Genomic DNA, 141,593 nt, shown 5'->3' on the forward strand with positions numbered 1-141,593 from the left:
GCAGCGTCCGGCAAGGGGGCCCCGCTGGGCCGTGCGCGCCGTCGGGGCGCTTGGAACCCCCCGGCTCAGCCCCCGGGGGAAGCCAGCGGCCCGGCGCCAGGCGCGGGGGGGCGGGGCGGCGAGGGTCCCCTAGGGATGCCCCGGGGGGCAGGGCACGGCCACGGCCACACCCGGGACCGGAGAGCGGGGGCGCGGGGGAGGTCACCGGGCTCGGCCCAGGCGCGTTTCTCGGCCCCCCTCCCCCACCAGCGGGGGGAGGGGCGGGGATCTCGCCCTCGGCGGATTCTGCCCCGAGCAGCGCCAGCGCCCGACCCGGGCCACTTGGCAGCCCCGGCCGGCCCCGCCCCCGCCCCCGGGGGCCCTTTGTGAGCGCCCCCGCGGGCCCGCTCGGGCCGAGCAGCCCTGCTGCAGCAAAGGCCAGGCCCGGCTCGGCCCAGCGCCGCCTCCCGCCCCGAGCCCGGCCCGGCCCGGCTGCAGCCCTTCCCCGGGACTTGAGCGGGCGGGCGGGCGAGTTTCGGTTTGCGCTGTAGTTTGACTCCCGCCCCCTCGGCTGCGCCCGAGTGACAGCGGCTCGGACCTCCTCGGCCGGGCTCCGCGGCGCAGCCGGCGAATCAGAGAGTGTCGGAATCTATTGCCTTTGTCTGACAAGCCATCCGTCTCCCGGCGAGGGGAGGGCGAGAGGCCGGCCGGCGTGGGGGGGTGGGCTGGGGGGTGGGGGAGCCGGAGGGGGCTTTGCCGCTTTTAGAGAGACACACGCGTGGAGAGGCGGCTTCAGTCGCCAGGCAAGGCTGCTCGCAAGCGCATCCCGCCTTGGCCGGAGCGGGGCCCCCGCCTGGGGAGCAGCGGCGGGCGAGGGGGCGCAGGGAGGGGGCTCCGGGGCGCGCCGATCCCGGGGATTTCTACTCCGCTCCGAGCTGCCGCCAACTCGCCTCGCCCGCGGCCCCTGCGCCTCCGCCGGCCTCCGCCTCACCTGGCCTCAGACGCGCCCTGGCTCGGGCCCCGCGCCGCCCGGGATGATCTGACCCGAGCGCTCCAGCCATGACAGCCGCCTGCCCCGCGGCCGCTGCCTCCCGCTGCCCGCTGGGAAGCTGCTAAGCCTGAGCGCCGGCCGCCGCCCGGAAAGTTCGCCGCTCCCCGGGCAGGGCCCAGCGCCCCGCCGCCCGGGCTCCTCCGTGTTCTGCTTTCTCCCCTAAGTCTTGAAGTTGCGTTTTCGAGGCGACACGGCGGCTTCAGCCGATTTCTTCCCCTTCCTCTGCCTCCCCATGGATATACACTGCAAGGCAGACCCCTTCTCAGCAATGCACCGTGAGTACCGGAGCCCGGCTCCGTCCGTCTGCGGCATGCCTCCTTCCGCGGCCCCCGCTCCAGCCCAGGGGGGCTCCCCACCCCGCCGGGCTTCGCCACAGCTGCCCCCGCCTCCTGCGGGCCCGGGGAGCCGCACGCTTCCTGCAGGGAACCGGGGCGTGCGCGGGGGAAAAGGCGACAAACGACAACGGCAAAATCGGGGCTCGCCCCGAACCCACTTTGCAAAGTGGGGTCCCGGCGCATTCGGGCGCCTCGCCGGCCCCGTCCGATCGGCGGCTTCCCCCGCGTCCGTTCGGTTTGCGTTTGTGTTTTAGCAATTGCGAGGCATCGATCTGCGCCGAGCCGCGACCCCGGCGGTGGGTTTTTCCTTTCCGGCCGAAATGGCATTTGCACCGGCCCGGGAGGGGGCTGCTTTGAGGGCGAATTAGGGAGGAAAGAGGACAATTCTCGGGCGGGGAAATGGGGCATTTTCGGGGGCTATTAAGAAGCCGCAACCCCCTTTTTTCTCTCGCTTTTCAATGGAGTTATTTACCCGATCCCCGCGGTGCGTTTTAAACGCATCACTGGCGCGCACGAAAGCGGGGTCCTGACCTGCTTTCCGTTTGCAACCCCGTGGCAATCCGCGGGGGGAAAAACACGCCAACCAAAGAAGCCCCGACGAGGGTTGTCAGTGAAGCCGCGGGTCGCGGGGAGCCACCCCGGGGCTCAGAGGAAGGCAGGACAGCTCCGAGGGAAACGAATCGTTAAACACGCTTTGCGACTTCGGCCGGCGGAACTTTGCACGCCGCTGCTCCCGGAGCCACCCCAAAGCCGCCGCCGCCGTTCGCAGGGGGCCCCCCGCAGCTATTTTTTCGGCTTTTAAACGTGGTTTGCACGAAGGCAAAAGCGCAGCCTCCGAAGGCCCCGCGGAGGGCCGGCGGCAGCTTTGTTTCTCTGGCGGAGATGCTGCTTCCCGAGCGATTCTGCTCGGAGACAAAACAAACCAAAACCGACCAAACACATCCCCGGCAAAGAGCGAAAGATTTCGGGTGCCCCCGCGCCTTTCCTCGCAATCCCTCGCCGAGCGGTGCCTCGGCGCAGCCCAGCTTTCACCGCGCCGCGGGGGATTTAAAGCAAACCAAAGTCCGTTGCATTTGGGAGCCTTTTCTTCTCTCTCCTGTCTGGAGGGGGAACAAATAAATAAAGCCGCCCGCCCTTGGGGCATTTCCCCGAGAGATCTCACGCGCGCTAGCGGGCAATTCTGAGCACCCCGCGCCGGTTTCCTCCCGGGCTCGCCCGCAGGTACCGCCGCAGGACGGGCTCTGCTCCCGGGGCCGGCAAGCGAGAGGGGGAAAAAGCTCGGAAAGGGCCCTAGCGCCACGAAAACCAGCCCGGAAAAAACCCAACCCCGCCGCGTGCCAGAATGTGAATTATTCATTTTTTAATCGTTTTTGCATCTGCCGCCGTTTGCTCCCTCCGCCGGGCGAGTTACCAAAGGCGCCTTGAATTATTTACCAGCCCGGGGCGCACCAAACGCGGCCTCGTAACTTGAGAGCCAACATCCCGGGAGGGAGGAATTCAAACAGGCGCAAGACGAGCCGGCGAGCGCCCGGGCTCGGGGCCCCAGGTCCATTCCCACCACCCCGGCCCGAGCGGCTTTCCGCGGCGGGCTGGAGAAGCCGAACCGGCCCGCGGCTGCCCCGGTGGCCGGGCTCGGCTGCCGGCGGCGCGGATGGAGGGGCCGGCTGGGGGCCCGGGAGGGTTGGAGAACTCGGCTTGTGCAGGACTCGGGTCGGTGCCAGGCGGGGAGGCGGCGGCAGGTTAGCCGGGGAGAGGGAAGCGGCCCCGCCGCGCAGCGCTGGCCGGGCTCGGGCGCGGGCACCGCGGCGGGCGGACGGACGGTGTCTGCGCCGAGTCAATGCCGGGCGCCGCTCGGCTGCTGCCGGGAGCCGGGGGAAGAGCTCTTCCCTTCCGAGCAGGTGCAAAGCGGCCCCGGCGGCCCGAGACGGGCTCGCCCGGGGAGCGGAGCCCCGCTCCGGGCGCGTCGGGCCGGTTCTCCCGGTGGAAGACGGAAAAGCGCCGAGAGTCCGCCCGCCGCCTCCCGCTTCTCTTCACCCCCGGGCGCACACGGGTTCCCCGGCTGGCGTTTGCCCGGGCCCGGGGCGCCGCCGGCCTGGGATGGAGCGGGGGGAAGCGGCAGCGGCACACGCGGGGATGTCCACCGGGGGCTCTGGAAGCGAAACTCGGGGAATCTCCCCCGAGCTCCCCGGGCCCGGCCCAGAGCCCCGAACGCTCCCGCAGGCAGCCCTGAGACTCGGGAGGGAAGGGACCCCAGCTCCGCCAGCAGCGCCGGGCGCGCGTGTGTGTGTGGGGGGGGTCCCTACGAAATTCACCCTCCGGGTTAGAGTTATTCGGGGGGCGTCTGTGTGTGCGTCCCCCGTCTGTCTGTCCGTCCCCCGTCTGTCTCCCTGTCCGTGTGTCTGTCCGTCTCCCTGTCTGTCTCCCTGTCTGTGTGTCTGTCCGTCTCCCTGTCCCCCGTCTGTTTCCCTGTCTGTCAGTCCGTCCCCCGCCCGTCTCCCTGTCTGTGTGTCTGTCTCCCTGTCCCCCGTCTGTCTGTCTGTGTGTCTGTCTCCCTGTCCCCCGTCTGTCTGTTCCTCTGTCTATGCGTCTGTCTCTGTCCGTCTGTCTCCCTGTCTCTGTCTGTCTGTCTCCCCGGCCGGCCGTCTCCTTGTCTGTGGGTCTGTCTCGGTGTCTCCCTGTCCCCCTGTCCGTGTGTCTGTCCCCCGGTCTCCCTTCCCCTTGTCCCCCGTCCTTGCCCCCCCCACCCCCCCGGCGGGTGGCTGGAGCTGGGGGTCGCGGGTGACTCCGACTCTCCCCGACTAACGCTCTGTTCCGGGGCGTGGGCTGTTGTGTTTTGTCTTCCCTCTCCCCAGCAGGGCATGGGGGAGTGAACCAGCTCGGGGGGGTGTTTGTGAACGGCAGGCCCCTGCCGGACGTGGTGAGACAAAGGATCGTGGAGTTGGCTCACCAGGGAGTGCGGCCCTGTGACATCTCCCGGCAGCTGCGGGTCAGCCACGGCTGTGTCAGCAAGATCCTGGGCAGGTAAGGGCCGGGCAGCAGCCTGGGCGCCCGCCCCGTCCCCAGCCTGGGCCCCTCGCCGGCCCCGCAGCGCCAGCGGCAGAGCCGGCAGCCCCTGGGCCGGGGAGCCGGGGCAGCAGGGAAACCCCCGGGCCCCGCCCCGCCCCGCCCCAGCGCCCTGCGGGGAGCTCGGCCGGGCCCTGCCCGAGCCCGCCAAGGCCCTAAACCCCGGGGCTCCGGCAAGCCCCGCCGGGAGGGGGCTGCGCCTGCCGGGGCCGCTCACCCGCTCCCTGCCCCCCTCCCCCGCGTTGGCCGTGCGCGGCGCTGCACACGGAGCGCCCGGCCCGGCCCCTGACCGCTGTGCTCGGCGCAGGTACTACGAGACCGGCAGCATCAAGCCGGGCGTGATCGGCGGCTCCAAGCCCAAGGTGGCGACCCCCAAAGTGGTGGATAAAATCGCCGAGTACAAGCGGCAGAACCCGACCATGTTCGCCTGGGAGATCCGCGACCGGCTGCTGGCCGAGGGCATCTGCGACAACGACACGGTTCCCAGCGTCTCCTCCATCAACAGGTGAGAGCCGGCGCGGGCTGAGCCCTGGGAAACCAGCCCCGCTCGCCGGGGCCGCCGCCCTCGGAGGGGTTTCGGGGCAGCCAGCCGGGGGGAAGGGCCGGCCCGGGCTAGGCTGCGGGCAGCCCTGGCGAAGGGACCAGGTGTGTGACACCACTCGCGTGTGAACTCACAGGCAGGGCCAGGCACAGCAGAGGGAGCGGCCGGTGCAGGGCAAAGCTCCCCCCATGCACAAACACACACCCGGAGGGGAACCCTGAACACCCATGTGTACGCACACACCCCTCGCACGCACACACCCGCTCGTTTACACGTGCATGTGGCAGGTGTAACCGGGGGGTTGAAAATCCGGTTAGGTGCCCACCCAAGGGAAGGGAAAATAAACCCTGGGGAAGCCCAGGGAGGGTATTTTCTGCCTTGTGCTGCCCAGGGGAGATTAGCAAAATCAGCCCAATAACCCAAAGGGCTTCGATTTCCCAGCCTGGCCTCCTCTCCAAATCGTTTTACATATTTTGCCGATGATATGGTTTTATCCCAGATTATCCTGAAGCCAGCAGGCAGGGCTATAGCAGATTCCCTCCGACACACATGCTCTGTAATATACTGCCAGGCTAACCCAGGAAATTATCCCAGTGTGTGCCATCTGTATTAAAATGGTTATTAAGTTATGAACAGGGTAACATCGTACTGATGGGGTAATTATACACTCTCCTAAAATCCTCCAGGTCCCTGTTACTCTCTCAGGCAGGTAGTGAAATAATAACAGTTTGACATTCAGACACCTTACAAGGCAGCTGGGGAAGGGCAGCCAGAGCCCCGAAAGGAATTAAGCTGGGGAAAGCTTGCAGGTTCTTTGAAGGAACAGCACATTCTTTCAGAGAGGGGCAAAGATGCAATCTGTATGGCTGCAACATGCGCCCAAATCACCTCCTAATAACCCCCAGAGACTTGTAACCTCTTTAGGAAGGGTAGCAGCCTGCAGCAGGCCACCCAGTCTTGCATTCATGCACAGGATCAGAGCCTCATGCTTTCCAGCTTTAATCAAGCCTTTGCTGAGGACGTAGTGTGCTGCCTTGATAGTACGGTGCCTCAGTTTCCCCACTTCTAAGATGGCTATTTCAGAGGGGTTGGGGCACGGCCCTCAGCGAAGATTCATAAAACTCGCTGGAGGTGTAAATTGCTTTACAAATGCTCCGTATTATTATATCAGCTAGGCCCAACGGCAATGCCCCAATTCGCACCGCTGTGGCAGTTCAGTGCGAGATTGCCAAGGAAACTTTTCAGTTTCGGGTGATGAAGACGCCTTTCCAAATGCAGGCCCAGCGCCTTTCCCATGCGCCCTTTAACTTTGTGTGAGGCGCCAGAATCCCAGCCTCCCGGGGAAATGATCCCTTTAATGGCTGTGGCCAGAGAGAGAAAAAGCACCGTTTTCGGATGTGTGCTGGGGAGGAAGAGAGCGGCGTTTCATGACAGAGCCACAGAAGCACAGGAAAGAGAGAAAATACGAGGGCTCCATGCGGCTGCCCGGGACAATACCAGTTGTACTGTTCACTTTAGTGGGAGCAGTGCTGGGGCAGAGGTAGAGGGAGAGACCGGGTTGCATTCAGAATTAAAATTAAAAATTGCTTCCATGGTGGAAGCAAACATTTTGAAATAGCCGCATCACACGGGCGTGAAACAAATTGCCCAGTTATGTGAACAAACTGCATTTATCAGGCACCCGGGTCTGCCTCAACTGTCTCCCTTCATTCACTCTAACTTTCCAGCTCCTCGAGCCGCTTCAGACCAAAACAATCTGCCACAAAAACGTTTCATTTCCTTGCACCAGGGTACTCACCCCCGAAACTATTGGCTAAAGTCCACAGTGGGCAGCGTTCGGCCAAGCACTGAGGACAGGTTTCAAGTCCAGCATTTTGGGGCTCTAGAAATGAGATCTTTCAGAAACAGCAGAATCCCTGTTTTCTAGTAGGAAATGAGAACTAGCTTTTGTCCCTAGAAAGACGAAATACATTAGACTTTAAAGCCTAATGTCTTGGATTGTACAAAAAAGTTAATCTCGGACATTTTAAGAGGGTCTGATAATGTATTAGTGGAATTTTGGTTTTGCTCTTTCTGAATTCGGTACAGCTGGACTCAGCCTCACAAAGGCATTTAGGTTGCTAGGTGCAAGGATACAAAACAGTCAATATGAAATTTTTACAATCTCCCTAAAACCTGTTTTAAAGCGATTTTCTGTTAAATTTATGGCAGCAACAGAAGGCTATTGGACTGTTACAGTTTGATCAGCGTTCATTTGGGACAACCTTTATAATTCGCTCTCGGCTGGGCCACTTCCAAATGTATGTCGGTGTAACCTGTATGCAGCAATGCTGTGTTTTCGTTATACATATCTAGTTCAGCAAAAAACAAAAAAGGGTGGTTGTCTAACAAGGGTGATTTCTAGTACGCTTTGCATATATTATGTAAGTGTGGCTTTAAGATGTAGGATAAATATTGTATATACCATTGAGAAGGAATTGGGTGTCGTAATGTTCTAATTCAATTATCATTTCAAGCAATGACTGTTGATCTGAAGTGATGAGAAAGAGTTCCCATTATCACATGGAAGCAGGCTGGCTATTTTTGGCCATGTAACCATGGCCTATTTAAGCTGGGTTTGCATGCGCGTTGGTGTTAGCAGTTCTGGGGCTTCGCTGGTATGAACTGGGGTGTCCGCTCTCACTTCCCGCTGGGAAGTGGAAAGCTGGCATCAGCGGGGGTGTTAGCTTTGGTTTGCTGCTTTTGGAGGACGGCGAAGAACCCGGGTTATGCCTGGAATGATAACCTGCTGAGACCTGTGCGATCAGGGAACCGCGTCGTGAGTTCGGTAGTGAGGGGCGCACCCCCATTCTGTTCTCAGCACTGTTTTTTCGCCTCCCCCTAACACTCAGGTCGTACACAGTCTCCTGAGGGTGGAACCGAACGAGGCAGCCCTCGCGCACCAGTGCTGGGCTGGCTTTCAATGCTAGCAGATTTCTGGACAGTTAGAGATAGGCATGAGCCCTACCTGAGGAATGCAGGAGTCACAGGACTGTGGAATAATTAGGGTCAGTTTGCATGGTTGTCGGTTTCTCTGGGGATGGTGCGTGCCTCTGGTTTGTGTAGCTGAGTGTGCTGTTTGCCGGACCTGATAACTCTCGGCTGAGCTGCCACATGCCAGGCAGCAGGATAAAGCTTTTTCAGTCCCCTCCCCAGAAGTATGCGTTATGCGGGCACTTCTAGAGTTAGGTGATCAGTTTTAGACGATGTTTTCTGTTACGTTGTGTAATGATTGGCCGACGATTCCTAGTTATTGTAGCTCTCAGCGCTGCCTCCTTTCATAATGTTCTTTTATAAATACAACTGGAAAGAGACAGACATTGATTTGTGTTATATCATCTCTGGAACTCTGTTTGCTTGTGAAATCTTGGGCATGTAGCTCTAAGCCATCCATGGCCACAGGAAGTCTTGCCTAGCAGCCAGAGCAGAGAGTTTCATGTGGGCAGATTTTGGTTTTCTTGCCCTTGCTCCCATGGCCTTGACGTGATCGTGGGGATTTCACTTAATTTCTTTGCATGTTAGTTTCACCCTCTGGAAAATGGAGATCAGCTACTTGGCTACCTTTGTCAGCCAGCGCTGTGCCTAAAAGATCCTCGATAGCTCAAAATAAAATGATTACGGATGCAATCCTGGAGCACTGCTCATGTACATCAGTCAAGGATGGATCCGTCTATCTCACCACCCACCCCCAGAGACACCCATCATCTTATTTATCTAATCTCCCTACCTAATGGCCACACGCTCCCATCTCTCCCTTTCCGATAGAACACACTGTTTGTAACGCAATCTATGAGGAGTTTTCCCAAGAGTCCCCGGCCCCATCTTTGTCATTTGCGTCTGAGTCCTGGAGTCTCTGCCAATGTTCCCACTCATTTTTTCCATCCATGTGCAGAATAATTTTTATGTGCGCTGAGGCCTGTGGAAGTGCGTGAGCACCATCGGTAGAAACTAAAAGCCCAGCGGTGGCCGCTCTGCTAATCAGCTGAGCAGCATCCGCGTCTCTCCTGAGAGGCCGCACCCGCGCAGAGCTTCCAGGGAGCACTGGCTTCCACCGGCTTCCTCGCCCCTCTAAGGAGATGTGAAATCTGGGGCAGATGGATAATGGTTCTTCTGAGGACTCTGGGTAGCTCAGTAATGAGACTGAGGTCAAGAGAGACCGAAAGTAACAACTACTGGGTGGTCTATAGATTAAACAAGTTGGTGCCTCCCGGTCCGGATCCTGCTCAGCAAGTGTCCGCAGCACAAAAACATAGCGCCACAGTTGGTGCTCATCGGCCGCTTTAATGGTTGTCTCATCAGAGCAGCCAGAGGTTAACCCAGCCAGGGAGAGTGAACTAGCCTCTGATTGTGGGCAGGGTGCTGTAATCTAGGGACAGAGGGCAGGTCTGAGAAGTGCTTGTTCTGATGCTCTGTCTGCTGCCTGGATAAATAGGGGCCGTCGTTCTCAGGTTGCAAAATACGGCACCTCTTCTACCTCGCGAAGGAAACCCTTTCCAGATCCCAGCCAGGGGCCGGTGCCCTAAACAGGTTCCATTCAATTTCCAGTCCCAGGGAGAGCTCTCAAGTCAGAGCAGCTCCTGTTGCCAGTTGCATCCATAGGGTCACAGAGGTTTTCATTACAAGGCAGATCCCCCTTTTATGCCCCGATTCTCTGGGTCGCTCAGGAACCAGCGCTAGCTCCTTCCTGTTACTGCAAATAAGGGACAGGCCCATAGCACTGAGGTCACAGGAGATATTGTTTCAGTTACAGGAATACACTTCTGCTTATGGCGCTTTACCTGTCATATTCTTCGCGCCTGGCCATTGCCAGGTAGTACCGAGATGCAAGGACTGAGTTCATCAGCTTGTCTCTGATTTTTCTACCTGATCTAATGAATGGGGCTGGAAAGGAGAGAGGTCACCTCCTGGCATCCATCTTTCCTGCTCTGTACATTCAGAGATCGCGTGGGCCTTCTGCTTTTTGAAAATCCTATCCCTCTTCATGTGGGACGGATGTCCCAGAACGTGCAAGTCTATTGCAAGTTAAGTGCAGGCAAATGTGTGCACGTAGCGAGTGGTTGCTGTGCTACACCCAAGAGGTAGCTGCATTTCAGTACTGGATGAATGACTCCTGTGCAGTCGAATTTCATTTATTAGAACCTCGTTATCTGAAAAGCTCGTTTGACTTTGGAGGGCAACGAGTAAAAAATAAGTAGCTTGGCCAAGAGATGAGTAAATAGATGGACAAGATAATGATCGGCAGATACATGAAGGGTTCAGCCCCTCTGAGGGAGAAAAGGAATTATTCAGGGTTGTATACAAGGAGCAAAGGGAGTAAATTAAGAAGGAGACATTTAAACCGTGTAAACGATGGGATTTCCTAGTAGTAAAGTCTGTTAGGCTGTGGACTTGTCTCGCACGGGAGTTCTTCACTGCTCAGGGATACTTAAAACTGAGGGCATGGGAAAATGTAGGCGACACGCGGGCCGTGGCTAGGGAGATGGACTGGGTGAGCTAATAGTCCATCGGTCTGCTCGGTGGTAGGGTGGTATGACTGATACCAGAGGTAGGTGTGTAGCAAATGCCTGGAGAAGCCCCTGCTTCTCCATAGCCCCATCTGAGCAAATGGCTTTGGTGTTCTGTAAAAAAAAAAAAAATCTAAGATTTGACTTTGAAAACAATGAGACTAGGCCGGATCTTGGCCCGGATTAAACTGGCCTTGGCTCGGAGGGAGGGATATCTGTGCTCCAGAGGCCGGAGGGTCTGGCAGGTAGCGTACAGTCAGCACAGCACAAGGGCAGCCTGTGTAGGGTGAGGGGCGACTTAAGTGTACGTGCCTGGCCGTGCCCCCAGTGGGGCCAATGGGCGTTGGTGTCGGAAGGAGCTGACTTTGGCCAAAGCTGAATGCTGGAGCAGACCCCACCCAGAGCTGGGGGCCCTGTGGGATGCACAACAATGACTCTGGCCAGTCAGAAACCTTCCCTTTGACTTCGTCCATCTGTTGATCTTGACGTTGGAAAGGCCGGTTAGAAAGGGGGGTTCGCCCAGTCCCGACTCATTTCTACCAGTCACTGGGCAGCTTTGCCAAGCCCCAGCGCTCAGAAATCACAAGTCAGGGCCCAAAGGTCATGTGAGGGGCATAAAAATCCTGTGTTTAAAAGTAACAACCTTTGGGGGACCAGGGAGGTTCTTTCTCTTCTGGTTTTTGAGGCCGGGGGCAGGTCACGCTGAGGTCTCTCGTCCCAGCTTCTCCCTGGGCAGGCCGGGCCTTAAAACGCTGCTGTCGTACCACTTTAGCGCTTTGAAGAAGGCTCTGGCCTGCTGCCAATGGGGGAGCGTCTCCTACTGCAGGAGTTAACCCACCTCTGCAGGAGGCAGTAACTATGTCGGCAAGAGAAGCCCTTCTCCCTTCATGGCACTGTGTACACCGGGTACCCCAGTAGCAGGGTAGAACCGTGTCGCCAAGCCAGGGGTGGATTCTCCCTGAGTTCTGTGGTCACGCCAATGTGCATTTATAGCGCAGAGCTGGCTCGCACAGCCGCAAGCGCTAGAAACATCCTACTTTTAAAACTGAGAGCTGCGCCTCTCCGCTAGTCGGGTGATCCCCGGAGCTGGGGTTTGGGAAGGACAGCAAATACCATGGTGCTTCTGGTAACACGCTATGGGACAAGCAACCTCCCATTTTCACAGTGCCAATAACTGGGAGCAGCCACTTGATGGCAACCTGCAGCTCAGGTCACGGTACTGCGGAAAGCACCTGGGAACATTCACGTCCAGGGCATTGAGGCTATGGCTACGCTGCAGAGTTATTGCAAAATACGCTATTTAGAAACAGCCATTTTGAAATCTCTTATCTTGAAATATCGCAGCTACGCACAAAAGGCGTGTCAAAATAGCATGTCCGGACACACAGTGCCAATTTCAAAATAGTGCCGTGGGACGTCAGTAGGACGTAGCGCTAGTCTGTGTCTTAATAGTGCCTATTTCGAAATATCTGTTGCGAAAGAGGTGTTATTCCTCCTGCAGTGTGGGTTACTGATTTCAAAATAAAGCGCCCACTTTTTCCAGTTCCTTTCAAAATGGCGTGCTTGTGGCGTAGAGGGTAGCAAACTTATTTCAAAATAATAGCTGTTATCTCAAAACAACTCTGCAGTGTAGACGTAGTCTTAGGGTTGCAGTTATTTGTGGGCACCCCAATGTGGGTACCAAGTTAGAGGCTGACTTACTGTGGCTTTTTCTCGTTTTTGTTGTGCCCATAGGCTCGGCACTGCACAAACCCAGCCTTTGTCTGGGTTTGAGCTCAGGCGCTTTTGGAAACTCAGCAAGCTCCCTCCATCTCCCTCTCCCCAGCAGCCCACAGAAAAGCTAGTGCTTTTAGCCTTAAGCAAATATTCATGCCGGGCTCCCATCAGCCCTGCAGAATTAGCAGAGCCCTGTGTGGATGCAAAATACGTATCTGCATCTGCATTTGAGGATGTGACTGCCTGTGGATATAAAACAGGCATCGGCAGGTTTGCAGGGTCCGGCTACAAAAATTGTACAGGATCTGTAGCGGCAAAATGACCCGCAGAGATCTGTGGATGTGGGTACCTGCAGCTATAATGCTGATATCTGCAGATTTGCACGACTCTAAGAGTAAGGGAGCTGCTCATGGCTGGGGCTCTGCTACCGAAGCTTCCACCTATAGCAAGGCGCAAGATCTCGTGAGCCTTGTCCGCTCCTGTTCCCCTCGGACACCTCTCAGGAAAAGACGGAAGGGGACCATTGGCTAGCGCTACAAAATAAATAAATAAACGGGGTTCTAACTGTGCCAAGAACTCAATAAAACAATCACATCAGATACGAGGCGGTATAAATCTCACATCTGCACAGGTAGCCCACTCAACCGCTTCTATTACGGCTCAGCCAGGCTCCATTTATTACTGGCCGGGGCCCGGATGAAGGATGCAGTGGGGGGGGAGGGTGGTCTCTTCGTGCGCGCCTCTTGCCGGAGCTGCTGCCGGCAGCCTGCAGCGAGGTGGGTTTCAACGGGCAACCAGGACGGCTCCATCTGTCTGCATGAAAACCAATCAATAACCCTGTAACTAGACCCCTTGTCGCTGGGAAATGGACAACGCAATAGTTCAATACCGGGGCCACGGTGGGAATTAGCTGCTGTTGGGGGGGAGGGGAGGAAAAAGAAAGAGCCCGTATGTGGGTAGAGTGTGAGTGTAGCCGTGTAGGTAGGTGCGAGGAAGTGTGAGTGAGCACGTAAAAGGTGGGGGCTGTGGGTCTGCTGAGTGAGTGTCATGGTGGGCCCAGGGGGCGTGTACAGGGACCACACGGGGGTGTGTTTGTGTTGATTGGATTATATCTCGGCGTCCTTGTGCAGGGACCATAATACCCTGGCGAGGTGTGGCTAGGGACGTATGAGGAGTGGGAGTGCAGGTAGGTTGAGAGAATTGTGTACGTGGGCTGGAGAGTTGTGGGGCGTGTAAATGTATTCCGTGCGGCTGTGCATGGGTGTGCACGTGTCTGCGGGGGAGCGTGTATGGCTGGTGCTGTAGGTAGCGTACGTGTGTGCAGAGCCTGCAGGCAGACCCCTGGCTCTTACACAGAACACGCCTTTCAGAAAGGGCCCAAAGCACAAAGCGAAACTGGGCAAAGCCAGGGCCGGGAGGGTCTCCTCTCATGCAGTCCCCTGTCCGCAGGGCAGAAATTCAACATTCCCTGCTGCTCTCATCCTGTAATCTCACTGGCACCATCTCCCCAGGGGCCCTGAGCAAGCCCCCAACACACACACGCACACACACACACACACACACACACACACACTCCGCGGGGGTTTGCGTCCCTCAATTGTGCTCCCTCTGGAGTCAGGCACAGTTGTTACCTTGCGCTCTCTGTTCCCGGGCCTGCGTGAGCTGCTCTGCGGCATTTCCCAGGGTGAGGCCAGACTCCAGGGCCCAGAGTTAAACTTCCCCCTCTTGTGGGGCAGCAAATGCCACCAAGATCAGCTCTGGAGAGCCAAACAGCCTCTGACTTTGGCCGAGCGGGAAGGGAAGCTATCCAGATTTTGTTGATGAGCCACAACCCTAATGAATCCATCGAAGGAAAAGTGACTAAAGTATCCAGAAAGGGGAATAAGGGACCAAATAAACAAGTTAGGCTGAGGCACAAGATATCATCTGATTTACTCTGCCCCACGTTTGCTTTATGCAACATCTCGACTCCGTGATTGAACAGCGCTTTGTGTAGTTGAGTCTGCAATAACAACAAAACCCGGCCCACCCCACCAGCCCCCTGTTTAATTAGAAAGGTTTCCAGCTAGACCTGGTCGGAAACATTTATTGAAACAGTTTTTAGTCAGAAAATGCCATTTTTATGCAGCTGATATTTTTTTCTCAAAATCGTATTGATTTGGGAGACATTTCACCGAGGAAAAAATTGGAAAATAATCATTTTAAGGTTTTCAGAATGAAAAGTCCCATTTTTTTTTTTAATTTTGAAACCACTTTTCTATTTGAAATGTACATAATTTTATATTGTGGGGAAAAAAAAGTATGACCTCAAAATACAACACGTTGATTGACCCAAACCATTTTTTCCCCCAGAATTTTGTTTTGGAAAATAATCTACAATGTTGGCTTTTTTCCCAATGTGAGATGAAAAAACCTTTCAAAATCTCAACATTTGTTGGCAAACAGAAACCCCCTTTTCTTACTGGCTCCATGACCATCCCAGTCCTTTGTCTGCTACGGAGCACTGTCGTTATCCCGACAAACAATTAGCAGATCTACTGTTTCCTTTGGTTGAGGCTGAGGTATAAGGCAGGGGGACCTCGCCCGCACAGGGTCTGATTATCTGATGGGAGGGTGGAAATGAATTTTCCCCCAGGTGGGACTGACAGGTATCAGATGGGGGTTCACCTGGAGTGTGGGTCACTTAACAGGATTATCTGGCGATATCTCACTTAATCTTTTCCCTGCCATAGTGGGGCCCTCGAACACTGGTGTACCACTGTCCCTCCTGTTCTCTGGCTGCGTGGTCTAACGTTAGTTGTTGGTGTCAGCTTGAGGGCGGAGGAGTAGTCAGTGAGATATGGGAAGTTGGGCTAGATTCTAGGTCATTCATAGCATCATAGAACACGAGAACTGGAGGAAACCTTGAGAGGTCATCACGTCGGAGCCCCCGCCCTCATGGCAGGCCCAGGCATCTTCTCAACCATCCCCGATTGGGGTCTGTCTAACCTGCTCTTAAATATCTCCAGTAACGGAGATTCCACAGTCTGCTTAGACAATTGATGCCAGTGTTTAGCCGCTCTGACAGTTCGGAAGTTTTTTCCGATGTCCCACCTAAACCTCCCTTGCTGCAGCTTAAGCCCATTGCTCCTTGTCCTACCCTCAGTGGCCAAGGAGAATGATTTTTCTCCCTCCTCCCTGTAACCCTCTTTTAGGTACTTGTGAACCTCTGTCATGTTCCCTCTCAGTCTTCTCTAAACTAAACAAGCCCCATTCTTTCAGTCTTCCCTCAGAGCTGCTATTCGCTAGACTAGGGTTTCCCAAACTTTACTTGTTGGGACCTGGTTTTTCCAGTACTTCTTTTTGTGGCCCAAAAATATAAACACATAAAAATGAAAAATGGATAAATTGGCACTTTTTGTTATTTATTCACAATAATAATAGCACCTAGCCATAATTTGTGCACCCTCGCTTTATGTGGCTTCACAATGTGTGAAACTCGCAATAACGCTGAGTTCCGCACAATGGGAAGCTGCTGGGCTGTTCGCTGTCCTAGCTTCCCGCAGCTGCAGGCAGCCGGGCAGGCTAAGAGCCCCTTCCTCTGCCCTCCCAGAGTGGCGTTAGGCACTGTTCTGGGCAGGTAGGGGGAAGGCTTTTAGCTCACCTAGTTGCCTGCCACCGTGGGCAGCCAGGCGGGCTAAAACCCCCTTCCCAGAGCAGTGTGGCAAAATCTCCCACTGGCTCAACCCCCCCCAGCTCCTCCACCCCCATGGCCCCAGCTCACCCCCCCATGCGCCCCTGCTCAACCCCTCCCCACCTGACTAAGCCCCCCACCCATGGCCCCAGCTCGCCCCCGCCCCGCCCCCGTGTGCAGAGCTCTGGCTCCCTGCCACAGGCACTGCCAGCCTGGAGCTCGAGGGAAGCGGCGTCTGGGATGCTACCCCTGCCGCCCCCCAGAGACATGGGGAAGCAGCTGCTGCGGGCGTTCCCTCCCCAGAGGCCCAGGGAAGCATTGGCCATGGGCACCCCCTGCTCCCCTCCCAGGGCCTCAACCCACCCCCCTAAGTCCCCCCAACTTCTACGAAATTCAAGTTACATGAGGGTTGCGTGGAGCACAACCCTGACATCCCCTGAGGCGTTACTGTATTTTCTAAGGACCAGTATTTTTCCTCCAGGGACCGGTACAGGGCCGCAGACCCCACTTCGGGAAACGCTGCTCGAGACCTTTGACCATTGTGGGCCCTCCTGGTCTGATACACTCACCCAATGATTCTGTCCATCCCCAAGCTCTTGTGTTAAATTGCCAGACCTGTGAAAGGAGCCCTCAGCTTATAAAGACCCAATGCTCTGCTAACGGTTCTCCTAAGGATCCCCTCTGGCCAGTGCGCCTTTAGCAAACACTGCAGCCCCATCCAGCCATGGGATCTTCTTTACAGCTAATATTTCCAAAGCCTGGTGCCCCACGACGCTGGGCTCTCCAGGGCCCATTTGGTGGCCTGACCGTGGCTGGAGAACAGCAGCTCTTGTTTTGTAGGACTCCAGTGGTTGACCTCTAGGTAGAAGGCAGGTGATACCAAGGGCTGTGGATCATGTTTGTGCGCAGAGGAGGGAGTTTCGTGGAGGAGGCGAGAGTGTGTTTGCGTGTGTAGCTCTGACACGGACCAGGCCTGGGGCCGGCTGGAATAGGAACAGCGGCATGGAGGCTCACCCCCCCACCCTGCAGATCGGACAGCAAAGCCGAAGTCTGAAAGGGCCACGGCTTGTGGGATGCTGTCCTGTCCTCAGCGGCTGAGGGGACGCTGGGGCCTGGGGGTTGTGAAAGCAAAGGTGGCAGGAGGGTTGGAACAGAGCGAAGGACTTGGCCTGATGATCGTCACTGAAAAGAAACCCGCTGTGTGTGTGCGTGTAACTGCTGCTGCCGTGGCCGCCCTCGGCGTCCCCTTAGGGCCACGTGAGGTATGGGGAGGGCGTGGGCGGCATTGGCCCAGTTCTCTGTGCGGCTTTGAGACTCTCAGGCCCTGGGTGAATATCTCTGGGACGCGAGAACGCAGGAGGCTGGAGCGCAGGGACCGGCCCTGCGGCGTTTGCAATTCCTGGGTGTGCATGTCAGTGAGTTCCGGGGTGGTGTGTGGAGGAATCCAAGGGCCCAAGCCCTGCGGCGAATTGACCTGGGTTCTGTGCCAGGAAATAACACGCTCATACACATGCAGAACGGCGCCTTCCCCTTTAAGGCAGAGGGAGGTGGGCACCGGGTGGGTCCCAGGCAGCTGGTGGGGCACAGTGACCCTGCAGCTAGCAGACAGCGGGCAGCATACGCAGGGAAATGGCTCCTGAGCTGGACAGGCCGGGGGCAAAGAAGCCCTGTAGGAGCAGGAGTGAAGGGAAGAAGCAGTGGGCAGTCAGGCTAATCATTTGCAGCAGCTCAACAGACCAAAGAGAAAGCACCCACTGCAGCTGCGGCGAGCGCCTCTGCGTGCTGAGCTGCCGAGCTGCCCGGTCTGTGCGTGACAACGCCACCAGCTGGGGGGGCACGAGAGAGAGGGCACACCCTGGGGCCTGGCACGCTGCCTAGGAGGCTCGGCCTGGAGTGGGTCTGTCGGCGAGGCAGCTCCTCAACGCCGCGTGGCGGGAGAGGCGGCGTGTGGGTGGGGCTGTGAGGCGACGCGTCCGTCTGGGAGTGCTGAGGTTGTGACTCGGACATGCATTTGGGGTCTGCACAAGGAGCGGGGAGGGTCACACCGGGCAGAATGGACTGTGTGCCTGGGGGCATTTGCTGGGGTCGTGTCCCTGTGGTGATGCCCGCGTGGCCGTGAAGCCCCGCTAAAGGGCGTTTTGCGGGGATGTGTGTTCCCCCCGCCGAGTGCACACGGGCTATCTCCGCAGTGTGGACGCACACGGGAGCTGGCGTGTGTGGCGCCACGAATGTGTGTTTGGAGACAGTGCTGCAGGCGTGTCTGGAGGAGTCAGTCGCGGTGTGGGTTGTAATGCGGAAATCGTCACACCTGCGTCTCTGGGGGAGGTGCACGTGTGCGAGGTGGGTAGCAGAGAAGAGGCTGTGTGTGGATGTGGCAGGGAGCACGGGGGGGAGTCTGTATGCTAGGGGCATGGTATGGGGCGGGTGTGTGTGTGAGAGAGAGAGAGAGAGACAGGGGTGTGCCGAGCGTGCACGGGTGAGCGTGTACATATGCCGTAGTGAACACGGGAGAGCATGTGCATGCGTGTGCTGAAATTGTGTGGACAGGGTGAGCGTGTGCCGGCTGCGATGACGTGGGTGGATCAGTGTGCAGAACACAGCAGGTGTGTGGCAGTGGGAGGGAGTGTGCGTGACACGGGTGGGTGTGCTAGGCTGTGGTGTTCGAAGGGTGGGGGGCCACACGGAAGGCAGGTGCTGTGGGTTGATGTGCGCGGGGGGAGCGTCTTGGTGTTGGCAGGGAGAGGAGGGATACAGTGTAAGAGGGTCCAGACTCAGGCCCCCTCTCTGCTCATTACCCAGGTGATCTTGTTTAGGTTAAGAGTCTCAACAGCCTATAACTGACACAGCTGATGAGATGAGGAAAGGCTGTCCTGCCTCATGGGACAAGAGAGGTTTCCTGTTCCCTCTCTCCCTGCCAGCTCCCTAACTTCACTGGGCAGCGGCTGCTCACAGGGCGGTTGTGATCACAGCTTGTCTGCAGGTCAGCGAGAGGTGTGTGTGTGTGTGTGTGTGTGACTGCAAAGCCCCTTACAGAAGTAGGGCCCAAGGAGAGGACACAGGAGGGACGGGCCAGGAATGTGTGAGGGAGGAGACAGGCCATGGGGTGGATGTGGTATCACTGGCTGCAGCAGGAGGCAGTGCTGTCGCAAGTGAGGCAGGGAACCCGGTCCTTAGGCCCCGTGAAACCCCTCCCTCCTTCCTCCCTGTGTCTGACTGTGCCTGGGCAAGGAGAAGTCATCACCAGTCCGTCTGTCTCTCTGCACCTGGATTCTAGCTGGCCCACCACTAGGGTAGCAAGGAGCAAAGCCCAAGTGCTTTCCAGACATGAATGAGTTTCGCCTCACAGAGCCCCTCTGAATTCCCTAGCGCTGGGCTGAGGGGGCAGTGCGTGGAGGCCAGTCTCGATGGGATTTGGTTCAGGTTGGCGCTTCAGGCAGGAGGCCGTACAGCTTTGGGAATGGATTGGATGGGGTGAGATCTCCCAAGATGTTCTCATCCAAATGGCAGAAATCTCTGGAGAGAATACCTGGGAATACCTGACCGGCATTAGAACGTGAACCAGAACATAGCCCCCCTGTCAGATCCCAAACCGCCAAGTCAGACTCAGGTCCAGAGAGCTGGAACGCTGAGGGCTTGAGGTAGGAGGACCCTTGTTTTGGTTCATTTCTCCCCAAGGGAACAGGTCAGAAAGCAGCTCAGTCGCACCGCTAACGTGCAGCAAAACTGCAACGACAACCCACATCCCTTGACAACCCGCTTGGCACTTTAACCACTAGACCATGCTCCCTCCAAGCCACCTTGAACTTGTCTTGGTGACTAAGGGCTCCTGAGCCTCCGTCGGCCGCAGTTTACCAAGCTGTCAGGGTGTGCTCACTGGACCGCCTCACCCGAGACAGCCTTCCTCACACGCACTAAAAAAGTTGAAAAGAAATTCATTTCATGGCCGGTGGTTGCTTAAAAAAGGTGATTCCAGCATATGTGTGTGATAAATGTTAACCGTGCATTAATCGCATTAAAGAAGGCCCTATAAACTTTTCATTTCTAATTAAATTCCGGCCAGTGATTCTGGTGAAGCCTGCGCACACTGAGCCTTTGTTTATGTGGAAAATTAAAATGCAAATACAATGGAATTTATTTCCATTACCTGAGCGCGGGTCGGCGTGCCTCTGTTTAACAGCCTCCAATTATTTTCAGACAGGGCTCTTCCCCCTGCCCACCCATGCCCACGCCGCTCCTCCTGCCTGGGGCGTGGGCGGTCTGTGTGTTTAGCGGGGTGGCCTGAGGATAGAGTGGTGCAAGCAAGGTCAGCTAGTGCGGGACAGCCGGGGCAGGAGGGGAAGAGAGAGTGGGGGAGGCTGGAGAGGCGAGAGGGAGGTAGCAGGGACAGTCACAAGGACTTTGCTAATGCGAGGAGGAGTTGCCCTGGGAAAAACCTCACAGGGAAATGTCATCCAAACATAGTGGCCTGATGAGTCCCAGCCCTGCAGATGGCTCCATGGGTTATTAGACCAGAGCGCAGGCCGTCTCCTGATGCGCTACCGCGCTGAAGGAACCAACCTGAGGGCTCCCTCCAGCAAGGTTCCAGTCCTCCAGTGCCCCTGTGATGACTGCGACTAGGCCAAGCCCCGAGGGCACCAAAATGAATGGGAGAACTCAGCCCCAAAGGGCGCGAGAGTACGCAGCAAAAAGACAGACAATGCTCAATCACCGTCGAAATAAACAATAGAGATCTCAGAGGGGTAGATCTGGCAGTGATTTCCACGGGGCTTGAATTTCAGCCCCGTCTGAGGCCAAGTTGCCATGGGACAATGCAGTGCAGTGCAGCTGCAAAAGGGAGAACGTATCAGGCACATGCAGAGATCTACGCTCACACACACCATGCCTTTTAAAAGAGGGTAGTGCCTGCACCTAGACACAGAGATGACCCCATGCGTTTTTGCATACGGCTATAGCTCCCTGCACAAACGCATCCCTCCAGCTGTATACGGGCTCCCCCCCCCGGCACACAGTGACTCATGCCACACGACACACGCAGACATGCACGGACACACACGCATTCATGCATGTATGCACAGATACACGGGCACACGCACAAACACGCCAGGCCTACAGACATCTGCAGCAAATAGCCAGCCAGGCACGCAGGCCCACTGACACACAGGATCCTGCAGATGCATGCGAATTAAGTGACTTGACAAAATTCTTCGGCGCAAGCAGCTGTGAGCCAGGGCCTTCCTTGCACACAGGCCTATTTGTACACAGCCTGTGCAAGCACTTGGGTGCTGAGGAGACGTTTATGCTGCGTGCGAGTACGTTAAAGAATCGTCGAGAGTAAACTAGCCAAGCCCAGCCGAGACATGGAAACAGGAGAAGGACACATTCACTCACAACACTGGAACGAGGCCATTACTCAGTCAAACAACAACACAAGCCCTGTCATCATTATTCAATACACAGGAGCGCCGAGTTGTGCACTAACTCAATCACAGAGACACACAATTACAAAATCATCCTGATCAAATCAATGAAACAGACATGCAGTCCTACAAAGCACGCACCGGGGATTAAAATGCACAGTAACGGCCGCCCAGCCGGCTCACGCAGAGCGCAGCCGTTCAAATGCGCAGCGCCAGCCCCGGGAGGTGCGGGGGGGGGGCTGCCTTTTCAGAAGGAATCCCAAAGTGCGCTCACAAAAGCCAACATAAGCCCAAAGGCTGGGGGTGAAAATTACAATACAATCACAGATCCAGAGCCCGAGGCAGAACAGCAGCGGGTACAGGCAGCACAAACATATCACAGCCGCACCGCTACCGGACCCAAAAACCTCCCCTCACAACACAGTAACACAAACGCATGCCACTGTCTCCTCCGTAGACCGCAGTGCAACGTAATGCCCCCCCCCCCGCAACACACGCGATCCCCATCACCCTAGCCCACGGTCCAACGCAACAGCACACCTTGTCTAGCCCATGACAGGACCCCGACACTGACACTGCTGCTGGAGTGCTCCAGCCAATGCAACCCCAAAGCAACCGCATAGCGCAGAGCCATCCCATCCATCCTGGCAAGTCCACAGTCTTAGTAAGACCAATCCCCGAGTGGCTTCTCAGCCACTGGGCACGTCGGCTGTCACCAGCTTTTGTGCCTAATCAGGTTTTTGTTGTGATTGGAGATGACACCCAGGACAAGGGAGGAGGGGATGCTGGTGGGCATGTGCGTGTGTGTTGGAATTCCCCTTCCACTGCCCAGCACTTCTGTGCCTGGCCATTAAAAAGCACAGCTCCTCCTGCCGGGTGTTCAGTGGGGATCGATTCAGTCTGCAAGCAATTTTAATATTTCTTCGGGGACTTTCCAGCAGCAGCACAAGTCATTAATTCACCCTCCCAAATTGCTTATTCAATAGCGGGAACATAGCTTCTGAATAAAGTCCCAGAATTTATGTGACTCGCCCGAGTCAGGAGGTCAAACAACTGTTATGGAGCGAAGTTGGAAATCCAGATAAAATATTGACACTTTTTGGGGTGTGGGGGAGGCAAAGGGGTTTAAAACAGGGCTCTGGCGCAATGCCTCCAGGATAGAGAATGGAAGGCGATTGACGACAAGCTGGAGTTTGTAAAATCAATGGGATTTATTGCCTATCCACTTGGCATTTAATAACTCTTTCATTGCCCTCTCCCCTTGCCCTGCCCATTCACACAGGGAGATAAACACCTGCACAAAGCTATGCATGCTTTTGGTCATGGGAACACACAGGTCAGTGAGTGCTTTTCCACACAGAGACAATGATGATTATAAAATGTAATTACACGAACACGTAGAGGGCCCAATCAGCAGCGGCACTCCACTATGCGACATCCCGCATGCCAGCCATGAGACATTATTCAAAAGAGATGAAAGGTGGGAGTGGAACCAGAGGTGAAGTGAGTTGCTTAAGGTCATACCACAGATCACTGGCAGAGCTCTGCCTCCTGATTCTGCATTCCACGCCCTGTCCACTAGGCCGTGCTACCTCTCAGAGGTGTGACGGCTACGCAAAAACACAGCGATTAATGCAACCAAAGATCCTCCTCTCAAGAGAGACGCAGCACACACCAGCCAAAATAAGCACATCCAGATGCATAACACAAGTGGGCGCATATACAGATATGTATACCCACACAGTGAGAGATGTACTTAAATATGTAAATTTGCACATACCCTGAGATTATCACTACTCATAAATCTCAGAGGCAGACTCCATCCAGCAGTAAAGCATAGATACAGATCCACACACAAACACAAATGGATGCAGATACAAGTGAGTATTACAGAGACAAATTAAATACACGTATGCACAAATAGGCCCAGCTGTGCCTGCAAATATGTGAAAGGGTTCAGATAAATGTTTCGTTTAGCGCTCTATCTGTTCATCTAGGTGCATATCTGAATAGAGATCTATTGTACCTGCACATTCGCACACAAAGCTGCAGCATTTCTGCTAGATTCAGGGGAGCTGTGACACTTAACACTCCTCAGGAGGTGGCCGTAATACTGACTATGCAAAATACACTGGTGTAAATTCATTCTTACAGACAGAAACATAAGTACATAAGAACATAATAGGCATGTACAACGGCTCATAGCCATGTAAATAGCGCATGATAGTCCAGATGATACAAAGGTGTTGGTTTTTTGTTTTTGTTTTTAAAGCCAGATTTCAGGATGGGTAAATTACTCAGAATAAAACTTTCTGAAATTTTCTAGATTTTTATTTTTATTAACATTTTTCATTACAGTTTTGAATTTTTGATGAATTCCCCCTCCCCCCAAAAAATTCCCACTAACAGTTAAAGAAAATTTTTCCCAATTTGGTGGGTTTTGACTAGATGCCGAAGGGGGTTTTATTTAAAAAATCCTGATGAAAAAAATTCAAATGTTTGCTGGAAAAAGATATAAAAAAGTGAAAAAGTTCACCCTGCCCCCAAGTTTATCCTTGTGTTTCCTGACCTGCTCTGCAACTGCTCTTTCAGAAGGGCCAATAAAATCTTCCTGTCATCCCCACACCATCAAATAGTCTCACTAAACCACATATTTTGTAGAAAAAAAGAGAGAGATGTAGAAATTGCTAGGAATGGTTTTATAAATGGCTTTGGACTTCTTTTATGTCTCTTTCCCTACAAATTATCTAATTATGTATTTCTTATCTAATTATCTAATTCTTGACCTTCCCCCCCAACCCCTCCACTCTCTGATTTGCTCACCTTGATCATCTTTTTCTGATTTGTCCTCCTTGCTTACTGCTTTTGGTTCTCTGTGCCTTAAATATTGAGTCTGTTCTGGTCTGGCTCTGGTCTGAAGAAGTGGATCTGTCCCATGAAAGCTCATCACCTAATAGATTATTTTGCTAGTCTTTAAAGTGCTACTGGACTGCTTTTTTGTTTTGATAATGTATAGACTAGCCCGGCTCCCTCTCTGTCTCTTTCCCTACAAAGCTGTCTTCTCAGGGCTTGTGTACGTGCGCGTAAACAGACTAACAAACTAACTAAATCGGTTCTCGTTCCCACTGGCAATTATTTCAGTTCTGCTCTGTGAGCAGACGTCTTTGGAAATAACTCACCTAAGCCTGGTCCTCTCCAATGTCAGGATTTTATGCAGTGATTTCTTGTGACTTGTTGGGGCTCCCATATAAGTGCTGTATGCTGCACACAATGGAGCATTTTCAACTCTTTAATAGGGAAAAGTTCCCAAGACAGATTTTTGTCACTGGGCCACTGCCGTTACAATTTACACATGTGAAGATTTAGACCCACTGAGAAACTGACCCCTTATTTCTAGCCCTGGTGGCTTATGACGTATCAGACCCAATACCTGTTACAAGTCTAGCATTGTATACTGCCTGTTGTGTGTTTCACACCATTATCGTGTGGGGGGGGGGAGGGGGGGAGAAAGTTCACATTTTGGAGGAAGAACAGGAGGAAAGGAAAACAAACAAATTTATCAATACTTATACACCCAGAGATGAATCACATGCAGAGAGGGAGCTTACAAAACCAACACATGACGTAGCAAGCAAAAATACCTAAACATTTATACTGTATCCACTGCCATCTGTTTATAACCTGCAGGGCTGTAAACTCTAGGTGTTCAAAAGTCGCATGATAGGCTTAGAAATCTTGAGATTTTGAATAATTAAAATTATTTTGGCATTTGCTATCTTTGCTGTCTGGTTTGAGCCAGCAGGGTACACTTAGGTCATGTTTCCAAGTTCTTCTTTACAACCACGAGGGCTGGAAATTTATTATTATTATTATTATTATTATTATTATTATTAAATGGAAACAGGCTCACATATTCAGTTGCCTCCAGAGGTTGGGGCTTTACATAACAGAGCTGGCAGCACAAGACTCAGGATACAATGGTGAGAGTTGGCAGAACTTACCTGCTTCTTCTCAGTTCTTGGCTCTTTCGATATCACCTGCGTACCTGTGGTTAATCTACATGAAACGTCCAGGAGGAATTCAGCCTTGTAAATGTGAGCCTTTTACCTGGAAATGGGTTGAAAGCAAAAACATTCCATTAATGTTCCAAGGCTCCTTTTCAAGACATTTGATCTTGGAACGCCTCAGGACAACTGCACGTAAACTCACCTGCTGCCACAGATGCTGTCTGACACTTCCAGGCTGTCAGACTCCCCCAAAAGACTCTTCATTCCTCAAACACAGATCAGGAACCAGCAAAGCCTGTTTTCGTTTTAAGAATTTCCAGAGTTCCCTTGACGGTGGGGATGCCAACTCCCTACCCTCGTGATGGGATGCAGACTGCTTCCTGCAGCTTGCCTGGCGTTCTGTACGTCGCGAATACATACGCTTATTACATCTTTTTAATAAAAGTTTTTAGCCCTCATGCTTGCCGAGAAAACCCCTCCAACGTGAACGGCGTAAAATCAAAGTACTGCCTGCCACAGTCTGAAGCCAACCTGAAACAGTCATTCTGAGCAGCGTGAGCACCTCTGCCTGCCAGCGATCCCAATGGCATTTCACCCCGGTGCCCTAACCACAACATTTCTAAAAAATATGCAGACTTTAACTATTTCACCGACGAGCCTTTCAGTGGGTGGAGTGGGGACTGCAGTGAGGGGCTGGGAACTGGGTGCTGCTGAAGAGAAGGAAGTGCAGATCAAAGGCCAAGGGAAATGGAGGAAGAAGGGGGCAAATGAGAGAAAAGCAACGTGAGGAATATAGGACAGGAATAGCCATGGGCTGAAAGGCAAGCCTGCTTTCTCGCTGAGCAGCATGACGAGGTGCCAGTCAAGCTGATAGTAAGTAGTGAGAGTAACGAAAACAAAAATCTTCTCCCCTTAGCCCTTGTGTAAACTACCGATGGATGCTAGCAGGAGTTCTGCCATGGGTTGATCGACTGGGGTGGTCCTAAATTTATACCCCAGCTCGCAATCAATGCTGACCGAGTGACTTTGGCCCCCTACTTTCTTGTGTGGCTTTCCAAGTGGTAACCCCCCATTGCTTGGATTCTCTGACTGGTCTGTGCCCCAAGCATGGAATGCTTTGTAATATCTCTGTGCGAATCAGGCTTATCCCCAGCAGGTGATTCGGAGGGTTTGGTGTAGAGTGGGTCCCTTTTCCAGCTCCTGCCACAGAGTCTTGGCTGAAATTGGTTCAGGCTTTTCAGCAAATGGACAAGCCCTGTAGGTTAGAATAATCATTGAAAACCGTACTGACCCAACGCAAAACAACTCTGCAGGCCCAGCTGTGCAGGGGCTTGGCCAGAAAAGGACAGATCCTCACTGGCGTAAATCAGCATAGCTCCATGGACTTCAGGACTCTTGCACGGAGAAGGGACTTCCTCCTGTTTCCTTTCAGGGCCAGATTTGGACCCCTTACTGTTGGAGTAGCAGTAGCCAGCTCACTGGCTTCCCTGTGGCTATCACCAAGCAAGGTGCTGTGCAAAGGCACTGAGTGTTTGAATCTGGCCCTTGCTTTGTAAGAGCAGTCTGTTCCCATATACTTTCTTCCAGACCTACCTCTCCTTTTGACGCGCCACTGAGAGTGACTGTCCAGAGGACGGCCGCCAGCTTGTTTTAAGGAACTAATCTGGTGCAGAGCAACTGCTCCACCGGGCTTTGGTAGCAGCTGTGCTTCCCCAGCATGCGGCCACGCTGCGGTCTGAGCTCTCTTCTGTATTGTCCATGAGCAGTGAGATGTCCGGTGCATGGTCGCTGGCCATTCGCACCTCGGGGGCGTGTGTGGAGAATGAGGCCAAAGGCCCTGCAACTTTAACCTCCCAGGAAGTGCTTTAAGTGGCCAGTAATGTGCACCCAGGGGGCTTGAAATGGACTGTGAATATACACGTACGGTACATCTAAATGAAATCCAATGTGTGTGCTCCGTGGAAGTAGCCCTCTGGTCTGAAAGGCCATGTCTGTGCGGCCTAGTCATCTTGAAATAGCAGCAGTTACTTCACAATAACTTCGGCGGCGTCTAAGCGATGCACGCGCGACTTCGAAACACATTTGAAATAACAGGCCCCTTATTTCGATTCCAGTACACCTCATCCCCCGAGGAGTACTGCCTGTTCTGAGACTGGCCGTAACGGGCTCCAGTGGCACTATTTAGACAGAGCGCTGTGGACCCGGAAATGCTATTTCGAAATGCATTTTGTGTCTGGCTGTGTTATTTGGAAATACCTTATCTTGAAATAGGGCTGTCGTGTAGACATAGCCACAGACAGTGCCTGGCAGAACGTCTGATGAAATGGGTGGGCCTTATTGGACTCAGCAGCTGCGAAGGGACCTTTTTCGGGCTGATGGGCACTGCATGCTTCTGCGGCCCTCAGGGGACGCTTCGTCTTCTCCGACAGCAGGAGCAGGGTCCATCTCATCCAGCACCCTGTCTCTGACAGGGGCCAGGGTCAGAAAATCTGTCCATCAGCAAAGTTCGCTCCTCACCCCTCTCATCTAGCAGTTGCCTTATTAGCAGAAGTGCGAGGCTCTATCTGTTCTACCACCCGACCCTGTCTAACGCAACTGCGTGTCTGCGTTGTCTGTGCAACAGTTCAAAGCAGTTCTGAGATCTTCAGCGAAGGAAAAGGCCTTCCTGTCTCCTTCCACCGAGCAGTGTCTCTGAGTGGTGGGCATGGCTATGTGTTGTACACACATACCACCCGGCTACCGGAGGAGCATGTGGCTGGTTCATCCATTTTAAAACATCTAAAGGCAGGGTGAGTAAGAGCTATGGTGATATAACATGGCCACAGGGCAGAGCATACAGATTTTACAATAGAAATAGCTGAGTAAATTCCTCCTTTAGGTTTCCATTCCGTCAGGGTGCAGAGCGCTGGTTTAAACCAAATAATACTAATAAACTGGCCTTGAGCACCTTGTTAATGAGCTGCTGAGCACCCTGACTTCCCTGCAGGTAAATGAGCATGACAGGTGTTCAGTCCCTGCCCAGCCTTTGGCACTGACTCGGAAAGTGTCAACCTCAGTTTTGTAATGAAAGCAAAGGAGGCTCAAGCTGCAGAAACGCTGAAGTTGTGGACACCACCGTTGTCTCCTGCGGCTGCTGCTGTGTCAGTTTCTGATGACAGGTGTGTTTACCACGGAAGCACTCCCTGTTTCCTTTCTGTCCACCGCCCCACGCTGCAGCACCACACAAATCCCAGGGCCTATTAGGCTGGGAAGTGAGACCCAGTAATGATGTCACAAAAGGGGGTGGGACCTTTCTTACCCTTGATTCTCATGGAGAGGTGACATTTTCCAATCTCTTGTTTATCAGGCGAAAACTGCCCTGCATGCTAACCAGGCAGCATTTCAGAGAGAAAAACTCCCACACCGTTAAGCTTCACACTTTTTACTCTGCTTGTGTTGTAGCTTTGATCAGATAAGTGTGCTGAGCCGATTTCTTTTTAACAACAGGAAAGGTGAGTTTTTGTAACGCTCTGAACTCAACATTAGCTGAAGGGACTTTCACTCTTCAACTTAAACTTTCCAGAAATAACCACCTCTGAGCAGAGGTCATGCATGAAAAATTTCAGTCCGTATGATGAATGTTTCAGGAAGATATGAGTATTTGAAAACGGGAAATTGGTTTCAGTTGAAACTGGTTTGGAACATTAGCCATAAAGGGTGATACCAGGAACCATCCGTAAATAATTCATACAGGTTCCTGAAAGAGACGTTATTTCACGACGTCCTGTAATGATATCCCATACTGTTACTTAACATAATACTGCACATTTAACTCAGTTGGCAAAGTGAATGCCAGGTTCTGTATTGGAGATTCAGCATCTATAAGGTGTCACAGGACTTCTTGTTGTTTTAGAGGTTTATATAGTAAATCTTAGGCATATTCTGCTGAACTTGAAGGAGCCTGGTTTGCAAATATCAGTGTCAAAGTTGCACTTTGCACACTCACTGATTGTGGACCAGTCTCACATTTGATGACAGAAATGTGAATTTACGGTAATTACCAGTTCACCCTTGCTCTAGTAGCCAGTTTGACCCGAGTTAACCACAAATGTTACTATATCAAGACATTGACTCTTAGGAGGTGAAACCAGAGGTGGATATAGTCCAATGAGACACTGTCTGCAAAATGTAACTTTGAAAGTATTCACGTGTATTGCAAAGAAGTGTACTGTGTTGCCTGGGTGACAGACAGTGGTTGAGTCATTGAGAATTGTGGCTTCTCCCAATTTGGGAAAGACTCAGGAAGGAGTTTAGAAAGAGGGTCAAAAGCATGACTATTTCCAGAGCCCTGGCTAGAGATTGTCAGTGAGTCAGCAATAGCCGCAATCGGTAAACTGGGCTTCTGTTCTCTCATAGCAGTCATCCAGAAGGCCTATGTTTCTGGTCCACGTAGGAGCTGCCTGTGGGAGAAGTTCTGAAGTTGAGAAAGACGATGGTGTTGGTGGGTTGTGTTGTTATGTTGTGTTTGTTGCAGCAGTGGTCAGAAGTGGATCAACTCTGTTCATCTTTCATCTGCTGTAACCCTCTTGATTTAAGAGAGGAGCTGTGGGTAGTCCTGGTTCACAGTGAGCTCGTTTTTATCTCGCAGTGACAGAGATAGTTATTAGTAGGGCTGGGCAAAATGTTCCACACAAGCCTTTATTTCAGCTAAAAATAATGGTTTGACCACACCAAAACTCCTTGTGAATTTGTGTCCTATTAAAGAAAAGTGGGAGGAAATGGAAACACTTTGATGACATTTTCTAACTGGAACATTGCACCGGTTAAGTTCAAACAGATTTTTTCAAATTTGTTTCAATTTTGTCAAAGGAACAATCAGAGATGTTTTAAAAAATGCTCCAAATCAGAACAAAACATTGTGTTTGGTCCAGATTTTTTTTCCCACTTTTCAGATTCACTGAAAATTATGGAGAAGATCATTCAGCCCAAAATATTTTCCCCTAATTTTTCAGAATTTCCAGAGAACTGAAAAAAAATCAGTCATTTGCACAGTTCTGGATGCTAATACAATGATTCGGTTCCATCCACAAATAAATGGCAAGCTACTGGAATGGGTCCCTTCTATATTGCATGTTCGAGTTACAGTCAAACTCACTGAGTTCCATTCTTTTTTGTCCAACAATGTCATTCATGATTGCCACATGAGGATTCCTTTAGGGGGCCAGGCTGTTTGACAGAAGAAACATGTTCCATTCGGATAGTCCACTGGGTTCATCCCTCGTATGCCAATAATTATTTAATGTGCTGTGTTGTTGTGGTCTTATTGGTCTCAGGATTTTAGAGAGAAGGAGAGTGAGGTTATATCTTCTGCTGGACCAATATCTGTTAGTAAAGCTGGCAGGCTTTGGTGCTGGCACAGTACTCTTCTCCAGGTCCTTCAGCTCTGTGTCGGCTTAAGAGTTTAAAAGATATTACCTCCTCCACCCTGGTGCTCTAAGAGTTACTTTGGTCAGGTTTATTGTCAAGTTGCAGAAACACAACCTCAGTGCTTGTATCCTGTTCCTTGGGAGCCTGTGGCACAAAAGCAGATTCGTTCGCGAAAATGAGGAGTGTTTTCTACAGAGCCCTTTGTCTTTGGGTCACTGGCAAAGCCTTGGTCCTGGTGGGTAGTGACCAAAAGTTACCAGCTGCTGTTGAGTCTAAATACAGTTCTTAATGGGCACATCTCGGTATCCACTGTTCCAACATGAGATCGTGTTGGAGAGCCCAAGGTCTGGCTAGGTGTTCCCCTCTCACTCCTGTGGGTTGGTGGGACTGGGTGGGGGAATCTTACGAGGCTGTTCTTCCTGTTCTGTGGATATGAAGGCCTCCTGGCCCCTGAACTGTTAATTCAGAGCCATTCAATGTGCAGAATTCACCAAGGCCTCCTAGGGAGTGACACAAATACCACATGCCGAGCCAAGCTATGAAGGATGGTATGGTAGGGAGGGCACTGGTGTAGCTTTCAGGGACCTGGGCTCAATTCCCAGCTCTGCCCTTGGCTCACTATGCAATTTGCTCCAAGGGAAATTTTGCGTCACTGGGCTTGTGCAGAATTCATGTCCCCTGCAGATTGTTTTGCCTTCCTACAGAAAAACGACTTCTGAAAGGGAAGCAAAAGGAAGTTGCAAGCGTAGTTATGTGCCCCCTCCCTGGCAGTTTGGTTTGGGTGCCCGGAGCAGCCAGCAGAGGTGTAAATCACTAGGGCTGTGTAGTAACGTGTATGTGTGTGTGCATGCACCTGAGAGAGAGAAAGAGAGAGACCGTCCTCCTAGTCACTCTTGCAGCATGCTTGGCATGAAGGGGCAGGGCTTTGGCGGGGTTTCTGAGGAGCTAGGTATGGGGCAGGATCTTTGCTCTCAGCTGGAGCAAAATGTAGCAGCCTGCCTGCTTAGTGCATTGTTCCTGTCTGTGTTTGTGAATTTGCCCCAAGAGTATAAGATAGGTGTAAAACTTTTAAGGACACTCTCTATTGCCAAAGTGGTGTAAAGGACAGCGTGGCCTTATGAATACTCACGGTGCTTTAGTGATTAGAACCGATCTAATTTTTTGGACTGACATAATTCCCTATCGAAATGTGCTCCACAGACTGTTTGCTACAAACCTTTCTGGAGATGATCAGTAGCCAATATAAACTGTGAGTTTGATTCCCCAGCCTTTACTTGCTTGACAGGAGCACTGAGCATACGGCTGCATATATTTATTGACTAATAACTAGAAATGAGTTAAAATTAGCTGCATTACTGTTAAGCAAAAGGGTTTGGGGAGTTCCTGCCATACTCCTTAGTCCCATTCTCCATCCACTATACCGTAGTTTACATAAATTGCCAAAAGAATTGAAACCGGGCTGGCGGGCTTGCACTGTTTTGGCAAGTGGCAGATGCAGAATTTTAAAAGATTTTGCTCGGAATTTTTAATTTTTTTGCAGCAGAATTTTAAACTTTCTGTGGCAGATTGCACCAGAGTTAGGGATTGTGGGTACAGTCGATCCATGTTACAGCTCCCTCTCTGAGAACAGGGCTGTAGCTTCCTTGCATTCCAGGGGTGCTGTGAGGTTAAATGTGCTCATGGGGTGAGGTGCCCAGGTAATGTGGTGGAAAGGGAGGGAGTTAAGTTGTCCCTGTGGTACAGCTGCTCTCCTCCAGGGATCATACTTTCCCTAGTATGTTACAGGCCACCTCCATGTTGCCCACTTGTTCCCTCCACCCAGCTTTCATCAGGGCTCTCAGGAGCAAGGTGAAAATCTTGGGAATCAAACGGAATAGAAAACAAACTGTGCAGTACCAAGAGTTCCTCGTGAGTTGAGGAGCCGTGTGCACAGGGGGGCTGCCTTTGCATCCGAGGGGCTGTGTCTTGTAACAGCAGGCCGGGATAGCTCCGCTTTAAATTTAGCTTGTTTATATTTCTCACTTCCCAAGTCCTGCGAGCATCCCGGTGACCTCATCAGGGTGAATGGAAGCATCTCTGGTCACGTCGGGGAGGAGTCCAAAGGACTCATCTTCGCCGGTTCATTTCAGTAGCGAATAGCTCAGCACAGCGTGATGTCACTGGAACTGTCTGACGTCATCTGAAAGCATGAATGGGGACATCTGATGTCATCTCCCTGCTAACAGGACTTTGTACCGTATGTCACCAAATGCTGGAAGGGAATTCTGCTAACGTGTTCGTTTTGGTATCGTACAACACAACGTAACACAGTCTGACATGTCGGTTAACTCAGAGCCGCCTTGGGCAGGCTTTGGATGGATGGATAGATGAATAGATACATTCATACTAAGCATACATACATTATATCGCTCTATTGATTTTTAAAAAGTTCCAGGTCTGCCTGGCTGTAATGAGATTTTTTGAACTTTGTGTTGCGATCAATGAGAGGAATATTATTGGCCTGCAGAATTGATATCCCCGCACTGTGTGGCTTGTTCTGCTCCCAGCCTGCCCCTGCCCCTAGGTGTATGGTTCCATCAGACACTTAACCTCTTTTACAGTGTCATCCGGCTAAAGGGAATCTAATCGTGACATGGGACTTGTGCTCAGCTCTCTGGCACTATTGCTTTCCTGTCACAAATAATTTATGGCTTTCTATTTCCAGCCCTGTGCCCGCACCCCAGCCCCACTTGCTGTGCTCTCTGGGCTGGGGGGGATCAATACGCCCACACGCACACAGTGGCACTTCAGGGTGCTTCAAGCGATTGGCGGGTGGAGGGGGATGGACAAGAAGGAAGAAATTAAAATACCTGCCCTGTCCTGGACTCCTTAGGCAAGCTGCTCAGCTGGTGTAAATCAGCACAGCTCCAGAATCCGGCACCACATGTACAAACCCCTCCAAGGCCTCCTGGCCAGATCCCCAGATTGGTGTGAATCAGCACAGCTCCACCGACAGCAGTGGAACTAGGCCAGCTGGGTCTCTTCAGATACAAACCTTTACATTACCTGCCTCCCGCCCAGGCCTTGCCCTCTGCAAGACCTGCTTCTTCCTCACACTCCAGGCTCCATTGCCGGCGGTGCCTGAACGTCCCAGGGGCTCAGGCCTGCAATGCCGTTCCCTGGCAGCCTTTCTACACCAGCCTGGGCTGGCCCCTGCCTCCCCCAGCCCCGCTGGGCAGCAGAACAAGCCATTTCTCTTTGAAGTCCGGCCAGCTGGCGCTGGGGTAGGAGCTTTGCAGTGTTTGTGCCTCCCCCCCACCCCCCCGATAACCAGAGCAGGGGAGGATGTCAGGCAGCTTCACTTACTTGCTTTCATATTTTGGAGAGACTTTAGGGAGGGGCTTAAAGTGAATTTAACGCAGGATTGACGGTCCTGGAAACCAATCTCTGAACAGCGTGGGCAGTGCTTACCCCACCTCAGCCCTGCCCTGCAAGGAGGTTTGAGGGGGTTCAGCCTTGGTCACCTCTCCAGCTGTTGGCAGCTAGCGGGCTAACAACGAGGGTGACCCTTGGGTTGCAAACACTTGCCCCTCAGCACATGGTGGAGGAACCCAGCAGCCCTTTTTCCTGGTGTCCCTCAGGAGGTAATGAATTTCTTTCATCGCTGCCTCAGCTGGATTTGACTCAGCGACTTAGCAGCAGACGGCGCCGCCGGACCAGGACAGGGCCATACGCTGAGCTTAAACTTTCTTGTAGGCGGTCGCCGCTGCTCTGTCGCGTTCCCCAGCACACCGCCTCTCTGCTTCCGCGTTGGGTTCCTTCCCTGCCTGATCAACGCGTGCTCAGCGAGAGAGCTGTCTCTGCCTGTGATCGATATCCCACGGCCCTGCGCCCTGCTCGCTCACCTCCCTTGGCAATCCGTAGGCAGCTAATAGGGACTGCGCTTGATTCGGAAAAACCAACGGCGCTTTGCATTGCCGGTGTCTTGCCTTCCTGGGGCAGAGCTTCTTGATCAAGTAGCATGAAGTTGACACCCAGCTGAGTCACAGTTACACATGTTGTTGGGCTCAGTGCAGGGGATAGTGGGCGAAATCCTATGATCTTTGACCTACGAGAGGTCGGAGTACAGGCTGAACCTCTCCGGTCCAGCAGCATCTGTGGTCTGGCAAGATTTTAGTTAGCCGGACGACCGCTTACCAGGGGTGTGGCCAAGTTTCCTGTGATCCTATAAACTTTTTTTTCCAGCCTCCAGTCCTGGCTCTCCATGTCCTGTGCTGTTATTTAGTTGTAATTTCCCCTCCATGTCTCCTAAGAGCTCAGTCAGCAGTGGAAGTGCTGGTAATGCTGCTAGACAATATTGACCTCCCGCGGTCCCCCCAAGGGTGCCGGACAAGACAGGGTTGACCTGTAGATGAATTAATGGTTCCTTTTGCCCTTAAGCTCTTGGAATCTGTGTCCTAGGACCCTCGCACTCTTCACACCTCCTGCCCTCCAAGCCACAGTACAGGTCAGATCTGCACCGCTCACAGTGATTCTGCTCGTTGCTAAGGCCGCTGGGGTCTGCCCACTGAGTGGGTTCATCCAGCCTCCTGCAGCATCACCAGGAATAACAGGCCTGAACCGCCAGTGCATCCAGGCACAGGTAGCGACTGACACATGAGTTAGGTTGTTCTGAGCTGCCTCAGCTCTGCAGGCAAAACTCAGAGGGGCTCTCAATGGTGTGGGCTGCGAAACCCCCATGTCCATGTTGCAGTCATGCTGTGCCACTAAAACTCACTGTGTGGGGTTATTCCCTGCTCCATGCGACTGACTGGCAGCTCAGGCTCCAGGTCTGGCTGGGGGTTGGTGAGGGCAGGGATGGCCCGGAGCAGCTGAGTTCTGACCCTGTTTCACCTTTTCACAGGATTATCAGAACCAAAGTTCAGCAGCCTTTCCATCCGACGCCAGACGGGACGGGCACCGGCGTGACGGCATCGGGGCACACCATCGGTAAGGAGGTGGAGCAGGGGCGGGTGGGATGAGGATGATGGGTGGAAGTGAAGAGTGATGGGCACTGGGCCAGAGGAGAGCGATAACATCACCCAGTAGTGAGCAGAGCTAAAGGCCGAGGGCTGAATTCTCCAGTCCAGCGGGGCCTGTGGGTTTGGGCAGTAGCCAAGTGCTGCTCAGCGTGTAGATGGGGTTTGGCATCTCATACTGAGTCCCTCCACATCCTTCCACCTCCTCTTCTCTGCACCTCTCTCTCCAGAGGTGTCCAGCACCGACATCCAAGCTCATTTCTCCCTCGCCGTCCCTTTTCCTGGTGCCTTCGCATCCTTCCTCTTTCACTTCTCTGCGTCCGTCCGTCCATCTCTCCCCTCCCGGCGATGAGCCCATTGCTCGGAGACAAGGATACCCATGTCACAGGGACAGACGTTCAGCTACTGACCACAGCCTGGACGTGTTTCACTGAGACATTAGCCAGAGATGGCGTGTGCGGGAGTCTGAGCCTATGGTATTACCTGCTAGGATTTGCTGGTCTCTAGTGTTATGGATTCTGTGCCAAGGGCGCGTTAAGCCATTTTCTACCATTGGCTCATGAGCAGATTCTGCTCTGACTGGTAGCGCATGAGGTTGCTATACTGTGCTGGACAAACAGCTGTGTGCGGGGATGTCGTGAACCATGATGGTTTCTCGAGGGAAGCCGTTCTGGGTGTTTTGTTCCTGGAAATCAAGCCCTGTATGGGGATTTCCTGGGAAGAGCTGGTCGGCAATGGATGGGGCCGGTGGGTTCTGTGCGTATTGGAAGAAGTTAGAAAAGTGCCGCGTCCTGCAATGTGGTGGAATGCATGGGGCTGTGTGGAGTGGTGTTAGTGGTACTGGCGCTGGAAGTATGGCACCGCACTGGAATGTACTGGACCGTCTGTATGTACCGTACTGGAAGGCTCCCATGGCACGGAAGTGTTGATCACGTCAGCCCAGTGTTCCCGGGGGTGGGCAGAGGTGTGCCGGGGAGGTTGAGAAGGAGGCACTGATGTGAGTCTGAGCAGTGCTGCTAATTGCTCGGACGCACACAGGCCGTGCTGGGAGGTGAGAGCAGGCCTCCTGGAATGCATTGTACTCCCCTGCACGCCTGCACCCGCTCTTCCGAGCACGGCTTGTGAGCTGGGCCTGAGCTCCCCTGGAAACCGAGGCAGGGTGATGGCCATGCCTGGGCTGCAGTGGGCAGCTTCTCGCCTGCGCTGGGTGACTGGCTGCACTGGGTGGCGTTAATGTGCACAGTGGGCTCTTGCTCTGCGCTGGGAGATGGCAGCCGGCCTTGGCTTGTGCTGAGCTGCGCGGAGGCGCTGTGAACGTGTGCTGGGCTGTACCCTGTATGGGGAGAGGGTCTGGGGTGTGAAGTGACAGGTGCCTCTCACACGGCGCACCCTGGGAGAGAGCACTCTATGCCAGGCTTGGACGGCAGCTGCCTGGCTGAGCCTGGACCGCCTGGGCCTGCGTGGCGTGTGCAGACCTGCAGGGCGTGGGACGCCGCTGGACGGCACCGTGGTGGGAGTTGTCGCTCTAGCCTGTGGTCTGCCGGAAGCTTGTCCGTGCTGGTGGGATGCACAGGGGGGTGCTCTGCGGCACTGCAGCAGGGTGAGCTTGTGGGTGATACGTAGCAAGACAGGCCGGTAGGGGCTGTCAGCCTGTGGCTCCTTTGCTGAGCTGATGGCGGGAGGGGCTCATGGGCGAGCGAGCGCTTGGGTAGCTGTTGGCTGGGGGCTCCCTGAGTGCTGTGCTGCTGTCCTCACGGCGCTTCTCCCTTTTGCTTTTTGTCCAGTGCCCAGTACCGCATCCCCTCCCGTCTCCAGTGCCTCCAATGATCCGGTGGGTTCTTACTCCATTAACGGGATCCTGGGCATTCCTCGGTCCAACGGTGAGAAGAGGAAACGTGATGAAGGTAGGGGGAGGGGAGAGGCTCATCCTCCCCTCTTGTATTCTCTGTCCCCGTGTTCAGGCTCCGATTTCAGCCCAGGCCTTGCAGCTGCTCCGGGGCGAGATCAGCTTTAGCAGTGGCGGCCGATTCACCGCACGGCCCTGCTGGCTGGGAATGGGCTTCTGCCGAGGCCTCGCATGACAGGCTACATTCTCCAGACATCTGCTCAGCGGGCCGGCTGGCCGCTGCCGTTCCTGGAGCAGCTCCCAAGCCCGTTCTCTGCTGGGAAGGGCGGGGACCCAGTTCCCCAGGTGCCAGCCGGTGCCCGGGTTTTGAACTGCGGGAAGCTGGGTCATTGTGACTCGCTTGCTTCCTGCCCTGACGCCCTCTCGGCTCACACCTGCAGCAGGGCAGGAGGAAATGTGACTCCCTGACTCGCCGGGCAAGCAGCCCCGGCTCTGCAGCACGCCGGGGCAGTGAGGGCCCTGTGTTCAGCCAGCCTCCTTCACAGCCGCAGTACGTGCTAAGCACTGGGGCCTGGCAGTCATACCCAACTCCACCCCACCCGCACGAGCTAGGGAGGGAGATTGTGCCCCTGTCCTGCACTGGGCTGAATTAGTGGCCCTGTGGATCTTGGCATGAGCAACAAGGGGGAGAGCTTCCCCCCACCTCCCCGGCGTGTATCCAGTGGGGCAGCTATGGGGTGGGAGTCTCAGTGCTCAGGGGTGGGGGCCTCGCCTACTTTTGCCTTTCATCAGCGCTTGTATTTGGATGCACTTGGTATGGGGGGGGCGGGGGGCTGAGCTGTTTGACCCGTTCAAGCATGTCTGAATCCAGTGGGTCTCAACCTGCCCTCCCCGGACTGCTGTACCCTGGTCAGGAGTCTGGCTTCATCCCCAGGCCGCGGGCTTGGGCTTCGGCGTGCATCTTAGCTTGGGAGGGGAGCTGCTTGCCACCCCCCAGTGCCAGCCCTGCACACGAGCCGCCTCCCCCAATCCCCTGGGGTGCTGTCGCCCCCGGGGGGACACGCTGACCTAGTCGATAGAGCAGTATGAGTAGGTCACTGTCTGGATGAGATCGCAGTTTGTACCAGCTTCGCCAGGGCCTTTGCTGTCAGCTCTTGTAAAACTAAACAAGTCCCTAGATGAGGTGGATGCCCCTGGAAGAGCTCTGGGAACCCTGGGCGGGGGGTGTATGCTGGGAGGAGAGCCACTGCTTTAATTGGTTGCTTCCCCTCTCGTCCGTGGTGCGGATGGTGACTCCTAGCAGTAGGGGACTGGCTTCCCTGCAGGGCACAGCTCAGATGGGGTAAATGGATGGCAGAGAGGCGGGGAGGCATAGGGCACAGGCTGCATCTTCGCAGAACAGCTGCAGGCGGGGTTCAGCCAGATACCTGCACAGCTTCGTTCTTGTAGGGTTCCCGCACTCCCCATTTCACTTGGAGTTTGAGGTCCAGCAAAACTTAGCCTTGGCCACCTCATCCTGCCCGGAGCCCGGGGCAAACCCAAGACACAGGTCTAGAGTCTGCTAAAGCAAATGGGAAAACTGCCCCTGACTCCACTGGGGGCCGGACCAGGACCCAGGTGCAGACCCAGTCCCCAGCCGCATGGCAGAGGCCCTGTGACAATCTCTTTGTAGGAAGGCAGTGGTTGAGACTTTGAGAGTGCTGGAAGCCAGGCGTTGGGTGGTGACCCATCGCTACTGGAAACAATGCAAGTCCTCCGGCAGTTTTCATGGTTACAGCTAATCCATAAATTGAGGGACCAGGCTCCTTTGTAGCCTTGCAGACCTCTCGGCACAGCACGCCTGCATGCGGTGGGCAGGAAAGCCCGGCTGTGGGAAGTTTCACCTGCGGCGGAGTTTTGCCGGGAGCTGACTCTTGGTGTGATCCCTTAGTACCTTGGTACAATGCCAAGCAGGTCATCTGTCCCCAGAGCTTTGCTGTCTCCAAACACGCCAGGGGCTTTGCCCGCGACAGGCAGCCCCACCCCCTACATGGCAGTCCCAGAATCGGAGCTGCTTGGGGCGGGACAACAAAAGCATCCGAAGCCCAGATGGTCACAGTGCAGCTGTTCCTCCGATCCCCACCTCCCCCCGAATGTGATTCCTGAAGGAAAGGAGCATCTCTGCAGTCCCTGCTTCCAGCCAGGAGCCGGGTGCATTGTCAGCCGTTCCCTGCGTGGGGCTGAGCACCATCGGCTTTCAGAGCTCTCAGCGGCTGCTGCCGCCGGTGGTACGTGTTCAGGGCCCTTGCGGACCTCGCCCTGACATGTCTCAATCCTGCCCTTCCACTCCCACCAGCAGCACCAGCTGACGGCCTCTTTGCTTCATATCTGCCCTGGCAGGTGCCACTGCAGCCAGCATCCCACTTGTCCCCCAGCAGGGCTCCCCTGGCCAGGCAGCGGGCTGCAGAGGGATGGGAGGGAGGGGAAGCCAAGCACGGGTGAGGCACGAGTGTTTTGTACTGGGCGGAGTGATCGTGCTGGGGTTGCTGGACAGTGTCTGTACCCCAGGGCTCTACCCCTGTCTACTCCCAGCGGGGGCTTGCTTCTTGTCCTTGCCTCAGCGTTTGCCCTTGCAGGCAGCTGGGCAGACCCAGCCATGCTGCAGGGCTGCAGTGGCCCTGCTAGGCCCCCGCACCTGGGTAAGCGGGATTGCTCTCCTGGGAAGTCTCACTCAGAGTGGAGGGGACAAGCCAGGCTGCCCTGGGTCTGAGAACGTTATCAGCGCCCGGGGGGAAAAGGGAGCAGAGAGGATCCTCTGTCCTCACCCCTCCTGCTCCTCCTCACGGCAGCTGGCACAGAGACACTTACACAGTGGCACAGAGGGTTAAGAAGAGGGGAGAATCTCACGGGTCAGGATGATGCAGCCAAACGCTCACGTCAGGCCGGGGTAGCCTGCTGCTCGAAGTGAGCTTGGTGCAGGACGTTGGCAGCCAGGTGTCGTGAGAATGGCCGTAGGGGGTCAGAGCAAAGGGCCATCTAACCTAGTTGCCTGTCTTCTGATGGTGGCTGGTGCCAGATGCCTCCGAGGGAGTAAACAGAGCAGGGAATCACCAACTGCGCCCTCCCCTGTCACTCAATCCAAACCCTTGCAAACAGAGGTGGGGACACCATCCCTGTCCATCCCCATCCTGGCTAACAGCCCTGGCTCCACCCCTCCTCCATGAATTTATCTAGCTCTTCTTTGACCCACGTCTTGGCCTTCACAATATCCTCTGGCGAGGAGTTCCACAGGTTGTCTCTGTGTGAAGAAATACTTCCTTTCGTTGGGTAACCTCAGAGAAGTAGCCGGGTTAGTCTGTACGTTTGCAAAACAAAGCAAGCAGTCCTGCAGCACCTTAAAGACTAACAATATTATTTACCAGCTAATGAGCTAAATTACCTAATAAAGAATATTGTTAGCCTTTAAGGTGCTACAGGACTGCCTGCTTTGTTTGTCTTTTGTTTGTTTGAAACTTGCTGCCTCGGTTTCATTGGATGATCCCAGGTTCTTGTTTTACAACAAGGAGTAAATAACACCTCCGTATTTCCTCTCTCCCTACCGCTCGTGATTTTATGGGCCTCTGTCGGATCTCCCCTAGGTCGTCTCTGTTCCAAGCTGAAAAGTCCAGGGTTTCCAAACTTCCCCTCGTACGGGTGCTGCTTCATCACACTTATCGCTTTTATTGCCCTTTTCTGAACCGTTTCTGGTGTACCTGTTTTGAGGCTGAGGCGACTGCGTCTGCAGGCAGTATTCCAGCTGGGGCGCACATCCGAGGGGAGGAGTCGCAGGAGGGTGACGGGGGGCTAGGGGAGGGGATCGCCTCGGGCTGTGGGGAGAGTGAGCAGGGAAAAGATTTTATATGCCCATAATCAGAGCCAGGAAGGGGCCAGTCCCTGAAGGCCTGACTCTGCCAATGATCTGTGGGGGGCTGGCAGGGTCTGTCCCCCCACTAGTCATTCCAGCCCCTTTTGTGTGTTCGCCAGTGGCTCCTCCACCCTGCTGGGGGGTGGGAGAGGGGGGTCTGCACTGCAGTAATACATCCACACACTGAGTCTGGCAGCACAGACGGCTCTGCCTCGGTCTGACAGGCTGTAAAATCGCAGTGTGGGGTCAGGTGAGAGCCCTGGCTCTGAAACTCACCCTCCTCACCGGGTCCCAGAACCTACGCAGTGAGCTGCCTTGAGCTGGCCATGGCCAGGCTGGCAGGTAGTTGTACCCACGGTTACCCCCAGCTGCCCCCACAGAGCCGAGCTCCGAGAGTGGAAAGGGCCCCAGACAGCCATGTCCTCGTATCACAGCCGCAGTAAAATCCCGGCTCCCTGTGCTCCTAACCCTGGCTGAGGCCCTCTCCCTGCCTCCCACGGTAACACCACGGCTGCGGGAGGCAGTAGGAGCAAGACAAGGTGGTAAGAGCAAGTGGCTGTTCCCTTCCTCCTCTCATTCCTTCCAGCAGGGGCCGAAGGGCACGCGAGCGAATGGGGTGACCCTGCTCAGACCCTCAGATGCAAACAAAGGAGCCAGTGTGGCTCAGACTCACAGTCCTAGATAGCTACATGCGCCTGTCGGGGCAGGGCTGGGTGGGTGCCTATCGGGGGGATGGATGGATGGAAGGACAACGGTCCACCACTCCCAGCGCCCCCCTGCACCCTGACCTCTTCAAGCTCCAGGGGGACCCCTTTTGCTCCATACGATCGGCCAGGCCAGTGTGATGGTCAGGAGACCGTCACGATGAAAGGCAGCGCCATCGCACTAGAGCAGGGCTGGGGCGGACTTCCTTTGCAGCCCCAGATTCTCATTCTGAGCCCTGCTCCAGGGCCGGTGACCTCGCTGCTGGAGAAGGGCGGTGTTTGTAGAGACTGGCCCGCGACAATAACTGCAGCATGTGCCAGTGTTACTGGCAATTGGGTCTGCCATGCAGCGATATCCTCCACGAGCCCCGTCGGCATTAGCGGGGCTCAGACCGGTGGCGCGTTATTGGCAGGAGCAGCCATAATGTGTCTGGTATTATTAGGCTCAGCAGCAATAAAACCCACAGGGCCGTTAGCCCTATCAGCGCTAACCTCAGCAGTGGTTTTGTGGGAGAGGAGGTGGACAGGTTGTTATTGTAAGCGGCTATAATACTCGGCCTGCTGGCAGTACGCGCTCTCCAGCGGAGCAGGACAGGATGGACGCGGCTCAGTGTCTTCCTTCGCTTTGGTAGGCCGAGGTTTGGGGGATGGGAATGAGGTACGGCTCAGCGTGGGACGCAGGGCTGTGTCGTCACAGGGGGTGCAACTGTGCTGTGCCGGGTGGGGCTGCTGTGTCACCGCAGGTGGTGTGATTGTGCTGCTCCAGGTGGCTGCATCCTTGCATATGGGTGTGTGTTTGTATTCAGGGTGCGTCCTGTCCTTGTTGGTGGTGCGATTGCGTTGTTCAAGTTGCGTCCTGTCCTTGTTGGTGGTGCGATTGCGTTGTTCAAGTTGCGTCTTGTCCTTGTTGGTGGTGTGATTGCGTTGTTCAAGTTGCGTCTTGTCCTTGTTGGTGGTGTGATTGCGTTGTTCAAGTTGCGTCCTGTCATTGGAGGTGGTGCGATTGTGTTGTTCAGGGTGTGTCATGTCATTGTTGATGGTGCAACTGTGGTGTTCAAGGCGCAGCCTGTCACTGCAGGTGGTGTGATTGTGTTGTTCAAGGTGTGTCGTCACACTGCAGGTGATGGGAGAGTGACGTTCAAGGCGCAGCCTGTCACTGCAGGTGGTGCGATTGTGTTGTTCAAGGTGCGTCCTGTTGTTGGTGGTGCGATTGTGTTGTTCAAGTTGCGTCTTGTCCTTGTTGGTGGTGTGATTGTGTTGTTCAAGGCGCAGCCTGTCATTGGAGGTGGTGCGATTGTGTTGTTCAGGGTGTGTCCTGTCATTGTTGATGGTGCGATTGTGGTGTTCAAGGCGCAGCCTGTCACTGCAGGTGGTGTGATTGTGTTGTTCAAGGTGTGTCGTCATTGTTGGTGGTGTGATTGCTTTGTTCAGGGTGTGTCTTGTCCTTGTTGGTGGTGCGTTTGTGTTGTTCAGGGTGTGTCCTGTCATTGCAGGTGGTGCGACTGTGTTGTTCAAGGTGTGTCCTGTCATTGTTGGTAACGTGATTGTGTTGTTCAAGGTGCAGCCTGTCGTTGCAGGTGGTGCGATTGTGTTGTTCAAGGCGCAGCCTGTCACTGCACGTGGTGCGATTGTGTTGTTCAAGGTGTGTCCTGTCATTGGTGATGTGATTGTGTTGTTCAAAGTGCATCCTGTCATTGTTGGTGTTGCGATTGTGTTGTTCAAGGTGCGTCCTGTCGTTGGTGGTGGTGCGATTGTGGTGTTCAAGGCGCAGCCCGTCACTGCAGGTGGTGCGATTGTGTTGTTGGAGGTGTGAGCAGCCTGGGTCACCCATGGCTTTCCCACTCCCCGGGGAAGAATCCCAGGCACAGCGGAGTGCCCTGGGTTTGGAAAGGGGCTGTTCTGCGGGGCATGCTTGGAGGTTTTCTTTCCTCTACCTGTCCACCTGGCTCTGTGTCGATGAGGGCGAAGGTCTTTCCAAGACACAGGCCTTGCTCTGAGAGCGGAAAGCCAGGAGCTGGGGCTGGCGGGTAGCTCTGGCGGCGGTTCAAAGAACTTCACCCTTCTTGCAGAACTGCGCTGGGTTAAAGGGCTATGTGGAAGTGCTGACCGCCCTTTCCATCCAGGACTCTGGGCTCTGACATGCCCTGTGCCCGAGCCATTAAGATGGGGATGGAGGCTTTTGCGCTTGACTCCATTCCAGGCAAATGGAGTAGAGAACAGGTGTGATGTGCGTGCGGCAGCCTGCATTTGTGTTGTGCTTGAGCAGGCTTGCTGCAGCTGGTTGTGTCAAGGCAGCTGTGCTACAACGCTGTTGTTCAGGGCAGAACAGTTATCTCGCTAGCAGGGGCATAGACGTCTCTTTGCTGGCAGCACGGCTGTGGTGTTCGTGATGGGGCCAGTTGTACTGTTCCTGCTGGTGTGGTAGCTCGCAAGGCTGCAGCTGAAGCAGTCGTGTTGCTCGAGAAGGCACGACTGAATCATTCCTGAGGGAGCCCTTGTGTAGGTGCAGGCAGTGAGGCTGCTCCATTGTAAGCATCACTGTTGTGTCGCTCCTGTTGAGGTGGTTGTGTCACTGCAACAGATGGGGTTGTTGATTGCAGGTGGCAGGGCTTGTGCTGTATGGCTGTGATCCTGGGGGCAGTGCGGGTGTGTTATTGCTACACTGGGATGATGCTATTTCAGGCACCATGGTCACGTTGTTCCGTGTTTTATTGTAGGGTGAGCAGTTGTTATGGGTCACACAGTTGTGTTGCTTCCATGCTTGTGTCGTTATAAGGAGCATATTTATGTTGTTGTCTGTAGCATGATATATTATTGGCAGTGTGACTGTGTCAGCAAAAAAAGGGGAGTATTTGTGTTGTTACAGAGATTCAGCTTTGTGCTTTCAACTGCTGTGCTCTTGAGTAGCCAAGGTGCCTGGGTCCCACCATGGAATTGTATCACTGCCTCTGCCCTGTGTTTGTGTGAGTGCCGTTGGGCGAACGCAGTTGCACGTGGTTGTGTTTTGAGTGTGTATGGGTCACTGGAGGTGAAGCCAGGCGCCGTGCCTGTAGCGTGGTTGTCTTGTTTCATGCCGTGTTCCAGGGTCACTGCAGAGGGAGGCGTGTGCGTTATTTTCTATGACTGCTTTGCGGCAGGCAAATGGTGGTGTTAGTGGCACCGCAGATGGGTGTAGTGTGTTGCCCCATGTGCAAGCCGTCGGCAGCGGGTGTCGGATGTGTTCCTTCCGAGGGAGCTGGCTGTGCGCGAGGAGTGGAGGTGTTGTTTCATGTTGTGATTTTACCCCCCTTTGCCCTCTGACGCTGTTGTTTCAGGCGGCATGGCTGTGCCCGCCCGGGGGTGTGCTGTACCCCTGCAAGCAGCAGCGTCTGTCCTGCACGTACAGCAAGGCCGTGTCAATGCAGGCAGGTGTAGTTAACAGCTCTCGCATGCACCAGGAGAAGCTGTAGCTCTAAGAGACGGTTTATTGTCGGTGAAGCCCCAGCAGCCCGAATGCGGGTCAGATGCCCAAGAACAAGAGCTCAGACTGTAGAATGAACGACCCCTGCCAGTAGCCCGTGTGTCCCTCTCTGAGCCAGGGCAGAGGAACGGCCAGAGAGGGCAGGGCATGTGTGGAACTGGGGAAGCTGAGGGGGAGGTGGCAGAACAAGGCCTAAACAGCACAGCACTGATGAAAGGGGCCAGGATTAACAAACGCCAGTGTGGCGGGGCCAGCACTCGGCGTTGGGATTGTATGAGGTCTGTCTGCAAGCAAAGGAGCCAGCTAGCCTGAGCGTGCACGTGCACTAGCGCGTGCGTGTGCACGAGTTGTGCGTGGGGGAAGGTGGGTGACGTATCACACTGTTAAGCAGACGGGAAGGGAAGGCAGAGTTAAAAGAGTGCATCGCAGAAGGCAGGGTCAATAGCAGAACGCCTGCACAGCTGGAGCTGCTGTTCAGGGCAGTTTGCCACAGATCAGTAACACTGAGGGCAGCCAGATCGGTCCCGGGGTTGTGTTTGTGTGCCTGCGTTTGTGACCCCAGGAACAGATGTGTGTTTGTGTTAGTGGGACTTGTTTCCACTGGTCTGGACATCCGTCCTTGGCAGAGCGGCATGGGATTCATTTGGGTTGTGTAAGCGGTGTGTAGGCTGCCCTGTGCGTTGGAAGCGTCGGTGTGCTGTGGGGGAAGTGCTGTGAATCCTGTGTCTCTGTGGGTGTGTTTTGCGTGCATTTGTGAGTGCTGTGTAGGGTTGTGGCTTTGGGGGTGCATTGTGCATTGTCACATACAATGTAGGTGTCGCTGGATTTATGTCAGCGTTGTGTATGAATATATATTTTTGTGACCGGGGTGTGCTGTGCGTATATTTTTATGTAGGTGGAGGCTGCAATGTGCGTGTGTGCATATTAGGTGTAGGTGTATTTATGCAAGTGTTGTGCATGGTTTGTGGGAGTATTGTGTATGTGTGTGTTAACATCAGTGGCTGTGCATCCAGCCTGATGAGCTGCCATCAGAGCGCATTGTTATCACCCTTCTCTGGTGCTGTGAACCGGGAGGTATGCACAGCTCTTGAAGGGATAAGGGTCCCACAAGGGGTTGCAGCTCCCACAAAAAGATCAGTTTCACAATCAAGCCAGCTTGCTTTGGGGCTGCCTCTAAGCTCCCTCTTTCCATAGGGACTGCTCCCCAGTGCAAACGCCGCCTCGCCCCATTTCAGACCGCGCCCAGCCCTGCACACACAGAAGGCTGGAGCTGGGGGTAGCCAATGGTTCTTGAGCAAGTGTGCTGAGTAGGGCTCAGGACACAGAATTGCACCTGCCCAGGGGGGAAGGAGGCTGGAGACTAACTCCTCTACCTGTGTCATTAAGGGCAAGTTAATTTAGCTGCTCACTTCCCACTGACATGTCCAATGAGAATCACCCAGATAAAACTCCTTGCAGTGCTTCAGAAAATTGCTCTACATGGTCTACCTCGTGTGTCCTCTCTGTGTATTTCATCCCAGATCTCTTGGGGGGCCATCTGTTTCTTGGGGGTCTCAGTGTCAGTCCAGGTATATGCTGCTGCAGGCTGCCTGCAAAGAGGTGGATGTTTGAAACTGTTCTGGACTTTGCATGGGATGGAGCCAGGGGTAACATCGTGGCTGGAGTCACGGCCTAAACGTGAGGGAGCCAAGCAGCACAGGTGGCAATGGGGTAAGGGGGTGGTGGGTGACGTTATGACAAGAACCAGGAGTGACATGGCAGTGGAGTACAGGGGTGCTGTTGTGATGCCCATCAGGGGTTACATGGCAATGAGGTGCTGGTTAATTTTGTGACAAGGGTCAGTAGTAACGGGACAATGAGGCACATGGTGCTGCTGCAGTGAGAGGGAATATGATTGCAAGGGGTGCAGGCGTGACGTTGCAACGGGACACAGGTTGATGTGCTGGGAGACAGGGGCAGTGTGATGGGATCTTTGGTACCATGACATTGGGAGTGGGGTGAGCGCGGGAGTACGATGGCAGTGGGCTGCAGGGGCCTGGCAATGGGGATGGGCAGTGGAGCCTGGGGTAACACGGCAATGGCCCAGTTCAATATAACATTACAGACGGTTCGGGCAGCAGCACCGAAGATCGGTTGGATGTGGCAGAGGAGAAGAGGAGTAATACAGTGATGAGGCTCCAAGCTAGCAAACCTGGGTCTGTCTGACTGGCAGGAAAAGCCAAAGCTGGCTTGTCACAGCCCAAGTTCTGTCCTCCTGTTCCCATTATATTTGCTTGTAAGAGCGGCACTCAATTTTGCAGGTAATTTTCTAGAAAGAATGGAAGGCAGGTGGGAGGGCCGGATAAGGCAGAGATGGCCAAAAGGGGCAGGCCTAAAGCAGGGGGACGGGGATCCGTTGTCGGGTGTTAGAGGATCAAGGTAGCCTAACAACTCGGCTGTATCGATTATGGGGACCCGCTGTAGCGGGCTGTTGGTGGGTCGGGGTAGCCCAGCAACTCGACGGCCTGTATCAGTGACAGGGTCGGTTGTAGCATGCTCTTGGAGGAGCAGGGTAGCCCAGTGACTTGATTGGCTGTATTCCTGACTGGGCTCAGCTGGTGCCAGCGTTGTGATGGGAACTGGTAGCACTGCAGTGGTGGGGAGCCATGATACCATTGGCAGGTGGGGGATCGGGATTAAGGGGGTTAATACCCAGGGGTATCACCATGATAGAGGTCGGGTAGGGCTGGTAGGGGCGCTATTGCCAGCTGCTGGGAAAACAAAGGACCTGCCGGGCAGTAAAACAAAAACAAAGATGACTTGGAAGCACCTGACAGCCCCAATTCATCACAGCCCAAGTTTTTTTTCTCCTGTTCCCATTATATTTGTTTGTAAAAGTGGAAATCAATTTTGAAGGTAATTTTCTGGAAAGAATGGAAGGGAGGTGGGAGGGCTGGTTAAGGCAGAGATGGCAAAAAGTGAAGAAAAAAAAATTTAGGCCAGGCACAGCCCAGGGGCAGCTCTTGGCAAGGTGAAAGAAAATTGCATATTCAATCTCCATGAATCTCCCTCACTGCTGCCCGCCTCCTGCTCGAAAACAATGAAGGCTTTCTCCCCTACGCCATGCAGCACCCAAGTGCCCCCGCTCACGTTAACTTCAGGGTCATTAATTCACCTGATTATTGCAGGAGAAGAGAGGGTTGCAGCAGCATCCGTTCTGAAGTCCTCCCTTGAAAACAATCCTCCTTTGATTAATCTGGGGTGGGGGGGGGGGGATGGGATGGGAGATACTGCGTTGTCTTGGACTTGCGCTGTGCGTGTTTGAAATGGGGAGGAGGTAGCCGACCGGGTTGTGCCCAGCAGGGCGGGAGAGCAAGCCCAGTTGCATATCCGTATTGTGAGGTGATTGCCAATTAAAAGTAGCATGTTCCCCTCTGCAGCTACCTTTCGGGAGGGGAGGTGCAAAGCAGTGTGTGCGTGTGTGTGTGTATGTGCGCGCGCGCGCGCGTGTTTGGTGGGGGCGGTATCTGATCGCGGCTTCTTCAGCAGCTCAGCCGCAGTGTCACCATGCGAGGTGACATTTGAATTTACAATTCCGCTGAGAAAAGCCATTAATTCACAAATTAACATTTCTCCCTCTCTCTCTAGCTCACGCTCTCTCTCTCTCTCTCTCTCTTTCTCTCTCACATGGATGTGCAAGCAATTGAAAAGACAAAGGAAATAGCCTTAAGGAAGAGACTTTACTGCTAGTCTGTCTGTGTGGAGATTGCTACCGCTGCTTCTAGACAGATAAACCAATTACCTGAGCTGCTGTGTGCATGGCAGCCTGCTATTGCCTCCCTTTGTAGAGCTGAACCCTCTGCCGGATTACGCTGTGTGTGTCTCATTAATATAAACCAGCACGACACTGGGTGCTGCCCCCCCTTCGTTCTTTGCAGCGGGCTGGGGTGGAGTGGGGAGTGAAAGGTGGAGGGGAAGAGAAGTAGGGTGTCTCAAGCAGCAGGTAGGGACTAGGCCTTGGACTTTGCCTGCCTGGAGACAGCTGACTTTTGAGAGCAGATGCCAACAGGCGCGGTAACCTATTGCAGCTGTGGTCTCGCAAGGCAGGATGCACGTGCACAGGCCAGCCGGAAATAGGTGCACAGCTGGACACGCAGGCCCAAGGAGGCAAACAGGTGCGTGCTGTGACTATAAACGGGCGTGTATCGGGTCACATTCCTCTCCGTCGCAACCCCACAGGTATCAGGGAAGTGATGCCCAGGGTGAATTTGGCCCGTAGAGACCTGCCTATAACGAGGCCTGGCAGAAGTCCCTTTGCTTATTTCATCATTTCAGCAGGTAACATGGATGCTGATTTTTAAGCATCTTAAGAAACGCTGAGCTATTTCAGTTTCCATAGTGGCAGAACATTGGGGGCAGGGTGGAGTCTGTAATCATTTGGTGGCCGTCAACATCACATATGTAAAGGGAATAGCCCGAAATGCCAAGAAGTTCTCAAGCAGCATTGTTCCGACTTTGCCTTGCTGGAATGTTCAGTTATCGTGGTCCATCACTTTGCACACATAGCGCAAGCTCTGGGGAACCCTTTGTAACTTACAGTGGCGGAGGCTATTTACACGGATCCACCATCCCTCGTTTGCATGCACGTTGTCCCCCTTCCCCTTGCACGCCCACACCTGTTGTGCGTGCCGTGCACACGCAGGTGAAGCCACTCTCTCCAGCACCCGTGTCACTTCTCTCTCACAACCACTGGGGTGACAGTGACATTTTCACGTTGCACCCCACCTCAGCAGTTGTGTCTCTTTGGGGACCACGAACCTAGAAGGTGGCCCAGCCCTTTCATCTCCTTTTGGCACAGGAGGACGTGTTTGGGGAGAAGGACTCCCTGTAATAGGGTTTGTGTGCCATAGGGCCTGTGTGACCCACACACCCTGGTGTGGGTCACTGTCCCATGTTGTGGCACCTAGACATGGAGGAAGAATGAGCCTCCTCTTCAGGCTTAGCTGAGACCCAGCTGGCTTTTAGCTCCAACTGTGGAGGTTTCTGCAGTGAGCTCCAGAGCAGGCTGTGGGTCCCACACTCCCTTTGCTCCCTTCCTGGAGTGCGCCAGCCTCTCCCACAACCCAGCACCCCCGCCGGGCACGGCCGATGGGTGGGGAGCAGCATCCCACGGCCAGGCGCTGGAAGACGGATCGCAATCAGCGAGGGAATCGGCAGGCAGCGCCGGTAATTCAAACCGTCCTGACCGTTCAGTGAACCCGAACCTGCTGACCTTGACGGCAGTAGACAACAGCGGGCTCAGAAATCCCAACCTTTATGGAGGCGTTGGCGGAGGACGGCTCGTGTTCTCTCTCCTCGACCGCATCCCAGAGGCTCTGAGGCCTGACAGTCAATCCCCTGGCACCGATTCGCTCCTAATTTGGCCGTCTCTCTGCCTCTGAGCCCAAGGCGAAGATGACGTAACCTCAAGTCTTGCTTGTTGCCCGCAGATGGGAACCATCCCCAGGAGGCAAGTGTTTGTCTGCTAAGGAAATGCAATGAGCACCTTGCTCCCGGTCTGGGCCAGGGGCAACCCTGTGTTTCCCAGGCAGCTGAGGACCTTCGAAAGGCAGGCATTATTGGAAAGATGGCCCAAGCTCTTTCCTTGTCTGGAAATGGCATCAGATTCTCCAGCTGCCTTTCACTTGGTCCTGGGGGGAGACGGGGAGATCTCACCTAGCAAGTAGGCCACTGTGAGCAAGGTCGCGATTGGAGTAAGAGAGAGCGGGCGCTCCAGCTGAACTCTGCTGCAGGAACTTGCATTCAAGAAAATGCAGCCTATGAAGTTTTAATTCCCCTCCCAGGGAACGTTGGCTCCCCTCCAATCACCGGCCTGGCTGCCAAAAGGCTCCGGGAACAGACGCACCCGCTGGCTGGCTTGGCTGCCGAGGTTAAGGTCCTGTGTGCATCAAAGATGTCTCCGGTAGTGTTTGGGCCCCGGAGATGAATTATCTGCCTTGAACTCTGGGAACCTCAGTCTTGTCTATGGGAGAGGCCTGAGGAACTGCACCGGCTGCTTCCAGTGGGTCCCCGTGCAATTTGTGTCCACTTTAAGGTTGCCAGAGTGGTGCAAAGGGAGAGGCCCCAGCTATCAAAGAACCCTAGAACACTAGAACAGGGAGGGACCTTGAGAGGTCATTGAGTGCAGTTCCCAGCCCTCCCGGCAGGACCAAGTTCCCCCCTGTTTGATGTTTATCCAACCTGTTCCGAAGTAGCTCCAGTGACAGAGAATCTACAACCTCCCCAGGCAATTCATTCCAGCGTTCGACCACCCTGACGGTTAGGAAGTTTTTCCTAATGTCCAACCTGAGCCTCCCTTGCTGCAGTTTAAGCCCATTGCTCCTTGTCCTGTCCTCAGAGGCCAAGGAGAACAATTTTTCTCCCTCCTCCTCCCATGTATTGTTCCCCAGAGCTGTGTCCAGTGCCCAGCTCCACTGGCTGTAGGGCTGGTTCCTCCTTCTTCCAGGCCGGAGAGTGCTGGTGGTGCTGTTTGATTCGGGGCAGCAGCCCAGGCCAGGGTGGGAAGCCTCCCTTGTCCCCCCCCGCTGCATTCATCAGCAGCTCACAGGTGTTGTGCAGCTGCCAAGGCAGAGAATTTCCATGGGCGCAGCTGGTAGGCCGGCCGCGGAAGGGGGTCTGCGTGTCTCCCTGGAACAGGCTCCTAATGAAGTGTCTTCACTAGGCACTTAATTAAACTTTAACGTGACACCAATTGGACATGAAACACGCCAAGCTCTGCAGGCCTGCTTAACCCTCCCTCGGCTACTTCTCCGCAAGCAATGCCCTGGCAGAAGGCAGAACAACATGACCCTAGCTGGTCTCTCGGAGGGGAGAAGGCCTGCGCAGCCACCCAGAATTCTGGGCAGGGGGAAAAGGAAGGCAATTCCAGAAAGACAGGCCCCAAGACAGGCGTTCGACCCTGCATCCAGAATGGAACTTTCCCCTATTTTGGAAGGATTTGGTAGAGTCCCATCCGATTTCATGCCTGTGACGTGGGTGGGAGAGGTGATTATCCGCTGGGGTTGTCAAAGTCTGGGTGGGGCTCTGCCCTTGTGCATGTGGAAGTGTTTCGCTAACGATTAGCAGGCCTTGTGCTGCTTGAAGGGACTGGTTCCTCTCTCTCTCTCATTTGACAGTGATGGAGCATCTTTCGTACAGGCGTATCCCAAAGAGCTCGAGGGAACGAGGGCACAGTGACTCTGTTTATATGGTACTGAAGGAGGCTACCTATCGTTGCCGGGAGTTAGAGAATTGCACGCGTGCAGCGTTTCAGGGTGTTGCACTTTCCAGTGCCCTTTCTGTCGCAGTTCAGTTGCTCTGTGAGACAGAAAGAGAGATGTTTTGGAGAGTTTCACTATATAGGCACCGTGTTAGTCCTCGCTGAAATGCAGCTAAGTCTGGGGTGCAGCACCACTGTTACTGAACAGCACAGAGCAGTGACACTGCAGTTGAGGAAGGAGACTGGGATGTCCAGTTGAAACTGCGGGCAGGGATTTCACTAGGCAGTCTGTAATCGCTCAGGTTGGAATTTGTCAGGCCAGCTGGGTTAACGTCTGCACTCTTGCAAAAAGTGCCAGGGGAATTTTAACGACTCAGGGTGATCAGAGCCTTTGTTTTATGGCACATCAAAAAGATGGCAGCCTCTAACAACCCCCCTCTGGGGCACTGGCTCACTGCTGACTCAGAAGAATGTCCAATAAAATGATTCACCGGCACCTGGCTCAGGCCAGGAGTGTGTGCCTGGGGACAGGGTTGTGAGATGGGCACAAGGCAAAAGGAAGTGTGGGTGTCTGAGGCAGACAGGGCCGGGCCATGGGGGTATGGGATGGAGTGAAAGCAGAACAGACAGAGAATAGGAAGTACAGAGGGTGGAGAGGCTGAATGAGACCAGTTCAGTCTGGGAAGTGCAGAGAGCTGCCTTGGCCTCAGGCTGGGATTCCTGAGCTCGGACAGCCCACAGCTCCATCATGGCCCTGGCCAGGAAGGTGAGCCCCTCAAGAAGCAGGCAGACGGGGTGGCACGGATTCCACCGTCTCCTCCTTGTCTTTATTGGTTCCGGTAATGGTGTTGATTTGCATGTCAGGCAAAGCACTGCTTGGGAAAAAAAAATCCCCTCTGAGCGTGGCAGTGTCAGCGCTCGCTGTTGTTCGACAGTGTAAAATTAAATTAATAAAGCCCCCAACACAGGAAAACATAACAGGAAATTAATGGCCTTTACTGTCGGTCTGATGCAGTCATTTGCAACCCTGCTTTCCGCACCAAAGGCTTCATAAATGCAAGCAGTTTCTCTAAACAAGCATAGTTAGGGCTGTGTGTGATGTAATGTTTTGCTGTGCTTGTGTCCTTAGGAGCTAACCAAAGCCACCCTTTAATATAAGCTCCCCCAGGGGATCCTCAGCAGGTCCAGCAGCAGGTCGTGCTGGCTCACGATCTGAACGGAGAGAGCCATACGCCATGACGAAGGCAAGCAGGTCTCCTGGCCTGGGCGATGGAGCAGCAGTTGAATTAGCCAGGCTGCTGCAATCTCCTCAGCAGCTCCCTGCTGGAGGAAATGTAGATGCCAGCTGGGGAGGGGATTTCAATGCCTGACCCTCAGCAGGCATAAATTTGCACCATGCCCTTGAAATGCATGGGGCAGCACCACCTTACACCCTTCGGGGGGCTGGCCAGTGGTGTAATACCACAGCTGCTGCTCCACTGAGCAGGTATGGACATCGACGGGGCAAACCCAACGGCGTTTGCAAGAGTTAACGTTGCCAATTACACTGGTGTAAACCCAGAGGGATTCCACTCACTGCAGGTTTACTCCAGTGGAACTGGGCAGAATTTGGCCAGTCGACTCCAACACATCACAGAGAGCCATCAGGCTGTGCTGAGCACACAGGGTCTAACCACCGTACACCCTACCCGGAAACAGCACAGCCACAACCAGCAAAGCAACCCCCCAGCATGCGCGCCCGCACTCCAACATGGTTATAGCCACACGCGGCAGATGCACTCAGTACAGACGAGCCTGCTCGCTCACCGCCTCGGGCGTACAACCAAACGGAGCGACTGCTCAGTACCTGTGGTGTCCCGCAGACCTGGGCTGAATTTGAATGTGTACATTTGCAAACTGCATTAAAGGCATAGGATTTCTGCGTGCACCTTCATGAAACTCATGTTTGCGTGCTCCAGAGAAACCCAATGCACAATTTGCACCCCAAGCCATTGAATGTTTGCACCCAGAACTGAATAAATACGCGTTTGCCCTCCCTAAACCTGGCGTAAACTGCCAGCTGTTTGCATGCATAGATTTCATCCCCTGCACAGCTGCATGCACAATATTAAATGCACCTAAGCCCCCATGATTACGAGTAAGATTGCACCTCCTGTATTAAATAGCAGTGCATGTATGACCTAGTCCTTTCGGTACCCATACCCCCATCTGTACCTGCAGCCTTCCTCACTCTGACTCATCAGCCTCGCTGGTACTGAGCACACACAGCCGTTCTGCCCTTCACACCTCCCCCGGCCCTGATACACAGCAAATGTGTTCAGGCCCCGGGTACAACCTGCTTGTTGGCATATGGTTTGCACACAGAGGTTCAGACACAGGTTGACCCGATTCATATGGACATGGGGGTTAAAACACAGATTTGGTTCTTGAAGGCTAGTGGCTTCTCCCGAGCTGCTGCGCCCCACCCGCTCTCCCTGCGATGACCCCACCATACCAACCCCTTTGTTTACCTCATTGCCCTCCTCACCTTCCTTCATAGGGTGCTGCCATGTCAGGCAGTTCCTTCCCAGCTGAATCGTGAGCATCTCGACTCCCCGCCCTTCCCCAGCACCTGCCTGCTCCAGTGTCCTCAGTCAGAGCCCCTGCGTTCTGGCAGCCCTGCTGCTCGTGGCATTGACGCACCCCCACATGGGGATAACCTCAATATAGGGCAGAGCCCTCTGGGGGCAGCTGCCACCCCAGCATTGCAGCTTCCTGCTGGCTGGGCCCAGAGAGCGGCATGAGCTGTACCTGCCGCTTTCTGCCCCTGTTAGGCAGAGAAGGCCTCTTCGGACATTGCAAAGGCTTAAAATCGCAGTGAGCGTTGAGGGGCCAAACTCAGGTGTTCTCCTCTTGGCCTCTCACATCAGGCTGGCCTGAACCCTGAAGCAGGAGGCTTAATCCCCCATCCTGAGGGTCTTTGCTGGGGGTTTGCTGGCGCCAGGAGAGCTGCCAGGGCCTGGGGGAAGTGCTGTGCGGGGTGTGTGTAGGGCCGGCTGCCGTGAATGACAGGCGCGGCGTATTGATCGCATTCTGAACTCGGCCCGGCCGATGGAAGGTAATTAATGACTCCATTTGCCTCAGTACCGAGGAGAACAATTGAGTTTGAAACGGCAACAACTGGCAGTGCGGAGAAAAGCCTCCCCCCACCCCGACTCCCGCGGGGGGTGTCCAGGAAAGACACCTGACAGGCCCCGGCGGTGCTGGGAACCAGCCGCGCGTCAGAGGGGGAAAAGTAGGGGAAAGGAGGAAGGGGAAGCGCAGCCCAGCTGTGGGGAAGTCAGAGGGCAGGTGGAGGAGGTGTGGGTGCTGGGAGCAGAGCCCACCTCAGGCAGAGGGCCAGGGATCAGCCGGCCAGTGTGAAAAATTGGGATGAGATATGAGTAGGGGGGTGCGGAGGCGGTGGGGAAGTCCCAAGTCTCAGGACTGCCCCGGACACCGGGTCGTCCTAGGCCAGGGCAGCGCTGGGCCAGAGAGAGGGCAGGGGACGGCCCCCAGGCCAACAAAACAGACAGCGTGCTAGCTGCAGCTTGGCTTACTCGGATGCATGCCACGATGTGGTGGCCCTTGCCATGCTGCTGGGCGGGTGTGCACAGGGTGGACGCGATCATGTTTGCTATGCGTGTGGGTGTGATTGGTAACGCCACCAGGCCCTGCCTGAGCTCAGGGCGCCACGGTACTGCATGCTGTGCAAACACGGTGGGAGAGGAGAGTCCCTGCCCCAGAAAGAGCACCGTGGGAGCGTTGTGTCGTTCGTACGGGTGTTCTTCTGAGAGACGCAAGCATGTCCGTGTCATCCGGAGAGCTGTGGCCGTGATACAGGGGGTCCTGGTGTTTCTTACACCATGGAAACACACGGACCCCGTGGGCTGTTTCTGTGGTACAGCGGGTGCTGGTGTCATTGGTACACTGGAAACACACTGACCCCGTGGGCTGTTTCTGTGATACAGGGAGTCCTGGTGTCATTGGTACACTGGAAACACACTGACCCCGTGGTCTGTTTCTGTGGTACAGGGGGTCCTGGTGTCATTGGTACACTGGAAACACACGGACCCCGTGGGCTGTTTCTGTGGTACAGGGGGTCCTGGTGTCATTGGTACACTGGAAACACACTGACCCCGTGGGCTGTTTCTGTGGTACAGGGGGTCCTGGTGTCATTGGTACACTGGAAACACACTGACCCCGTGGGCTGTTTCTGTGATACAGGGGGTCCTGGTGTCATTGGTACACTGGAAACACACGGACCCCGTGGGCTGTTTCTGTGGTACAGGGGGTCCTGGTGTCATTGGTACACTGGAAACACACTGACCCCGTGGGCTGTTTCTGTGGTACAGGGGGTCCTGGTGTCATTGGTACACTGGAAACACACTGACCCCGTGGGCTGTTTCTGTGGTACAGGGGGTCCTGGTGTCATTGGTACACTGGAAACACACTGACCCCGTGGGCTGTTTCTGTGATACAGGGGGTCCTGGTGTCATTGGTACACTGGAAACACACGGACCCCGTGGGCTGTTTCTGTGGTACAGGGGGTCCTGGTGTCATTGGTACACTGGAAACACACGGACCCCGTGGGCTGTTTCTGTGGTACAGGGGGTGCTGGTGTCATTGGTACACTGGAAACACACTGACCCCGTGGTCTGTTTCTGTGGTACAGGGAGTCCTGGTGTCATTGGTACACTGGAAACACACGGACCCCGTGGGCTGTTTCTGTGGTACAGGGGGTCCTGGTGTCATTGGTACACTGGAAACACACTGACCCCGTGGGCTGTTTCTGTGGTACAGGGGGTCCTGGTGTCATTGGTACACTGGAAACACACTGACCCCGTGGGCTGTTTCTGTGATAGAGGGGGTCCTGGTGTCATTAGTACACTGGAAACACACTGACCCCGTGGGCTGTTTCTGTGGTACAGGGGGTCCTGGTGTCATTGGTACACTGGAAACACACGGACCCCGTGGGCTGTTTCTGTGGTACAGGGGGTCCTGGTGTCATTGGTACACTGGAAACACACGGACCCCGTGGGCTGTTTCTGTGATAGAGGGGGTCCTGGTGTCATTAGTACACTGGAAACACACTGACCCCGTGGGCTGTTTCTGTGATAGAGGGGGTCCTAGTGTCATTAGTACACTGGAAACACACGGACCCCGTGGGCTGTTTCTGTGATAGAGGGGGTCCTGGTGTCATTGGTACACTGGAAACACATGGACCCCGTGGGCTGTTTCTGTGGTACAGGGGGTCCTGGTGTCATTGGTACACTGGAAACACACAGACCCCGTGGGCTGTTTCTGTGACACCCTTGGGTGTCCCTGTGTCACCTGCCAGCATGTTTTCATTCTACCCGTCGAGCTGTTTCTGCAACACCCCTGGGGGTGTTTCTGTGTCACCATGCGGCATTCCCACATTGTCTGTTACTGTGTTTCTGTCACACCCAGCAGGGTGTTGAGGTGTCTCTTGTCAGGCAGTTATGCTGGTTGTGCAGTTTTTGTCTCCTGGCTGCTCCTCGGGTACGGAGGTGGTTCCCATTCCATCTCTGGGAGTGGTTGTGGTTGTGCTTACACCAGTCACACACTGCTGAAAGATTTTGACTGAGGCCCCTGGTCGAGCTCTGAAGCCATTCGCACAGGCCTTCCCAATCTTACACGCAGGGCCTGTGTCACTGGGAGGGTGGGGTCCCTGGGCCAGGCATGAATGAGGTGGTCGCTTGCCAATCCAAAAGGTGTTGCCAAGTTACCTGGGCACTCGCGTGCTTGTCACCTGTCCAGTAATTCTGCCTGCCACCCAGCTTCACCAGAATAAAGCCTTCTGCCATCTCTTCCTGTCTGCCGAACACTGGCCGCACCCAGCTGACCCCCTCTCCTCTCAGAACCTCCCAGCTTCCTCGGAAGCCTTCCTCCGTGAGCCTTCCCAGCCCCAGAAACTCTCTTGTGATGTGAGCTCTTCTCCTCACCCTTCCACCTTCTGAGCAGCCCCGGCCTCTTCTCCATCATCCTCTGCTTCCAAGGATCCCACCACACAAGGGTCCCCTCTTACATCTCACTCTCTAGGGTCCCCAATTGCTCATCACAATGCCCATCTCCATGGAATTTCCTTCTGTCTCCAGCTCCGTGCTCTTTCCCCCAAAGGCTCCCTTCACTCTGATATCCCCTGTCATCCCCCATCCCATCCCCAGGGTGTCCCTCTCCTCTCCTCTGTTATTCTCTCTTACTCTCCCACCTGTGGAGCTGCCAAACCTGGGGATTTCGTAGCCATTCTTAGGCCATTTGGGCCTCAGGAAGTCCTGTGACTGGGTGAGACTCACAGCTCTCCCTTTTTAAAAAACAGAAGTCAGTTCCTAGCCCTCCGGGTTGCAGCTGAACAGGACTTCAGCACCCCTTTTTGTTCATGTGATTTTTGAGACGGTTTCATGATTTTTGGGGACCGAGCTTGACTGGTGGAACTTGGTGAGCTAGCAACATTTCCCCTGGGAACCCCATTCTGGAGGGTCCCCTGCCTCTGACCCTACCTGCACTTCAGCTGCCTCTCAGGGACAGTATAGCAACTCAAAGCACGGACGGAGGGGACCTGCTTCCACATGTGTATGAAAATAGCACTGATCTCAAAGCACTTGGCAGGGTTTCAGGGTATTTATCCTGTGAAGCAGGGAGGTGGTCTGATGTGCGTCCATGGCTACGTCTACACGTGCCCCAAACTTCGAAATGGCCACGCAAATGGCCATTTCGAAGTTTACTAATGAAGTGCTGAAATGCATGTTCAGCGCTTCATTAGCACGCGGGCGGCCGCAGCACTTCGAAATTGACGCGCCTCGCTGCCGCGCGTCTCGTCCAGACGGGGCTCCTTTTTGAAAGGACCCCGCCTACTTCGAAGTCCCCTTATTCCCCATGGACTTCGAAGTAGGCGGGGTGCATTTGAAAAGGAGCCCTGTTGGGACACGACGCGCAGCAGCGAGGCGCGTCAATTTCGAAGTGCCGCGGCCGCCCACGTGCTAATGAAGCGCTGAACATGTATTTCAGCGCTTCATTAGTAAACTTCGAAATGGCCATTTGCGTGGTCATTTCGAAGTTTGGGGCATGTGTAGACACGGCCCATGTGTCCAGCCACCTCACCATTTTCGCTGCCCTCCGCTGGACTCTCTCCAACTGGTCCACGTCCTTTCTGTAGTGGGAGCCCAGAACTGGACACAATACACTAGCTGTGGCCTCACCACGTTCCCTGGCTGATGCCCATTTTACAGATGGGAAGTGAGACACAGTCAAGCTTATCTTAAACCAGGGCACCCAGAGCAGAGAATTAAAACTGGTTCTGCAGGCCCTAGGCCAGAGAACCATCCTTCCTACCCCTAGAGAGTGTTCAGGAGCTGACCCAAGCCCAGACCAGCGAGGGGCTGTTCAGACCAGCTACTCTGACCTCCTTCTTAGCCCGGGCCAAAGAGCCTCCAGGCCCATAACTCCTGTGTGAGCTGAAGTGTCCTTGTGTCCTTTCTGCTTAGAACTTTCCTTGAGTGCCAGGCACTGATCCCTTCTCCACCTGGTCCCTCTTTCTCTCTCTTGCTATGGTCCCTCCACTCCCTCTCTCCTTCCTTCCTCCCCCTCTCTCGGGGACTGAGCAGGCCCCGGCAGCGTCCCACCAGGCCCTGAGTTTACCAACAAAAATAACAAACAAATAAATAAATATATAAAAAGGTCAGTGAGCAGAGCAGAAATAACCCCTAAAAACAGTGCTATCAGTGGGACATGATTGATCAATTGAATTCCATAGCAGCTGAAAAATGTGGGATTAAGTAGTGTATTATACGCACAATGAGTTGAGGCATGATGTTCATTTCAAGTTCATTTCGCCAGCCCTCTGCCACCAGATCAGGCAATCAATAGAGGCAGCAGATATCATATATCACCGCTCTCCGTGCTGGGGAGAGAGCGCCATAATCTCTCGCAAATTTAGAGTGACAGATTTGTCAAGATCTGAAGGGCCCCTGAATAAATGAAGGAAAAGAGACTCCTGCAGCAACTTAAGAAAGCTCCTGCACACACCAGCCTGGCCAGTGCCCAGGAACCTGCGCACAGAGCTGGAGGAGACACACGAGTGCAGGCCCAGAGCACACGCACAAAGGCACAGGCGTAAATTGCAAATGCAGATGCATAGCAACGCATGCCAACGGCCGAGCAGATGAACAGAGAAGGGGAAGCTTTGCCACCTCCCTACGCCACGGACATGCAGGCGAACAAATAACTGAAACAACAGGTAACCAGACCCCTGGGGCGAGATGCAAGCCCTCCTGGGCCTAGGATCACCCAGCACCCCCAAACAGGCAGAGGGATGTGCACAGTGACATACCAGGTTCTCTGCACACACTCATGTAGACCGACACACCCTTCTTTCCAGGCTGAGGCGCGCGCGCGTGCACACACACACATACACACACACCCTCTTTGTCAGCAAGGCTGCAGATTTCCCAAAGAGCCGCTTGCCGGTGTTCCTTGGGCTCTCAGCTGAGCGCCGGTGTTTTCACTATTATTTCTGCCCCTGGAGAGACGAAAGCCACTGTGACTTATGAGGCCTGAGGTGTGTGTGAACATCACCCCCAGACCTAACAGCCAAAGCTTGGTGGTCAAGCCCCCTGCGCTGCAGTCCTTGCTCTGCCTGGATACAGGGCTTGGCCCCATGGAATGAGACCAGAGAGAGGGGGAAAGGGCATAGCACCAGGAAGAGCCCCCCCGGCCCCCAGGCTGCGGAGAGCGAAGGCAAAGGGGGTCTTGCAGGCAGGGGAAGGCTGCCAGCTGGGACAAATCAATATGTAATATTTTCTCTGGTTGTACAAGTGGCACTGGACTAGGTTACTGTATATAATGTGCTATTGATTATATCATATCGTATAATCACCTGTAAAGGGATAGCTCTCACCGCCAGGAGGGAGCAGGCCGGGCGGGTCCTCTGGGCCGCGGGAGTTTGGTCTCGGGTCGGAGTGGGAATGGTGCCGGGGAGGGAATCGCTCGCTGGAGGGAGGGTGAGTGAGCGAGTGCCCAAAGCACTCAGGGGCACTGGGGGGCAGGCTGCCTGAGACACAGCAGGGAAGGGCTGTAGGGTCTGCACTTCACGAGGTCCTCAATCCCAACCCCCTTCTGGAAGCAGGGACAGTCCCAACCAAGTCACCTCAGCCACGGCTTTGTCAAGCCGGGACTTAGGGAGCTCTTGGGGAGGAGATTCCACCCCCTCCTTAGGTAACCCTCTCCAGAGCTTCACTGCTGTCCCAGGGAGGGAGCTTGCCCTAAGCTAGACCTCCCCCACTGCTCCTCGCTCTGCTATCTGTCGCCCCTGAGAACAGCCTCTCTCCACCCACTGTGGAACCGCCCTTCGGGTACCTGAAGGCTGCAGTCAAACGCCCCCTCACTCTTCTCTGCTACAGACCAAACAAGCCCAAATCCCTCAGCCGGTCCTCGTAAGCCCTGTGTCCAGTCCCCTCACCGTTTTTGCTGCCCTCCGCTGGACTCTCTCCAGCTGGTCCACGTCCTTTCTGTAGTGGGAGCCCAGAATTGGACACAATACGCTAGCTGTGGCCTCACCACGTTCCCTGGCTGACCCAGCAACCTGGCATCTGGGCAGGCGGCACAACAGACAGGCTGGCCTGGGAAGGGCCATCGAACAGAGTGGAACACGAGTCAGGGGAAGGCTGAAAGGAGGGAGATGTTGACCTTTGGTGGGACGGGGGTTATTTCGGCAGGTCGGGGAGATGGAGGTGGATGTGTCTCACACAGCAGAGGGAGCTTACGACCTGGACAGACTCACCTCAGACAGGACATGGGGAGAGCAGAGACGTCTTGCCTTGGGTGGGGGTTAGAAGGCAGACGGACCCGCCTGAGGCGGGATGGGGGGTCGGAGCAAAGATGGACTCACCTCAGGCAGGACAGAGGGTTGGAGCAGAGATGGAGTCTCCTGAGGGGCGCTTGGGGGGGTCTAACAAACGTGTCACCGATTTGGTGCCACCCCCCAGCACTCCCTCAATTCCAGGTGTTTTGGGTGTGCTGTGATTTGGCTACACGCCCCCGTCCCTCAGGCCCATCGCCGCGTCTCCGGTGGTCCCCGCGCAAAAGCTAATCTCTGCGCTCTGCTCCCATTTTACGCTCCGCAGTGGAGATTTGGCGATTTTTAACACTGGAAATCAGCGGAACTGAAACTCATCTCTGAGCCGAGTGCCATTCTCCATGGCCTCCAGCGTGCCGGGCGGCCCTGCAGTGATGTTCCCCATGGAAGCCGGGGCACAGGGACTTGGCCCAAGGCCCCTCAGCTGTCGGGTCCCCATGGGGGGACCTTTCCTTTCCTGGCTCCGATGGGCCCTGCACAAGCTGCTCTGAGCCAGCAAACCCGTCTCTTCAGAGCCTGGGTGGGGCTAACTCCCAGTTCTCTCTTTGTGTCCCACAGATGTGTCGGAGGGCTCTGTTCCCAACGGCGACTCCCAGAGCAGCGTGGACAGTTTGCGGAAGCACCTGCGTGCTGACACCTTCACCCAGCAGCAGCTGGAAGCTTTAGATCGAGTCTTTGAACGTCCTTCTTACCCTGATGTCTTTCAAACATCAGAGCACATCAAATCTGAGCAGGTAGGGGCCTGGACCAGCAATGTGGGCACAAGCAGCCGCCGGGCAGGCACGCAGAGGATACGGCAGGGACTCTTCATGGCTCGCTCACACACGCACCCCGGCTCCCACACCAGCTGGGCGGGCGCCTACCTTGGCACTTACGTAGACGTGAGCGTGCGGCTTTGTGGACGCACACCGACACGTGCATCCCTCTCTGCACGGACACGCATTGCGTGGGCTCCCACGTGCACCCCGGCATGCATACGTCATTGCATGGAAATGTGCAAATTCAGTAAGCAGGAGCAAAGCACCTGCTCCACATCCCACAGGCTTCTCTCCAGTGGCCCAGCTCCTCTCCGGGCTTCCGCAGCGCCTGGCCTGCACTCCGCCTTTTATCCCGAAAGCTGTTTGTCTTAATAAAAGGAAAATCAAAAGTCCTTTTAAACCGCCCCAAGCCATAAACCAACAAAGGAAGGGAAGGAGAAGCTGGCGGCGGACTCCCTTCATCCCCGAGTCCCTGGCTTTATTACAATGAATAACCTTTATTTACTTTCATTAGACTATTAAACACCGACACAGTCATTTTTCCCCCTCAAACTCAGAGCAGGGCCCATAAAGCAAATCCAAAGCCTAATTGAGTTCATTTTAATTTCTCTCCGATCACAGCGAATTACTCTGGTGATAAATCAGGGGGCAGGCTCACCCCCAGTAGAAGGCCTAATTTGCAGCTAATTACAAAACTGATTTCTACAGGAAGATCAATACGAGAAGGAATTGGAAATGACTAGGCAATCGCGGCCGGACGGGGACAGGAGGGGGCAGGGAGGGGGCAGCTCACAGGGAGCGTACGGCGGGGGAGGGCACGGGTAGGTCGGTTGGTGAGGCGGATGGAAAAAAACGCAGCAGAGAGAGCAGAAAATCAGTTTTAATTTAACGTAATATTAATCAGAGCAACTTTTCCTGGGGTTTTTGGTCCCTCTTGTTTCTCTGGCTCCCGTGTCTGGTCTGGAGGCTGCCACAATGAAAAGGCAATTACCAGTGCCTTTCGGACAGGACACCCTTTCCAATTCAATGGCTGTCCCCCTCCCACCCTTCTGTTAGCCATGTGGTCTCCCCCCTCCCCAATTTCATACCTCGATGCACAAAGTGACGGGCGCCGGGGGGGTGGGGGGGAGAAATGAGGCTGCTTTGTTTTTCAAGAGCTGGGAAAGAGGTGGAGGGGTGCAGAATCTCCCAGCACACTGAGCTGAGATATAAAGGGCACTGGCCTCGGCAGGCCCCGGCGTGCAGCAGAAATGCCCCGATATCCCCGTCCTTTCCATTGCAAGCTCCTGCCCCAGCCATGGGGGGCAGGCGTGTTAGCCGGGCCCTCGCCCTGACTTCGCCAGAGAGGTTGCTACATCCCTTCTTGCTCCCCCCCGGAGCCTCTGAGCACAAATGTCCACCCACAGGCCCGGAAGCACAGCCCCCCAGGGAGAACAGGCCACCTCCTCTGCTCGGCTGCGGCTGGCCCCTCTCTGTTGTAGCTACCCAGGCAGGGGAGAAGCCGCTGCTCTCAGCAGAAGTGAGGGTCCCACCCCCAGCTCCCTGTCCCCCACCACCTTTCACCTGCATCTGCTCTGATTCCGCCTCCTCCTCCTCTTCTCCCATCTGTGCAGGGGTCGGCGGCGCCCCCTCCCTCCCCATCTGTAGCCATCCTCTTTCTCTCGGTGCATCGGTAGTGAGCTGTCTCTCTCCTCTCTTCCCCAGGGTAATGAGTACTCCCTCCCAGCTCTGACCCCTGGGCTTGATGAAGTCAAGTCAAGTCTATCTGCCTCTGCTAACCCAGACCTGGGCACTAACGTATCAGGACCCCAGACCTACCCCGTGGTGACCGGTAAGATGCCTCCTTTTCTTTTCTCCCCTTCTCGTCCCCACTCGCTGCCGTGTTTGGACTCTGATTGCCAGATGCAGCTCTGTGGCCAGCACTGCCACAGGCTGAGAGCTGGGGGGATATGTGAGCTAAAGAAAAGGTGAGGACTCTAAGCACAGGCAGCCAGGGGGATGGATGTGTGCTGTGTGTTGGTATAGGCTAGGCAGACGGAGAAGACAGGCTGTTTTGCTCTGTCCTTGCTGTCTCCTTTGTGTTTGGAATGACTGACTCATTGGTCACGGGTGGACGTCTGAGGGAGAACGAGGTGCTGAGGGCTGTTGGGCCCCTACGTTTGGCTGGGATACATGCAAGCCCCGACTCTCTGTTCCAAGCCGGGACAGGTCAGCTACCCTGGCGAAGCTCCCCACCCTGCCCAGCTCCCAGTGCATGTGTCTCTGACAGCATCTGCCAAAATAACTTGGCTCCCAGTTCCCCATCCCCTCCTAGCTGGGATGCAAGTGGGTGACCAGAGGGAGGACAAGGGGACGAGAAGTGAAATGGCTTGGGGACTGGCACACCAAGGAGCCCCGGCTAATTTCCTGGCTGTAGCCACATGTGGGGCCGGGCTAGTGCTGGTGGGGCGCCTTCGTGCTGGAGTTGTTGCCCAGAGCCACAGTCCAGCACAAAGAGGAGTGGCTAAGAAGTGGCTTGGCTGGTCTGGAAGTATCTGAGGGAACAAGTTCTCGACACTCAGCTGGCCGGTCTGGTAGAGAGAGGCCTGACCCCACCCAATGGCAGGAAGAAGCAGCTAGACCAACTCACGCTGGCAATAAGGCATGGCTGGCGGTTCATGAGAGGGACTGGTTGTAGGGTGATTTACCCAGGGGTGTGTTGGGTTTGACCACTTTTAAGTCACGGTGGAACGTTTTCCCAACAGAGCTGGTCTCAGGGTTATTTCGGGAGCAGGTCTCTGGCCTGTGCCAGACAAGAGATCAGACTGGATGGTTCCAGTGTCCCTGACTCCACGAAGAGCCCAAGCCAGGGACTGGTCCTATCAGCTAGGGCAACAGCTGACTTGTGGCCATAGACCTGCTCTCAAATCACCCAGCAGGAGTGGGAGCCTGCCCCTGCTTCTCCGGAAGGCCTGTAGCCTGGCAGCTGCTTGCAGATAACCTGGGGGAAGCCCACAGGCTGGAGAAGACTCCTGAGGCGAAGCACTAGAGGCTCTAAGAGAGGGAGGGTGGCTGCCCAGGAGACGAGAAGGCTGAACGTGGCAGAAGGTGCGGCGCTATCTCATGGGGGAGGGAGGAACAGGAGAGGTGCAGAACCGTGGGGATGACACAGGAAACAAGGTGGCATGGAACCAGAGCCACGTTCCTTGCCAGGGAAGCAGCTGGCTGGGCTCTCAGGCTGGGCCCAGACACTTGTGCCGCCCTTTCTGAGGAGAAGCGCCTTGAGCCATGGGACGTGGGCCAGCTGTGAGGGACAAGGTGCTGCTTTCTAGGCTGCAGAGCCAGCAGGTGGATGGCTCTGGTCCCCCAAATTTCCAAGGTGACATTTATGTAGGTGAGTTGTTTATTTGAGGGGTAGTCCTCTGAAATGGAAAATGCTCTGTGGCTGGGCAGGGGGTACAGCTGGGTGACCATCTTTTCTAGGAGACACCTGTATTTCCTTGCAGCAGCTGTGACTGCTAACGCCCGGGGTGGCGTGGCTGGTGGCTGAGATGGGTGCAGCTTCAAGGCAGCCATTGTAACTGGCTCTGGCCTCACTCAGCTTCACCTGCAGCAGCCACTGACCACAGGGCTTGCAAGATGCTAAGTTAGGCCTGGGAAGCCTCCGTGCACCAGGTGGACTCCGGCAGCTCAGCTGGGACTCACTCACAGAGGCACAGGCTTTTTGGCCAAAGGCCTGCAAAGGGTTCCTGGGCACTGGAGCTGGATGTGAGGCCCTGAGACTCCCCGAGGAACAAGTTTGGGGTTGGGCTGACTAATGCCAGCACCTGCCTTGGGGTGCGTCCGAGGCTGACCTGGCCTAGCACTGCAGAGCCATGGAGCCAGCTAGAATCTGTGGGAGAACTGTGCCTTTCTTTCCTGTTTCTCAGATATGACTGAAGATGGGCCTCTGGCACAGCCCAGCTGGGGGGCTGGCACCCCTCTCAGTCGGGGGGTTTCCCTGGCGAAGAGCACAGGGCCTGGGGAACCCAACCTCACAGTGCCTGGGGGACAGGGCATCCTTATCTCTGTCCCAGAAGGCTCCTCTCCAGCACAGAGCCAGGAACAGGCACAGAGCATGCCCTCTCCTTCCTTCCACCACAGGCCTGAGCTGGGAGGGGAGCAGAGATTCCTGGCTGTTAAGGCCAGAAGGCCCCATGGGAGGATTTAGTCTGACTTCCTGCGCAGCGCAGGCCAGAGCCCCTCATCCTCTTGGTGAAGACCTCGAGCAGAACCCCAGGAGGCTGGAGGCTCTGGTGCTCAGGAAGGGGTTGGAGCGCAAGAGAGGCCCCGAGTTGCGGCAGAAACGGAGCTCGGTTTCCCCCCGCCCCTCCGCCATGGAACACTCCCAGCTCAGCTTGGGAACAACCCCGCCTGATCCATCTGGATCGGAGAGTGAGAAAAAGTTCATTTCAGGCCCAGCTTGACGTTCCCAGGTGGCAGCTTAGCGCTAACATCTCAATCTGTGCGCGACATTTCAATCAGGCACCGAGGAACAAAGGCAGAACCATTAACATTGGGAGCCGTTTGCCAGCCATAATGAGAGGGAAAGTCAGATCCTGGAAATGAAAAGAGGAACAAACCCAACCCAAGAGGCGCAGGGGTGGGGGGTTGGGGGAAAAGAAGGCGGAGAATGAGTCCGCTGCGCCTGGGCTGGGCTCCAGCGTGTGGATTAATGGCGCCATTACCCGAGAAAAGGCTGTAGACAAAGCTCATTCTTAAAATGTTTGTGCTGGCAATTAAACGGCTGCAGTTATTGATCTTCATTGATTCGATGTCCCCCCTGATTTGCATACGCCATTCAAGATGAATGGCTCGCGACGTGTTTGTTACGGGCACGGGCAGTGTTTTCTGGAGCGGCTGTCAAAGTGAGGGCCGAGCGTCACTTCCTCACGACCACTGGCCAGGAGCTGAGGGCGGGGGCGTACGCACTGGCAGCCGGATGGCCCAGGCTTTCGTGGCTCAGAGGGGGCAGTGCAGCGTAGTGGGCGCGGTGCTGGACTGGTGTTCCTGGAGCGTACGCTCTCGGGCTGAAATTCGAGCCCTTCTGGGTTCGCCATTGACTTCATTGGAGCCCGAATTTCACTCTTGGTGTGTAACGTTGCACAAAGCATGTGACCTTCCAGTGTCTCCATTTCCCGGGCCGGCACATGGGGATGACCACCACGACTGAGCGCTAGATGAGGGCCCCGTCTTCTGAGGCTAGCGGGGGTTGGGGTTGCCCACTCCTGCCGGAGCCTTTTCTACTGTACTTTGGGGGGGTCTCCGTGACTCCCAGCGGGAAGGGCCATGACGCAAGACTGCCGCGCACTGTGGAGGTGGAGTGCTGCCCGTTGTCTCACTCTGGCTGGTCTGGGAGAGGCCTTGATGGGGACTGAGGCTCTTCAGGGGCTCCAGCCGGCTCAGACCTGAGGGAAGGGCTCCCTGGCGTCTCCGGAAAGAATAACGTGGTGGGCGGCTTTACTTTGGCGGGAGTGGGTGGTGTCTTTGGGTCTGAGCAGGGGTCTGAGAGTTAGATATTGCCTCCTGTAACCCCGGAAGCATTCCAGAGCATGGCTGGTGTTCCTCCAGAACCCCATGCAAGGGCAAGTTCGCCAGTGGGCTTCTGGAGCCACAGAGTCCTTGAGGGCAACGCCAAGCCAAGGAAAGCGTGAGGTGCTGCAAGTCAGGGCCGCTGCTCGCCGACACTGCATGGCATCACTGGAAGCAAAAAAGACAGGGTCTCCCCTGCACAAAGGGGGGACTCTCCCCAGGCCACTAGCGGGGCATCATAGTACCTGTTCGAAAAGCAGCTGCGCTGGTGTGGGCCCAGAAGGGAGGACCTTGCTTAGCACAGCCCTGGCTGAGGACCAAACAGCGAATCTGAAGCATGCCTTTGCTGCTCTCTCTGCCCATCACCTCCAGAGGCTATCGGACACTGTGGGTCCACAGCGGAGACGGGGAGCATCTTTACACTTCCTTTGGAACGTTGGCTGCTCATTTCCGTCCCAAGCTGGGGACAGAGGGCTGCCGACGCCCAGCTGTGTGGCAGGCTGCTACTGTCCCTGGCTTCCAGAGGAAGGTCTCAGACCCACCAGCTGCTCTGTTTCTTTCAGAATATGGAGATATACCTATCACATAGAACGGGAAGGGACCTTCAGAGGTCTTGGTCAGTCCAGTCCCCTGCCCTCTCTGCAGGACCAATCACCCTCCTTGACAGATTTTTTTTTAAACTGTTTGTCCTGTATCCTTACATGGCCCCCTCAAGGACTGAGCTGACAATCACAGGTTTAGCAGGCCAGAGCTCAAACCACTGAGCATCCCTCTCCTTAGCCCATCTTCTGTCTGTGTAGGGTGCTGGGGCGGGTGCCATCAAGGCAGCAAGTTGAGCACTCAAGAGATGGAACAGAGGGCAAACCCCAGACCCTCGGGAGCCAAATCAGCTCCCTCACAGACGGATTCCAGGTTGGAGCCTTAGGGCGAGGAAGCTGCAGCCATAGCCAAGAACCTCAGAAAGAGCGAGGCCTGATTGTCAGAGCTCTTTTAGACTGAAGTCAGGAGGAGCTGCCAGGGTTAAGCACCTCTGCAAACCAAGCCCCTCAGCTAACTAGGAACTGAGGCGTCCAATGCTGCCCCGACCACTGTGATGGGGTTCAGGGGTCCCCCTGCACTGCACCCCGCCCGCTGGCAGGAGAGACTCTCACTCAGCAGGTACAACAGCAGGTTTATTAGGCAACAGATGTCCAGTTTCTCACAGAAGCAACAGCATAACAGCCAGAGACAGTCCTTCCAACCTGTCCTGGGGGGAAGACCCCGAGGGGTGTCCCTCTGGGGTGTAGCTTTCCCCCTCCTCAGGCTGGCTGCCTTCCAGCTCTCCCTTTTTTTTCACCTCTAACTGCCGCCCCCGATTCAAAACCCAGCTCAGCTCCTCCCTGCTCTTTGTTCAGGCAGAGGTGTTATCTGCCAGTTGTAGCCCCAGGGTCATCCTTAGCCACTGGGAGCTGCTGCTTGCCTCGGACATCCAACCTGACTCACACATGCACCCCTCCCACTCCATCACAACCACCGCCACTCGTGCAAATTTTCATCGATTTTAAAGCCAGAAGGAACCTTTCTAATAATTTACTCTGCCCTCCTGCGTAGCGCAGGACATCACCCAGGGATCTGTGCATCCAGTCCATCTCTTGTGGCTGAGCTACAGCATTTAATTTAGCCAGGCCTGCTGTCTTGATCTAAAGACATCAAGTGATCCACCGTGCTCCTTGGTCATTTTGGCCCCAGATGCTCCTACATGCTTGGTAGTCTGCACTGATGCATGAGCAGAGAGGGTATGTGGTATTGGAAGAGCAAACTGCAGCATTAATTCAACAATATATACACTGCAAGCTGATTTCCCGAGGTGCTCCGAACTTCTATAAGGAGTACAGCCCCGAAAAGTTGGAAAAATAACAACTCAGCAGCAGCCAGAGTGAAATGATACGGGAAGTTTTTTACATGCTGGTGACAGCCAATGAGAATATTGTCTCCCATGGGGTTGTGCCCTGTCAGTGGGATTGTTAACAAAGCTGAAGCCTAACCCAGGGCTGGGTCTCAGTACAGGTGTGCCAAAGTGTTGAAACCACAGGTGCAAGGACAGCCTGCCTCCCTGGGTCATAACGTCTCTCAAAGCCAGTAGGCATGGAGAAGAGATGTGTGTGCACGATGAGAGAGGAACTTCAACCCAGAGAAGCTCAGCAGCTTGTTCTCATCCATCATCAGTGGCTTCCACAGAGCCCCATTTTTGGAAACTAATGAGCAGAGATCGTCAAGGAGGGAGCAGAGGAAAGCCGCAAGTTTCCAGGAGTGCTGGTGATGGGATTTGGACCTTACAGTGAAACGAGGATGGTTAGTCCCACTAAAACAAAAATTAAGGGCCCTCCTGGATGTCTGACCCGTAGAGGAAAGTCTCCCTGTTTGGGACATGTGCACCTGAGGATGGAAGAGCGTACTGAGATGGAGTTCTGACATGACCTTCAGTGATAGCCTGGCTCTGGAATGGAGGCCCTTCAGGTCAGTCAAAGATAGTTTGCCAACAGGATATCCATCAGAAGGTGTGAGCAGGCCAGTCCTGAGGGAACTAAAACCCGGTGGACATTCGCAGATGGCTTGCAAGCTTACTTGAGAACATGCTATTTCCTCGAAGGCTGTATCTAGCCCTTTAAGAAACTGTCTGTAGTCAAGGAAAAGAAAAAAAAATGTCCCTCTGTTTTCAACTAGAAAAGTGCAGGATCAGTTAAATGAACCTTATCTGCAGCCACCTGCAGCCCAAGCAAAGGGGAACAGCAGCTGCTTTAGAACACTTTGCTATCCACTGGGATGGAAAAGCACCTCCATTAGTCTTCCGTCATGGAGGAGTCCAAGATACTGCAGTGATTTGGACAGCAGCAGGTCAGTCTTCCCACGAGGGGCTCCCACCAGCCAAGCCATCGAGCACAGGAGAGCTGACTCTCATGGAAACCCTTTCCTCGCCCTGAGAGAGAAGGAACAAACAGCATCCAGGCCTGAGACCTAACCCACGATGTGCCTAGCAGAGGCGACCCAAAATGTGCAAGGGCCCTAAAGTTTCACCTTCCTCAAGACCTTGGGCACCAGAGGAAATGCACGGAGGGTCTCCTCCTGCGGAGGGAGTGGGATGAAGGCAATAGAGAACAGAATCACAGAATCGCAGGGCTGGAAGGGACCTCAGGAGGTCATCTAGTCCAGCCCCCTGCCCAAAGCAGGATCAACCCCAACTAAGTCATCCCAGCCAGGACCTTGTCCAGCCGTGACTTAAAAACCTCAATGGATGGAGAATCCACCACCTCTCTAGGCAACGCATTCCAATGCTTCACCACCCGCCTGGGGAAGTAGTTTTTCCGAATATCTAACCTACACCTCTCCCTCTTTAACTTCTGACCATTGCTCCTTGTTCTGCCATCTGACACCACTGAGAACAGTTTCCCACCCTCCTTTTTCGAGCTCCCCTTCAGGAAGTTGAAGGCTGCTATTAAATCACCTCTAAGTCTTCTCTTCTGTAAACTAAACAAGCCCAAATCCCTCAGCCTCTCCTCATAGGTCTTGTGCTCCAGCCCCTTAACCATTTTTGTTGCCCTCCGCTGAACCTGCTCCAGCAAATCCACATCCTTTTTATACTGGGGGGCCCAAAACTGAACACAATATTCCAGATGTGGCCTCACCAGTGCTGAATAAAGAGAAATAACTACTTCTCTAGATCTGCTCAAAATGCTCCTCCTAATGCACCCCAGTATGCCGTTAGCTTTCTTGGCTACAAGGGCACACTGTTTACTCATATCCAGCCTTTCATCCACCATAACCCCTCGGTCCCTTATCTTATCAGTATCAGAACCAGTATCCTATCCCTTTCTGGAGCCAAACCACAGGCGTCTGAACTCATCCCCGGAGCCACAGCATGGCACTTTTGCCAATCCACATTTCAGGAGGTAGAATGTGCCACCTGTGACAATGGTGATCTTCTCTGACACTCTCCTGCTTAAGCACCCACCTTCAGCTCCTGTCTTGGCCACTCCAGCAAGTTGCAGTGAATCAGTTTCACAGCCAGCTCCAGTTAGAAACAGTCTCTCCGAGGGCACGGGGAGCGGCCCGGTGCTTTGATGGACTGGATAAGGAACGTGAAACAATACCACAGGCAAGGATTAAAATGGGGCAGAACCCTCCTTGGCATGGGATAGAAGTCACCTCCCCTTCTGCTTGCTTGGGTTGCGAGGATTTTTTTCTGCTGTAACTGCTGAGCTGCCTCTAGAAAACGATTCTGATGAGGAATTGAGGAAGCTGGCCTAATAGTCCCTCTGCAATTAACTGCTGGCAGTTAGGGATTTGCTTTGTAGATGGCAAAGGCTAGAGAGAGACAGACCTCCAACCTTCGACCTGCTTGGTTGGAGCTTCTTGCACCAAACGCTTGGTATTGCATCCCCAGTGCCTCCAGTGAATGGCTGTCACCAAGAGGCATATGGCAAAGACACATGGAGCTGCTGCAAGCCATGAGGAGATGACTTGTTACCGGGAATGATTCTGCTCCTCAAAATGCCCAGACGGCAGCATGGCAATATGCTGAGTTGGGTCAAGCACAGAGTGCCCATTAAAGAGGTACAGGGAAAAGTGAACAGCATGAACTGCAGCCTTCTGAGATGCTGGAGGACTTTGGGAAGCCAAGATATGGTGCAGGCTCCTTCGCTCTTTGGGGTCAGCTTATAGCAATAGATCTCACAGCATGTCTGCAGACAAGGAGCGGCTTCCCAGCCCTGGGGGAGATATTGTCTCCTTATCTAATCAAATGAGGTGAGAAAGCAAAAGGCATCATCACATCACTCTGCTCAATGACTCCTAGGACCAAATGGCCCAAGGGGGGGCCCAGACAGCTCAGCAATAGCAGGGAGAGGACTGGAGTCAGAAGAGTGGGTGCCAAGCTCTCTGGGGAAGGTGCATTGAGGATAATGGTGAAGGTACAGAACAGGAAGTAGAGGAGGCTTTTGAAGAGGAAGGACTTAGTGAATCTCACACCAGAATGGGTGTAAAAGACAGGTGCTCCTGATAAACTGGCTGGACCTGCAAGACGTGAGACCACCTTTAAATTAATTTTTAAGCCGGTTTGGTGCTAGAGATGTAGTGAAACTGACCCTCCGAGATGTACAACAAGAAGTCTTGTGGCAGCTTACGGACTAACAGATATTTTGCAGCATAAGCTTTCGTGGGCTGGACGAAGCGGGTCTGATGAAGCGGGTCTTTGCCCACGAAAGTTTATGCTCCAAAATATCTGTGAGTCTATAAGCTGCTATAGGACTTCTTGTTGTTCTCGAAGCTACAGACTAGCCCGGCTACCTCTCTGATACTTGCCTCCAAGATGTGTTTGCCCTCAGTGCAGGTACGACCCTGCAAAGGTGCCTCAGGCCCGGGCACAAGGGGCACCTCCAGGGAAGAAGATTCCATAGTCTTAATGCCCCCTCTGTCCCAGGCTTTTGTTAATGGGCTGCCAACGAGAGAGGCAATGGGAGCTTCCTGTGGGGGGGTGACTGCTGTGACATAGCCCCACCCATCTGTCTGACCTCAGAGTCAGTCAACAGCCAGCAGAGTTCCCTGGAAGCTTGTGCACCTGCTCCCAGGAAATGAGTGGACTAGCAGAGCCCATGGCTGGGTTCTGTGTTTCTATTGGTGGTGCACGTTCACACATGCTCTGGCGCGCGTACAGATTATTCTGCACACGGATGGAAAAGAATCTGCCGGTGGGTGGCAAAGATTGGAGGGAACATTGACGGCCATCACCACGTGACAGGGACTTTTGAGCTCGACAAGGCTGCATTCAGGAAGGCCATCTTCCAGTGGAGTGGGAGCTGCCCTGTTTGCTGTCAGAGGGCTGGAGGTTATCTGTGTAGAACTGGGAGGGCCTGTCCAGGTAAAGTCACTGTGCCCCAGTATCAATGGAAGAATCTCTCCACAGAGGGAAAACTGCACCTGCCTGGGTTGGCCCTGGGCGTGCTGGAAACGGAAACGTCTCCTGCTCTGACAGTTTTCTTAGAGCCTACTTTGAAGGCCCCTCAGCTGGCAACATTTAAGCCTCAGTGCAGCAAAGCACTTAAACTAAACACATGCTGCGCTTTGAGCTTGTGAATATTCTCATAGGAATTCAACGTCCCGATGAACTAGGAGTCGGCAAATGGGGCTGCACCAAACTCATGCATTTGCCAGATTTACCAGGCCCATCATTCTTTGCCCAGGTTTTAGCAGTTGTACCTGCAAATGAATGTTCCTAGAGCCAGGTAGATGTGACTTAGGTGGGACTACACATCTGATTACAGTTAAGCGTGTTCTGGCAGAAAACATGCATCCACGTAATCTACTGGAAACTCCATGCTGTATTAGATGTGAGGAATAAAGAGCCTTGATTTTTCCAGCAAGGGAGGAGATGGAGGTCTTTCTAGGGCTACTATTGAGCCCCAAAAGGTAGACATTGTAAAATACCATTCTGAAAAGGAAGAGACAAGGACTTAACAAAACATCAATCATTTCCCAGCAGCTTGGACACCCAGGAAGAGCCCAGGCTGGGCTGTTCCTTTGCATATGTATTTCTGCAATTCCCTGCAGCACTGAGAAGCCAAAGGACAGCCTCAGGCGAGGGTGAACGAATCGGAACAGAAACAAGCACCGCGTGAGGTGTTGTCCACGCTGAGTGCAGTGCAAACAGAAAGCAAGCGCAGCTGCCCAGAAAAGCAAATTAGGGTCTTCCCATTCTTCCTGTTGTTAAAACCACGGGGGGTGTTAGCAACACCGGGGAAGCAGGGGAGAGTTTTAAATACAGGCTGATGGCTAGCTAGAGCGTGGTTTTCCTAACATTTGTGCAAAAGGAAAGGCAGGGAAGGAGGAGTGGGAAGAGCTGCAGCACGAGGTACAGTATGTCGCACCTTCAGGACACAAGCCCTCTGCAGCCAGATCCTGACTTGCTAGAAATGAGCACAGCCCCATCGCTATGGTAGAACTTCACCAGTCTACGGCAGCTGGGGAGCAGGCACCTCCCAGTTTGCACTGGGGACAAGCCGTTCCAAATCAGGGGTTGCCAGGGGGAATGCAGTTGGTTTGACAATTAGAGCCTGAGCCCAGCTCTTGGGAGAGCTGGGTTTGAGATCCTGCGCTGTCACAGACTTCCTGTGTGACCTTGGGTGAGTTACTTAGCCTCTGTGCCTCAGTCCTCCAGCTGTTCAATGGGGACAATAGTGTTCCCTACCTCGCAGGGCAGTGTGAGGGTAAACACACAGTGGCTCGAGAAGGGCTTAGATGCTCAGGAATGGGGCCAGATAAGGCCTTTAGAGAGAGCAGAGAAACTCTGAGGGGCTCAGAGCTCTCCGGAGCAGTGCGATTCCTTAAATGGGGATGCGTCGTCCAGGAATCCCGCCTGTGTTTTGTGCAAAGAACAGAAACCCCAGGTGTGGCTGGCTTGTCCTCGAGCATTAGAAAATGAGCCATTTATCCCGTCCGCAACCCCCATCCCCCAGCCAGCCGCTGCGGACAGGGCAATAAAAGTCGAGGTGAGTCTCCGAAGGAGCCCAGAGCTGTGAATCTTCCTCTGCTTGCGTCTGGCCAAAATCGTGGGGGGAGGGGGATTTAGGGCCGAGCTCGCCGGCTCTGTCTGCCCGCCAGGATAACAGAGGAGTGTGTTAGGAGGGAAGGAAAACAGCCATAACTCAGCCAGTGCCGAGAAGAGAGAGGAGCCGAAGTGGGGGAAGAGATGTAGTTTTCTGCTGTTCTGCCACATAAAAGGATCCTTGTCGCTATACCCTCCCCCCACCGCCCCCACACCTCTGGACCCCCCAGAACTTTCCCCAGCGTGACTCTGGGCAGCATCAGGACACCGAGCGCCCTTTACAGTGTGCAGGGAGCCCGGAAAGGGAGAGGACCAGGCTCTCTGCTCCCTGGGAGGGGTCATTTCTGATTCAATTGCTGGTCAATTTCCATAGTAATAAGACATTGACAGATACTGCCGGGGTCCCCAGTGCAACCTTACCCAGGGACATCCCACCCCAGGAGACCCAGGCAAGCCGGCATGGTGGAACACCACGGTTCCCTTGACTGACACCACTGCCAGGATGCGCAGGCTGGGGGCGTGTGTGCGGGGGAGGCGGGGGGAGGTCTGGCTTCCTTTACCTGGAACAGCAGAGGGGTGAAGAGCTGCCAGATGGGATGCGCAGCTGAAGTTTGGGATGGGGTTGCTCAGGGTGCGTTGCAGTGCGTGGTGTGTGATTGCCGTTCCTCGGAGCTATGTTGCAGACAAACGCAGGTGCTCTTACGTGGGGCTGGTTAGGTAACAGGATGGAAGTGGAGCTGCATTGTAAGTGAGTTACAAGGAGGCAGTTTCCTAGTGCAGACAGACAGATAGCTGCTGTCTTGGGCTGTGCGACCTCTCACTCCTTGCCCGCTGAGGGAAGGTCTCTGGTATGTCTGCCTCCCTGGCGCCCAAGCTGTGGTGCATTCCACTCCTGCATCCCCCTCTCTTAGGAGCTGCCATGGGAAGGTGTGAGGAATTTTTCTTCCTAATCCTTGATGTGTGCAACTGGGAACTGGGCTCATCTCAAAACACAGGGACAAATAGCTTCTGGTCCCTTAACCCAGCCCAGCTTTGCAAGGCAAGGCCCGGCCCTGTCGTTCCTGTGGCAGGGGCTTTAGTCAGCCTTTCAAGCTGAAATCCTCTCGGTGGTGGCTGGGCAGAGAGGAAATCCGGGGGCGGGATTGGATTGGCCTAATGCTGCTGCAGCTTAAGCAGTCTGTTTTACCAGAGATTAGAGTTTCACTTACCCAGAGCGTCTGAAAAATGTTGCGGTTTAGAAGGGATTAGAGCTGAAAACTCAATGCTTTAAAAGAGAAATAAAGCAGAGGCGGCACTGGAAAACCCTGTGTGCCCGGGGGCTGTGCAAACAGGATTAACCTCTGCCCACAACGGCCCTCTCTCCTGCCCACCCACGCTTCCCTCCGCCAGCCCGGCTCCCTGCCTCCCTCACCTCCTGGGTGCCAGGCACACCTGCCGTGCTCTCCTGGGATATGGAGACCTGCAAATGCCTGATGCTGAGCTGTCCTGGGGTGGTTAGGGAACCTGATTCGGAAGGGCTGCTTCTCCCGTTGTGTGGGAGCTGCTCGGCTGTGACTACTCCACATGTTAGATCTCTGAACTGTGGGGGGGCTGCGTCTGGGTGTGAATGCAACAGGGGATACCGACTTGTGGGTGTGCACGTGGGGGGGTTGCCTATTTGTGGGTATAATTTATGCACACACATGCTCAGGTCTGAGCGTGCAAGTCCTTCGCCTGCCCCAGCAGCATTTCGGCACAGAGACGTCAAGCCTAGAGGTCTCCAACACTTTACAGGGACATGTGTCCCCACTTGAGACCTGCTGTTCTGGGCCAGGTGCTTGTCGGGGGAAAGCCCAGGCGGTCTGAAGCCTCGACATGCCATGGCCCACACAGTCCCCTCCAACGGAGGAGAGGGGAGGAAAGAAAGGGCAACCCATGCGTGGCAGATGTTCGTTTCCTTGTGGAAGGTGTGGCTGGACATCACCAGGGTACCAGCTTGGGGCAGGAGGGATAAACCTAGCACAGGATGGCACCAAGACTTTTCAGCATCTCCTCTGGGGGACGCACAGACAGCAGCAGAACCAGCCTGCCAGCCCCCACCGCCCCGACCGAGAGAGCAGTGGGCGGGGCCCTCGCCAGGGACAGATCCAGGGCTGGCATCTGTTCTTATTATAACCAGTCTGGCCCACCCGAAAGCTGGGACACCAGCTCTGCCCACCACACCCTGCAGAGAGTTCTCCCTCAGCTGGGAGGTGGGGGCAGTTCCAGGAACGCTCCACTCCATTCCACATCTCCCGTAAGCTGAGCTGAAAGAGTGACCCTGCTCCTCCTTACAGAGACTTCCACCAGGGTTGCTCTCTGGGCTGCCGGAGCTGTCTGGTCCCGACTCACATGGGCAGAGGAAGGAGGAATGGGACCCAGCTCTCCAAACAGAACAGAGCAACAGTCAACAGCACAAGCTCCGTAGCAAACAACAGCTCAGCAGAGGAGTCTGCGGGCCGGTGTGGGCTCAGGGCTCACTTGGCAGCATAGGAGGTTGATCCCAGCAGCCATGGGGACATCAGTGTCTTGGGCAGGGGGGAGGTTAGTTTGATTTTGGCTTGAAACTCCCAGCAGGTTCTGAATGCACTACGCACGCACAGCAAAATGCCCTTCTTGCTGGCCCGCTGAACCCATCCTAACATGGACGTGTCTCTGGAACCGAGCAAGGGGTCTCCACCTGCGCTTCCTGAGTGGTGAAAAATATCCCACTGTCCTCTACCAGCCTGTGCACCTCCCCTCCCGCAACCATCCCATTTCCTGCAGGGGAAGGAGTCCTCACTCGGGGGCTCACGAGAGAACCGGTGGGAACCTGTATCTGTTATAGAAGCGAAGAGGGGATCAAATTAACCCCCCAGATCCTGGTTTTATTTGTATGACAACAGCATTAGAGATACATTGCCAGTCCCTGCCCCAAAGAGCTTACAGCCTAGACCAGCAAGCGTGGGAGGGGAAACAGAGGCACGGAGAAGTGACATGACTTGGTCAAGGTTGGTGGCAGAGCTAGGAACGGCAGCCAGGTCTCCCAAGAGCTCTCAGCACCAGCCCGTGCTGCTTCTCTGCCTGCAGCATGTGCAGGAGCTCGCTATTCCCAGAATGAGTGTAGGAGAACTTGCCATGCAGCTTAGCTTTGGTTAGGTTGAATAGAGCCAAGCTGCGCGGCTAGCCTCAGTGTGCCGTGGGATGAAACGAACCCCTCCGCGCCTGAAGAGGCTCCATTACAGTGCCCATCTCTGCCGCTGGCACTCAAAGGACTGGATGGGAAGGGCGGCAGGACAGGTCAATCTCCGAGCATTTGCCCAGGAGGCTCCTGACAGGTTGGTGTGGACAAAGGAGACCCCAGCTCTGCGCTAACGGATCTCTGTTCAGCTCACCGCTCATCCTGTTCCCCCTTCCTTCTCTCTGCAGGTCGTGATATGGCGAGCACCACCTTGCCTGGCTACCCGCCCCATGTCCCGCCGACTGGACAGGGCAGCTACCCAACCTCCACCCTCGCGGGAATGGTCCCTGGTGAGTCTCTGCTGAAAGCAGCTGTGCTTTGCTTACCAGAATGGAGGCCTTGGTCTTTCAGCTCAGGCACTCCATGGGTCTCCTAAAGCTCCAGGTCCTCTCCCACTACTACCTCTGTCTCTGCTGCCATTAAAGCCCTGCCTGCCTCTAGGGGCTCTGTCGTGGGTCTGCAGCTCATGGCAACCAGCGCTCAAACCTGGCGCGCTCCCCGCTGCCCACACACACCAATTCACCACAGGTAAGGGCAACTATCTATAACCTATGGTAATTAATTAATCTTAGTGTTCATTAACTAGGGCAATTAACTTCCAACCGGCCAGGTACATTATCACCTGCCTCTTCCTGCTCAGGATAATTAACTACCCACCTGCCTAGGGTAACGAGCTTTTTCCCAAGCCCAGGACAGCTAAGGACCAGATGCCAAAGGTAACTTAGTATCTACAGCCATGGATGGCCTTGATGCGAGGCAGAGCCTAGACTTTGCTTGGTTTATTACAGCCACCAAGGGCTACCCAGCCACGCAGCCAGCTCACTCCAAGCCACAGCACAGCACACAGAGCACAGCTCTCTCACTACCTGCTCCAGGCACCCAAGAGAAAAGTGGCTTTCTGCTACCCATGTGGGTTTGAGCCCTAATGCCCTGAACAAGTCCCTGGTTACATCCCTGGTCTCTGCCCAGGGTTCACAAACTACCCCCTGCCTACAGCCCCAAGAAACCCAACAAAACCGAGGGGTGTATTTGAAAGGTTACAGGCTAAGGAAAAGCCCCAGATTTTGACCCCGACTCCAGCCCCTTTGCACCACTCTGAAGAGCTGCAGAACTTGCCTCCCTGGCTATCTGTGTGCTGAAATCTCCAAGTGGTGCACAGCTAGGGGCATTTAGAGCAGCCCCAAGCCTGCTGTAAGCAGTGGCTTGGCCCCCGCAGCTGGCTGGGGAGTTTGGGGCACACACAGGTAACGTCTCGTGGTCAAAACCCAGTCATGATGGATGAGCGCAGTTAACATCATATGTAAAGTGCCCCACGTGAGCACCGTGTAACAAAGGTCAGCCACCTCATGGCAGTGGTCATACCAAAAACTAGCTGTGGGAGAGTGTGCTTCAAAATTTGTGCCTTGGACAGCAATGAGAAAGCAAGTCAATGAGGGTCATAAGTCAGAGTTAAGGGTATTCAGCAACTCAGGCTGGAGGCTGCTAACCCATATGACAACAGAGCCACCGAGGGTGTGCAGACATCCAAACAAAGAAGAGAAGCAGGAAGTTAAGAGTGGGGGCAGCTTATTAAAACTGTTACGTGAAAATCCGGTCATGTCATGGCTTAACCCAACCTGAAGGTTAGGAGGACCTTTTTCCTGAGTTCTACTTGGACATGCTGTGATGTTCCTTACATGTCCCTATGAAGGACCAGGTGCTGGCCACTTTCAGTCACAGACCACTGGACTGGAAGCATGAGCTGCTGGTCTGGCCATTCCTCTGTTCCAGACCAACTGGCGCCATCACAGACTGTGCCCTGTCACACAGAAGATAGTGAGGAGTGCAGACATCCAAAGACGTAGATACAAACAGCAGGGACATTCTTGCATGAAGGCTGAAACAGAAGGGTCCCCTGCTGAACAATGGGCGAGCCCCTTCCTGGGATGGAATCAAATGTGGCACAGCGTTGGAGAGCTGCATTGTCCAGTTGCTTGAACGTCCACTCCAGTTCTGGGACTCTGAAGCCAGGTCCTCACGATCTGGGGCGCTCCCTCCTTGACTGGTTCCTGTGGTAAGCAGCCCTGGCACAGAGGCCAGAGCAGAGCTGTGACTTTGTGCGTGGACGGGAGAGACAGGTGTAAGTCCCGAAGAACTGAATCATAAGAGACGATACAGATTTCTGCAAAGAAAGGTTCTGGAGTTGGGAGGTGGCATTTGGGATCCTACAGGGACGCAGGTGGAATGTCTGTTCCCCAGGAAATTTCACCCTTTCAAAATTTGTTTTTTGTCCCAAATTGGGACAAAAAGTCAAAATCTTGAAATATTTGGGGGTGTAGTAATGTTGAAACAAAGCCTTTGCATAACAGCAATATGCTTGCTCTCAGTAATATGTCAAAGCAAAATGAAACAAAAGAAGACAGTTAAACAAAACAAAGTTACGATGACATGAGAAACTTTAAACCAGGCGAGGAAGAATACTCGATTTTGAATAGTTTGTAAACTTTTGCTTGTTGAAAATTCGATTGAAATTTACACATCCCCATGAAATACTTCAATGTAGTCAGAAGCAGCATTTTGAGAGGGAAACAATTCAGCCTAAAAGATTTAAAAGTAGCTATCCTGCAGCAAAGAAATTTCAAGACCAGACTCCAAAGAGAAATTGCTGAGCTACAATTCATCTGCAAATTCAATACCCTCAGCTCAGGATTAAACAAAGACTGTGAATGGCTGGCTAAATACAAAAGCAGCTTCCCCTCTCTTGGAGTTCACACCTCCAGATCTACTGATGACAATACAACTCAGCCTTCCTGACTGAGCTAACCTGGTTATCCCCATCCTTGCTCTGGCCTATTTATACCTGGCCTTGCAGATTTCCAGGACCAGCATCTGAAGAAGTGAGTTAACTCACGAAAGCTCATGCTCTAAACTTTTCTGTTCGTCTATAAGGTGCCACAGGACCCTTCGTTGCTAATTCAACCTAAATGTTTTTGACTGTCTCCTGCTACGTACATCTCTGTTACATCTGTAAAGTCCATCAGTGAGTTTGCAGGTCTATGCTTACTGGGAGATTGGCACTGCAGTGATCGATCCCCCAGGGGTCAACTGAATGGGTCTAGTAAAGACCCACTAAATTGACAGCCAATTTCTCTCTCCTTGACTCTGATACTTTTCTGGATCAAGAAGTGTAAGGGAAGTCAACTGGGGAGTTCCTCCCATCCACTCATCACAGTGGAGACCCCCCACCAACTCAGCTTAAGTTAGTTCGACTCCAGCTACGCTATTCACACAGAGGGAGTGGCATATCTTAGGCAGACATAGCCCCAAAGCCCCAAAAACATAGCCCAAACCTGCCCTTAGGCTCAGTCTGTAGAAAGGGATGGGAGCTCGTAGATCACTAGATGAACCTACCTGCAAAGGGCAGGATTAGGTCATTCAGAGGAGGATTAATAAGACATTATATTAATATTATGCTGATCTGTGCATGATCCAGGATTGAGGGGCTTGCTGCTCAAGTGACAGGGCTCCTGTCTCGCTCCCCCGGCTTAGAGAAACCATCGGCACCAGCCTCAACGCCTTTGTCTGCTGGAGTTGCTCTGCAAAGCCTCTGGAGGACTCTGCAAAAGAAGAAGGGATTTAAAAAGAGCAGCATGGAGCCTGCCAAGGGCTGGTAGCAGCATCGGGGGGAGCATTACACAGAATCCAATGCTGATGAGGAAATTACACTTGTTTCATTAGCGATCGGGGAAGGCAATAGCTCAGTTCCTCTTGGTCACAGTTGAGCTCAAAAGCTCATTATCCTGCTGCATGCATGCTTTCACTCCTCGTCAATAAACACCATTTCCAGCGGCTGCCCTCCCTCCGCCCCAGCTCCCCATGGCTGCGCCAGAGTGGGCCACTTTTGCCTCTACTTAACCTGTGGTTCAGGATCACTGTAAACAGTTTAGGATGACAACACAGGAGCGAGAGAGAAGCCTTGAAATTTCAGAATTCTGCTCTCCCCTGCTGCCCTACAGGGACACGGGCCGTGCTGTCTGAGCCAGCTCGGAGCAGAAATGCTTGTCTGGTTGGCCTTTTCCTTCTCCCTGGGCTAGACTTCTCCCTGGTATTACTCTGCTGAGTAGCCCAGGGCTGTTCCCTATCTCTCTCTGCCTGCCCCCCGTGGCATCCCACTCTCTCTATAGTACAGAGGGTGTGCAGGGCTCCCTCTAGTCTTTTCCACCCATGCACAGAATAAATGCTATGTGCCCTGCCACATGCAAATGTGCAGCACCCGTTGAAAGAAAAAACCCAGCTGCAGGCGCTCTGCTTATCAGCTGGGTGGCATTTGAGCAGCTGCACGGACGCCCAGCTTCCAGGGAGCACTGGTGTCATGACGGTCTCCCATTTATCCATCAGGGTTTCCAAGGCTCAATGTTTCGGGGTCGGAGGCGCACTGAATGGTTGGCATTCAACAGACAACATTTGCCAAAAGCTCCCAGGCTCTGGAACCTGAGATTCCTAACTATTTCCCTATACTCAGCCTGGTCTGCACTAGAAAACTAGGTCAGTCTAACTACGTCAGTGAAGAGTGAGAAAACGCACCTCCCCGAGCAGCACTGTTAAGCCAGTTTAAGCCCCCCCTGTAGCCAGCACTGGTTAGCTACCCTGATGGGCTTACCGACCTGTCGGCATAGGTAGTGTTGTATAGACCAGCCCTCTGAGTAAGAACTACTGTAACTGCAGCATCTCAGACCCCAGAGAGGGGAGGACAGAAGGAGGCAGGTGAGGGGTGTAGCCCCAGACAAAAGTCGACCTGGTGATGATGGCGGCTCCCTTCTGCTATTGTTCTGAATTCTTTAGAAAACCCAACACCACCTTCTCATGGGTAAATCAGGTTGACTCTACGGACTCCGTTCCCACCAGCGCCTCTCATGCTCCTGAGAAGGAAACCCAGGCAAAGATGAGAGAATAATGAATTGAAATCTGTTTGGTAATTGTGTCCAAGGAGTTCCATGGGTCTTCACCCTCCATGCTGTGGAGCTCTAGTAGAGGGCCTGAATGCTTTCTACACCCACTGTTGCTCTCACAAGGACTCAGGGTCCTACAGAGAATAGCCGGCAAGTGGTTATCAGACTGTGCAGACCAGGCACCGTGTCCCGTTGTTCTCTTCCCACTCTGAGAGTTCAGACCTACGTTTGGTCTCATGTGAGTGCCTTCTGTAGGCTCCCGGCTGGCGCTGGCCTTCCCCAGGCAAAGGTGTAGCGGCAAGAGAACTAACTCAAAAGCAGAAAGAACCCAGTTTGCCTTTCAAATCAGAGCAGCATCCGTTGCCTTAGCAATTGGAAAAATCACCTTTTGGCTTGTAACCTGAGGGAGTTGTGTGTGGAAGTCATTGAGGGATGATCAGTGGGTGGCCCGTCACATCAGAGCCACTCTCGTGACTTGGACAGTGCTACAGCAGGGAGAGGAAAGAAAAGGCTGCACGTGTGCATCCCGCTCCACAGCGCACATAAAGCCTCCTGTGAAGTCTTTCTGGTGCTCCCCACCAATAATTTCCTCCTTAACAAACCTTCCCCATTTCAGGAGCCCCGGCCCTGGCCGAAGAACAAAACTGTCCAGTGTGAGTTGCTGTTGGCAGTTCCCTTGGTTTTATCATGGGTCCCGCAATGTTTGTTTTAAAAGCGCTTTTTCAAGGCCCAGCTCCTGGAATCATGGGATTAGGTGCAGGCCTTGTTTTCAAGTTTTTGAAAAAGCAAGTTCCTATCCCTCAAGGTTGCAGACCTGGAAACCAGCCTATCGCCCATTGCTCCGTGCAGACTTGGAAACCAGGCAGCAAAGGAAAAGTAACCCACAATATTTTAAATATTTTAGAAAGCTCCCATGATTCTGAGGGCCCGACTGATGATTGTTGGCAGCACTGCACTTTAGAGAACGGTATGTCCTCTAGATGCTCTTCCAGCTGGGTGAGGAAAGCACGTACACTGGCCTGATAGCCTGGGTCAGATGGGCCTACATGCCAGCTTCGGGGCAGTGCGGACTTCTTTCCCACTGTTTTTCACTTCCCACTTTGTTCCTTGCAGGGAGCGAGTTCTCTGGGAACCCTTACAGTCATCCTCAGTACACAACTTACAATGAGGCCTGGCGATTCAGCAACCCCGCGTTACTAAGTGAGTACCTGCCCGTCTGTACCCCCCTCTCCCCAGCCTCATGCACCTTTTGTACGTCTGTTTTCTGTTCTGTTTGTTTGTTTTCTGCAGTGGGTTTGCTAGCATCTGGCCAGGCTAAAGCTCTCTTCCCTTCCTGACCAGACAGGCCTCTCAGCAGGTGTTTTCATGACATCTATATTTTTCCAATATTGCTCCAATACTCTGCTTCAGGTGGGGGCAGAAATCCACCTAGGCTCCCTTTTCTCCATGGGCTACACCCCTAGTCCATTCCAGACTAGATCGGAAATCCACAGCAGGCTCTCCTTTCTCCCTGGGTGGCCACAGTCCGTACCAAGGGTAATCCACAAGTTCAGCCCACCAGCAGCAACACTCATGATCCGTTGCATCTGGGTCAGTATCTGGGTCCATTTGCTGGTGGCCGGTGGAGTCTGTCCCACAGGGTAAGAGCCACATTGTACCTCATGTTCTCAGAACAATTGAAACCCACTGGGGGAGGGAACAAGAAAAGCTCTCATCTCTGTCCTCTCACGCAGCATTTCCTTGTCTGAGGACAGAAGAGTTGTTGTATGTAAAATAAACAGGCTGTGACTATTCACGGCACATTCGCTCCAGTTTAACAACTGGGTAATTGAGACACATTTTAGCCCAGTCTTGTTAAACCTCAGCAAACGTGATCTTAATAATCAAAACCCACATCCAGTAACCGTCCAGAGGGCATCTGTTCCAAGTGGGACCAAAATCCCAAGGGATGCCGCGCAGGTCAGTTGTTTGGTTTCTCCCCCAGATGTGTCTGGAGATGGCTTTCAGCTCTGTATCACACCCAAGCCCCAAAGGGCTGCTGAATTGCTGCAGTTTAGCTCCTGGGTGCTCCCCGTGAGACACGCTGGCCTCTCAGCCCCTCTGCACAAGGGCCACAGCAGCGTGTCCGAAACATTTTGCCAGCGCTCGGGCATTCGTGATTCCCACAATGCCGGAGGGCAAAAACCAACCAAAGACTCTAGAGCTCACGGTGGTGCGTTCGCTGCAGCCGGTGTCACCGGCCATCGGGCTGGCTGCGGGAGGCTAGCCTCAGCCCCACCCCTTCTGCCCAAGAACCTGCCTCTTGCAGGGGGAGCCAGCACCCCCAGGCCTGCACAGCTCTGCTCGTCACTGCAACACGGCCGGGGGAGAGACCCGTCCTTGAGCCCTTCTCCTTTCGTTCCCTTGTTCCCGTTTCTTCTTTTCTTTTCTTTTCTTTTATTTATTTTTACTGTTTGTCCTTTCAACCAGTCCATTCTTCTCCTGTGTTAACTTTCAGGTTCCCCTTATTATTATAGTGCCACATCCCGAGGCGCTGCACCTCCCACTGCTGCCGCTGCCTATGACCGCCACTAGTTACCATGGAAACCACAGGAAACTGCAGGGCGACAGCTTAGGCCTCCATATTGTACCTGTCTGATCAACTTTCTCCATCCCCGGGAAGGGTGAAGAGAACTGCTCCATCCCCCTCCACGCCCTGCTTTTCTCCTCCTCCTCCTCCTCTTCCGCAGAACGTGCCGGCCCGAAGCGCTTGCATCATCGGACTGAGAAACACACGTCCCCTGCGCTCTGTCCCTCGCTCCGACCCGTCTGCTTGCGTGCACCTAGGGAAGGGCCTGTGGCCAGCTCACCTGCTGCTGTGGGCCTTCAAACCAGCCGGCCAGGCAGAGCCCCACTGATTGTGAAGACTGAGGGGAATTCAAGAAATGCACCCTGCAGCCCTGGGTCATCCCGGTCCCCATTCTCCAGGGAGTGGCAGAGGCAGGGTACAGCGGAGGAGAAAAATCATCTGCGACCCATTGTTCCCTCAGAAACTTTCTTCCATGCTGGATGCTTCAAAATGCTGAGTGACAAACTTGGTTTCAGAGGCCTGCAGGAGCAGTCTGGCTGGCGTGGGGATGACAGCAGAACGACCCACATGTGACACTCGCCAGCCCTTGTCCAGATCGCTCTTGGGTGCTGCATCCCATTCTCGTCCTGAAGCCCCGGCTTCCTGCAGGGGCCCGTTTGAAGGCCGCCCCCAGCATGTTGTGACCTCGCAGCTCGGAGCTGGGTTAAAACACACACACGAACACGATTTCTGTGACACACAATCAGCTCAGACAGGAGGCTGGAGCGACGTCACCCAACCGACCGAGGGAATGAAGAAATATATAAATAGATATATAAATATAACTGTGTTTTTATGCTTTGTCATGAAGGTCTGTAAAAAGGAAAAACGTGAACAAATCCCCAATTTTCTAAAAAAAAAAAAAAAAAAAAAGAAAAGAAAAGAAAAGAAAAAAAGAAAAAAAATCAACAAAAAAATCAAAATAAAAAACCCCTTACAATAATAAACCCAGATCCCCACGCCCGCCTGGCAAAGAAGCTCCTCTGATGTTTGACGCTCCCCTTTCACTCCTGGGTTTCATTTCCTTTCTGTTTTGCACTAAAACGTGATGGTGGAGAGGATAGGAGGCTGGCTGTAGCCATCACCTCCACTTTTCCTAACCCCAGCTCCATTCTCTGGGGAGCAGTGTGGACAATGCAAATGACCAAACGAGCCAGCCATTAAAACGCACCCCAAGGAAGTTAGTTCTTCCGTGCCGGTTGTCAGCAAGCACAGGAAACAAACCCAGGCTCTGGTTCTAACTGCACTTGTGGTAGAAAGGCATGTGGAGGGTTTCATGCAGATCCATTGGATTTCCTGGCAGGCAGCAGAGTTAAGATGGGCATGTTGGGAATTGGCTGGGATTGTTCCTTAGTTCCCTACCCCTTAGGTCCCATGTGCTAAAAACCTTCTTCACCCACACCTGCTTCAGTCCACCTGACAACTCCCTCACCTTAATTCCTGTGCCCTGATCCCTGCAGCCCTGTTACATGGTCTGCTCTGAACTCCCAGTCCCCTAAATCCTACACTCGTGTGATCTGTGCCCTACCCCATTGACAGTCCCTTCACCTCAATCCTTACATGTAGTTATGTGTTCTGTACACCCTAACCTCTCTAGCCCCTGCACCCTTATCCTTGCACCCTCAACCCTATGTCACACAGCATAACGTTCACTCCCCAATGCCTGAATGCTCTTGTAATGATTCTGCAGTGATTCTCTGCTCCCGTTGGCTCTCAAGTGATTGCCAAGCACTGTTTTGCAAAAGGCCGATTGTCAGTGGAACTGCTTATCACTCCTCTATGGCCCGCAACTCAGATGCTGCCGTGCTTTGGACTGACTCTTGCAAAAGGCTCCTGGAAGAACACGTGAATGCAGCTAGAGTCAGTCTCCTGGGCAGCAAGAGGTTTGCTGGTTTCGTGAGGTTGGGGGTAAAAATGAGTGGGCCACTGTCCATGAGCAAAGGCAGGATAGAGTCAATTCACTGAGGGTGGAACTGAACCGTGGAGCAATTTCTGCAACTAGCATTCGTATAAAGCCTGTGGTTCCCAGGCTCTGAGTGACGTGTGTATGGACTCAGCTTTCTGTCTCCAGTGTTAGCATGAAGGCAAGAAAAGTCCTTCAGCAGCAACTGGCTGTATGGGTCCCAAAGACCTCACTCACCCAGAGCTCCTTTCAGCACTTGCACAGCCCTGGCTGACCCATGGAAACGTGGTCTGCAACGGGGTGTCCCAGCCTGCGAAGAGGGAGTGTTTATGTTTACACAGAAGATAAGGGCCTAAAATCTGTTATGGTAAATCTTGAGTATCCCCAGTGGTCAACAGAGGTAGTCCCCGTGCCACTAAGTCAATGGATTGCTCCACATTCAGTACTCTTGAACCCATGGAAGTCAATGGAGACATGGTGAAGCCCCACAGGAGTCAATGGAATTTATCCAGATTTAGATCAGTGTGACTAGGTCCAGAATTTTGCCTGTTGTCTCAGTGAATCCCAAATATAAAACGAGACACCGGTTAAAAAAAATCCCCTCGGTTTGTCCCCACGTACTAGATACATGTCGGGCCATAAGCCATGATGGCTCTATTTGATAAGTCTCCCAGTAACATCTCTGATCTCTTGTCCAGAATCCAGCTTCAGCCACAATGTGTTCAAGGCCAGTGGTAGCTGGTCCCTGACAACTAGTGTAACCCAGGGGCTGGAAAACATGAGACTGATACCCCTCACCTGAGAGAACCTGCAGTTCACAGCTAGCCACTGAGAAGGGTCCCACTGTCACAATGGCATTTCCTAGCGAGACGAGACGGGCTGGGAAGACCAGAGCTGGTTGACTCAGACATGGCTGGCTTAATTTGATGCTCAGAGAGCCAATGTCGTAACTGGTTTAATTCCACTGGTACATGGGGACTTCCCCCATCCATTGCTCTGGCCTGGAAAGTTTAGAAGCCCAGGAAGTGGGTTTGATCAGGAAAACAGAAGGACAGAGCAACATGCAAAGGACCAGACAGTCTTATCCTCTTCCACCACCTCCCTCGTAAAACCCCATGCGAATGTACTGAATTACATTTGCCAAAGAGTTTCTTGTGTTGGTTGTTTTGAGTTACAGTCGGTGGATGCATTGTAAAGCAGTATTATAGCTAAAGTCTAGTAGCTGACAATGGGGATTTATGTGGTGATATTATGCAGAAGAAAACCATCAATATTCGTATAGATTCCATTAGATTGGACTATGCAGAAAATGCAAAAATTCTACCAATTATTTAATATTATGTTATTTGCAAAAACCATTGCTGCTTTGTAGGAAGATAATGTGTGTAATGTGAAGGCAATTCCTCTTGTATATAAGTTCATCTCCATCTTCATCATGGTAGTTATTAAAACAGCCTCGTCTCATCCTGTACATAAGGAACGCGCTGTCTGTACTGTGCAAGTCTTGTGCTCACGGAAAACAAAACTATCTGTTCAATAAAGCACAGCACAAACCCAGAACCTGAGGGAACAGCCAAACTGGGGGTGGCACCTTCCCCAGGAGCCTGGGAGTTGGTTTATTTTAGGTGGATTTTTTTTTTCATTTTTCTTCAAAAATATAACAAAAAAAAGTTTGGAAGGAAAAAATCACTATGCAAAATCCAGCTAAACCTGTCGCTGTGTTTCACATCTCTTCTCCATTCTTTTCTTTCCTTCCCTTGTTCTACGTTCTTTTCCTCCCCCTGCTTTCAGTTCTCTTTATTTCTGTCCCCAACTCCTTCTGCTACTCTGTCATTTCTAGGCCACCCTCACTTCCAGAGAGGACTGGAATTCCCAGTGGTGTAAGCAGATGGCTGAACTTGGACTCCTGAGGTTTAGGCTCGGCCCTGCGTAAATGCCATCAAAGCACCTCACCTTTCTGCCTCTCAGTTCCCCACCTGTCAAATAGGCACAATAATACTTCCATGCTTTACAGAGGTGGGGTTGAATGTGTTAAGCTTGGCCCAGTGCTTGGAGGCCCTTGGGTAGAAAGTTCTGTGGAAGTGTAAAGTGTCATTGCAATCACAATGATTTCTACTGCTGCCGTCCCCTCTCCTTTCCCACTCCTCTCCATGGTCATTCCTTTCTTTACTCCTCTCCTCGCTCTCGCCTGGCTTTTCCAGGCACGCTGCGCACCAGTGCCGTGTTTACAGCTGCCATCAGGCCAACCACAACAGTGGCGCAACCTAGTTTTTTCTTTCAGGGGAAAGAATGCCACAAGCTCTTGCAAATGACATGTGCTTTGGTGGAGGGGCCGAGCAGCACAGCGTTCAGAACCGGGTAACACCCGAGGCCTGTTCTCTCAAGTTCCTGTGTCTTCTCATTAACTCCCCTCTGTTTAGGGGCCTCGGTGGGATGTGGGCAGGAATGAAGGGACAAGGCTATTAAAGCGACACCACTTATGCCCTGCAAGTGTGAGGCCGTCCTCCCTGGGTGTGCTGAGATGGGGCCATGTCTGCATGCTTTCGGGCCTGTCTCTGTCACTGAGCCACACACCCAGCAAGGCTTCAGAGGTAATCACAACATGAAGGCAAGGGAATAATCCCACCCCGCCTCAAACAAGCTTGCACCCCTCTCTCTTTGCAAGTGTTGTTCTGGGTACAGGTCCCCTGTCCCCCAAAGAAATCTTGTTTTGCTGAACCGTTGAGAACAGCCTTTTTTGCCCAAAGGTTACACGGCTGCCTGTGGGCAGAAACAATAGCCAGGTCTGGCCTGCTCAGGACAGACTGGATGAGGGTTTGTGTAGGACCCACCCACACCCCTGCAGTGGGCTCCTCCGTCAGGTCTGGGAAGGCATCAAGGATTTGGAAGGCAGGAAAAGGATCAACTAATGAGAGAACCGATAACCCAATCAAACCAGAACTGGAGCTAGGGATGGCCACCCTGAGGATGCTGGGTGGGAGAGGAGGCCACCGCCAGGCATAAGGTCTTACCTGCTCGAGGCTGTTGCAGTCATTCTTGGCTTTTCCCCATAGCTTCAAGTCTGTCTCAATCTTTTCTCCTTTCTCCTCTTCTCCCCTCCCTCCACCTTTTTTTTTTTTTTTTTTTTTGGTGTGTGCGCACATGAGAAATAAAAACAATTTTTTTTTGTATGTCACCCTGATGGCTCCTGGCTGGTTTCTCTCGCTCGCTTGCCAGCAGATTCACCCCCCTCCCCCCGCCGGGTTTGCCCTGCTCCCTGCACCAAGCACCCTGGGGGCACCCTGTAAACAACAGCCTTCACTGCTGCTAACCATCCCGCTGCTTGGTGAAAGGCGTCATACCCACACCGGCAACGTGTCCTGCCTCTGTGAGTGGCTGTACGTTAACCGTCCAGAGTGAGTCCCAAGTCTCAGCCAAAGCGGTTGACCAGAGTGGGCGGCATTTGCAAAGTCTCCATAGAAGGGAGGGTGATTGACAGCTGTGAGAGCTGACCTCTGCTCCGCTCTGCTCTGCTCACAGACAGATGCTTTATGGCCATGAGTGGAATCCCTCTAGCCTGCTGGTTTTCTGCACCCTCCGCTCTACTCTGAATCTACCTGGGCCAGCAGCAAAATTTAATGCAAGGTCCTTAATAGCTCAGTCACCAGCTTTCATGCCCATCCTCTGCAGGAGAAATAGCTGTATGTCATTTTGAGGAGCACCATAAACGGGCCAACTCTCGAGCTGTTTACTCAATGTTTCCTCCGGCATCAGAGCAACATGAAGTCCAAGGGCGTTTAGTGTAGCACAGACCGAGGCAGGCAATGTGCTTGCAATTTGGCCCAAAGAGCTTTGCACCCACATTTTTTATGCTTCTTTAAATTGTTCTTGTTAACATTCAATGTCCCAGAGCCTTAGTAGATGTAAATTTGCACAGTTCCATTTACCCCAAGGGCCCTGGTCTCCAGCTTATGCAAGGCAGCAGAGGTCCTGTGAAGGCTGGGGAGAAAGGCTTTTGTGACACTCTTTTGGCTTTGGATGTTGCCATCCAAACAGGGGTCTTTGCTTCACTTCAAACTTTGTTTTCTCCAGAATATGCTTTCTTCGGAGAATGCCCATTTATCGAAACTGACGAGGTTTCAACAGATCTGTTCGGTAGATGCCAAGGCAGAGGCCCAGTGCCTCCAGGCTGGCCCAGAGCCAGCATGCCAGGCCCTTTCATAGAATCATAGAAGAGTGGGACTGGAAGGGACCTTGAGAGGCCATCGAGTCCAGCCCCCTGCCCTCATGGCAGGACCAAGCACTTTCTAGACCATCCCTGAAAGCCATCTATCTAACCTCTTCTTAAATATCTCCAGTGATGGAGATTCTACCACCTCCCTTGGCAATTCGTTCCAGTGTTTGATCACCCCGACAGTTAGGAACTTTTTCCTAATGTCCAACCTGAACCTCCCCTGCTGCAATTTCAGTCCATTGCATCTTGTTCTATCCTCAGAGGCCAGGAAGAACAAGTTCCCTCCCTCTGCCTTATGACACCCTTTTAGATACCTGAAAACTGCTATCATGTCCCCCCTCAATCTTCTTTTTTCCAAAACAAAACAATCCCAATTCTTTCAGCCTTTCTTCATAGGTCATGTTCTCTAGACCTTGGATCACTCTCGTTGCTCTCCTCTGGACCCTCTCCAATTTCTCCACATCCTTCCTGAACTGCGGTGCCCAGAAGTGGACACAATACTCCAGCTCAGGCCTGACCAGCGCAGAGTAGAGCGGGAGAATGACTTCTCGTGTCTTGTTCACAGCGTACCTGTTAATGCCTCCCAGAATCATGTTTGCTTTTTTTGCAACAGCATCACACTGTTGACTCATATTTAGCTTTCACGAAGAACTTTGTAAAGTTGGGGTTTTGTTCCAGATCAGAACAAGACCAGATGGGAAAATTCAAGGTCCTCCACAATATGAAACAACCTTTCTCTGCACAGCTTCAGGGGTTGGGAATCCACACAGGCACAAGCGATCTAGGGCACAGGGCTGGGGTTGCCACACCCTCTGGCTTGAAGGGGTTTCTATCATATGCAGGGGTTACAGTTTAGTTCAATGGCTCTCAGCCCCCACACTACACACATTGTTCCAGCCGCCCTGCACCCAGGTGTGAGAACTTGGAAATATACCTGACTGCAAACAAAGGAAACTGACCAGATAAGACACTCATCTCTGACAGAGAGTGTTAACTAAGAGTCAACACCCCATGTCGCTGGTGAAAAGGAAAATGGACTTTCACATTTCACTGTTTTAATACTAGACCTAGATTTCCAAGGCCAGTCTGCTCAGCTAGTGTCTGATCATTCATGTTGCACAGAACAAAACAATTCACTCTGTATTTCCTGCCTATAGTCCTGAAATCACAGCTGACCTACAGCATAGCGTTGAGAAAGAACAGCCAGCCTTGCGAGCTGTTCTAGACGGGAAAAAAAGAAACACCAGCAATCCCCCAATTCTGCCACGTTCCTGTACACTGTGCAGCCCTCTACCGACCCCACAGCAGCCCACATCCATTCTCAAGGGCTAGGACCTACACAGTATGAGTAAGGGCAGTGTTCCCTGTGAAAATTACAGAATCCTAGGGCTGGGAGGGACCTCAGGAGGTCATCTAGTCCAGCCCCCTGCCCAAAGCAGGATCAACCCCAACTAAGTCATTCCAGCCAGGACCTTGTCAAGCCAGGACTTAAAAAACCTCCAGGGATGGAGAAACCACCACCTCTCTAGGCAACACATTCCAGTGCTTCACCACCCTCCTGGTGAAGTAGTTTTTCCCAATATCTAGCATACACCTCCCCTTCTGTAACTTCAGACCGTTGCTCCTTGTTCTGCCATCTGACGCCACTGAGAACAGCCTCTCTCCAACCGCTTTAGAGCTGCCCTTCAGGAAGTTGAAGGCTGCTATTAAATCACCCCCAAGTCTTCTCCTTCTGTAAACCAAACAAGCCCAAATCCCTCAGCCTCTCCTTATAGGTCTTGTGCTCCAGCCCCTTAACCATTTTTGTTGCCCTCTGCTGAACCTGCTCCAGCACATCCACATCCTTTTTCTATTGGGGGGCCCAAAAGTGGACGCAATATTAGAGATGTGAACGTTGGGTGCCCATGTGGCCATTCAGGAGAGAGTCAACTGCCGCCCAGCAGATTAGCAGAGCGCACACCACTGGGTTTTGTTTTAATGGGGGGTGCACATTACACATGCTTTGGTGTGCCTAACAAAATTTATTCTGCACATGGATGGGAAAAAATCATCATCTGGATGCAAAAAGAAGAGGGAACATTGAGTAAGGGCGTTGGAATCAGAGCACCCGTAAGGAGAGGGCTGACATAAGGGATTGCACAACGGTGGCCGAGCCAATGAACTCCTTTTTTATAACTACTTGGAGCTGACAAAGAGGCATTTGGACCCTTTGGACCTGACAACAGCCCTATGAAGAGATTCGAATATGGAGCAGGTAACAGACTGGTCCTAGCCAACCTGTCCCCATGGGATGCACCTGCGGGTATTTAGTTAGCTAATAAATTTTGTCCCACAGGCAATCCATTCTGGAAACCCACACCACTGGGGAGGATGGAAGAAAAGCAGATAAGGTGGCTCATCTTCTACAGGAAAGCAGAATGCTCCTGCTAATGAGCAGCTTGCATGTGGCCAAGGAACTGCCCATGGGTCAGCACAGAGGACCTGCCCTCACCCTCCCACCAGGGTTGTCAAGTTCAATCATTTCAAAGTCACAAGCCTGGCCTGCTGGAAGCCACAAGCTCGGGCAAAAACCCACCACGGTGGGTTAAAATTGTGTGATTTTTTTAAAAACCCACTTGTTGAAAGGAAGGCCACACGTAAGCCTGCAAATATTGTGAATCGCACACACGACTCATGAGACTGGCTGAAAAAGTGTGAGCTTGTGGGGTGGATTTTTTTTAGCCAAAAAAAGGGATACCTTTTTCCCTCCAGGTTTGAGCCTGTAGGAGAAGCCACCCCCACTCTAAGGCACGTGCTTCACTCCAGGCTCTAGATTTAATGTTAAATTCTTACCATAGAAGCTGAGGAAAGGGCATTCCACTTACTAGCACCTCACTCCTAGGATGAGGGGTTTGTCAGTCTGTCCTGCTCCATCCCCAAGCCTCATTGTCTTGGGCCCCCTCTCCCGCTTAAACAGCACTGTCAGTCCCATCAGCAATCTCCCCTCCCTCCACCCAGGCTTCTGTCCCACCCCCATTGTCCATCCACATGACTTCACCATCCACATGGGCCCTGGATTTCTGGGCCCCTCTGTCCACTCGTCCGGCCTCTCACAATTCTTCCTGCATCCAGCATGAGTCCCCTAAAGACACGACAGTGCGGTTTTCTTTGTTTTCTTCTCCACAATGCAGTTTGGGGTTAACCAAAATCATTCTTGAATTTGGCAAACAGGTTCAAGTGGGAAATAAAAATAAAGAGGAAGAATTCTGGAAAAAGTCAAAATATTTTATTTAAGTGTCTGGCTTTTCCCCTCATACTTTAGGTATGGTTAGCAACAAAGAAAAGTGGTTAAAAATATCACAGACAAAACGCTGGCTTTCTTGCGAACCTTTGTTCAGCCTGAAATGGCACCTTCTGGGGAGAGCAATGTTATTTGGGCGAGAGAAAAAAAATGAAAACGTCTTGCTTTGTGTCAAATCAAAACTAATTTTATTTTTCAGGCTTTGCCACTTGCACTACAGTTAATCAGAAAGTCCTAGGTCGTGACCCTACGTGTAGGACCACTGCGCTTGTACAGGATGGTGATTTATTTATCTATTTTTGTCATCAACAAAGTTCTGTTCGAAAAAAAGAAATTCCGATGAGGCTGCAAACCCAAGCTCCCGAACTCTACCAGAGGGCAGAATTAAACGAGACTGGAGAGAACCCTGGACAATGTCCTGTAAGGAACAATCCGCCTTTGGCAAGGAGATGAACTAAACCGCTCTGTCGTCCTTTTCCCATCTTTGACTTTGCTGATTCTGCCAATAACGCAGCTCGGCATTACCTGACTTAGCTTTGCAGTCACAGCAGTGAAAGACGGCTCTTTGGGCAGCCATGTACACGCATGCAAATGCATGAAAATGGATGACAAACCTACATAGCACTCACTTTGCCCTGGGGTAAATGACTGTGAAGGATTAGACCCTCTCTCTCCCCAGCACCCCCGACTCTCAGCTGGTTCTAATTCAATTTCTCTGCCTATTGTTTACTTCTCCGCTCCCCTGTGAAGTGTCAAATGCTGATGTTCCGTCAGCCTCGAACTGTCGTTTATATTTGTCATTCAGTCCTTGTTAAAAAATAAAACAGGCCTGTGCCTGCCTGGGCGCGCTCTGCCTGGGAATTCCCTGTGGTAAAATTAGTCCGTTTAGATGGAAAGTTTTGTGTCACTCCCCTGTCTAAATTGGCAGATCTGGCTCTTTTGCAAAAACCAATAAACTGTGAACCTTGATGCATCTGTCAATCAAACGCATCTTTCACAGGCAAAGCCAGACAACAACAAAAGCCGAACGGGCTCTTCCCATTGGCCCTTCTCATTTAGGCATAGCAGGAGGCACCTGTCACTCCTCTGGCTCAGCCCTGTGGAGAGCATCTCTCTGAGTACAGAGCCAGGAATCCCTCTTGGTGGCTGGGGCTTGGGAGGAGGGAGGGGGGGAGTTTGCCTTTTTCAGCTTCAATAAAAGCTGTGGCTCGTCCCTGTCCTCCCGGCCCTGGGGTCTCCCTCGGCTTTGTTCCATACATCATTTCCCGTGTAGTAAATTACAGCTGCGACCCCTCAGCCCAGGCAGATTTACCGGTGAGGGAGAAAGCCTTGCTAGTCTCTTTAATCTGGCAGGCTGCAGCATCCGCAAACGGTCCCCGTGTGGCTTCTGGCTTTGAAGTCGGGAGGCAATCCCAGGAAAGGGGGTAAAGGTATTGGATGAGCTGGTGTTAGGAGGAGCTGGATTGGGAAGAGCTCGACAATGATCCCTCCTCTGTAGCCACATGTCAGCTACTGCCCTCCAAATGCCGGTGGCAGCCCTTCCCCTGACATGAGCCCCAGGTTCCGCCAGCTCCCCTGGGGGTGCGGATTCTCCACCTCTTGCCAGGCTCCCAGACGAGTGGGTGTCTAGCCGAAGCAGAAGTCCTGGCTCAGTGGAGATGCTACAAGGGGAGGTTCTCGGGTCCATCCGGCAACACTGCTGCTGGTTTCATTGCGTGTCCCTCGACCTTTGTGGTATTTGCTGGGTTAGTCTGAAAGGGAGCTGGCTGCACCAGGGCATAGCCCTGCCATCACAGGCAGCCGGCCCTTTGTCAGTCCAGGATAATCTGTGCATTGTCTCCTCCGCCATGCTCATTTTGCCTGCTGCTGTCCCCCAGGCAGAAACACCTTCTGAACCATCCACAACGACTCCCTTCTGAAAGGAGCTATTCCCTTACTTCTGTCCAGCCTGCATCTCAGCCCCCTTTGAGCTGGTTAAGCTATCAGCATATGCCTATACGCCATGGACACTCCTTGGCCAAGGAGGGCGGATTTGACAAGCAGTACAGGGTGTCTCACCTGCCAGAGGCTGAACCTGCAGCCTCCTTAGGACCCCCAGGTCCAGCAAGTCACACAAGTGTCAGGAAACATTCAACTACGTTCATCATCATCAGTCCCTTGACCAAGGTCATTGGGGCACCTTCATGACAACGTTCTTTATAGCGTCTCTCCATTTTTGGCGGTCATTTGCCAATTCTTGAGTTGCGGCGAATCTCATCCCTGTCCATTCTTTAATGTTGTCCATCCATTGCTTTTTCTGTCTGCCATGTCTCCTTTTACCATTGACTGTGCCTTGCAGTATGGTCTTGGACAGGCCTGATGCTCTCATTGTGTGTCCATACCATCTTAGCTTGTTCTTTTTCACTCTGGCTAGTAGGTCGTGATGAGGTCCTATTGCTGAGTTGATGATGTTTCTGACCTCTTCGTTACTTATACGTGCCATGTAGGGGATGTTAAGACACTTGCGGTATAGCCTCATTTCGAGGGCCTTGATCTTGCGCTCTAGTGCTGCTGTCAGAATCCAGGTCTCGCAAGCATATGAAAAGATGGAGTGTACAAGAGCTTGCATGAGCCTTACTTTTGACTTTAGGGACATGTTTTTGTCTTTCCAGATTGGTTTTAATTTTGCCATTGCTGCGGTTGTTTTTGCTGTTCTGGCGAGTAGTTCTGGTTTTGTACCGGCATCGAGACGATTGACCCTAAGTATTTAAATTGTTTTACTTCTTCCAATTTCTGTTGTTTCATGGATATTTGTGCGGATCTACCCCTAGGATTGCTGGTCATGAGTTTTGTCTGTTCTGCGTTTATTTCCATGCCATATATTGTTGAAGTTTTATCTAGGCATTTAACAAGGTTATCTAGTTCTTTTTCACTCCCTGCCAGTCCAACAATGTCATCTGCGAAACGTAAGTTGGTCATAGATTGACCCCCAACTACATTAAAGGGTGGCAAAATCCAAGACTCAAACTGGCTCGTCCAACATGGAACTATTCAGTGAGACTCACAGCCACGGATGCCCGGGAGGACAAGACGTTCCCAAGATTCAAAAGGGGGTTGAAGATGAGTGACAAGACTCTCTCCAAACTAGTGCTAAGAAACTTTGGGAGGGTTATTAGATCTTGCGCTTCTGGGCTTCTGTCGGGGTCTGGCTATTTCAATTGGGAAGAATCCTAATGCAGGAGGCAAGTTATCTTCCCCACCTGCCCTCTCTGGGGCTCCTGCGCCTGGCTCCAAGGCTGTTGATGCTGGCCGCTCCGTGGCACAGGAAAGTGGGCTGGGGGGGCCTCTGCTCTCATCCCACTTTGTTCCTAACGCAGGGCGAGGGACCTCCGGCAATAAGCGCTCGCAGCAGTCAGTTCTCCGGCCCATGCCGACTCCGGTGTCTAATTTGCTAGCCTTCTATCCGACTCTCTCTGGCTATTTGTCCCCAGTGGTCTACACTCCTTGTGCAGCTCACTTGGCATCTGTGCTATCAAGTCACTTCCACTCTAATGGATGCTTTTTTCAACCCTACAACGGACCTTCACCTCTGTTTCAAACTACAGGTTCTACTTGCCCTTTAAGAACATAAGAAAGGCCAGACTGGGTCAGACCAAAGTCCATCTAGCCCAGTCACCTGTCTTCTGACAGCAGCCACTGCCAGGTGCCCCTGAGGGGACGGACAGAACAGGGAAGCACCAAGTGGTCCGTCCTTCGCTGCCTACTCCCAGCCCCCGGCAAAGAGAGGCTAGGGACACCATCCCCACCCATCCTGATTAATCATAGGCTTATAGAAGACTGGGGTTCCAAGAGACCACAGGAGGTTACCTAGCCCAACCCCCTGTCCACAGCAGGACCAATCCCAACTACACCATCCCAGCCAGGGCTTTGTCCAGCCGGGCCTTAAAGACCATTAAGGGTGGAGAGTCTACCATCTCCCTGGGAAACCCATACCAGCACTTTGCCTCCTCGTAGTGAACTAGCTTTTCCTGATTTCCAACCTAGACCTCCCTCACTGCCCCTTGAGACCATCGCTCCTCATTCTGTCATCTGCCATCCCTGGGAACAGCCTGGCTCCACCCTCTTTGGAATAACCCCACCCCAACACCATGAGACAGTTGAAGGCTGCTATCAAATCCCCGCTTGCTTGTCTCTTCCGCAGACTAAATAAGCCCAGTTCCCACAGCCTCATCTCCTAACTCATGTGCCCCAGCCCTGGAATCATTATTGTTGCCCTCTGCTGGACTCTCTGCAATTTGTCCGCATCCTTCCTGTAGGGGGGGCCCAGAACTGGGTGCAGTACCCCAGCTGCAGCCTCACCAGAGCACTGATTTCTTGTGGGGACTCTTCTGATGTACCTTATAAAGAAACTGGCATTTGTGACCCAATGGGCCAGAGCCCCACATGCCTCAAACTTCTGCATTTCCACTGAGTTTAGTGAAACAATGTCCCTGGACACCCGAGCGCTCCTGGCTGATTCTACACAGTCTGAGCACAGGTCTCTTTGACTCTTCTTTAATACCCACCACATAAATCAGTACCAGAGGTGTGGCCGTGTTCGTCTGTGTCTTCAAAAACAACAAGAAGTCCTGTGGCACCTTGTCGCCTAACAGATATTTTGGAGCATTAGCTTTCATGGGCAAACGCCTGCTTAATCTGTCAGGTGTCACAGGACTTCATGTAAATCAGGTGTCCGAAGCCAGGGGAGTTCCACCCCTGTACAAAGGGGGCTACAGGAGACTGGAATCCGGCTTAAACTTTTCAAGTTCATTGCCACGGGGCAGATTCATAATCAGATCTTAAGGCCAGAAGGAACCACTGTGATCCTCTAGTCCAACGCACGCCCCAGGATTCCCCTGCATTAATTACCACGTCTATGCTCCTGGATATTATTTTTTTTTCAGAAAAACATTCTAGCTGAACTACAGCTGGCTCTTGTGATGACGAGCCCACCATCTCTTGGTAAGTTATCCCCGGTAACAACTTGGGCCTATTTCTAGATTGAATTTGTCTACAGGCCATATGCAGCCCTTAGATCTTTTTATACCTTTGTCTGCTCGTGTGAAGAGCCCTCAGCTATCAAATTTCTCTTCCCCACATAGGCACTATGGCCTATGACAGTGTTGCCGCTTAACCTTCTTTAAGCTAAACACTGATGATCTGTCTTCTGAGATCAAACCTGCTCGTGCTTTGATGGCTGTTACCAAGAGCATCTCAGCGCCTGTACAATGCCCGTGTATTAGAGAACGCCATCAGGCAGATGCTTCTGTTACACAGACTTTGTTACCAGCCCAGTTCTTCTTCCACATGCCCTGTTCTGGAAGGATCCCCCAGGTACACCACTTGCTTTCCCCAACGCCCACGCGCTTATCTGTGTGACGTGTAACAGGGAAAACTTGTACCCCGTTTGCTGTTTGTTTTTGTTAGTACCTAGGCCGTATTGTAGGGTGCTGGACAAACACTTAGAGCCCTGTGCTGAAGAGTTCACAACTTAAATCCCATCAGCAATCTTTGGTGATCAGTCCCCTTTTTAAGCCAAGACCCCTGAAGCCTATAAGGATATATTAGCCTATCATAGAATCATAAGATGCTAGGACTGGAAGGGACCTTGAGAGGTCATCGAGTCCAGCCCCCTGCCCTCATGGCAGGACCAAGTACTGTCTAAACCATCCCTGATAGACACTTATCTAACCTCTTCTTAAATATCTCCAGAGATGGAGATTCCACAGCCTCCCCAGGCAATTTATTCCAGTGTTTGACCATAAGGAACTTTTTCCTAATGTCCAATCTAAACCTCCCTTGCTGCAAAGCCCATTGCCTCTTGTTCTATCCTCAGAGGCCAAGGAGAACAAATTTTCTCCCTCCTCCTTATGACACCCTTTTAGATACCTGAAAACCGCTATCATGTCCCCCCTCAATCTTTTTTCCAAACTAAACAAGCCCAATTCTTTCAGCCTTTCTCCATAGGGCATGTTCTCTAGACCTTTGATCATTCTTGTTGCTCTTTTCTGGCCCCTTTCCAATTGGTCCACATCTTTATTGAAATGCGGTGCTCAGAACTGGACACAATACTCCAGCTGAGGCCTAACCAGCGCAGAGTAGAGTGGAAGAATGACTTCTCATGTCTTGTTCACAACACATGTTAATGCATCCCAGAATCATGTTTGCTCTTTTTGCAATGGCATCACACGGTTGACTCATATTTAGCTTGTGGTCCACTATAACCCCTAGATCCCTTTCTGCCATACTCCTTCCTAGACAGTCGCTTCCCATTCTGTACGTGTGAAACTGATTGTTCCTTCCCAAGTGGAGCCTAGCTTATATATTTTATTTTTGTAGCCTAAGCCTCTATTATATATTTGCTCTTATTTGGGTTTTTTTTACCCTTTACTGTTATTTTCTTTGAGCAGTAATGTAGGAGGCCTACAGGGGTTATATGTTGTAAAACGTTAGCTTAAGCTAAGGCTGTGGGCATTTGGAAAGTTTTATGTCACTATCAAAAAAAGAAAGCGTCCCTTGGCCCTGGGGAGTTATCAGTTGCCCTAGGTTACTTTAGCCCAACTGTAGGCATATGAGAGCAAGGCCAGGCAGGGCAGAATTTAAACAGGGCCTGTTGGCCCAATCAGCCCACCCCAGCTCACCTGAGGCCAGTGTCAGGCCTGGAAGCGTATAAAGTGAAGGAAGCCAGCCCAGTTGGAGGCTGACCAGCCAAGGGGCAGGAGCTGGCTCTGAGGCAGCAGGCCAGAGCCGCCACACGGTTGGCTGCTGGAGGGCAGAGTCCCAGGCACAAAGGGGGAGTCCCCGAGGGAACCCCTCTTCTGCCAGAGGAGAAACTAGGCTCTCAGGGCCATGCCCCAGACTAATCCGATAGACTCTTGGGTGGGGCTGAAGACCCAGGCCCCAGCAAAGGGGCCTAGCCACTAGGCCACCCTGTCACCAGGGCCAGCTGAGGGTGGCCGTTTTGTATTTTATGTGCTAACCAAATGTGACTAGACTGTAAAGGGTACACACCTAATTGGGGGATGAAACTAGCACCCTACTTTAAATATGCATAAAATATCACACTGCTGCCCTATTAACAACCTTCAGCAATGGGCAATTGGGGCAACATACCCCCTAACAGCCTCAGTAGCCTTGGCCTTTCCTGTGCCATCAAGAGAATGGTTAATCCAAGGGGGTCGTAACATTTGGGCAGCACATAAAATACAAAAAGGCCACCCTCAGCTGGCCCTGGCCACTGGAAATTCAATGCCGCCCCAGGGCTACGAGCCAAACACAGGCGCCAGCCAAGTCCAAACTTCCAGAAGCAAACAGCATCGACCTAACTCTGCTCCACTCCCACCCTTAGCCCAACACCCATTGACTTCAGCAGCAGAGGAGTTAGGCCAACAGTGAGTGCTTTGGAAAATGCCACCTCCCTTGCGGAGAAGGGTGGCGTGAGGACCGGCTGATGCGTGGAGCTGCTGATGATGCTGCAGGCCTGGGGTTCGACACTGGGGCCGAAGATTACACAAAGGCCTCCCAGTTGCATGGCAGAGAGACCAGCAACTTAATCTCCCTCGAGGTGCCAAATCGTTCCCTCCCTGTTGCAGTTCTACCTCTTTGCACGCTGCGCCCATAGCTCCCTGCTTGGTACGTACCCTAAAACCTAACAGCCAGAAAAGCTGCTTGTGGTCACCTGGCCTGACCTGCTTGCACAGACCCGACTGAGAACCTGTATGTATGTCCCTGGCCTACAGGAAGAGGTTTCCCTAATGCCAGTTACGGTGACAATCCTGTTCCCTTATTGGCCAAAACCTGGATGACCTGAAAGAACGCAGAGGCTGAGCTTGTTGAAGGCCAACCCCAACTAGCGGCAGCCCAAGTCCCCTGGCTGGCTTTGCCAGTCGTGGCCAGGAGGGGTATCTTGGGGCTATCCACACTGTTAGGGTGACGGGGTGTGCTGTGCTGGAGGGGAGCCACTCTTGGGAGAGGACTGCATTCTAAGGGTTAATGTGAATCCCCCCGAGACCCCGCTCAAGCCGGGTGCAGGAGTGGGGGCTAGGAAGGCCAGCGCAGAGGTCTGGGTCTAAGCCTGGAAGTCCATCGGGAAAGTTATTTCGTCTTTTGTCGGTCCTCCAGCCCCTGGTGTCAGCCGTGGCGAGGAGCCGTCCGGAGGCAAACGCCCGCCCCCTTTTCACAGTCACAAGCACCAGGCTGGGCTGTGGGAGGGAGCAGAAGCGAAATCAAATTTTATTTTTCTCCCAAAATGACCACCTCCTTTCTCCTCCTCCTCCTCATCTCCCTGTCCACCCCCACCCTGTCCATCTCTCCTCGCCACCGCCCCCCCGCCCCCCGCCACTCTCCAGCACTGTCAACCCAAACACATGATAAATTGCCCTGTCAACAGAATTCATTCAGGGACCAATTAATTCCACAGAAATGAACCAGGAGCCATCAGTTGCTGAAAAACTCCAAGTGCAGGGAGCGAGGAAGCCAGCTTCACCAGCTCTGCGAGTGAGAGAGGCTTGGGAAGTTAGTCTGACAGAAATTGGTCATTTAATGCTTAAGTGCACCGTAGACAGCCCTGTCATAGCAGGCGCCGTGGCAAAACTCCCCCAGTGCTTTATTTATTAATTATGTGGAGCGGCACAGTGGCCACGCTGCTGTCTCTGTACGGCCTCGTCAACTTTACTTCTTGTCACCAGGAAGCGATCCCATGGCACACGGGCAGAAGGGTCGTTTCCACCGCCCCAGTGTGAGCCACCCAGGGGGTCAGTGGCTGCTCTGGGCGGAAGCACCCTGCCCGGGGAGGGCAGTGTTAAAAGCCATGTGCAGGAGAGGGGGAATCCCACTGAGGCGTGGGAGCTTGGAGATTTCACTCCACCCTTTGTCCCCTTGCTGTGCCTTTAGGCTAGGAAAAGCAATGGGGCGGGGGGCTGTGGCACCTTATAGCCTAACAGAAATGTATGAGCATAAGCTTTCGTGGGCAAAGACCCACTTCGTCAGATGCAGCTTAGGAAGTAGGAGGTTTAGGCTAGGAAGTCCACGCTTGATGCTTCAGAGAATCAGGCCAGGAGCTGGAGGAGGCTGCTGACCGACAGTCCTAGGCTACGGCTACACTATGAAACAAAATGACTTTTTTAAAGTTGACTCAGTAACACCAGTTTTTATAAAGTCAAAGTCGAGCGTCTGCACCTCCCCAAAGCCATCTTCATGCATCCCCACTAAATCGCCAAAGTTGGACTGTAGCAGCAGTGCTTTGTGGCAACCTAGCCCACAGTTCCCTCAGCCCCGTTGCATTCTGGATTTTTTCACTGGTGCTCCATGGAAAAAAGTTGGAGGGAGCCACTCGAGCAAGTGGTTGTGGGTGTGCGATGCAGCAAGGGAGGTTTAGGTTGGACATCAGGAAAAACTTTCTAACTGTCAGGGAAGGCATGCGCTGGAATAAACAAGGTAGAGAGGTTGGGGAATCTCAGTCACTGGAGACATTTAAGAGCAGGTTAGACAGATGCCTATTGGGATGGTCTAGAATCACAGAATCCTAGGACTGGAAGGGACCTCAGGAGATCATCTAGTCCAGCCCTCTGCCCAAAGCAGGATCAATACTAACAAAATTATGTCAAGATGGGACAAAAATACCTCTAGGGATGGAGAATCCACCACCTGTCTCAGTAACACATTCCAGTGCGTCACCACCCTCCTGGTGAAATAGATTTTCCTAATATACAACCTACACCTCCCCCTCTGTAACTTCGGGTCATGGCTTCTTGTTCTGCCGTCTGACACCACCGTGAACAGTCTCTCCCCATTCTCTTTCGAGCCCCCCTTCAGGAAATTGAAGGCTGCTATCAAATCCCCCCTCACTCTTCTCTTCTGAAAACTAAATATGCCCAAGTCCCTCAGCCTTTCCTCATAGGTCATGTGCTCCAGAGCTGGATGCAATACTCCCGATGTAGCCTCACCAGTGCCGAGTAGAAGGGAATAATAACTTCTCTAGATGTGCTGGAAATGCTCGTCCTAATTCACCCTCATATGCCGTTAGCCTTCTTGGCTACAAGGGCACACTGTTTACTCATATCCGGCCTCTCATCCACTGTAATCCCCAGGTCCTCTTCTGCTGTACTACTGCTTAACCAGCAGGTCCCCAGCCTGTAACAGTGCTTGGGATTCTTCCTTCCCAAGTGCAGGACTCTGCACCTGTCCTTGTTGAATTTCATCAGATTACTTTTGGCCCAATCCTCCAATTTATCTAGGTCACTCTGGACCCTGTCCCCACCCTCCAAGGTACCTACCTGACCCCCTAGACTAGTGTCATCTGCAAATATGCTGAGGGTTCAATCCATCCCCTCATCCAGGTCTTTAATAAAAATGTTGAACACCACCAGCCCCAGAACCAATCCCTGAGGCGCTCCACTTGAAAGCAACCGCCAGCCAGACATTGAGCCATTGATCGCTACCCTTTGGGCCCAAACATCAAGACAGCTTTCTACCCACCTTACAGTCCATGTATCCAATCCACACTTCCTTAACTTATGGGCAACAATGCTATGGGAGCCTGTATCAAAAGCTTTGCTAAAATCAAGGTATATCACATCCACTGACTTCCCCATGTCCACAGAGCCAGTTACCTCCTCATAGAAGCTAATCAAATTGGTCAGGCACGACTTGCCCTTGGTGAATCCATGTAGTCTACTCCTGATCACTTTCCCCTCTTCCAAGTGCTCCACAATGGATTCCTTGAGGATCCCCTCCATGATTTTCCCAGGGACTGAGGTAAGGCTGAACGGTTTATCCTTTTATTAAAGATGGCCACTACATTTGCCTTTTTCCAGTCATCTGGTACCTCCCCCGATCTCCCTGAGTTTTCAAAGATAATGGCCAAAGGTTGTGCAATGACATTTGCCAATTCCTTCAGTATCCTTGGATGCATTAAATCCAGATACATGGATATGTGTATGTCTAGCTTTTCTAAATAGCCCTTAACCTATTCTTTACCCACCGAGGGCTGCCCCGCTCCGTCCCATTCTGCATTGCCTTATGCAGTAGTCTGGGAGCAGACCTTGTCCATGAAGACGGTGGCAAAAGACGACAAGCACTGCATACTTGAGCTTTTCCTGCATCATCTGTCACCAGGTTACCTTCCTCATCCAGTAACGGCCCCACACTATCTCTAATAACCCTCCCCTTGTTAACATGCCTGTAGAAACCCTTCTTCTTACCCTTCACATCCCTTGCTAGCTGCAGTTCTAATTGTGCTTTTAGTTTCCTGATTATACCCCGCCCCCAGCATTCTCCAGCCATATATTTATCCTCCTCCTTAGTCATCTGTCCAAGTTTCCACTTCCTACTTGCATCCCTTTTGAGTTTAAGCTGACCAAGGATTTCCCTGGTAAACCACGCCGGTTGCCTACCATATTTGCTTTTCCTACTGCGCAGCAAGATGGTTTGTTCCTGGGTTTTCAATAAAACTTCTTCACAATACTGCCAGTTCTCCTGAACTCCTTTCGCCTTCGTATTAGCTCCCCCGGGGGATCCTGCCCATCCGTTCTCTCACGGAGTCGAAGTCTGCTCTTCTGAATCAAGGGTCTGTATGTTACTGCTCACCTTCCTTCCTTCCGTCAGGATCCTGAAATCAACCATCTCATGATCACTGCAGCCCAGGTTTCCACCCACTTCTATTTCTCCTACTAGTTCTTCCCTGTTTGCTAGGGCAAATATGGGACAGGGAAATGAGGAGGAGGGGGTGGCTCCTCCAGGCTGCACCAAGCCCTGGGGAGCCAGTGCTCCCCACCCCCCCGCCACCTGCCCAAGGGAAGCTGCAGCCCATCTGGAGCCCTGGGAGAGCAGTGGCCGTGGGGCACTCCCACCCCCATCGAGCCTATATAAGGGAAAATTTGTCCCTTTTAACAAATAAGTAGGGATTCCTTTTGGTGTTCCAAATATGGGACTGTCCCACCCAATACTGGACGGTTGGTTACCCTACTGTTTGTGAGCGGCAGGTCAAGCTGCACATGGCCCCTGGTTGGTTCCTTCAGCCCTTGTACCAGGAAGTTATCCCCAGTATACTCCAAAAACTTCCTGGATTGTCTGTGTGCTGCTGCATTGGTCTCGCACCAAACGTCCGGGTGGTTAAATTCTCCCATGAGAACCAGCGCCTGCGATTTGGAAGCTTCTCTTAGTTGTCTGAGGAAATCCTCATCTCCCTGATCTGGTGGTCTATCGCAGACACCAACCACAATATCACCTCTGTTGTTTCCACCTCTAAGCTAAACCCAAAGACTCTCAACTGGCTTTTCTCTCTCCTTATACTGGAGCTCTGAGCAATCACACTGCTCCCTCACACACAGCACAACTCCGCCTCCTTTCCTCCCGTCTGTCCTTCCTGAACAGTTCAGACCCTTCCGGGACTGTGCTGCAGTTGTGTGAGTTATCACACCAAGTCTCCATTATTCCCATCGCCTCATACTCCTTTGACTGTGCCAGGGCCTCTAATTCTACCTCTTTGTTTCCCAAACTTCCTGCATTTCTGTACACACACCTTCCATAATTAGCTGCTTGGCCCACTTTCTCCTTTCGAATGAGTGGTCCTCCTTTCTCGTAACTTCTTCCTTCCTCACTTACCTCAGGGCTTGTGCCACCCCCGGCCGATGAACCCAATTTAAGGCCCTCCTCACTAGGTTTGCAAGCCTGCCCGCAAAGATGCTCTTTCCTCTCTTCGCTAGGTGGATCCCTTCTCTTCCTAGCAATCCTTGTCCTCAAAGCAGAATCCCACGGTTGAAGAAACCAAATCCCTCTCTCTGACGCCACCTGCGCAACGACGCCTTTACTTCTAGGATTCGACAGTCTCTGCCTGGACCCCTTCCTTCAACAGGGAGGATGGATGAGAACACCAGCTGCGCTCCATAGTCCTTGATCTTCCTTCCTAGAGTTCCATAATCCGCAGAGATCTGCTCAAGGTCGTTCTTTGCTGTGTCATTAGTTCCCACATGGAGAAGTCAGAAGGGGGTAATAATCCACAGGTTTGATGATTTTTGGAAGTGTCTGTCACATCCTGGATTCTAGCTCCCGGTAAGCAGCAAACTTCCTGAGATTCCAGGTCTGGGTAGCAGATGAATGATTCAATCCTTCTTAGGAGTGAGTCCCCCCCACACCTGTCGTCTTCTCTTGGGGGTGGTGGTCGTAGAACTGCCATCCCTAGGAGTACACATCCCAGGCCTTCTAGCCAGTGGCATCTTCTGATCCCTTCTCTGAGAGGTCTCTGCCACAGCATTCTCCGCTATCTCCCATGCAGAGCGCTTGAAAGCAGTTGATTACCACTACAGGAAGCGCTCAGCTTACAGGGAAGGCTATTGCTATGTGCCTGCTGTCTGTGCGTACCAGAATCCAGACCCTGCTCACTGGGGACCCTTGTTTAGCTGAGATGCCTCCGTTGTGTCTGGCTGGAGCCAGAGGGACACTCCTCAGCCAAGACAAGATGGAAACCCTGTGCCCGCTCAGGCAGGTGCCCATTTTAAATACCTGCTTTTATTTTACCCCAGTGTCATTTGAGGGACTGTTTGCAAATGCTGGTCCCTTGCCTGAGGGAGACAGAGTACTACTGTGAAAGGTGCAATCCGGTTACAGTCTGGGATGGAAGGGCTGCATTTGGTGTAGTTAGTCCTTCCTTTGCAACCTTCACCAGCCCTCAGAGAGCCATTGCCCAGGACCTCTCTACTTTGCCTCCCTTGGCACCTTGCTCCTTTTGGTACTGGTCCAGAGGGCCACAGGTGAGGGCCTCAGCTGGTGTCACTCCCATGGAAAAAGGCTGATTTATGCCAGCTTGGACTGGGGCCCTGGAGATTCATGAATTCTTACTGCTTGTCTGTGTGTGGAGGATTGGCCCAAAAGTAATCTGATGAGGTTCAAGGAGAAGTGCAGAGTCCTGCACTTGGGATGGAAGAATCCCAAGCACTGTTACAGGAAGGGAACCGACTGGCTAAGCAGCAGTGCAGCAGAAGAGGACCAGGGGATTTCAGTAGATGAGAGGCTAGATATTGAAAGGGCAGGAGAAAAGCCCGTGGGGCTGAAATCCCGGGTGGATTTGAGGGAGGCAGGATGTGATTGCCCAGGCTGAGCAAGGTAAGCAAGTTAACACGGCTAGGAACATCAGTCTTGCCAGACTGGCTCACCTTCAGCCCACCCCGCAAGTTACCCCCTCCCAGACAGTAATCAGCACCGGCTGCTTCAGAGCAAGGCTCAGGAACCCCCCAGAGGTAGACATGGGACAATCTGCCCCATCAGAGCCTGGCTTTACCCCACAGAAGGTTTAACACCCCCTCCAGGGTGCCGGTTTGCTTCAGTAATTTTGACAGTAACTCTGGCTACGCATCCAATCTCTTTCTGAGTCTCGCCAAGCTTTTCACCCCTGCGCTCCACAGCGGAGTGAAGCCGAACAAGGTGCTCTCTCTGTCTGGAACGCTTTGCCTCTTGTTCTTGCATAAGAGGACTACAAACCTCAGCTCTGCCTGTCCAGCTTTACTAGACCATTCGTTCATTTGTACGCTGCTCTCTGGGCCCATTTCCTTCAGCCCCCCCGCACCAGCAAATAGTCCCAATCTCTTCGCTCTCCCTTCCCCACGGCCCAGGCTGTCTTTGGAGGTTATCCCGCCGGCTTAGCGTCTCAGCTATGGCCCCCAGCTGCCCAGCGCAGCACAGGTGGGCGCCTGTTAGCCTGTGAAGGGTTGATCTGGTTGTCTATAGAAAATTAATATTTTGCCCACAGAAAAATGAGACGTTTTAATTAAACACTTTTGTGAAAAGTCTGCTTGCCACAGGAAAGTTTGATTCTCCCTCCCATGTCCCTCATTCTGCCTCGCCCATCACCCCAAAAATCAAATCAAATCAAACACCCAGCTCCAAAACCACAGCCAACCTGTAGGATTCTGATTTGCAAATGCTGTGATGCAGTTCTGGGGGAGAGGACGTTGGGTTGCTTCCCATTCCTTTTCCTCGACGGGGCTAAGGTGATCATCCGCCCCAGGCTTGGCGGGACCGTCCCAGGCTTGGCACATATACTTATTTTTAAAAGGGACAAATGGTCCCGTACTTGGGCCCTCCCTCCATTGACCTGTTCCACGAGCAGCTGCTGGCCAGAGAGCACACAGCTCGCTTCCTCGAGCCTCGGGGAAGCAGGTGGGAGCACGGGCAGCTGCCACATCCCTGGGTGCAGTGGGGTCTGCCACCACCCCAGGGCTCAGGGACAGCCAGCAGCTGCTGCCTCCTTGCCAGCTCCCAAGGGCTTGGTGGAGCCAGAAGGAATCACACCCCTACCCCCCGCACCTCCTTTCTTGGGACAGGCAGACATAGCCACCCTAGGTAGGGCCTTCACTCTCTGTAGCAGGGCCACCTGCTGAGTCCACAGAGCCCTTCAGAGTAAACCCCAATGCAGTTTAGCTACAGGCATATGCCTCCCACCATTTCAGCATCCCACATAATCTTGGCAGGGCAGGGCATCTCTGCTCTGCTCTGCTCTGCTCTGCTCTGCTCTGCTCTGCTCTGCTCTGCTCTGCTCTGCTCTGCTCTGCTCTGCTCTGCTCTGCTCTGCTCTGCTCTGCTCTGCTCTGCTCTCATCCTTCCCCCTTCCTTCCTGCTCCTCTAGGGCTGCTGGCCTCTGAGGCTTTTATGCACCCCAGGCCAATTAGGTAGCAGGTGCCTGTGGTTCTCCAATTAGGGCCAGGTTATTTCCAGCCCCCTCTAATTTGCTCCTTTAATGGGGGTGGGTGTGACTGAGGGCTGGATCTGCAACCCTTTGCCCAGCACTCTGTCACACACCACAACTAGCTTTAGTTGGGGTTGGTGCTGCTCTGAGCCAGGGCTTGGACTAGAGATGAGCTCCTGAGGTCCCTTCCCACTAACCTTCCATGAACTGTACTATGTCGTCCAGGGCCTTCTCTGAGGCTGTGCAGCCCTTCCCCACAGGGGATCGCCTGGTGCATCAGGAGAGGCACAATTAACCTAGTAGCTCAACCTGGCAAGGAGAGCTGGGGAGCGCGAGAAATTGGGAGCCACAGCTCCTGTTGCGATAACCCAGGGACCCGAGCTGCAGCTTCAGGGCAGATGCTCTGAACTGAACTGAACTGATGTTTTTCAGTGTTTACATTTTCCTGTGAGGAAACTCAATCTTCCAGGGAAGAGTTGGATGAAAAGGGTTTTTCCACGGAAAAAGCCTGATTTGCCCACCAGCCCCGCTCAGGCATGCACACAGGGAGGCTGGAGCTGGTGGCAGGGGCCAGGCCCTAGGACTGGTGCTGAGAGCCACGCAGCCCGGGCACACGGAGGGGAAAGGCCCAATTCGCCGGCCTGGGGTGTGTCACGTCAGAGAGCCCATAGGTCAGGGATAGGCCCCGGCTTCCCACAGCGGACACTTAGCTCTCAGCTTTACAAACGTTTGCCCCTTTCCGTGCCTGGCTGTTGGGGGTGGGGGCGTGGTGGTGCCCTCGTGCCAGTATCTGTCCTGGCAACACAGTGGAAACCAAAGCCCCAGCCCGCCCATACCCTAGGGGCTCCCCCTTGGCGGTAGTACCCCAGAGCTGCACTTCTGCAGGGCTCAAGACACTTCTGTGCAGTGGGTGAAATCTCACCTAGTCCCTGACCGCCCTTCTCTGGGCACCAGCCCTGCCCCCCCGGACAAACAGTATCACAGGCAGGTTGGCTCCCTCCTGCCCCCCCCCCCAGGTTAGCCGTCAGGGACGTGGACTCCACTGTGCTTGAGGGACACATGCTTTACAAACACCACACAAACCAATCCCGTGACGAGAGGGTGAGCCAGCAGGCAGGGCACCGGCTTCGGCCAGAAATTTGCTAGCGGCAAATCTCTCCAGCGATGGGACCCTGCATGGGGGGGCTTGGGATTACTCCAGAGAATTCTTCCCCCCGGGTCTGGCTGAGGGGGGTCGTGCCCACGTGCTCAGACTGATTGCTGGAACTGGGGCGGGGAAGGACCGGGGAGGGGGTCAGCTTCCTCTGCAGCACAGGCTGTTGGACGCTTGCCGGTTTAAACCACAGCACCCACTCCTTAGGGCGGCTAGGGCTGAGGGAAAAAATTAGCAGGCGCTTAACACCCCCGGTAGCTGGCTCCCCCTTCCTCCCGTCACCTGCCCCCTGGGGCAGTCAGCTGTTTGCAGTGTGCAGGAGGCTTGGGAGGAAAGGAGAGGAGGGGGATGGGGCACACACAGAAGAGAAGTGGGAAGAGATGGGGTAGGAATTTGGGGGAAAAGGTTGGGTGGGGGCAAGACCTGGGGCAAAGCAGGGACTTGGCCAGCCAGCAGGCCCAGAGGAAGCTGGTACCTCTATTCATACTCGTCAGAGGCCACAGCCGCCTCTTTCACCCGGGAGGCTCTCGACAGAAAGCAGCAAGGTGCAGCTGCCCGAGAGCCAGACTTCAACGAGGACTTGCTGGCTCTGTGCCGTGTGCCACCAGCCAGGCCTCTGGCTTTGTAGTGCAGTGTGGCCCTTGTATAGGCAGCTCAACGAAGACGCCGGAGACCTCAGGGCTAGGCCTGGTTCTGCCACTGACCTGCTCTGTGCCCTTGGGCAAGTCCCTTTCTCTTCTCAGTCTGTGACGAGGTTAGTGTGTAGGCTCCTGGGGGCAGGAGCGGATCCTCACTATGTGCATGGACAGGTCTGATGGGGCCCTGAGCTTTACTGCCCCCAGCTCCCACTAGCGCTGCCAGCAGGGGAGTGTCCCTCCGCTCTGACTCCCAGCCTGGCTAAAATCAGTCTCCTCTTTTCTGTGACACCCCCCCCGTGCCTCAGATCATCTGCGTCTAGCCCCTGTCCCCAGCCACCGCTCTGAGCACTGCAGGGGTGCCTTGCAGGAGCTGAACCGCCAGGGCCCAGCACTGGCTGGGGAGGCAAAGGCCAGTACCAATGCTTCAGCCTTCCAGCTTGTACGTGGGCCCCCGAGCTCCGCCCGAAGGCCAGGTACTGAGGGGCAGAGCGCTGCCCCCGGCGAGCCACCCATTGACTTCACTGGCCTAGCCAAAGAGTGAGCAGCTACGGAGGAAGCCTGGGGGGTTGGGAAGGCGCCCACTGGGGCGCACCAGTGCCACGCACTGCTGGCCATCCTCCCCGCTCAGCTGGTTCGGCCTCAGGAGCAGGGCCACCAGCGCGGTGCAGAGGGCAGCTGCCCTGGGGGCTGGCGATTTATCACCGCCAGAGCCCCACACAGCAAGGCGTGGGGGGTGCTGAGGGCTGGCGGAGCCCTAGCCCCACCCCTTCCACCTGAGGCCCTCCCCCTGCTGGGGACCCAGATCCGAACCCCCCCCACGCATTGCCCAGGGCCGGCTGGGTAGAGTTCCTATCCATCTCCTTAGGCCTGAGTGAGAGCAATGCCAAGCAGCAGCTGTTGATCTAACTGTGGCAGCGTCTTCCCTCCTACCCCACTCCTGCCCACGTAGCCCCGGCTCTGCGAGCGTGTAGCCTCAAGGGGGGTGCAGTTCGGCCGGCGCGGCGTCAGGGCGGACACTGCGTCACAGACATAGACTGGTCCTGGCGTTCAGGAGCCGACCCACAATGCCCCACCCTGGCATACGAGCACTCCTGGTGAGGACACTCATCAGCAACACAAGGGGCAGCGCAGACACCCATGGGCGAAGGAATTACTGCAGCAGCTGCGCGGCAGCCTGACTTAGGTCAACATCATTCGGTAGTGTCGACAGGGCCTTTCATGCAACAGGTGTCCCGAGCTGCCCCGAACCAGCCCCATCCCTTCTCTTACCACCAGGCCAGGTTCTTGCTGAGTTTATCATGAGCCTTGAGGCCTTTGGGGCATTTTGGAAGGGCCCGACGGCCGACGTCTTGGGATCCCAGGAGGGACTCGACTCTGCTCTTGAAAGGAGGCACCTTTCCAGCTCCATGGGGCTGTTGAGCTGGAAAACGTGGCCCGTAAGGAAGAAAAGAAGCGCCCCCGGAGCTCTGCCTGTGATTGCCTCTTGGTCTGTAAGCCAACAGTCAGCCTCTGGGGGCCTGACGCTCAGTGCCTGAATGTTTGGGGTTTGCTGTGCTGCCGGTCAGAGGCGTAAGATTGGCAGCATGGGAGCTGGGAGTTAGCTCTTCCTTGGCACGGCTGCCCCGAGAGCAGTGATGTCAATACAAAGTGCCCAGCGTCGGCCTGTTGGGGACCTTCGCCCGTTTCTCGGGAAGTCTCTCTGTGGCTGAACGGATTCCATTTCCCGATCCCATGCGGCCCGAGGCCTCCCCTCCCTCTGAATAGCCCTGCACTGTTGCTGTGAACTCCGACGGGGGCCATCCCAGCCAACGGGCTCTGCCTTCCCAGAGCACTGCCCCTTGCAGCACACGGCAGCCTCCTTCCCTGGGCTGGAAGGTGGGTGACCAGTCCGTTCCTGGCCCTGATGGGATGCTGAGCCCTCCAGCTTCACATCATGTTACTTGACACTGGAGAGTTGCTTTGCAGTGGAGCTTTTAGTGACTTGCAGTGATGGTGAATCCTCCTTCCTGGCTGCAGATGGCACTGACCCACAGCTGTGGATTGCAGGCACGCTGTGCTGGGCTGCGGGCGGGGCTGAGGGGCTGTCTGGCTCAGGGACCCCCTGCGCTGGGCTGCGGGCAGGGCTGAGGGGCTGTCTGGCTCAGGGACCCCCTGCTCTGGGCTGCGGGCGGGGCTGAGGGGCTGTCTGGCTCAGGGACCCCCTGCACTGGGCTGCGGGCAGGGCTGAGGGGCTGTCTGGCTCACGGACCCCCTGCACTGGGCTGCGGGCAGGGCTGACGGGCTGTCTGGCTCAGGGACCCCCTGCACTGGGCTGCGGGCAGGGCTGACGGGCTGTCTGGCTCAGGGACCCCCTGCACTGGGCTGCGGGCAGGGCTGAGGGGCTGTCTGGCTCAGGGACCCCCTGCGCTGGGCTGCGGGCAGGGCTGAGGGGCTGTCTGGCTCAGGGACCCCCTGCGCTGGGCTGCGGGCAGGGCTGAGGGGCTGTCTGGCTCAGGGACCCCCTGCGCTGGGCTGCGGGAAGGGCTGACGGGCTGTCTGGCTCAGGGACCCCCTGCGCTGGGCTGCGGGCAGGGCTGAGGGGCTGTCTGGCTCAGGGACCCCCTGCGCTGGGCTGCAGGCAGGGCTGAGGGGCTGTCTGGCTCAGGGACACGCTGTGCTGGGCTGCAGACAAGCACCAGGCAGAATGCTCCAGTACTTGTTCTCATCTGGGCAGGGCAGAGCAGAGCAGTGGGGCCAGTTTCTCCCACAGCTCAGGTCCCCCCAGGGAGACCCATCACACACCTCTGTAGGCTGGTGGCTTCGGCAGCTCAGTTGCACCAGCCAAGCAGGGGGATGAGACATTTGAGCTGTGAGTTTTGTAGCAATCCATGTTTTCACCCCTGGTGTCATCGCCCCTCTGGGGCAGGTTAAGGTGCCGTGGGACCCCTCACTGTGTAAGATGTTCAGTCGACGTTGCTGGGGACAGGGGGTTCTTTGCCTGGTGGTTTCTGACCCCTTAGGGAGCTCTGAGGACACATTTGCTGCCTTTCTCCCCAGCAAGCAGAACTAGGGAGGCTCTGCTCTGTGACTTCTTTTTATGCGGGCCAGCTACACAGTGATTGGCTGCCCCAGCTGCCACTCTAATTGTCTGAAGCCACTGTCCTATCTGGCTTTTCCCCCCCAGCAGCCACTCCGCTGCCTGCCTGCCAGCCAACCAGCTGGTATTAACCCCCTCCAGCCAGAGTGTGGCAGGCACCTTGTCATAGACCACCACAAGCGTTAATGAGTTTGTATGTACACTGCAGCCCTGGGATGTTACAGATGGAGAACTGAGGCAGCTTTTGGGGGCAAGCACCTTTGGCTCGGCCTGTGTTTGTACAGCGCCTAGCGTAATGGGGTCCCAGTCCATGACTTGAGCTCTTAGGTGCCACCGGAATGCAGATAAATAATTGGGTTCTTATATTGCACCCACCCCTTTGTCTCTGGGTACCTACTACCTCAAATGGCATCTTACGCCTCTGAAGTCAATGGACCAATCATAGAATCACCCTATGCAGTTACCATGCATTAGGATCTGTCTCCACGGCAGGAGAGGAATTGCTTGCAGTGAGTTGGGGTATAAAGAGGAGTAATGGGGTGGAATTAAAGGAAGGAGAAACTCTGTGTCTGATGCTACAAACACTTATGCATCTAACTACCATTGCTCCCATGTGTAGGGCCATCCAAGTCAATGGAGCTATTCAGAGGAGTCGGCTGACTTTGCTGCTCAGCCTGAGGGACTCTGGCGAGATCTAGTCACCTGTGGGGTACTCTCCGGAGGGAGGCAGCGGCTGCCCGAAGCACAGGGCTCTCCCTTCACAGCACCGACCTGGTGTGCCCCAGAGTGCAAGGCTGCGAAACTGCACTTGGCCCCAGGAGAAGCGTGTACGGAGAAATCTGGTCTACCTGGGGAGATTAAGCAGAACTGGTCTCCAGATGGACATTCCATTCCAGAATCAAAAAGTCCCCTTATTCTGGAATACCAGTGCACTTCCACAATATTCCTCTGGAACAGACTCATGGAAGATTAGGGCAGGAAGAGACCTCAGGAGGTCTTCTAGTCCAACCCCTGCTCAAAGCAGGAGCAACTCCAACTAAATTATCCCAGCCAGGGCTTTGTGAAGGCAGCTCTTATAAACCTCTAGGGATGGAAATTCCACCTCCTCTTCTGGTAACACGTTCCAGTGTTTCATCACCCTCCTTGTGAGACAGTTTGTCCTAATATTCAACCTACACCTTTCCCACTGTAAGGTCAGATCATTGCTCCTCCTTCTGTCATCTGTCACCATTCAGAACAGCTTCTCTCCATCCTCATTAGAACCCTCCTTCAGGTAGCTGAAGGCTGCTACCAAATCCCCCTCATCCCTCTCTTTTGCAGACTGCATAAAACCTGGTCCCTTAGCCTCTCTTCATAAGTCATGCGCCCCAGCTCCCTAACCATTTTCATTGCCCTCCACTGGACTCTCCAATTTGTTTCCATCCTTTCTGCAGTGGGAGCCCATAACCGGACACAATACTCCACATGTGATGAATAAAGGGGAGTAATCACTTCCCTCAATCTACTGGCAATACTCCTCCTAATGCAGCCCAATGTGCCGTTAGCCTTCTTGGCTATAAGGGCACACTGCTGACCCATATCCAGCCTCTCATCCACTGTAATCCCCAGGTCCTTTTCTGCTGCACTGCTACTTAGCGAGTCGGTCCCCAGCCTGTAGCAGAGCTTGGGATCCTTCTAGCCTCCAGCATACCTGCCTCTGTCCCCAGCTTAGTGTCAATCACAGACTTGCCGAGGGAGCAATCCATCCTCTCATCCAGGCCGTTAAGGAAGTCGTTGAACAAAACCAGCCCGAGGACCAGCTCCTGGGGGTCTCCGCTTGATATCAGTCGCTAACTAGACATCAGGCCATTGATCTCAACTCACTGAGCCCGATGATCTAGCCAGCTTTCTATCCACCTCATACTCCATGCATCCAAGCATGTGTCTCCCACTCCTGTCAAGGCTACATCAAAAGCTTTGCTAAATTCAAGCTCCATCACATCCACTGCTTTCCCCATACCTACAGAGCCAGTTCCCTTGTCATAGAGGGCAGCCAGGCTGATGAGGCACGACTGGCCCATGGTGAATCCATGTCAACTCTTCCTGATCACCTTCCTCTCTTTCACATGGTTCAAAGTGGATTCCTTGAGGAGCCCCTCCATGATCTTTGCAGGGACTGAGGCGACGCTGACTGGTCTGTAGTTCCGCAGATTCTCCTTCTTCCCCCTTCTAAAGGTGCACACGGTATTTGCCTTCTTCCCATTGTCCAGGACCGCCCCAGTCACCAGGAGTTTTCAAAGATAAGCTCTGCAACCACATCAGCTGACTCCCTCAGCACCCTCCCATGCATTGCTCCTGGTCCCACGGCCTTGCACGCATCCAGCTTTCCTGAATAGTCTTTACCTCTTCTTTCACCACGGAGGGCTGCTCCCCTGCACCCCATACTGGGCTGCCCAGTGCAGCAGGCTGGGAGCTGACCTTGCCTGTGAAGCCCAAAGCAAGAAAAAGCATTGAGTACATCATCTTTCCCCACCTTATCTGTCAGTAGGCTCCTCCCTGTTCAGTAAGGGTCCCGCGCTTTCTCTGACCACTTTCTTGTTGCTAGCGTACCTAAGGAAACCCTTCTTGTTACCGTCACATCACTCACCACTCCAGTTGCACTTTGGCCGTCCAGATTGTACCCCTGCATGCTGGAGCAATGTTTCCCCACTCCTCTCCAGTCATTTGTTCAAGTTCCCATGTCCTGTGAGCTGCCTATGTGTGGGTAAGCTCACCGAAGATGTCTTTGTTAAGCCAACCGGGTCACTTGCCATATTTGCTATGCTTTCTGCACTCTGGGATGCTTTGTTCCTACGCCATCAGAAAACCTTTAGAAGACAGCCAGCTCTCCTGGGCACCTTTCCCCCTCAGATCAGCCTCCCAGGGGATCCTGCCCCGAGGGAGTCAAAGTCTGAGGTCTATATTCTGCTGCTCTTCTTCCTGGTGTTAGGGTCCCAAATCCAACCATCTCATGGTCACAGCTGCCCAGGTGGCCACCTACTTCCACTTCCCCTCGCAGTTCTTCCTTGCTTGGGACAGCAGGTCAAGAAGAGTGTGGCCCGTGGGTGGTTCCACTCCAATTGCTCTGTCTAGAATTAAATCACTTTCATTCCAGAACAACGTCCCATTCGGGGGCTGTCCCAGTCAATTTTTCCATTCCGACCAATCCGCAGTCCATAAAAGAGAAGGGATTTCCGTGGACAGCAGAACTTGGAGACCTGAGCCTTCAGGAAACCAGCCCCACCCGGAGCTGCTACAGGGCTGCATCTCAGAATGTAACACTGTCCTCTCCAGAAGCCTATCACTAATTAAACAAGATTAATGAGCACCAGAAGACGGGTGCTAAGGACAGCAGAGAGGGCAAGTGGAGTTCTCCTGCTACATTCCCCAGCCAGGTCGTCTACTGAGCAGGAAACCAGACAGGCTTAAAGCTCAGGCTGGCCCAGGTGGTGGTGTGAATAGAAAGATGGACTCTGGAGATGTGGCTTTGCCATAGCTGCCTTGTGTCACCTGGCAAAGCCGAAGGTCCCTTTGCCAGCTGGGCAGGAGGCAGACAGAGAATGGGCCACGTGTTCTATTATGGTTATGTTAAAGCCAGGATAGTGCCTGATGAGGAGATGTCTTAATCAATGGCCCATCTGTGGTTAATGGGTGTTGGAGCACAACACTGGTGGCTTCTAAGCATCCCCAACACCTTTTATTGCTGTGCATGCACAGGGCCTAGTACCCCTGGGACTCCGAGCTCAGCTCAGCACCTCAGGAGCTGCCAGAACGCAAACAACCAGAAGCCCTTGCTATGAACACAATGACCGTGATGGCCACTTCTCTGTGTACCAAAACAGGGCATAAGGAAGGCCTGGAGGTTTTGGCCCTGGCCTGAGACCTGGAGTCAATTCCCTCCTCTGCCACAGATTGACCATGTGATCTTGGGCAAGTCACTTAGGCCCTGGTCCTCCAAGGTGCTCATGTTTCTAACGTACATTGCTTTCATGGAGCGTAGGAGTCCAAACACCATTGACAATCTCAGCCTTGGTGGCTCTGTGCCTCAGTTACCCCACGTGCAAACTGGGTGATGACAGAGTGGTAATGGGCTTGTAAAGGAGGCAGAACAAGTTCCTAGAAGCACAGGAATGCACTCCGGTTCTTTTCAGTAATTGGGACACTCGGAGCTGCTTTCAGGGATTTCGAAGAGAGGCAGCCCAACTGGCTGCTGTTGGCCACGACCCCAGCCTAGCCCAGGCTCAGCACAACTCACCCAGCACAGGGGAGGCAGAGAAGCATTTCACATTCGCTCACACTGCTACTTTCATCCAGCAGGAGCCTGGCTTCCGCTCCAGGCGCAGGGCTGGGCACTAGGAGGTTCCCAGCCAAGGTTCTGGGGAGGTTGTACTGTGAGGCTACAGATATGGACCTAGTGCCGGGGCTGATGCTGGGGTAAACCGGTTCATGGTTCTGACCCCGCCTGGGGCGTGCCAAGGGAATGTTGTTAAAGCATCGTCTGGTGGGCGTTGCTCTCCTTTCTGCCCTGCTGGGGTACAGAAAGACGTCCTGCCCCTTTAAGCTGTCAGCTGAGCCCGGCGGTGTGCCTGGTGGCCAGGCTGCCTGCAAGCGGCTTGGGGAGGAAGGTCTGAGCCCAGGCTGCTTCAGCCTATTTGCTCACAATTTACTGGCTAACAGTTACAACCATGGCACGTGATGGAAGTAAGGAGGTTTGATGTCACTTAGCGCAGGGGGCTGCGTGTGAGGAATAGCAAGGGAAAGCCAAGCTGGCCTCCACTCTGAAGCTGGTGCCAGCATCCACAGCCCCTTCTCGCTGCTCCTCCTCCTCCCCGGGGCCAGGCAGTGCCACCTCTAGTACAGGGCTCACAGGAAGAGGCGCCGTGAGAGCCATTGGAGCAGGCTTGGCTGTCTGTAGCTCCAGCACTCCAGGTCCCACTGCTTCCCATGGGGGGCCAGGCTGGGTGCTCTACGCCACCTGTGCCAACCCTGGGCATGGGCAGGATCCGGCCCACAACGGGAACCTCCCCCAGCCCCAGTGCTCAGTCCCATCTCACCCCTTGGGAGAGACGTTCAAAGGCACAGAAAGCCACGAGGTGCCCAGCCCAGCTGAATCCCCCTCTCCGAGTCTGAGCACTGGGACATCTGCAACAAGCTTTTCACTCCCAGACGCAGACGGGCCTGAACCTTCCTGCTCAAACTCCCCGACATTCCTGCACAGCCTGAGCAGAGGGGCAGTAACCAGAGAGTGGCACTGCACAGTGCCTGTCCCTGCCAGCGCCCTCCCTGTCCCTGAGTTCCCTGGCCACAGGCGCCCACCCAGCTGCTTATACAGGGCTTGTCGGAGAGACGGGGAAAAGTGCAACTTCTGCACATGCACCAATTAACAGCTGTGTCCACAAAGGGTTTCCCGACCACCCGTCTCTTCAAATCGCCCAGCAAGAGCTTCCACAGCAGGAATGCAGCAGGTGAAGCTGTTGGCATTGCTCAGTGGGATGGTTGGTGCAGTCCATACCATGGTCGGTGTGGTCCCTACCATAGTGCAGTCCATAGCATGGTGCAGTCCACACCATGGTGCAGTCCATGCTATGGTCAGTGTGGTGTGATGGGGTTCAGGGGTCCCCCTGCACTGCACCCCGTCCGCTGGCAGGAGTGACTCTCATTCAGCAGGTACAACAGGAGGTTTATTAGGCAACAGAAGCCCAGTTTCTCACAGAAGCGACAGTACAGCAGCCAGAGACAGTCCTTCCAACCCGTCCTGGGGAGAAGACCCCGAGGGGTGCCCCTCTGGGGTGTAGCTTTCCCCCTCCTCCAGCTGGCTGCCTCCCAGCTCTCTCTTCCCCTAGCCTCTAACTGCCGCCCCCGATTCAAAAACCAGCTCGGCTCCTCCCTCCTCTTTGTTCAGGGCAGAGGTGTTACCTGCCAGTTGTAGCCCCAGGGTCATCCTTAGCCACTGGGAGCTGCTCTGCTTGCCTCTCACATCCAGCCTGACTTACACATGCACTCCCCCCACTCCATCACATGTGGTCCCTACCATGGTGCAGTGCATACCATGGTGCAGTCCATACCATGCTTGGGGTAGTCCACACCACGGTGCAGTTCATACCATGGTCAGTGCAGTCCATACCGCGGTGCAGTCCATGCCACAGTTGGTGCAGCCCCTACCAGGGCGCAGACGATGCCAAGGCCCTTTGCACTGAAACGCTGCACTTCTCTGGCAGCACTATTCCAGCAGAGCTCCATGAGATGTGCAGGGCTCTCTCGAAGTTTGGAAACTGCTGGCTGAGGGCTTGGCCTTTGGGCTGGTTTTGTTTGGGGTCTAGACTTGACCTCTGAGTCCAGGCCAGCTCGCGCTGCAGCTGCGTTGTTACTGAGTGAATTCAAATGAGGCTTTTGACATTGCACATGCCCTCTCATGAGCACACCTGGGAAATGGGGGCAGGTGAAATCACTATAAGGTAGGGGCCCGATGGGTTGCAAACCCACCTCCAGAGTAGTTCCCAGTGATTGCCAGACCGAGAGGATAGTCTCATGTTCATCTGTAGGACACCTCCAGGTCTCGCAAGGCCCATCCTGCATCCGAGACCAGCCATTATTTTCACTATTGACTGTGGACTTCACTTGTACAAGGTGCAGATGACACCGAGCTGGGAGGGGCTGCACGTACTTTGCAGGGTAGGATTAGAATTCACAATCCTCTTGGAGAATTGGCCTGAAGTCAAGATGAAATTCAGTGAAGATGGGTGCCCAGTAATAGCAAAGTGCTCTTGGTGTTGGGAGGGGGAAGGCCGAGGGAAGGATCAGCTCAATTTGGAACATGCAGGTTGGGTGTCAGAAAAAGCTTTCTAGCTCTGAGAGTAGCCGAGCACTGGAACTGGTTTCCAAGGATGGGTGTAAACTCCCCGTCGCTGCAGAAGAGATGACATGGACACCTGTCAGGGCTTACCCAGGGGCATGTCAGCCAGGCTCAATGCGGGTGCGGGGCTGCAGCGGGTGGGGAGTAGATGACCCTTTGCAAGACACTGCCAGCCTGACCAAGGCTTTTTGCAAGTCCACATAAAACGGGCTCCATCAGCTCTCCTTTATCTCCCATTTTCCTGGTGCGCTCCGAGTCTGACTAGAGCGGAGAGGAGTGATTTCCCTGCACTGACACCATGCTGGTTTCTCTGGATCAAGCTCGCCCAGGCTTCCCTTCCCCCACCAGATGGGTTTCTAGTGGGTGGGGATGCCAGCTGACAGGGCCCTAGGCACTGCTATGGGAGGGCACTGGCCACATTAAAGCGGGTGAGATTATTAGACCCTGTGGGCCCACCTCCTTCTGTGACATACTGTGATAGTTTAATACGAAGTGCCTTTAATTCTTGTTTCAACCAATTGCCTGCTACTGAAATAAAGATTCATGGCAACACTCCACATCACCTCTGGTACCTTTTAAATCAGCGACGGGCAGCCTAGGTTAGTGAGTGAGCAGTGAGGGGCCTTCCTTCATCTCAGTGGGCCACAAGATTGTCTCCAGGATAGGATCGTTTTGCTAAGCGCAGTCCTGCACGGGGATGTGCAGGGGGTGTCGACTGAACCATGAGAGTGCTTTGAACGGATGCAGAGCGAGCAGAGGGAGCGCCTGGCTCCCATAGGCTAGGTCTCTGCTAGGGAAAAAAGTCGATTTCAGATACGCATTTCTAGCTGCAGCATTTGTGTCGCTAGAATCGACATGTTGGAATCAACTTATTTCCCGAGCCTCCATAGTTTTGCATCAACATCCCTGGCTCCACACGGTAGCACCGAGTACAGGATCAACTGCCGGCCCCAGAGAGATCGATTCTGACGCGGTTTCACCAGTCGCACAAAATCGAACTCCAGAAAATCGACTGAGTCGATCTTCCGCTTAGTATAGACAAGCCCCCGGTCAGTGCTGTGCACGATCAGTTGACCCCTCATTTACGTGCCCAGGCTTTACACGCATCGAGTTAGTAATGGTGGTAGGGAAAAACTACGTGGACAAAAACCAGAAAAATCCGGCACCTCGTGTGTGGGTAACAGTAACCGAAACGTCTCGAGGGCCGTGCACAGAACCCCGAAGGCCTCACAAGTGGCCCACACTGTTTTAAGGTGTGACATTTGCTCCCTGGTTTCAGCATGAGAGCCCATGTTCTCATTACCAGCTGGGCTACGTCATTCACAAACTCCTTTGGGACCCCTGTGGGAACCCATCTACACCTGAGGGGTTGTTCCAGGGCACTTTGTTTCCTCCTCTGCTAAAGCCTTGCGCTCAGACAGAACCTTCCCTTCCTCGCCTGACCAGCCTGAGTCCAGGGTAGGGAGCTCCACCCTTCTGGGCTGAAGATTGCCCCAGTGGGGTGGTTTTGGTCTTCCATGTCCTGATCCCCCTCCTAGCTCCCACCAGTTCTTTGGCGGGGCTGCTCTTGCTGGGCTCTTGGAAGGGTGTTGGTTCCTTTTTGGACGTGGTTGTTTGCTAGTCAAGTCCTTTGCCACCCCAACCAACGTCTTCCGTTTCGCCCACTGCACCCGATGTTCCTTTCACATGGTGTGACTGTGCTAGATTTGATCTGATTAGCATCTTGAGCCGGGACATTTAACCTTATTATGCCTGTTACTGGCCCCTCCATTGCCTTCCATACTGACCCTGAAATGCCCCGTCTGTAAAACAGAGACCACTCACCCTTCTCCCAGTGAACCCTTCGTGACTCCACTGTACGGATGACAAATTGAAACCCGGAGGGCCAGCTTTGGAGAAGCCTTTTGGTGCAAGAGATGGTTAAGTGCTGGTGGGAATTCTAAAAGCCCCTCCACACCTAAGCCAGGCTGGTTTCATAGGCAATAGGCAGCCAGGGGCTTTCAAAAACTCTCTCCAGTTTCCTAAATACTTAAGAGTTTGGCTAGAGTGAGGAATCACGCCGGGGCCTTCAACACAAGGCCAGCCTGCCTCCCAGGAAGCAGAGGTCCCTGTCTCAGAGAGCTAACTGGGCCCCCGCTCTCTTACAAGCCGGAGTTCAGAATTGCTGTGAGCCGTCCTTCCTACCAGACAGGAGAACAGCAGCCTGCTCACTCCTGTGCCCCCTAGGAGCAGTCCTCCTCGCTTCAGATTCAGCAAGCCCTGGGGCCGGCTGACTGCAACAGGCAGACAAGCTCCCTGCAGCCCTGCGCCTGCTGAAATGTTTTGTAATTATCTCTGGAAAGTATGGACTGTGTATCATCATTAACTGGCCTAAACACTGACGGTCAGCGAGTCAGGTAGCAGTAAACGGTGCAATTAACAGCCAGAGCAGAGAAGTGTATTCAATCTGAAAGCTTTCTTTCTCAATCCATCTCCACTCATCATCAAAGTGCTGAGCAGTGGACTTTTACTTTCAATTACATTAATCAGGTTAATTCCAAGTTAAAGTCAACATTTTAATCAAGTGGCAGAAAACTCCAGCAGGGGAGCAGACGGAAAAGGGGGAAGAGAGGAGGAAAAGGAAGGCCAAGAGGAAGAGGGGAAGGAAGGAGAGGATGGGAGAAAGGCAGCATATTATGGTCATGGGCACGTTCAAAGCTTTCCACGCTGGGCTGCCAGACAGAAGGAAGTCGCTTTAAGCCATTTTTGGCACCCTTGGGATTCTGGGCTCTGCCAGGAGATGAAATGGGTCGCTAGTGTAAATAAGAGCAGCCACAAGGCTGCTCAATTGCAGCAGCAGCTTGAGTTACAGACCCATCCCACCATAACCATTTGTACCTCTGGTCCTGCTCCTGCCACCCTCCCTGTGCTGGGCTGTGCATGGAGACAGTCAGTGTAGGGCTGCTGGGACTCCCCTGGCTCCTACATGCCACCAGAGCAGCACAGAAGGGCTGGAGACAGGGGACTGGGATTGTCCCCAAGGCTCCACAGTGGGCTCTCCTGCTGGGTGGGGAGGAGGGAGGAACACAGGGGGCAGCTGATCCAAAGGACACTCCCTGAGAGGAAGGGCAAGGCTCAGGTTGACTCAGATGCCCCCCATGCCCTCAGGCAACCTAGCGAGGTGCCTTCCCAAGGGGGATCAACGACTCCCCCCGACAGCTCCCCCCAGGCCTTGCTGGAGCATGTTGCCGGGTTCAGCAATGACCAGCACAGCTCCCTTCCCCTGCACGGCTGTGCAGCTCAGCTCATCAGCCACGTGATCCACAGAGAGCAAGGCTGGACTTCAGGGCACTTAGGTACCTGGGGTGCTAGTCCTAGTGCGGTTGGTGCTCCTAAGTCACTTAGGCACCTGAGAAACCCCCCCCATGCCCAGTGCATTAGGATCACAGCCCCAGGCGGAAGCAGCAGTGCCTGGCTGGTGTGAAACAAGCCATGCCGTTCTGCATTGCAGTGACAAGGCCGCTCTGCGGGAGCGCGGCGTCCTATCTCTATTTGCCAACGTACCAAAAGGGAAACTGAACAGGACCAGGGGCGGCGGCGAGGACAAGCCAGGGCAGCACCACAGGCCAGGCGAGCGACAGCTGCAGGAGCTGGGAAGGCTGGTTTGGGAAAGAGGAGATTCGGGAGCCGCGTGGTCGTCAGATGCTTCCGATGCTGCCGTAAAAAAGACAGAGAAGAATCGTTCTTCCCTCCCGCCGAGGGCAGGACAGGAGGTGATGGGATCAACCTGCGGCAGAGCAGATTTAGGTTAAACCTCAGGAAAAGCCTCCCAACCGTCAGGCCAGCAGAAGGGTGGGACAGAGGACTGGGGAGGCCGCGGAAGCTCTGCACCGGAGGTTTCAAAAGGCGGCTGGCGCCAGCTGACGTGGGTGGTTTAGATCCGACAAACCCCACATCCTGGCGGGGTTACGCTCGACGAGCCCCGTGCTCCCTTCTGACACTGTGTCCCCAGGATCCCGGGCCAGCCGCGGGAACGGGCAGCCCCCGGAGGCTGAATTTTCAAAGCAGCCTCAGGAAGGGGCCGTGCCCGGGCTGTCCCTCGGGAGCTCCCCAGAGCCCGGGAATCTCTCCTTGTGCATAGCCAGACACCCAGCACAGCTGCGATCTCCCAAGCGCCCAGCACACGGGAGGGAGGTGCCCAACTCCCCTGGGCTGCCAGTAGGACCTGGGGCCAACTTCACTCAGGTCCTTCGGCCATCCCAGCCCCAACGAATCAACACACTGGTGGGGGCTAGGCCCTGACCGGGCAGGCCCCTGGGGTCCATGAGTGGCAGGGAGGAGGCCCAGGGCTGGAAACCCTGAAGACAGAGTTCACCCATCGTCCCAGGAGGAGAGACCCCCCACAGTGGGGGTGTGCTGGGGTAACTAGTCCTGCAGCTGTCTGTGCAGGGACAGGAACGCCCCAGCTTGGCCTCATCTATCGGCCAGCCCATCTGCTCAGCCCAGCCACCCCTGCCTCACCTCCCAGCCCCAGCCCCAGCCCCTGGCTGAAGAACTGCTCATGTTCCAGGCAAACAGGCTCCGGGGGGCCCTCCGGCAAAGGAGCCGGCTCAGAAGGCAGCGGGAAGGACGGGCCAGAGGCTCGACCAGGCGACACTCAGGCGCAGAGACAGACCCAAGAAGCAAGGCCTGTAGGGGACGCTTCCACCATTGATGGGCCAGGGCTAGGATCACAATGCGCCTGGGCCGGACTGGCCCTCCTGCGCCCAGCGCCTGCCCGCCCGCCCGCCCTCTTTCCATGGCTCAATCCGGGCAGAGGCAGCTGCTCTGAGGCGCCAGGCCTGCTCCGGCCGAGGGCGTGACCGCAGGACTGCCCCAAGGCGGCAATGAACACAGCATCCCCACCGGGGAGGTGCGGCCAGGCACTGCGGATCTAGCGCTGCTACTGGAAACCGCGCCGGAGACCGACGGCCCACGGAACCCCAGCTCCTGCAGCCGCCACTGGGAGCATCCTGTGCCTGGGACCAGGTTCTCAGCAGAGGGGGTGGCCCCTCAGACCCGCTCACCGCACTGGTCGACAGCGCCCAGGGCAGGGCGGGACACCGAGCTCTGGGCAGTGCAATCTGCCTGTGCCCTGCTGGCTGCTCGAGTTAAGCATCCTGAGCCCCAAACCCCAGGGGTCCGGATGCCAGCAGCTGTCAGTGGCGAACCCTTCAGTACGGCATCTGCTTTCCAGACCGCCCGGCCCCACACTGCATCTCCTCTCCCGCCTGCAGTGGGGGTGCAAGCAGCTCGACGAGGAGATACCCCATTTTTCTAGGGGGGCTGTGGCGTGCAGGGGATAGGTCGCCAGCCTGTGTGGGGCGCCAGGCTGAGTTCCACAGCCTGCCACTGCCTGGCTGCATGCGCTTGGGTGAGTCACTTTCCTTTCAGCTCCCTCCTCTGCGCAACCAGGACCATAACGTTGCTACTTCCCTGGAGCACTTGGCCAAGGAGCGTGCGCCCTCCTTAACGAGCGGAATGCATGTGGTTGTAATTAGCGGGCGCTCCACTCCACATTCCCTGCTCCACGTGGGCAGGAGCATTTGACACCTCTAATAAACACAGAATAAATATCTCAAGAAGCAGCCCAGGGCAAGGCAGGTGTAAATCGAGGGAGAAAATGATGGGAAGGGAGCTGTCTGCGTTACCCACTCAAAGCCAAGCTTAGGGGCCTTTCCAATAGCAGCAGGCAGGGCGGTTTGTGAGGTTGTGCACTTCCTGGGGAGCAGAGGCACCTGCCTTTGGAAAGGAGCAGGAATCAATGACACATTTCCAGCTGGTCCCTCCAGGACTCTCCCCCCAGCAGGAGCCCAGCCCCAGCGTGCCAGCACTGAAGGTTTACCAGGTTGCTCGCTGTTTTGCTCAAATGGGGAAATAAATGATGCAAAGATGGAGAGAGTGACGGAAATAAAACAGGAGCAAGCAGTTTATTAGAAAGCTGGATCGGGAAAGCCCTGCCATGCTCAGTTCTCCTCCAGCATCCTCCCTTGCGGTCCCCCCACCGCCACGCCCTGCTCCCTGGCTCAGAGCAGCACGCTGAGCTACCTAGCTGTTCTCTGGGCCCCATCCCCTGGGCTTTGCCTTCTACCCTGCTGAAAGAGAGAGGTCAGTAGTGAGGTCCAGAGGGAGCAGCTTTGTCTCGGGACTCTGGAACCTATGCCTGGCTCTGCCACTGGCTGGTTGGTTGCCCTTGGGCAAGACCCTTTTCCCCTCCCACACTCTGTCTTTACTACTTAGATTACACCCTGCCGGAGGCACACTGGGCTTCTCCCACCCAGCACTCCTGTGCAAGGCCCAGCTTTTGGTTGCACCGTCCAGGTGTTACCGCAAGTGGGCGCCCTCCCACAGAGTCTCCAAGTGCTTTGCCAACGTTCATAAAGCCCCGCAGTGCCTCTGCCCTGAAGTACAATTGCACAGGCCGGGAAACTGCGGCACAGGGAAGGGCGCTGCTCCTCAGCAAGCCCCGGCTGGACCCCAGACCTCTTGACTCCTGAGCCTGCCTCCTATTTGTGTATTTTCAGAAACTTTAAGACCCTGGGGGACCACTATGATCATCCAGTCTGACAAATTTACAAGCACCCTCCTCCTTCCCTGTGGAACTGTATCTAGGCACCAAGTCCCCCTGAGACCAACAAGCCTCTCTGACACTCCTGGGTAACCCGGCATCAGCTACAGGTTCCTTTTCTACCTGCTGCCTCCTCCAGACCCCGCTCATCCCCCAGGCGGGAAGAAGAGCTGTGCTCTTGTTTTGGGGCCTATGGGCTCGGATCTCATTTCCACGTGCTCCACGGAACAGCTGTAAGGGGACAGAAAACACCCAGGAGGTCACGTTCTCTGTCCCAGCATCCTGAGCTTCCCACCTGCTTGTTTAGTTTACAGAAGAGAAGACTGAGGGGTGATTTAACAGCAGCCTTCAACTTCCTGAAGGGGAGCTCTAAAGAGGAGGGTGAGAAATTGTTCTCAGTGGTGGCAGATGGCAGAACAAGGAGCAATGGTCTGAAGTTACAGAAGGGGAGGTGTAGGTTGGATATTAGGGAAAACTACTTCACCAGGCGGGTGGTGAAGCAGTTGAATGTGTTGCCTAGAGAGGTGGTGGATTCTCTATCTCTAGAGGTTTTTAAGTCCCGGCTTGACATGGTCCTGGCTGGGATGACTTAGTGGGGGCTGATCCTGCTTTGGGCAGGGGGCTGGACTAGATGACCTCCTGAGGTCCCTTCCAGCCCTAGGATTCCATGATTCTATGCTCCAGGAACATTGCGCAGTTGGGGCAGAGAATGGGGGGGTCACTCGAACTGCTTTTCTATCCACTCCCTTTCTGGCCAGATCTGGTCTTCAGTAGACAGGGTCTGTACTAACAGCTCTTTGGCTTTGCCAGCAGCGGAACCAGGAGGTCTGGGCTGGGTGGAGTTGGACTCAATCCTCATGCCATTCGCGTAATGCATTTTACCTTTCTCTCCTCTGCTGTAGTTTTCTGAACTCGCCGAGTTGCAGGCTGACCCGCCAGGCACGGCGTGATTAACTGAGAAATCCACAGCCGCGCCACTTTAATCAAAGGGGACAGAGGTTACAGCGGCTCAATAGTAGTGATAACCAGCCTCTGAGCCACCCAGCTAGGCCAAGCCTGGTGGGCAGGCGCAAGGAAGTGCAGCCTCAGGGCTTTGGCCGGAAAATAATACCTTATTAACCCCTTCATCTAACGCTCGGGGTTGCTAGGCGGGACTTTAATTACAGCCCACCCGGTTGCTGCTTTCTTCACCTCAGGTTGTCGGTCCGAGCCAAGAGCCCAGCTCTGTCTGCTGAGAATGCACGCTGGGCTCTCGACACGTTGACAGCTCCCTAGCTAGGCTGGTCTCAGCTTACAGCAGAAGGAGGTGCTGGCAGAGAGACAAGGGGGTCTAATGGTTAGCTCACTCGTGTGGGAGTCAGAGAACCTGTGTTCTGTTCTGGCTTCGGCACCCAGCCGTGGGAAGGCCCCTGCCTGGTTTACCTGAAAGCAGGAAGGGACTTCCAGATTCCTCTAAGTCCCACTCCTGTTTGCACAGGCTACTTCCCGCATGCTAAAGCCAGTGAGTGGAATGAGACATACAATTATAGCCCTCAGGAGGCTACGCTTGGTGTGCCCCAGCAGGGCTTAAGCTGCCATTCCTGCTCCTGTGTTGGCAGGTGATTGACAGACACGTGCCCAGGTGATTGCAAAATGTGACCTGCCCGCTTGCTGCTTACCCAGAGTCCCTTGCTGCTCTGGATCAATTCACCACTGTTTAGATTGTCAGCTCTTTGGTTCAAGGACTGTCCCTCATTGTGTGCTTGTCCCAGGGTCTCCATCCAGGTAGCTGATGGAACCTTAGCACAGCCTGGCTGTTTGGGAATAAATAATCCTCCTCGTCTTCACCTTCTGGCCAAGAGCACCGCCCGGCCTCACTGGCAAGCGAACGGCGGATTTCCAAGTTTCCCATGCAACGATGCTTCCGAACCGTTTTGTCCAGTGGCCACTTGAGGGAGAACCCCATTCTGAGGAGCCTACGTGCTCCCTTTGGAGGCCGCCCTTCCCACGTGTTTGGAAATTCCATGCTGCAAAAGTCACAGCCGGTGCCTGGGGAAAGCCGGTTTGAAATGGAAAACCACAACATCCTATCCCAAAAACACCAAAGGAGAACATCTCAGCCTGCCTGGGAGGCTTTTGGCCTTCTATTTTTAAGGGAGATCGGAAACAAAATTTCATCAAAATTGGCGTGTTCCCTGGGACGTTTTAGATCCGACCAAACAACGTTTTCCAAGGGAGAAATATTCCACTGGAAAACTCCCCCAGAGCCACGGATTGTCTTCCCTGATGGGACACTGCATTACAAGAATGTGCTTGTTCCCTAATGGCTGCTCCTACCCAGCCAAGGCTCAACAGCTACGCCGAGGCAGGGTCGCTCCCCGAGAACCTGGGCCGGAATCTCCCCTCTGCTGCGACTAGCAGCTTCAGCCAACTGAAGGCCCTTTGTCCTAAAGCAAGGGAGCGCCCGCCTCTCCACGGCCCCTGGGAGCCAGCTCATGGACTGAAGCAGAGCAAGAAGTGGGACGCCGGTACCCGTTTGGAACTGCTCAAGACGCCCATCCCAAGGCCCTCCCAACCTCTTCCTTGCTCCGAATTCTGGCACCCACTTCGGCCCCCCTCACCCCTGCGTATCACTTCATGGCTCTTCCTCCTCCCCTCCCCTCCCCTCCCCTCCCCCTTGCACTTCTCTGCTGCCCGTGGGCCCTGTCCCCCATCCTCCCTCCTGTGAGCATGTCCCAGGAAAGGCTGGGGCGGGGCGCCCTGTTCTGATGTGGCATAGAAATAAGGCCATAGCGCCTCTGCCACCAGGGCAGTTTGCAGCACCAGCTGGGCACTCCACCAGCAGATTGCATGGCCGGTCAGCACCCGCCACACCGCAGGAGAACGCAGCCCAGCAGCAGAAAGCGGCCCCGCAAGCCCGCACGGCACAGCGCCCTACCGACGGGCCAGCATGAGCCGCTGCCGTGCTCTGCGAACCCTCCCTCCCTAGCCACCGATTTATTGATCCCCGATCATCTCGGAATCCATTTCCTCCTCTCCCCAGGGCAGGTCCACCCCCTTCCCCCCATTAAGATGGGTTTCACATCCCGGCGCTCAGCGGCATGCGCTCCGCTCCAAACACCTCGGGGCAGGCATCTCGCTTCCAATTGTGAGCAAACGCTGTTGGTTTTCATTAATCTGCAGACACTATATTTGCCAATTTCGCCGACTTTTCCAGCTCCCTCTCTTTCTGCTCCAAGGCAGGTGAGTGCATCAATTTTCTTCTCATCTGTGGCAGTTAAATTAAATGGAATCGGCCTGATTGCTGAGAATCAAAGAGAAGGCTGATAAAGCAATTAAATCCCTCTAATTCCTCCTCTTGAAAAGGTGCAGCTTGCCGCAGAAGCTAATTAACTTCATAATGAAAATCCTTCTTTGCCCTTTTTAGGCTTTACTTGTTTTGGGTAGAGGCCTTGGGTTGCCTGAGGAGCGGGGCTTTGCCGGCGTGCTCAACACGGCTTCCTTCAACACAGGGGAGGAAGGGACATGGCCATGTGTGACTGACTGATAACCTTACATCCCTCATCCCAGAGTGCCAGGGAAGAGCTCCTGCATCCCACCAGCCCAGGTACCACCCACTCCCAGGATGCTGCTCGTCTATCCGTGGCAATCTGCATTCCTGACATCCCCCGAACTGCACCCGGGCAAGTCTGCCGTAGAATCATAGAACCATAGAATCACAGAACACTCGGACTGGAAGGGACCTCGAGAGGCCGTTGAGTCCAGCCCCCTGCCCAAATGGCAGGACCAAGTACTGTCTAAACCATCCCTGATAGACATCTCTCTAACCTGTTCTTAAATATCTCCAGCGATGGAGATTCCACAACCTCCCCAGGCAATTTATTCCACTGTTTGACCACCCTGACAGTTAAGAACGTTTTCCTAATGTCCAACCTAAACCTCCCTTGCTGCAGTTTAAGTCCATTGCCTCTTGTTCTATCCTCAGAGGCCGAGAAGAACGTTTTCTCCCTCCTCCTTAGGACACCCTTTCAGATACCTAAAAACCGCTATCATGTCCCCCCTAAATCTTCTCTTTTCCAAACTAAAAAAGCCCAGTTCTTTCAGCCTTTCTTCATAGGTTACATTCTCCAGAACTTTAATCATTCTTGTTGCTCTTTTCTGGACCCTCTCTAATTTCTCCACATCTTTCTTGAACTGCGGTGCCCAGAACTGGACACAATACTCCAGCTGAGGCCTAACCAGCGCAGAGTAGAGCGGAAGAATGAGTTCTCCTGTCTTGTTCACAACATACCTGTTCATGCATCCCAGAATCATCTAGACAATCCAAGTAAGCCACCTTGTTTGTCTCAAATGGAGCCAAGAGCAGCCCTCTCCCCGGCTTTAGTGCAGAAAGGCTGTCCACGGAGACCAGCTATCCCATGTACACCACTCCGTCTCGCTCCAGTCAAGAGGCTTTCAGCATCACAGGCTGAAAGCAGCCGCCTCCATACTGACAGCAATTGCACAGACATCCCAATCTGTATTGCCTTCTGCCCTGTGCCCCAGCTCAGGTTCAGCGTTACAGGTGCTCAGCATCCCCCTGGCTCCTGTATGCTGCACCCTTAGGGATTTACAGATGGTCACATCCACTTCTGGGGCCCAGTCCCGTGAGATGCTGAGTGCATTCTGGTGGCTGCTTGGCGTCCTTCCGCCAAAGCTAATAGGGGTTGAGTGTTCAGTGTTACCCCAGTGAGCGTAGGTTACGGCTGCTCCCATTCCCTGGGCTGGAGCTTGGGTTAGCACTAGCTGTGTGGCTTTCTTTGAAACCGGAGAGGTTTGTGTTTCTAGCTCTGGAGGACCCAGTTCAATCCCCCATGCAGGGACGAGATGGAGGCTGTCCCCTTGCAGATCACTCTGAGGCCAGGTTATGCAGGCACTGAGGTCTACTCTCCTCTGTGTGGTGTTCCCCCGCGCTTCCCTCCCAGGCCAGTCCCTCTGCACCCAGTGTGCTTTCTGGGGTTCTCCAAACTCTCTCCACTGCGCCCTGGGATTTCTGACAGCGACGCACCTGGCGCTGAATGGGACGGTCCAGCTGCCTGCAGGCCAGAGCCCTATAAAGAGCAACCCCCTCCCTGCCCTTCTCCAGCAGGCAAGTCCAGAACCAGACAGAGGAGTCCAGAGCAGCCTCAGCGTGCCAAGGTGGGGCTGTCTACAGAGGGGCTGGCCTGGCTCTGCTCCATGCTGGGACCGATCTGTTGCATCGCACCTCAGCAGTGAGAGGCACCCAGGCAGGCTGGTGTGCACTGCCGCTAATGGGGTCCACTCCACTCTTGTCGGCACTGGGGTAAATGACTTTGAAAGCATGGGGGGGGTCCCACAGGGTTCTGGTTCCTGGCACATCCCAAGTGTAAACGCCTCTCAGAGGTACTGCTCACACCCACCGCACGAGCGGCTTCCAGGCTGCTGCCGTTCCACGAGCAGCGAAGCTTTCTGAAACGGGGCTGGGTCACCGACGCGGGGTCGGGGGAGAGCCGGGGTTAGAATGCCCCAAGCGTGGCTGGCAGTGAGAAACCCAAGGGGCCGTTCAGGTGAAGACACAGAAGGTGAAGGGGGGACATGATCACACTCTGGAGATGCCCACGGGGCGGGAACAGCTATCCAACACTGGGCTCTGTAGCCGAGCCGAGCCAGGCATTGCCTGGCCCAAGGGCTCTAAGCTGGAGGTGGATCAAGTCAGACCAGCGATAAGACGTATGTGCATTGCCAACAGATGGGCAATTAACCATCGGAACCCCTCCGCCAGGGTTGTGATGGGATTTCCATTGCTGACCAGGGTAGATCATCCCTGTGATTCGGTGACAAATCTCAGACAAGCCTGGTGGTGTTTATAAGAGCTCTGCTGTGGGGATTATGGAGGGCAGGTCTCTGGCCTCTGTGACACAGGAGGGCCACCTCAGTCCCAGCTGGCTTGGGAATCTCTGACCATTCCCTCGGGTGTCAGGATCAGCTGCAGCTCTCCAGGGTAAGTCTCGGTTATTTCATGTCAACAGGTGCCTGGTGTGTTCTGTCCTTTGCTTTCCACTGGAGTTTGCCCCCTGCATGGACCAGGGACAATCTTTTAATGTGACCAGCAGCTGCCACGCAGCCCCTAGGAAGAGGGAGCCATCGGTTTGGGGGTTTTCTCTCTCTCTCTCTCGCGCCTCTGGAAAGGTGAAAAGATCGTCACTGAGGCTGGAGCTGAGGGGAGAATTTTAAGTCAGTTAAAACGAGTTCACCGAGTAAGTCTCCCACCTGATGGAACTTGCCGGGGGAGTTTTAATGCTCACACACGCGCTGACCTGCGCTTTACCCAAAGAGCAGTGCCCGTGGCCACCCATCCGTGGATTCTGGCTCTCGGCTCGGCACAGCGCGGGGGCGGAGCTGACTTTTGTGGGCGGAGTTTGTTTTGTGACGGACACTTGGGAAAGTACCCAGGGCCCCTGGCTTGACTCCTGCCAGACTTGGCCAGACGTGGGGTCAGCCCTGTCCCAGAGGCTGCGCCAGACTGCCAAGTAGGCACCATAGGCAATTGCGGGGGGTGCCTTACTGCTCTGACACGCTGTCCAAGGTGAAGGTCAGCCGTGGGGGCACTGACATTGCTGGGCCCAGGGGCACCTAAGGTGTATACCCGGCCCTGCCCCATGAGGACAGCCCTACCAAGGCACAGCTACCACCTCCCGGTGCTCGAGACATGGGAGTCGCTGTCAGCCCTGCCTGAGCCGCTCGTGGGCTGGAAGCAGAACTCGGCCCCAGGGGGCCCGGCCTCAGGCTGTTTGCACCCCTTCTCGCTCCTCTCTTTGCCAAAGGGCGCGTGTTCGCTGGCATTGCTCAAGCCTGTCTGCACCTCCTCAATAGCACCAATGCACATGGATCCGCAGCCCAGAGCTAACCGGCGGCTGCTTGTGAGCTTCACTGGAAAGCTCCCTGCTCCCGTGCACTGGGGTGCCAGCCACGCGAGCACCTGGCCTGAAGGGCTGGCAGGCTGGGCAGCCAAGAGGCTGGCCCCATCTCCTGACACTCTGAAGGCAAATGGGGAGGAGATGGGACTCCTAGGAGGATTAGAACCTGGATCACCCACCCGCCTGCCCCAGCTCCTCCCACAAAAACAGCCCCTTTGGGCCTCACCCAAACAGTGCCCCTCTGGTGAGTTCAGACTTGCTTTCAAAAGCCCCGGTGAAACTTGGTTTCCATAATGACCATTTGTTTAGTCCCCCCATCCAGGCTCACTCTTATTTTTCCTGTCTGGGGCAGAATAAATTTTGTTGAGTGCACCAAGGCCTGTGCCAACATGCACCACCAGGAAAGACACACGCTGGCTGCTCTGTGCAGCTGCAGGTGCTCTGCCGATCAGCTGAGCAGCGCCTGCATCTCACCTGGGCAGAGTCATGTGAAAAGATGTAAGCAGGCCTGAGGGCCAGAATGGACGGTCCCATTCCTGCAGTACAACCAAGTTCCCACCCCGGTCTCACCAGGGGCTTTCAGCCTCAGAGGTGCCCCGGATTCCCCCCGCGGGAGCCGTGTCCACTGTGGCCTTGGGGTGAGGCATTTTGGGATCGGGACACCCCCTGGCAGAAGGGACGTAAGCATTCCAAGCCTTTCACTCCTTACCTACCTTGCTCTGTGATGCTTGTGCATGCTAAATTGCGCTCATCACAGAAGTGAAGTAATACGCTTAATAAAGTAAAGGATCTCTAATCAAGGCTGTGTGGCAGCGAATCCGTAACCCTGTTTGCCCACGGCCCTGTGAGCTGACACAGGCAGCTGCCCATGCCCTCAGCTCACAGGGACAACTGCCCCGACTCGTCGCAGCTTTAGAACGAGAAGCCAACCAGGTTCCTTATCACTGACAGCAGCACTGTGCTCTCCCCTTGCACCTTCATTCAGCGCTTTCCAGGCTCATTAAAAACCATAGCCCAGCCTCAGAGTGCCCCCGGGTGGCACCTCAACATCTTGCTCCCCTTTCGACAAATGAGGAAACAGAGGCCCTACTCCATTAAGCGCCTGACCCAAGGTCATACAAGTCAGCAGTGGCGGAGCCAAGAATTTGGCTCCAGGAGTCCTGCCTCCCATTGTCCGAGATGATGAACTCCCTCCCTGGTTTGATACCAGGCCATGTGATAAGCAGGACATTGAAGGTGGACAGGAGCCCTACCTATGTCACCAGAGCAGAAGTCACTGAGGTTGGAGAACATGTAGCTGCCTCCATAAGAAACCTGCTGCCACCGTCTGTGCCTGCCTCGTACTCACAGTCAGTAATTCTGCCCCCTCCTGTGTCTGCTGAACTGGGTGGGAAAGTGCCACTGGCTGTGGGAGGGGAGGAACAGGGTCTCTGCTGGGCACACCACGCCCAGGCATGTTGGGGTTCGGAGGGCGTGGACCACGCTGCATTCGTTTTTCCGGAGTTCCTCCTCAGTCATTCTTGTTCTTCATCCCAGAACCCCCAGGGCTCCTTCCCCTGCCACTCTGAGCAGGGCAGCACAGGAGAAGAGAAACGGGCACAGCCAGGCCTCGGCTGTTGAACTGCTGGGTGAAACAACAAGAAGTCCTGTGCTACCTTAGAGACTAACAGATATTTTGGAGCATGAGCTTTTGTGGGCAAAGACCCGCTTCGTCAGATGCATCAGAAAGACATGGCTACCCCTCTGAGACTTGCTGGGCGAAAGACTCACAGCCACATGAATACAGGCTCAGTGGGTGACCCATCCCTGGCTACGTCTACACGTGCAGGCTACATCGAAGTAGCTTATTTCGATGTAGCGACATAGCGAAATAGTCTATTTCGATGAATAACGTCTACATGTCCTCCAGGGCTGGCAACGTCGACGTTCAACTTTGACGTTGGGCAGCACCACATCGAAATAGGCGCTGCGAGGGAACGTCTACACGCCACAGTAGCACACATGGAAATAAGGGTGCCAGGCACAGCTGCAGACAGGGTCACAGGGCGGACTCAACAGCAAGCTGCTCCCTTAAAGGGCCCCTCCCAGACACAGTTGCACTCAACAGCACAAGATCCACAGAGCCTACAACTGGTTGCAGACCCTGTGCCTGCAGCATGGATCCCCAGCTGCAGCAGCAGCAGCCAGAAGCCCTGGGCTGAGGGCTGCTGCACATGATGACCATAGAGCCCCGTGGGGGCTAGAGAGAGAGCGTCTCTCAACCCCTCAGCTGATGGCCACCATGGCGGACCCCACTATTTCGATGGTGCGGGACGCGGATCAGCTACACGTGACCTACTTCGACGTTCAGCTTCGAAGTAGGGCGCTATTCCCATCCCCTCATGGGGTTAGCAACTTCGACGTCTCGCCGCCTAACGTCGATTTCAACTTCGAAATAGCGCCCGACACGTGTAGCCGCGACGGGCGCTATTTCGAAGTTGGCACCGCTACTTCGAAGGAGCGTGCACGTGTAGACACGGCCCCTGAGACATAACCAGAGCTACACCCATAGTCACTCCCAGACACAAACCATGAGCATGAACTCACTCGCTCACAACCAGAGACCCAGATCCTTGTGTACGCCCAGTGGAGGAGACACACACAGACAAGCAGAGATACATGCTTCCTGCCATCACTGGATATGTGCACAGAAGCACAAATACATCCATGTGCTGGACACACACAGATTTGTGCACGCACACACACACCAGCATATGCAAGCACTCACACACACCTTGAGAGCCATATGGGGCTGAGGTGCTTTGTGTTTGCCTAGCCTCCACCCCCACCCCACGTGAGTTACACAGCTGGCCGGGACAGAGGTCCTGGGGGAAGCGCCTGGGGGCCCTGGTGCACGCCGTCTCGTCAGCCCATACCCACACGTGTGAGGACTACAGGGCCGTCTCTCCCTGTGCGGCGAGAAGCCGCGCTAGGCACCGGCTGCTGGTGGATGATGTGAAGGAGGCAGAAGGCTGCCAGTATCCGAGGGCTGCCTGAGCCAGGGCAGGGGTGCCTGGGTGGTTCGGGCCGAGGGAGGCAGGCAGCCGGGGCAGGAGGCAGGCGTGGGTTTCACACACGCTGAACGGAAGAGCCTGGAGCCTCAGTGAAAGCAGCGGCGCGGTGCTGGAACTGGGGGGGCTGCGTTGTCCCGCAGATGAGACGAGTGTATTTTCTGCGCCGTGCCCTTTGTTCTGACGGGCTGTAAAAGCTGGCGAGGGCCCGGCGGGGGGCTCGGCTCTGCGCACAGCGAGAGACCGAGGCGAGGCTAGGCAGTGCTGTGCCAGAGGTTGGAGCCAGACCAAGGCCCTGCCTCTACCTTCTGTATGCAACAGCCGGGCAGAGACCGACCGAGAGAGAGGAACCAGCCGGCTGCAAGCCCCTGGAACCAATGCATTCTAATGAGAGGCGCCCACCCCTCGCGTGTGCCCACCCTGTGCTGCTCTGTCCCTGGCTGGCTGCTTGCCGCTGCCCCATCTCTCACCGAGCAGCCCAGGGTGGTATATGACAGGCTCAGCCCGGCAGCAGGTACCTTCACCCAGCCCAGCCCTGCTTGCCCTATGCCAACCTGCCCCTAGCTGGTGACGTATCAGCGCCCCCCTCCTATCATTTGAGGTATCGGCGGCGCACTAGCCGTGGCCTGGCCAGTGGGTAAAGGTGCTGCTGCAGCAGCGGGTACCTGCAGCTCTGTGCGCAGCAACAGGCTTGTTTTCACGTGCAGCTGTTGGCGCTAATCGCCCGACACTGTCGCCCCGCGTGTGTCATTCCTGCCCAGGTGTTCAGAGCACAGGCGCAGCCCCTGATGGCAGGTGGAGCCCTGCTTCTCCGAGCCGCCC

At 54.2% G+C, this 141,593-nt stretch overlaps 1 protein-coding gene across 1 annotated transcript; it reads left to right on the plus strand.

Annotated features, from left to right (window-relative positions):
* Positions 1-774: 774 nt before the first annotated feature.
* On the plus strand, positions 775-90,787 carry PAX2 (paired box 2). Its single transcript, XM_074999806.1, has 10 exons — positions 775-1,305; positions 4,218-4,386; positions 4,736-4,933; positions 35,614-35,699; positions 37,513-37,632; positions 63,309-63,484; positions 65,213-65,339; positions 80,061-80,162; positions 85,914-86,000; positions 87,317-90,787. The coding sequence occupies exons 1-10, from the start codon at positions 1,263-1,265 to the stop codon at positions 87,436-87,438; spliced, it is 1,230 nt and encodes a 409-aa protein (XP_074855907.1). The 5' UTR covers positions 775-1,262; the 3' UTR covers positions 87,439-90,787.
* Positions 90,788-141,593: the final 50,806 nt, after the last annotated feature.

This window comes from Carettochelys insculpta, chromosome 7 (genome assembly GCF_033958435.1).
Source record: "Carettochelys insculpta isolate YL-2023 chromosome 7, ASM3395843v1, whole genome shotgun sequence".
Taxonomy (NCBI): Eukaryota; Metazoa; Chordata; order Testudines; family Carettochelyidae; genus Carettochelys; species Carettochelys insculpta.

Coding starts and splice junctions, on each gene's coding strand:
- PAX2 (XM_074999806.1), top strand. CDS start 1,263: ATGGATATACACTGCAAGGCAGACCCCTTCTCAGCAATGCACC. Junction 4,387..4,735: donor GTCAGCAAGATCCTGGGCAG/GTAAGGGCCGGG, acceptor TGCTCGGCGCAG/GTACTACGAGACCGGCAGCA. Junction 35,700..37,512: donor GGCATCGGGGCACACCATCG/GTAAGGAGGTGG, acceptor CTTTTTGTCCAG/TGCCCAGTACCGCATCCCCT.